The 144,179-nt window shown below is 37.4% G+C and overlaps 1 protein-coding gene across 1 annotated transcript; it reads right to left on the bottom strand.

Annotated features, from left to right (window-relative positions):
• Positions 1-75,742: 75,742 nt before the first annotated feature.
• On the bottom strand, positions 75,743-123,244 carry LCA5 (lebercilin LCA5). The gene is given in 10 exon segments (XM_036767581.1): positions 75,743-77,103; positions 78,721-79,288; positions 79,290-79,606; positions 83,600-83,723; positions 88,618-88,760; positions 90,035-90,131; positions 90,887-91,024; positions 97,160-97,683; positions 113,298-113,562; positions 123,086-123,244. Coding segments are annotated over 8 exon segments (1,785 nt in total). The 5' UTR covers positions 113,503-113,562; positions 123,086-123,244; the 3' UTR covers positions 75,743-77,103; positions 78,721-79,051.
• Between the last annotated feature and the right edge of the window lie 20,935 nt (positions 123,245-144,179).

Here is a 144,179-nt window from a genome sequence, read left to right as displayed (position 1 = left end):
AGGACTTAAAGGAAGCCGGGGAGGTCACAGTGGAAGAGGGAAAGCATTCCAGGAATGGAGGACAGCCAGAGAAAATGTCCAGAGCTGAGAGATGGAGTGTCTTGTTCATGGAACAGCCAGGAGGCCAGAATCAATAGATCAAAAAGTACACGTCTAGGAGTAAGTTGTGAAAAGACTGGAAAGGCAAGAGGAGGCTTGGTTATGAAGGGCTCTGAATGCCAAAAAGAGCATTTGGAATTTGACCCCGGAGGAAATCAAGATCCATTGGAGTTTATTGTGGGAGGGTGTGGGAGGGGGAAGAATGGTGGAAAATGGATTAGAGTGGAGAAGAGATTTAAGGAAGGCAGACCCACCAGCAGGCTATTGCAATAGGCCAGGCATGAAGTGATGAGGACCTTCACCAGCATGGTAAGAGTGTCAGAGGAGACAAGGATGCATAGATATGAGATGTTGCAAAGGTGAAATCAATAGGCCTTGGCAACAGTTTGGATATGGTGGAAGAAAGTGGGTATTCAGAGGAGTCCAGAACAATTCCCAGGTTGTGAACCTGAGAGCCCGGGAAGGATGGTGTTGCCTTTTACAATAATAGGGAATGTAGGTGGAGAGTAATGTTTAGGAGGAAAGATACTGAGTTCTGTTTTGGACATATTGAGTTTAAGATATCTGACAGTGGACATCCGTTTTGAAACGTTGAAAGACTGTAGAAGATGCAAGATCGAAGGTCAGCAGAGAAATGGGAAGAGGATAGGAAAATTTGAGAATCATCAACATAGAGGGAAAAGCAAAGAAGGCCTAGGACAGAAGCCTAGAGGATACCTACAGTCGTAGGGCATAATCTGAAAGAGGTAAAAGAAACATGGGAGGAATGGTCAGATAGGTAGGAGGAGAACCAGGAGAGATTGGTGTCCCAAAAATTCAGAGAGAAGAGAGTATCAAGGAGGAGAGAGTGATTAAAAATGTCAAACCTGCAGAAAGTTCAAGGACAATGGGGATTGGGAAAGGCCTTTGGATTTGTCAACTAAAATATCATTAGTAACTTTGGAGAGAGCAGTTTCAGTGGAATCATAAGGTTGGAAGCCAGATTGTAAAGGGTTAAGAAAAGAGTGAGAGGAGAGGAAAGAAAGTGGCACCTATTGCAGGCAGCCTTTTCAAGGAGTTTAGTTACAAAGGGCAGCAGAAAAACAGGATGATAGTTAGCAGGAATGGAAGGATCAATTGAGGGCTTTTTTCAGTATATGGGAGAAATGGGCATTTTAATGGGCAGTAGGAAATGAGCCTGTAAACAAGGAGGGATTGAAAATAAGTGAAAGCATGGGCATGACAGAGGGGGCAATCTGTTGGAGGAGACAGGATAGAATGGGATCCCTTGAACAAATAGAGAGGTATTCATGGTAAGGAGACAAAGATGAAGAAGGAGATAGTGGCAGAAGGCATCTGAGTGATAGAAGATGAGGAAGAGGGGAGAAGAAGGAGTCCACAGTAGATGGCCTTAAGTTGGTTGAGAGAGTGAGGAGAAGGGGGAGCCATTAGAGGCTTGAGGAGGGATGAAAAGGTTTGGAAGAGCTACTGTGGAGGGTGGGTTAGTAAGTTGATAAGGGAGGCATAGTAAGATTGCCTAGCAGCAGTGAGGGCCCATTTGAGATGTTCAGTGATCAGTAACAAGTTCAGGGAAGGAGATATAATTCAACCTAGGTTGGGGTTTTATTTTGCTTTGTTTTGTTTTTTTGTGGTGAACTGCCAGATGTAGCCGACCACTCAAAAGTTCTTCATGAAGCAAGAGTAGAAGACAGTACTGAGAGAATGATCACTATATACAGAAGAGTGCTGGCAAATGTTTAACTCAAAAAAAGTACAAACACACTTTTAAGCTTAATCTGCATTATTAACATTTTGTCCATTATTTTCTTAAACCTAGACAATCAACAAAACAATAAATCAAGCCCTGATTTGTAGCATCTACAGATTTCCAAGGTGTAAATGCTCACACTGAAAATTTAAAGATTGGCACTCCGGAGTTGTTCAAGCAAATTCCAGAATAGCCCTAACTATATACCTCTCTCTGAAGAGGAAGGACTGATTAATAACAAGGATAACAACAGCGGACAAAGATCTGCCAGTGGACAGACTGAAAAGCCTACCTAAGTTCAGGAAAGATCGCAGGATTATTTGGAGATGGAAGATGGAGATGGAAGAGATCTTAGAAGTCATCTAGTCCAACTCTCAATTAAAAGAAGGCCCAGAGAGATTGATTAAGGGACTCACCCAAGTTAAATGACAGAATCCTCTAGATTCCAAATACAATGATCCATTACATCGCGATGAAAACCCAGAAGTAGCCTTAAGTCTCGATCTCCCACATCATAGGGAAATAACAGGGGCCTGCTAAGTCATATACATTGCTCAAGAGCATTTGGAAAGCCACTGTACTTTTCCTACCACCATCTAACCCCCTCATCTCCCTACTGCCCATCCTGCAAGGCAGCCTCCCAGGGAGTAAAAATAGACAGGAACGCTTGAAGCCTGTGAGACTATGTTGGTAGGCAGCAAGAACTAAGGGCTCCCCTGTGAAAGCCTCAGGATGATCAGAAAGCACCAGGGTGGGGACCTTGAATGCTCCAGAGAACATCAGGCAGCCAACCCACTTGGTGCCTCTGTAGTGCTTGAACTGAAGCACTCAGACTGGGACAGCTCAGTCCCAGGGCTCTGAGATCCCCAACTCTCTGTCCTGAAACACCACGGAGGTCTCTAAAGACTCAGCACTTTGAATCTCGATGATCTAGGGAAAGCTTACCTCCAGAAAGTGGAGGTCAGCACAACATATCCCAGGAGGCCCAGGGTGAAACTAAACAGAACTTATCACCTGACCCAAAAGTACAACGGGGCCCTGGCACAAAGCCTCAATTTGGGAATTAAATCTGGAAAAAAAAGAGTAAATCAAAGAGAATACCAACTAGTATCAAAAATTATTGCAAATCTAACAGCACAACGAATTTAAGCAGAGAATCAAAGGGGAAAAAAATGAGTTTTCCACGAGTACTACATGAATATTTAGGAGAAATGAAGCAAGAGATTCAAAAAATGAAACAAAAGCTCTGGGGGAAAGAATAGGAGGGAGAATAAATAGCTTAGAAGAGAAAGTGGAAAATCTTGTCCAAGAAAGTTAATGCCTGAAAACTAGAATAGACCAAATGAAATCAGTGACTCCATGAGAGAGGACAAAAAATTAGGACAAAATCAAAAGATTGAAAAAAATAAGAAAATGTATGATACCTAATATCAAAAGCAAATAACTTGGAAAGCAAGTCAAAGAGAGATAATTTAAGAATTACTAGGTTTCCTGAAAAAAACATGATTTTTTAAAAAGACTGAATATTATATTTCTTTTCTAAATTATATATATATTTTATAGTAGGGGGGTTTTGTTCTTATTTTTTCAATTACCTAGCTTTCTTTTTAAAAAAAAATCAGTCCCTCCCACTATCCTCCCCGCCAGGACAACAACAAAATCGGAAAAATAAAGCCCTCACTATATAGCCACATGGTCTGGCAAAACAGATTTCCACAGTAGCCATATCTGAAAGTGTATGCTTCTTTCTATATTTTAAATTCATTACCTCACCGTCAAGAAGTGAATAGCATGTTTTATCCTCATTCTTTTGGACTCATGATTTATCATTGATTAGGTTTAAAGTCTTTCACAATTGCTTTTCTCCATGATGTTATCGTTTTATAAATTGTTCTCCTTTTTCTGCCCACTTTGCTCTGTATTCGTTCAGAAGGGTCTTCCCAGTTTCCTCCAAAATTGTCCATTTCATCATTTCTTATGGCACAAAAATATTTTATTTTATTCATATACCACAATTTATATAGCCATTCCCCATTTGGAGGACATTCTCTTAGTTTCCAATATGGGGCTACCACCAAAAGAGATGTTATTTTCTTCTTTGTTTTCTTTTGGGTATAGGCAGGAGTGTGCTAATGCCAGCTTGTAAGAACTTGTGAGAGTCAATTGTTAAATTTTTCAGGGTGAGCATTTATATCTCAGAAATTGGTAAATCAGGGCTAAATTCACTGATTTGTTGATTGTGTAAATTCAAGAAAGTGGTGGAGAATATGTTAATAATTGATTAAACATAAAAGTATTTTCTTTTGAAAAGCTGGTTATCAAACATTTACTGGCTTACCCCTGGATACAGAGTGAGTAGATGGGTTAAATGGTAATCAGATTTTCAATTGTTGGGACATAGTTCCAAATTGCTTTTAAAAAAGGCTGGGCCAATTCAAGTCCCACCAGTACCGTAATACTGCACCAGGTTTCCCACAGTTCTTCCAAAATATGTCATTTTCCTCTTTTGTCATCTTTACCAGTCTGATAGATATGAGGTAGAACCTCAAAGTTGCTTTAATGTACATTTCTCAGATTACTAATGATTCATTGCATTTTTTTCATATTGTTGTTGATAAATTGGATTTCTTCCTTTGAAAACTGCCTTTGACCTTTGTCTATTGGGAAATGGCTCTTAGTCTTAGAAATCTGAATCAGTTCCTTACCTATCTTATATATCAAAATTTTATCAGAGAAACATGTTCCAAAGATTTTTCCCAGTTACCCATTTCCTTCCTTGTCTTTATCATATTCAATTTATTTGTGCAAAAATTTCACATGGTCAAAATTGTCCACTTTATCTTGTGACTCTTTCTTTCACTTATTTAGTCATGAACTTTTCCCTTATCCATACACCCATTATCCTATTCTTAGAAGGGTAACTGGGGGTCGATTAACAACTAGCCACAACGGTTCCTTTCACCCCCAGAAGTGTCCATGCTCTCAGCTCTTTAACCAAGGGGCTGCATCAGTGCCATGGTATTCTTCGTTGTAGGGCTGTTCAAAACTCCACACACATCACCTGGGACTTTGGGAAACTGGCTGGGATTATATACAAATGCATAAGGTCTGTACCAGGGCCGAGAATCTGAGTAAACTCTTGTCAGGACGACAATATCCACAGTCAGCGGGCTTTCTCCATTGGGTATTTAAAAACTCATAACCTGACCCTTTGTGACCTTTCTGGTCTTCATAGAATTTACTCCCTTTCATACCTTTTAAGATCTAGCTACATTGGCCCACTTGGAACATGGAGCCTCCATCTCTTGACTTCAGGCCTTTGCATGGACTGTCCTCCATGAGCTCCCTCTTGCCTTCTGCTTCTTAGATTCCTTGAATTTCTTCAAAACTTGGATCAAATCCTATTTACTGCAGAAGTCCATTCTCAGTCTCTGCCATTTATCCACTCCCCCTACAGTATCTTTCCTCTAAGATTATTCCATCAACTTTGAGTAGATCTTATTTTTACATGGTAACTTACATATCATCTCCCCTATTAAAATATAATTTCCTTGAGAACAAGTACAATGTTTTTGCCCTTTTTTGTATCCCCAAGAGTGTCTGGCACATACTAAGGACTTCATCAATGTTTGTTGACTGACTGATTTGCCCCCATCCCAATGTCCTGATGCTGTCCTGATCATTGGGTAAACCTTCATGAAGATAGAGCTCTCTGCCTTCTTCTCTGGGAGCAGTCACTACTAAAGCCACTCACATTTTCTCCATTATACAGTGTCCCAAAAGTCTTAGTGCAATTTAAAAAGAATTATTAAAGTAAGAATTAAAAATGTATTAAGTAAAAATGTAATGATTAAATAATCATAAAACAAAACAATCACCACAAAAAATTACTTCTGTCCCAGAAGCCCAGTTACTAATTTTGTTAGATCAAAATTTCATCTTAAGCACATTTATTTTGAATATAATTCAGTTGAAGCAATTTTATAATTAAGCTGGCATTTACTACATGCAGTGTGCTTTATGCTGATTATATAGGATTGTGTAGCCCAAATAAAGGCTCTAGACACTTGGGAGTATCCAAGGTCTCGATCACTTGATGGAAACAGTTAAGTAGAAATCTAGCTTTGGCAGGAGAGAGATTAGTCTAAGTAATAGGTATTTTTAGATTGTGTGCCAAATCAAAACCCAGGAAACTTACCTCATTGTGGAGTCATGCAGTGTGGAGAGTCTCTGTTTCATATATGTAATCAACTGCCCCTTGTTGGAGAGAGAGAGAAAAAGAGAGACAGAGACAGAGAAAGGATACAGAGATAAAGATAGAGACAGAGACAGAGAGAAAACAAACTGGAACAGAAAATTCCCAGAATGGCTAAATCACACTTATAGGCAATCTGAAGAAGTATTCTACTAGAGGAATAAGTAATCATACCATAAATTTGTGGGTTTTACTTTGTCCATAGACTAGCTCCCTTTTGTCGAATTCTCCTCCTCTCCAGATTTCAGACACAACCCTCTATCAACTCAAAGCCCAATCTTTTTTTTATTATTAACTTCAGGGTGTTGGTAAAGGAATAGCATCTCTTATGTGATTGATCTTCTTCTGCTGTTGCTGCTGCTGCCATCACTCCTGGGCTGCATGTCTCAACATTCTTTCTTGGTTCGTAATCACTAAAACTCCTGATTCAGTTTTCAATCTGCACTCAGTCTCTCTCTCTCTCTCTCTCTCTCTCTCTCTCTCTCTCTCTCAAACATAGTCATTTTCATTTGGATGGCTCCTGCTTTCTTTGGAGTAGTCCAACCCTACTGGAGGCCATTACCAGTTGTCCTGACCTATGTCTTGCTGCTGGAATCTTGTGACTCTGGAGGAGAAAGTAAGGGTGAGGACTTTGCATAGCTCTGCCTCACTTAAATCCAATTCACTTGCAAGTCAAGACATCACCCTCCTGATGTCATTGGTCCTTTTCAAGAACAAAGAATGAACAACAACCTTACTAGAACCCTGGAGTCTTCAGTGGTATTGTGTATCTTTCTTCCAACCCCAAAGAAGGAATTGGAAGAGGCAGATGCATTTGGTCCCATTGAAAGTGCATGCTTGCTCTACATTTAGAATCACATGATTTCGGAGTTAGAAAAGACCTTAATAGCCATGTAGTGCAACCAGTATATGATCAAGAATCCCCTATATCACATGCCTGATTAGGAGGTCATCCAACTTTTGCTCAAAGAGCTCCTACCTACTCCCACTCTGGAACCTATTCCATTTCTGGATTTCTCTAATTATTAGGAAGTTTTTCCTCCTATCAGGCCTGCATTTACTTTTTTTTGCAACTTTTACTCATCACTCTTAGTGTTGCCCTAAAGGGACAAGCTGAAAAGAAAAGTCTAATCCCTTTTCCTCCAGTCAGGAATCACTCAGCTGAAGCCTTCTGTCAAATGACTGCTTCAAATGACTGCCACAATTTCAACAAAGATGCTTCGTTGCTCCCTTCATGTATCTCCAGTTATTCTCCTTGGGTTCCTATACTGGATTCCTATTGCTTAAATGAAAGCCCCCCAACTCTCAATAATTCACCCTTTACTTAAAAAGGCCCAACTCCCCAGATTTCCCCTGTCAAATTGAGAGTTCTTTTTATATCATGCCTCAGTCTCCAAATGTTTGTCATTTCTCACTAAGGTTTGCCCTCCTTCACTATAGCCAAGTTACCCAACATGCTTTGTAGCTTTGAAGTCTTCAACATAGTCCTCACTTTGGTGCTCTTGAAATTCTGTTTCTTTATACTCATTTTCTCTACTATTTAAATTAAAAATTCTTTCTCTGCCTCTTTGTCACATTAAATTCTTCCCACACACCCAAGGAGTCTTTCTATATCATTCACAAACATATTTGAGTTTTTATATTTAATGACACAGATCTTTTTCTCTCCAAAACTGACCAAATCCTACCTGAAATCTGTATTTCTTCATACACATATATTAACACTGTATATTAAAACAAAGTTATCTTCCTACTACTATTAGGGTAACCGTGGCAATATTTTACATCCTTGGACAATTAATATAAATATCTTCCTTTATCCAAATCCACTTTTTCTGTCTCTTTCATCACTCCATTTATCTAAAACAGTGTACCCCATAGATGCGCATATACATAATTTACTAAGTAAATGCAAGGTAAGTCATTAGCAGCTGATGAAGATAAGGAAAGGCTTCAGGTAGCAGGTACCATTTTAGCTGAGCTTTGAAGGAAACAAGGAATTCTAAGAGTTGGAGATGAGGAAGGAGCATGTTGGGACAACCTGGTACTTAGTAACTGTGAGCTTAGTTCAATGCCTGGCGTATAATAAATGTTTACTGAATTGTTGAAATGAATCTGTGAAAAGACATAGAAATGGGAGATTGAGTATTGAATTTGTGGAACAGCCAGTTTGGTTGGACCATGGAGCGTATGAAGGGAAGTAATATGTAATAAGAACGGAAAAGCGATTGACTCAAGACGCATAAAGAGGCATACGTTTTGGGTTATGGCCAACGTGGGGATTTGTTTTACCTGAATACATTCATTGGTTACAAGGGTTTTCTTTTTCCTTTTTTAAAACAATCAGTTTAGGAAGTATCTGGGAGAGAAAGGCGAGTTAACTATAGGTTTGCTATGAAGAAATAAAGAAAAAGACAATAAAGTTAAAAAAGTTATTGAATTATTTTTTTAAATGTACAGAAGAGAACAGAAGGAAAGCCAAAAGAAATCATAGACAAGCAAGACAGCATTGCAAGTTACACATAGAAGTTATTATATACTTTTTTTAAAAGCAAGTTCTCCATAGTAGAGATGTGCAACTTCATGTAAAATCTTCTCTTTTTTCCTACTATACAGAAATCCACACTTAATTTAGTATTAAGTTCAGAACGAAAAAAAGAAAGGAAGGAAGGAACATAGGCTGGGATCAGGTTGTAAAGAATTTTAAATGGCAGAAGAGTTTCTGTTTTATCTTAGAGAAGGCAGAGTCTGCAAGACTTGGCAACTTGGCCAGATCAAGAAATCAATCAATATTTATTAAGCACCTCCTCTGTGCCCTCAAGGAGTTCACAATCTAAATCTGTGAGATGAAGAATCAAGGATGATTCCTTCACAATAGAACTATAGCAATACTCACTATAAGGCGCTACAGAAGCACAGAACTACATACAGCCATGCCCAAAGAAGGGCATATTTCCATTACGAACCAAACTGCCACTTGGGGCTCACAGAATCACAAGAATCCTTGCCATTCCTTTTTCCCTTGGGCCTCTTCTTCCATGTTGGTTTGACATTTTTGTTATTTTCTTTAATATCTTTCTCTAACAGTATGCTGATCCATCTCATGGATACAACATATTCCCCTCTATGAAACCTTAAAATAAGCCTTGTGTAATTTATTAATACAATTTGTTAAAGAAACATCTATGACTCTTAAGTTGTAGGATAGATGGAATCTGCACTGGTCAGGGAGTTTCTTCATTAGGAGTTCCCTACACCAATAAGATTACAGGGCAAGTTCCCTTCCCCCCCCAAAAAAAACCTTATTAACAAGAAATATGTTAAATCAATTTTCCCCTACCAGGAGCAGGCCATTAGATCTGCTCTCAGAATTACTCCCATACTTTCCAGAGACACCCAGCAGTGAATAATGTGGCTTCCATCTCTGATCTGAGTATACCAGCACTCAACGGGAGGAAAACCTGATTAAAATACCTATTCCTGTGAAACTGGATATGGATGGCAGCTAGGCAGCGCAGTGAAGGGAGCATTGGGGTCTGGAGTTGGGAAGATCTGTGTTCAAATATGACCTCAGACATTTAATGGCTGTGTAACCCTGGGCAAGTCACTTAACCTCTATTTGCCTCAGTTTCCACATCTATAAAAATGGGACAATAATAGCACCTACCTCCCAGGGTTGTTGTGAGGATCAAATGGGATAGTACTTGCAAAGCGCCTGGCACCTTGTAGGTGTTATATAAATGTTTGCCATTACTAGTACAGAGCTCCTGGGGCTCCTCTTTAATGCTCAATCTCAGCTGAGCTCCTCTGCCCTGTTTTCATGGCTAGCACCTAACGCTTGTCTCCAGTGCACAGCTGAGCTTCTCTGTCTTGGTGCTTACTGCTAACATCATCTATCTGAATCTTAAGTATTCCCTAAGTTTCACTTTCTCCATCAATCCTTTTTGTGTCCTTAGTGATCTGTCACTCTTTTGAATTCCTGTAAGATTTATCATCTTATTTATATTAAGCCTTGTCTGGCACTTAATATATCTCCTTGTATTGTTAGTTAACCTTTTAGAATATTCTGTCAAAAATATGGTACAGGGGATTTAGTTACCATATGATGGCACCTGCTGCCATTTCACTTCTGGGGTGGGGGGCAACCTCAGCTATGAACATATTTTAATATAGAATGTAATTTGAGATTATCCACGTCACCGCTTTTGGAGAAAATTGACCCAAAAAACAAGCCCACTCATCTCGGTGATAATATCATTATTATTCTACATGTTATAAATCTGGAAATTATAAAATATTTTTATCAATAAATATGTGTTTTGTATGTTAAAAATTTGTTTAAAATTGTAATTAAATCTTAATTTTATCTGAAAAAGTATGAGTTAAGGAAATTGTATGGTTTATTTAATGATGGGGGTGAGTATATGTCAATTTTTTTCTTTTACAAAAAGTAGATATTGTCACTACTTAAGGTCTGGAAATTGCCGCCATTAAGGGAGGAAAGTCTGTCAGCTCCCAGAGTCTCAGCCTTTAAGAGCCAATCTCTTTCGAAATAAAAATAGCCAATCAGCTAATTGTAGTCCGAAGGCATTTGGTTTGATTTTGTTTCTCCTTCCTCATGCTAATTGGATCAACATCTCTGCCCCAAGCCTCTAACTGACTTAGGGTTAGAAAGTCCTTTTTAGAAAGGCTTGCTATTAGGGGAGGATTAAGGATAGATTTGAAAATAAAGATAATATAAAAACAAAAGATACCAAGAATAATTAATTTTTAAAATTCCCATCAATTCCTGTTTGCCAGCAAGCATCCCCCTAAATCAATTCAAGAGCTACCTTTCAACAAACTACAAAGAGTTATCTAAATCTAAGGCAATGAATAAATCAACAAGCATTTCTCAAACAATTCTGAGGATACAAAAGCTAAAATGAAACAGTCCCTGTACATTCTCTTAAGGTACACAACATGTATACAGGAGTACATACAGACTAAATATAAAATAATACAAGGTAATTTGGGGGGAGCGGCTCAAAGATGGGAGTGGAGGGATCAGAAAAGGCTTCAAGTAGGAAGTGGCAGTTGAGCTGGATCTCGAAAGAAAAGAAGAATTCTAAGAGAAGAGGCAGGGGCAAGGGAGGAGTGCATTTCAGGAAGGGGATGACCAGTACAAAAGTTCAGGGATGGAAAATGGATTGTCATATTTAAGGAAAAGAAAAGGAAAGAAGCCGATTTTGCTAGATTATAGATGGGAAAGGACATAAGATACATAGAATGAGGCTGGAAACGTAGGTGGGGGTCAGGTTTTGAATTTTTCCTCAACCCTGCCTGTGGGTCCTGTCTTTTAAATGAATCTGAACAAACAGGTTAAGCTTAGAGAGTAAGGTAATCTTCCAGGTTGGCCTCTATATGTCTGTGTGATTGTGTATATGTCTATGTCAGGGGTGGGGAATCTGTAGCCTCAACGTCACATGTGGCCCTCTAGGTCCTAAAAGGCCACACTTGAGAACCTAGAGAGCTACATGTGGCCTCCGGACCACAGGTTCCCCACCCCTGAATTGTGGTCAACAACCAGCTTCCCAAGTTTTGGGGTGGAGCCCATCCTTATACTTATCAATCTAAAATCTCTCTTGACTATGGCAAACTTTGTAGTCTGATTACATAAGCTATACAATGCATCGATTCATATCTGGCCTTAGGTAATTATGCATCTCATTCTTTTCCATCCTGTTTTTCATGAAGGATGATCTCAAGAAAATTTTCTCTTACAGCTTTGGAAGAGAATTTAAAACTCGGGTGGAGGGGGGGAAGGTAATTTGCCCCACCACAAAGCAATTCAATTCATGATTTGTGTTTTGAGATCTCCTCATAGAGACTTAGGCAATTAGAAGTTAGAAGCCCTTAATTAGGATAGAAAAGAATCAGCTGTAGCTGGCTGGTGAAGTCTGATGAATTCCAGAAGGTCTCTTTGTATATTAGAAGAGTTTCATAGTCTGTTCAACTGCAACAAATCTAAGATGTGTGGAACATTTCATTCTGAAATGCTTTAATCATGCTCCAGAGCCTGAATGGAGTTACTCTTACTGCATAGTCTTGACTTTTAGTAGCCTGTTCCTTTTGGTGTGGTCTTCGATGCATTCAGAGTGGGAGAGGCCCTCTTTCTCCTACTTCCACAGCATAGTATATCTAGGGATGTGCTGGTAAATGTTTAAGATCCTGTACCCACAATATACTTTTTTTATCTTTTGCAGGCAATCCGGGTTAAGTGGCTTGCCCAGGGCCACATAGCTAGTAAGTAAGTGTCTGAGGCCTGATTTGAAGTCAGGTCTTCCATACTCCAGGGCTGGTGCTCTATGTACTGCACCACTGAGCTGCCCCCACAATACCCTTTAAATCTACATTATTAACATTTTCTCTATTACTTTCTTAATGCTAGACAATCATCAGAATAATAAATTGGGCCCTGATTTTGTAGATTCCTGATTTCCAAGACGTAAATGTTTATTCTGAAAATTTAATAGCCGGTTCTCATTACCCAGTTCAAGCTAGCTCCAACATTATTTATCTAATACAATACCTTTCAGAACCAGGCTTGGCTTGCATCAGCAAGACGGGATTCACCATCACCAATCAAAAGTGGAAGAAGACTCCCTCTCTCACGCTGTAACAGACATCACACTCTAGTTCCCAAGATTTTCTTTCTAAAGCTGCGGGACCAATATGGCTTAATGAAAAAAGCCTTTGAAAATGGGGACAAGGAGATTTGGGTTTAATTCCCTGTTGTTCTACAACTACACAGCACAGCGAATAGAGCATTGGATTTGGAGTCAAGAAGATCTGAATTCAAATCCTGCCTCCCACACTAATTACCTATGTGATCCTGACCAAATCGCTTAACTTTTCTCAGTCTCAGTTTCCTAACCTGTACAATGGACATGACATTAGATCACTGATTTAGAGCTGGAAGTGCCTCCAGAGACCATCTAATCCAACTCCTCGATTTTATAAGTGAGGAAATTGAGACCTTAGAAAGTACTGTGACTTGTCTAAGGTCATTCATCTAGTTAGTGGCAGGAGCAGGACTTGAACCTACATCATCTGACACAAGGAACCAGTGCTCTTTCTACTGTACCACATTCCCCATTCACAGGTTTCATGAGGAAAATGTTTAATGATAAAGTGTTAGATAAATTTGAATTAATATTATTATTTGAGTCCTCATTCCAGTTGTTGTCTCTGTTTGGGAAAGTTTCCCCTACTTCAGTCTACTTAAGGGATGTGCTGGTAAATATTTGACAACAGGCTCTGTAGCGGATGGAGGAGGAAATGTGTACTGAATACTCTTTTAAGTTTTATCTGCATTGTTATAATTTTCTCCATCACTTTCTTACATCTATAAAACAACAAAACAATCAAGCCCTGATTTGTAGTGTGCCAATATCCAAGGTTAAACACTCATACTGAAAATTTAACCATCAGCTCTGAGAACTAGTAGGAGCTGTCAAGCCCTTGTCTGTCTGTCTGTGTGTCTGTCTCTGTCTCTGTCTCTCTCTCTCTCTCAACAGAATAATTTCGCCTCCTCCAATCATATATAGACTTACTTGAGGGCTAACATTCTTCGTCTACTTGTCTTGTTCCTTCTTTAAATGATAAATTCTTTAATGGCAGCAGAAAAGTTTTCTCAATATTTTGTAAACCCCGAGAACTAATGACAGTGTTTATGGTGGGCACTGAATTAACATGAAATGGTTATGCTACATATTTGTATTATTGGATGTTTGAGATTGATATTGGATGTTTGGCCCTACATGGACCAGCAAATATCTGTTAGGGAAGTGTGTGTGTGTGTGTGTGTGTGTGTGTGTGTGTGTGTGTTTTGGCGGAGTTCAATATAATTGACTCCTAGATCAAAGGTGTCAAACACATGGTCTGAGGGTACATGGGACCCACAGGACTATTGAAGATGGCTCCAACCAGAATAAAATGTGATTGGGAAATGTTTAACAAAATAAATTAAAAATACAATAGAACACAGATAATAATAATTTATGGTTTTCTAAGTCAATATGCAGCCCACAGGTATCCTTATATATAGTTTAGTGGGCCCCATTTCTATTTAAGTTTGACATAACTGATCTACATCATAGGTTCATATCTCAGGGTCTATGGAGATAGATTTTAGTAGGGTCTATGACCTTGAACAGTAAAAAAAATTACAGTCCTTATTTTCACTGACTTCCAAGTGAAACTTAACATTTCTTTCAATTATGAATGTAGGCAAAAACACATTATCCTGAAATTGGTCCAAAGGCTTCACCAGTGTGTCAGAGGGAGTCATGACACAAAAAAGCTTAAGAACCACCGCTCTAGATCAATCCTTTAACCTCCATTTATTAAGAACATAGTGAGTGCTAGACACTGTCCTAGGTGCTGGAGATACAAATAACAACGGTAAGCATTTATTATTATGCTTATTATTGCTATAGTATTAATTATATCATAATAAACATACATATACCTAAATATATCATATTGTTAATATATTATTATATATTGTGTTATGATATGTTCATTATACTATGCAAATACATTAAGGTTTGCAACTCGCTATAAATACATTATCTATCTATCTAAAATTTCATTTGATCCTCTCAACAACCCTGAGGGTAGGAGAGGTGCTCTTGCTACCTTACTCTACATAATGGGGTAAGTGACTTGCTCAGGTTCAAACAACCAGTACAGGCATACCGTGGAGATATGGAAAGTTCAGTTTCAGATCACCACAATAAATCGAATATTGCAATAAAGCAAGTCACACAAATTTTTTCATTTCCCAGCGCATCTAAAAGTTATGTATACACTATACTGTAGTCTGCTAAGTGTATAATAGTATTATGCCTTAAAAAACTCAACATATATACCTTAATAAAAAAAATACTTTATTGCTAAAAAAAAAAAATGCTAGCTGGCACCTGAGCCTTCAGCAAGCTATAATCGTTTTGCTGGTGGAAGGTCTTGCCTCGATATTAATAACTGCTAACTGATCAGGGTGGTGGTTGCTGATGATTGGGGTGGTTGTGTCAATTTCTTAAAAGAAGACAACAGTGAAATTTGCCTTATAAATTGACTCTTCCTTTCACTTAAATGCTTAGAGGCCATTGTAGGGTTATTATAATTGGCCTAATTTCAATATTGTTGGGTCTTAGGGAATAGGAAGGCCCAAGGAGAAGGACAGAGTCAGGGAATGGCCAGTCATGAAGCAGTTAGAACACACACAACATTTACTTATTAAGTTTGCTGTCTTATATGGGCACGATTCAAGGCACCCCTAAAAAGTTATAATAGTAACATCAAAGATGACTCATCCCAGATTACCATAACAGATTAATAATAATGAAAGAGTTTGAAATATTGTTAGAATTATCAAAATGTGATACAGAAACACAACGCGCTGTTGGAAAAATGGTGCCGATAGGCTTGCTCCATGCAGGGTTGCCACAAACCTTCAATTTGTAAAGAAGGCGATATCTGTGAAGCTCGATAAAGAAAAGTGCAATAAACTAAGGTGTCCCTGTAATTGTCTAAGGCAGAATTTGAATTCAGGTCTTTCTGGCTCTCACTCCAATGCTCGATCCACTGCGCCACCTAGTGGCCAAAAATGAAAAAGTCCCTGCTCTCAAGGAGCTAACATCTTGTAATAGTCAAGTTCAGGGCAGGTTTGGGAAGCCCAAATACTTTCGTATCAGCACCTCCCTCAAAAGATTGTTGTGACACTCCAATGAAGTAATGTATATAAAATTCTTTGCAAACCTCGCCACAGAAATGTTAGTTGTTTTAATTAGAAAATAAGGGTTTTTTAAAAAATTAAGAAAAAGCTGAACTTAAATGATAACAACTCCCTGTTACAAAGTACTTCAAGGTTTGCAAAATATTTTCCTGACTAAGTAGGTAGTAACAAAGTTATCTCCATTTTACAGATAAGGCAAGTGAGGGGGTCAGAAAGGATAAGCAACTTATAGTATCATAATCAGGAATGCCATCAATTAACATTCTCTTAGGTGATGGTCATGGTCATGAGAAATTAGATAAAATTATTTCTCAACATTTAGGATCTACCTACAAGCTCTGATCAGTCTGTCAGACTTGAATACTTTCTGTCTTCTAATTTTCTAAAAATGTTGTCAACTTTAACCAAAACTATTTTCACTAAAACATATCACGCATATTGTTGCTGTTGTTTGTTGTGGTTATTCTCCTGATTATCATCATCATCATCCTCATCATCATCATCTCACCAAGAATAATTTACCTAAATACTAATTCTGGACACTAAAATGTAGTATTGTCCAAGTTTACTTTTGAACTTCCTTTTTAAAAAAATTGTATTATGTTTTCAAGCTTCTCGGTTTTTCGTCTTCTTTGCAATATAATTAGGGGTGGGGTGGGGAAGAGGGCTGATACATTCATTGCAGATGTCCCAACATGCATGTGGTGACTGCTAATGGGGCACATATGTAGTTCTTCCTTCCTCACACAATCCACAAGAAGGAATTTTCTTTTTTTTCTTTTCTTTTTTTAAAATGTTTTTTCCTTAACAAAATAAATTAAAAATACAATAGATAATAATAATTTATGGTTTTCTAAGTCAATATGCAGCCCACAGGTATCCTTATATATAGTTTAACATTTTTAAAAATTTTGAATTCCCAATTCTCTCCCTTCTTCCTTCTCTTCCCTCCCTCTTCTTTGAGAGGGCAAGCAATTTGATATAGGTTATGCATGTGCAGTCAAGAAAAAGAGGACCAAAAACAAACCAAGAATAACAAAGTTTTTAAAAAGTATGATTCAATATTCATTCAGACTTCATCAGTTCTTTCTCTAGAAATGGATGGTATTTTTCCTCACAAGTCCTTTGGAATTGGCTTGGATCATTTTCTTGATCAGGGAAACCGTCTTTCATGGTTGATCATCCTTACAATATTGCTGTTACTGCGTACAATTTTCTTTTGGTTCTGCTTATTTGACTTTGCATCGGTTCATATAAGTTTTCTCAGATTTTTCTGAAACCATCCTGCTAGTCATTTCTTATAACACAATAGTATTCCATTGTAATCATATACCAAAGCTTGTTTAGCCATTCCCCAGTTGATGGGCATCCCCTCAGTTTCCAATCCTTTGCCACCACAAAAAGAGCTGCTATAAATATTTTTGTACATGTAGGTCCTTTTCCTTTTTCTTTGATCTCTTTAGAATACATACCTACTAGTAGTTAGTAGGGGCAAAAGGTAGGCACAGTTTTATAGCCCTTTGCTCTCCAGAATGGCTGGATCAATTCACAACAACACCAACACTGCATTAGTGTCTCTAATTTTTCCACATCTCCTCCAACATTTGTCGTTTCCTTTTCCATCATGTTAAACAATCTGAAAGATGCAAAGTAGTGCCCTGAAAGTTGTTTTAATTTGCATTTCCCTCATCAATAGTGATTGAGCATTTTTTCATATGACTAAAGATACCTTTGATTTCCAGAAGAAGGAATTTTCAAGGAGTATTTGTTTTATGGGTCTTTGTAAAGAGGTGTGTCATTGCTATGATAGAAATTAAGGGAAACTGAGGCAATAAAGTTCCAAGCATATTTTCTTTATTAGCAAGACCAGCCAATAAAAGGGGGCAATGGCTCCTCAGTAGTAAAAGGCCCCAGGTGAGGATGATAAAGCCTTTTGTAATGTTTAATAATATAACAAAACAAAATTTTGAGCAACAAGTTATTATTCAGTCATTTCAGTCATATCTCACTCTTTGTGGCCCCATTTGATGTTTTCTTGGCAAAAATACTGCGGTGGCTTGCCATTTCTTTCTCCAGTTCATTTTACAGATGAAGAAACTGAGGCAAACAGGGTTAAGTGACTTACCCAGGGTCACAGAGCTAGATTGTGTCTAAGTGTCAGATTTTAACTCATGTAGATGAGTCTTCCTGACTTCAGGCCTAGCACTCTATCCACTGCCCTATCTAGCTAGCTCTACTTTTCCATACTGAGAAGAGGTGGGAGAGGTGTCATCCTATCTCTTCCCTATTACATCATTGGGAGATGATTCAGTTCTTAAGTGAGGGGAGTAGTCCTCAAGTGATGGGTTTAGTCCTCAGGTTATGAGATTAGTCTGCAGGTGACTGGATTGCTGGTAGAGAAAGTAAGTACTCCTCTTCTAGACTGTCTGCCTAAGCAACTTCTTAAAAATGAAGTTAAGACTAAAAAATTGAAAAATTTTACAATAGTTAAGACTGACCTTTAAGTCTGATTGAGAGATCTCAATAGTCAATTAGAAACACCAATAGAAGCAATTTGATAGTGCATTTATATTCTTTAGAACTCTATTTCCAAACAACTCTCCCTGGAGAGCCTACAGACCCACCAGCTCTTCCTATAGAGAAAGAGCCTACAGCACCCTGGCACAGAAGAAGCTGGGTGAGATCCAGGGTGGCCCTCTGCAAAGAGGTCCCTTGGTAGAAATCCACTAGAGCCTTCCGGGGAACCTTTGAGGGGGTTATTCCCAAATCAACATCCTTTCATGGTTGCCAACTGTCACTCTACAAGTTAAGGTAAACTGAGGCAATAAAGTTTTGAGCAGGCACATAGGTATGTCTTCTTCTGATTGACTTTGTTTCAATGAGGAGGTGGGATTAGTGTTATCTCAGCTCCTTTCTATTACACCATTAGGAGTTGAGATCAATTCTCCAGTGATGGGAGTAGTCATTAAGTGATGAGATTAGTCTGCAGGTGTGGGGATTGCGGTTTAAATTGATGAGACTGAGCTTTAGGCAAGTTTCTCCAGAATGGGTGAAGTTTACAAGGGTTATAAGTCATGAGGACAGAATCCTGACCCAAGTGACCTGAGGCTACCTGGGTACGCTTGTCTGGGTATGAGATTTAGACTCACACAGGGAAGGAGAATATTAAATCTATGCTGGCACCATTAAGTCTTAACAAATAGAATTAAAAATCAATTTTCAATTTCAAATCACATATAGGAAATCATAAAATGAAGGAACAAGACGTGTTGGATTTTCAGATTTCAAATATTTAATATTTCCTTACTTGGGGTTTTTTTTGTTTTGACCGAAAGGTCAAGGAATTTGCCTGTTTTTGTGGTTTTTTTAGGTAGGGGAGGGGTATACATTTAATATTTCCTCTGATGCATCTGGATCCTTTTTCTTCATCATTTTTGATGTCAAAGCACAAAAAAAGAAATTTCATCACAGTGTTACTTGGCTAGACAACTGAGAGACAAGCAGAATCAGACAGGTTTCTTTCATAGCACCGAACAGAACAAAAACAGGCAAGCCAAAAGCTAGCAGCACATCTATGGTGCAGTCTTTCAAAGCATTGAATTAACTCTGTTACACACAACCCAAACACAAAGGCGCCGTATTTTGGATCCTTCCTTGCAAATCAATAGCAGCTCGTATTGGGGATAGTGACTGCGACTCATTAGGAATCTATGTAGCCACACAGCAAGGAGATTCTGGGAGCTTAGGCATCACCAAGCTCTGATGGTATCTGGAACAGAGAATATACACCCCTGCTGCACGCCCCCACCCTCCCCCCATCATCTCCCCTTGCCCCAAACCGGCATATGTACACACACAAACCAATCTCTGCCCTCGAAGCAAGGCAGTTATCTGCAAAGCAGAGAGCTTTTAGAAAGCTGGGAGAGAGACTGCCTCCCTCTAATGGAAGAGTACCCCAGTCAGTCGTAAAGCACAGAGGCAGGCTCAGCTTCTCCTCCGCAGACAGGCGGCGGATGGCTGCAGGGTGAGCTCCGCCGCTCCCACCGACTGCCGCTCGCATTGATTGCTGCACAGATTGATTCCTTCTGCCATGTGCGACCCTCCTAGAGGAAAAAAAATTTCCAATGGATAAATAAGCCGAATCTCCCCATGGTGTATGAATATGAGAGATGAGATTGGAGTCACACTGACTTTGTGCAGATAATAGCAATATAGTAGTAATAGCTGGATAGAGTCTTTGGAAACCTGAGTTGCAGTATACTATATATACTTGGACTATAATAGGGGAATCGTGACAACATATGGCTTTAAATATCAAGTCAATTCATATGATCTTAGATTTAAAGTTTAAAGGGACCTTAGAGGTCATTTAGTCTAACCCTTTCATTTTTCAGGGGAGAAAACTGAGGCCTGGGGAAGTGACTTGCCCAGGGTCACACAGGTAGTACGTGACAGTGACAGGTAGTAAGTGACATTTGAACACAGGTCCTCTGACCACTCCTCACACCCCTAATCCAAACTGTCTTTCCACTGTCTTACACTGTATTCTTCAGACAAAATGCTTTCCTGGAGTTTATATTCTAATAGGGGGATTTAACATAAATGTGTTAACATAAATTTAACATAAACCTCAGGAGAACACAAGAATAAGCTTGGTTTCAAACAACTTAGATTTTGTGATATGCCAAAAATTCTTGAACACACACACACACAAAGGAATGTTTGTTTTGTGGACCTTTGGCTACAATTTGTAAACAGGAGTGTCACATACAAGAAAGCTTAAAATAGGGAAAGAGGCCATGTTGAAACGATGTATTTTAAAATTTCTCAAGTATTTAAGATTTCCTTACTTATTTTTTGTTAAGAAAGATGCCTGTATTGTGTGTGTGTGTGTGTGTGTGTGTGTATTGGGTAGGTATGTGTATGGGAGTGAATTTAACATTTCTTCTTATGCATCCAAATTCTTTTTCTTCATCATTTCTGATGTCAGACTGCAAAAAAGAAATTTCATTGTAGGGTGGAATATATTAAGAATGTTATATTATACTATAAAAAGTATATATATATAATATGTATACACAAATATATATGTATATTTATATATGTAGGTATTGACACAAAGCATTATTTTAAATTTTGTCCAATGAGATCCAATTTCTAATGGAATTGCTTGCTACTCAGAGAAGGTATCTCAGTCTTGGATGTAGCGATAGCATCATAGATGAATCCTGGGCATATCTGTAGATGGATTTGGCCTCCTGAATATGATTTGGCAAATCTAATTTGTGTTTGTTTGGTTGGGTTTTTTTATCCCTAGGTAGTATTTCCTGAAATCCAAGACAGAAATGTCAGATGGAGTAATTCAGTTCCCTCTTTATTTCTGTCTCTTGTCTGTCTTTATCTCTCAGGTTCTTTTACCGCTATCTTTCAGCATCTATATGTTTGTCTGTATGTGTGTCTGTCTGTCTGTATCTCCTTTTGACTAGAATGTATATTTTTTGGCTTCCAGTTATTCATACAATCATATATCTAGAGCTGGAAAGGTAACCCAAGCCCCTCATACTACAAATGAGGCAACCGAGAGCCAGAAAAGTAAAATGGATAGTAAATGGAAACTAAATGGAACTTTAGTAAAAGTAAATGGGAGAACTGGGCTTTGAACCCAGGTTCTTTGCCCCCAAATCCCATACTCCTTCCACCACACTATGCGGACACCATCAGGTCAAGACCTGGAATCTGAGAAGCTACATTCTTGTAGAATCTGATTTGTTTGATGCCCTGCAAGAGAGTGACTAGAATGATATTCTAACAACAGGTCTGGTACTTTCAAACCTTCAGAAAAAGGCATTTCTGCATAGCGATTGTGCCTGGAGGGATAAATGTTCTCTGTGTGACTTGAGGGCAGGGGGACTGAAGGCTTGCCCCCTCTACTCCCATGCCTGGAAGCATCTTGGTCAGGAGATGAGCGCCATTCAGTATAGTAACCAAGGGTAAGAGAGAAGGGAAGACACTTCATCCTTGGGGTTCTCATGACACTTGCCAAGAAAAAAATAAAAAGGTAAGCCTAAAACCATTTTCTCCACATCTCGAAAAGATAAGATGGATAACTAAATGCCCTTGCTCTTGGTTTTTTGTGGATTTTTTTTGTTTTGTTGTTTGCTTTTTTGTCACAAAGCACACCTGAGGCTCTGCCACCCCAAACCTTTGTATAAAAGCTTCAGCCAGATTCTTATTATTCTCACCTTGTATTTCTGAACATCTGCTAGAGCAACAAGCACCTGAAGGGATATTTGTCAAAATCAGCTGGAAAGAATTCTGACTCTAAACTAGCTTTCTAATACTTCCCCTCAGGCTGCTGAAAATCGGATTTTTCTGATTATTTTCAACATTATCTAATAACTTTTATTTTCCATTCCCACACTGTATGTTTTGAGTAAAGTGGTTTTTTTTTCTTCCTAAAGCCTGAATGTATTGTCTGGTTACATTCCTTGGTGTTTCTGCAAAGATACCATTCCCCTGCAACATTGACAGCTAGCTATTCATGCCATCTAATAATGAGTTATTGGTGAAATACACACAGGGAAAAGATAAACAAAGTAGCTCCCCAATTTAAACCAAACCATTCATTAGCTTCTCTGAATGATAGAGGCTATGTCTATATGAGAGGTTCTCAACTAGTGGTTCATGATGTTGATTTTTTTTTAATATTTCAATAACCATTTCAATATACTTAGTTTAGTTTCCTTTGTAATCCTATGTATTTTAGTTACTGCATTTAAAAACATGATTCTGAAAAGCAGTCCTTTGGCTACACCACCAAAGTGGTAAAGGACACATAAAAAGCATATGTTTGTATGATTCTAGGTGATTTATATCAGGAGCAAAGCATCAGATGATTTGGCAAGATTCATTGGACTTCATGAGTATGTGGGTGCATCAAGAGTAATGCTTCTGGAAGCAGGCCAGCACCTAGCTCTGCCATACACAAGGGGCCAGCTCAGCACATGGAATTTTTCAGTCCAGTTTGATTTACCCACAGTTACATAGAGTTTCCTCATTGTTTAGGTTGGCCTTTTTGGATAACTATCCCTCAGGAATCTCAAGAGATATACAATTCTATTGGACCATCCTGCTTCAGGAAACTTGTGAAGTCAATCCTAATGCTTTAACTGCTTGAGCAAATCTAATTCCCCATGTAAAAGAAAAATAATAGTTTCCACTTTGGTTAGCACTGAGTAGAATGCCACAATTGTAATATCCTAGCTTGCTTTCAGAATCATAAGAAAATAGAATGCCAGAGCCTTAGGGACCTATCCTTTAGTCCACCCTTACGCCAGTGCATAGCACTTGAATTTTTTTGGTCCATACCTGTGATTTCACAGGTATAGAGAGATCTTGTGAAGAAATTCCTTTTCCAAATGCAAATCGACAAGCTTCCTGCAACTTAGAATATTGCCTGGGGAACTAAGCATTTAAGTGACTTATCCGGGGTCATATAGTGAATATCAATCTCTATATCTATATGTCTATGTCTATGTCTACATCTCTATTTATCCATCTCTCTATATCTATATATCTACCTCTATCTATATATCTATGTAGCTACCTATCGGCAAGACTTGAACCCTGGTCTTCATGACTCTGAGGCTGGCTTTCTGTGTACAACATTCTACCTCTTGCCACCTGGCACATAGTAAGTGCTTGATACATGCTTGGCGAATTGAACTGATTTGAATCTTACAGTCAAGTCAATACAAATCAAGAAGCATTTGTTAAGCAGGTGCCACTCTGAGATCTGGGGTTACAAAATAAATAAATAAAAGCAAAGACAGTCCCTGCCTTGAAGGAGCTCATAACTGATTGGAGTAGAGGGAGTCAAGAGGCAAACAACTATGCACAAATAAGATACATTCAGGATAAATTGGAGATAATCTCAAAGGGAAGGCACTAACATTAAGGAGGACAGGGACAGATTTCTTGAAGAAAGTATGATTCTTACAGAAGGTGAGATGAAGAAAATAAAGCCTGGAGAAGTTAAATGACTTACCCAAGGTCCCATAGCTAGTGAGTGTCGAAGCTAGGATCATGGTAGGTTCATCATCATTATCCCCAGGATTGGGGATAAAGTTAGATTAGAATGAAGAAGAAGAAATTCCCTTCCTGTTTATGCCCTGCAATTCTTCCTAGAAGAAGAATTTTTAAAAAGGAAGAGACACTTTAGGTGTCAGGTAGAAGTCAGGCAGAAGTTTATGAGACAGAGGGAGTAGATGCTCATGTCTGGAAACTGTATGGGATTCTCATTAGTTATGAAGAGGTAATAGACATTCCTGGGACTAAAACTGATGACATCAAAGGTATGGTGATAATCCTCACTGCACTTAGCTTGGTCAATCCCAGTGCTTTCTCATATCCTCTGAAATTGGTGTTTTGGGCTGCTTACAACACAGCATAGAAATTAACCACATACTGGACATTCTACATAACGCACCCAACATACTCATGAAGTCCAATGAGTCTGGCCAATGTCTTGGACATTCTATAAGAGTTTAGCTGAAATAGGTATCCATTTTTTACCTTAAAATAAGATTTAATTCAACTGAAACTCTTTTGGTTCCCATGTAAATAGAAATATTTGTATAATATAATCTCATTGCAATAGTTCCTAGAGGATATTGTGTGATTTCTCTGCAATTTTTATTAATGATATCCCCATGAGGAGTTGTTATACACAATGGCCTTGTATTGATTTTAAAAATAATAAGTATTATTCTGAACCCCAAACCTATCTCAATTTGACTCAATTTATCTAGTGAACTTCATAATACAATATTCTCCTTCTCTGAGTATAATTTTAAATTATTTAATTATTCATAATGTATAATGGTCACAATATATTTTTAAATATATATTTAAAAAAAGAAATGCTATGAACAAATTTAAATCACTAAAGAGTAGGGGATAAATTGGCCATTTATCATTGGTCATGAAAAATTGTTGACTCTAACTGTATCATCCTGCTGTCATACTGGCCCATGAGCAGTGTTACATGAAAAATTAGTACCAGCAACTCCATTTTGCTTTTTATCTACCATTTTGTAAAGTTAAGTCTCTACTTCATGTAAATCACCTGATTTTGGAGAAGTCATAAGATTATTCCCTGTCCCAACTATCATTCAACTTAAGGAATGTCACAAAACTACCCCTCTCCCTCTTACTTCAATGTCTCCCTTAGTCCCTCCACCAATAAGAAACCAGGTGTCTCAATCCTTATATCCTGTTTTTCACCCCCTCCAAATTATATATTGACTGTGTAGAAACCAAAATTTTGGGTCTTTGCCTACTAAGAACCTTGGACCCAATTTGTTTCAGCAGTCTCATGCCTTGCTAAATAAGTTATTTGTCTGGATGAAATTCAGTTTCTTAATTCTACCATAACTGTTATGGTGGCCACAAAGGGACTGAGATTTTGAGTCTTTGTGCAACAAATAGAACTTTGCCAAAGGAACACCCTAGGGCACTATTTCCTCCTATGGACTTCCTTGGTGAAGGATCACCCATCCTCAGACCTTCACCACACCCAGATGAGCCTCCTTAGAGCTGAGTGGTCCCTGATGAGTGTACCATCAGGGTCTTCTCTATTAGGAAATTTCTTATTGGCCTGAGAACAGGAGAAACTTCTCATTCAAATAGGTATAACTAAAAATAAAGTTCTCAAATTTGTCTAAAACATATGAAAAATACAAATGATCCCTGATCTGGTTTAATGAAGAGACTTTCAATTACTGAAAATTAAATGCTTTGAGACTGCTTTTAGAAAATCATGCATACTCACTTTTTTTTACTAACCTTCCAGTGGGAGATAAAAGGAAAATCTTTGTTGGCAAGTACATCTGTCTGTCTTATCATATTATCTGTGTTTTGTGTCTTGGTAAATCAAACTAACTTCTTCCTGTGACCTGATCAGCCAAAGGAAAAGAATAGAAAGAGTGAAAACTTTTCTGAAGAACTTTCAAAGTCTTCAAAAAGTGGTCTCATGGAACTGTAAGCTGATATTGTTCTAAGTTTTTATTTCAGACATGATCGAATTGTCATGAAGTGAATAATCCACCATTCAAGGGAAATGCCTTGTGCTGCCCAAAGGGAGTGCAGTCTGAGAACTGATATAGGTGGATATCTGTGTCTGGAAGAGTTGAAGGGATGACCTTACAGAGGTGAAGGTAGGATCCTCTTGACTCAGTTTTTCCATTGTACTATTTCCTTTCTGAATAGGAAATTTTCCCACCTGGTTAATTCTGAGCCTGGCTCACCCTGTGAATAATGTGGAACTTTGGCTGGCAAATGTGACTTATGCCTAAAATCAAACAGAACTAAGGGAGTTTTTCCTGTTGTGGCTTTTGTCAAGTCAGTCTGTGTCTTTGAGGGGACAGCCTTGATATTGTCATAACCACACCCCTTCTTTTCCTTTCATAGAAAATTTCTATAATCAGGGCAGGTAAACAGTGGAGGTTTTGTTATTGTAATATAAATCTATTAATTAATATATTAATACTAAAACATCTCTGAGTTACTATAGTAGGATGCACATATGAAAGATCTAACTGTTTTCAATCTGAATTTGTAATCAACTCCGTATCTTAAGCAGCTAAATAAAGGAGCTCTTAGACTTGCCATCCACTTGACAATATTTATATATTTATGTTTAAGATTGGGTCCTTGAAGTATCTCATTCTTTCAGGGTGATATTGGGATACTACACTCAAAAGAGGGGAATGCAACAAAGATATAAAAGTTTTCTAATTAAATGAAGTAGTAAATTTTGAGAAAGCAACAAGATCAAATCATTTTTTTCAAAGAACTAGGATACACATACATACATATATGTATATACATGTATATACATACATAGTATGTGAATGTGTGTGTATATATATGTGTGTGTGTATACACATGATTGGTTTCCAAATATTTCTAAGGGACATATAAGCCCTGAGTATGTTTTAATAACAAGTTTACAAAATTGGATTAAGGATTTTACATATAAAATTGCATTATAATTGTAAAGAAATTTTAACTTATCCTTTTCCTATTTTTCAAGAAAGGCTCTCATGGATTTTGTTTTTTTAAGAATCTTCCTTCAGTTTGTTGATGGCATTGTCCATATCAAGGATAGGGTTTAAGCAAAGCTAGAAAGAGCAAGTGGTATGTAAAAACTGAAATTCTCTGAAGTTTCAGGTAAATTATAGTTTCCTAATTTGATTTTCTTCTTATAGCTCTTTTGTTCCTAGGATCAGAACCATAAATCTTGAGCTGGTTTTCACCACATGAACTAATTATTGGAGAACCAAATTTAGGAAGTTGTACTAAATTGTATTGAGTCTTATTACTGGCAGATTTTTAGCAGAATTACCTAGGAATCTCTGCAAATGACTTGGAACAAGAAAATCATATCTACTAGGAGAAACCCCCTTCAGTGTTGCCCTAAGAATGAGACTTATTCCAGAATGTCCAAGGGAAGATGTTTCCAGGGATCAGACAAACTGCTTGGGACATTTGGAACTCAAGGTGAAATGTGCTGACTAAATGAACATTGGGAGTGGATTACTAGGCCACAAGGAGACTTGGTATTATTTAATACTGATGATCATTATTATATTACGTTGGCTTTTTGTTTTCTGGTGTTTATGTTTGCTGAGTTTCCTTGGTTACCTTGGTGACATGTAAATCTTCCCTCTCAAGTGAGTTCATGGTGATCCCTCTAAGTTGTTTGCTCTGTAGCCTGACTTAGTTTATCTATAGAGTCCTTAGGAGAAATATGAAATTATGACTCTGCTTGTACTCTTTGTGACTCTTACATCACCTTTTGATGCCCTTTAAGGTAGACTATCATTCCATCCATAAATCTCTAAGAGAGGAAGCATTCAAATAAGTGATCCTGGGGGAGGCTCTGAGACTCCCAAGATCAAAGGAGGGCAATGTTACATTTTAAAAATAGCATGAGTAATCCCATTTTGTCTTTTATGATGTTGTCTCAACTTCATGTAACTCACATGATTTTGGAGAAGTCACAAGATTACCCCCCCCTTCAAGCTATCACCCTGCTTAAGGAATGTCATAAAACTACCCCTCTCCCTCTCACTTCAGTGTCTCCTGATCCACTCTATTAACCCTTTCACTCTCACCTTAGTGTCCCCCAATCCCCTCCACCAAGAAGAAACCAGGTGTCACAATCCCTACATCCTGGTTTTCCTGTTTTTCCCTTCCTCCAAATTGTATAAAAACTGTATAGAAACCAAGGTTCTGGGTTCTGAGCTACCAAGAAACCTTGGGCACAACTTGTTTCTGCAATCACATGTCTTGCTAAATAAGTCATTTATCTGGATGAAATTCAATTTCTTTATTCTACTACAATAGCAGCATGGAAATAGTGTCCTAAATTAAGCCAGTGAGAGTCTGGGTTTGAAATATGAGAAGACACTAAGAAGATAATATGGACCCAGGAAATAAGCAGAGGTGGAAGGTGAGTAACACAGTACCTGGTAAAGTGTCACGGAGTTGGAAATACATAGAAGTCTAAGCTCAAGTCAAAGCAGTATATTGCAACCAGATAAACCTAGAAGAAAAAAGCAACCAAGTGTAACAACAATGACACTTGCAGCTGCTGCAGCAACAAGAGGTGCCCGCACAGATTCTTTGATCTGCTTTTCTAAGGAAAGCAACTTTAAGGGGTTAACAATCCAACTTTAATCAAACATACATATATTATTCACTTGGTTCAGGGGAAAAGCCAGCATCCTGAACTTCAGAGCAAATATAAACAGAAATTACAAAAAGAGACAATATAAACAGAGCAAATAACACAATTCAACAGACAGGCTTTGTCTGATCAAGATATCACATACATAGTTACCAAAAAGAGAAGCACCAACATCTAGGTTTTTTTCAAAGCCAGGGGCTCCAGCAGCTACCCAGAGTCTCCACATCAACACTCTTCCAGTGAGTGAGAGCCCTAAACAAAATGCTAACCTCCAAGTTTATATACCCTTCTTATACCCTTCTTAGGGTCCTGACGGCTTCACATCTAATCAGCAAAAGGGTGTGGGCCCAGAGGTTTGCACCTAATTAGACTTAATCAAAGACACTTGGTTACTTTAGCATTCTAAAAGAGAAAACAGTAAAAAAAAAAAAAAAAGTCCTATCTTAATTAATATTACACCACGACACCCACCTGTCTGGACTATAGAGGATTGAGTATTTGGCACAGCAAAGCGAGACACTCCAGAGACCTTCCTTCTGTGGCTAATAGCTAAGAGATATGGGAGTAGGAAAAGAAGGCTTGAAGAAAGTATGGTAGATTCTCTAGTATAGTGTATAGATCAATTGATAAGGCGGATGGATGCAGATTAGGACCAAAATATTCAAAACATTATTGAGGCAGCTAAATGGCACAGTGGAGATTGGATTTGGAGTTAGAAAGATCTGGGTAAGAATCCTGCCTCAGACACTTACTAGCTGTGTGACTCTAGACAAGTCACTTAACCTCTAGTGGCCTTACTTTCCTCATTTGTAAAATGAGGATGATCACAGCACCTAAATCCATAATAGGAATGAGGATAAGACAGGAGTTGGGATGAAGTTGGAGGCACAGAAAAATGGTGGTGTTAGGAGATTGTAATAGATTAACTATGAGATGGCAGAGTTTTGGAAGGTGTTGGTATAGGCAGGGAACAAAAAAAGGAATATGGGGGGCTGTTGTGGTTCAGTCACGTCTGTATCAGTAAAGCAACAATAACGATGTAGATGATAATTGTCAAAATGCCTATGTAGTTCTGTATCGCAAAGTATATGAGAGTCTCCACAGAGACGGTGGAAGAAGTAAACCAATCTCCTAACATCTGGCAGTGGTCTGTTTAATAAAAAGCAACCGTAATATAGCACTTATCTATTTTGAGCAGGAACGATCCCAAATATCATTACCCTAATCAACATAATCCTCAAATCTTTGTTATTTTAGTTCAGGGGCATCAGTGGAACGGTGGGGGGCAGGGGGGCATCGATGAAGTAGACAGTAGTAGGTCAGTTTACAGTTCTCTGAAGTCAAAAGAAGCAGGAAGTCAGGGATTTAGATTGGTAAATCATAGTTTAGGAGTATTAAGGGTCCAGAACCCAGTCAGGTAAGTCAGATCAAAACAGCATCATACAGTGGGTGACAAGTAAAGAGACCTAGATTCAAATTCCAGCTCTCCTACTTGCTAGCTTTAAGCCTTCAAATCATTTAAATCCTCATCTATAAAACAGGAATCATAACACCACCATAACAGCACCACAGGATTGTCAGGAGAGAACCCAATGTCAAGACAAGGTCTATGTTAGGTATTATTTTCTTGGATTCTTCCTACCAGGGCAGCAGCCATAACTACAGTAGGGCAACATGGGCATTGTCTCAGGGCGCAGAAATTTATATATTGCTGACAATGCTTGTACTCCTTCAGCAGATTAAAAACAACTGAGTTTATCATCTAATTAGCAAGAATAATTAGCTAAGCCTGGAAGCTACCAGTTGATCCAAGCTTTTCCGGGGGGGGGGGGTGGGGTGGGGTGCGGGGGAGGGGGCGGAGGGGGGGGCAATACCCAAAGTGATTTCCTCCGCAATCCAGCATCATCCTCCTCCAGCCTTCATAGGTGGCCTCCCCGGTATTTATAACAAAGGTATTGTCCTAGGGCTTTTTTCTCAGTAAGGCCTTGTGCCCTCAGGTCCAAGGTCTCTCCCCAGGTTTCTCTCCACAAACATGCAGCTGAATCTGTCTTTAAAAGTTGATTTTTGGAGCACCTTTCTTTTTTTTAATTTTTAGATTTTTTTATTTTTAATTTACAACCCTCAGGTCCACAAGTTTTTGAGTTCCAAATTTTCTTCCCCTCCCTCCCCTCTCCCCTCCCCCCAAGACATCATGGAATCCAATATATGTTCTAAACATACTTGGGAGTACCTTTCATGCAGTGTGATCCTCAGGGTATATTTTGTGGCGTAACCCACAGGACAGAACGTATAGTTGGGTCTCTGAAGAGCAGGATCTAATCGGGTGTGTACAGGTGGGCTTAAATCTGCAGGGCAGATCAGTATCGACATCTGGTTAGGAAGGAAGATGAGATAATAATAGTAGCTTCTAATATCCTTTGCTCATTACACTTTGTATGAGTCAAACTTTTTAGATTCTCATAAAGCTCTGATTAACTGATCTCCCTATGTGGCCTCTGATTATAAACTCAACCAATTCTACCTGCACCAACTTCCATATTATCTATTGTGTTGATATTGTTCATTCTCACCATCACAGCACTGTTGAATTAGAATTTAAATGGTCCAAAAAAAAAAAAGAATTTAAATGGTCCTTAGAGATCATTTTACTCAGGCCCTTCATTTTAAAAATAGGTAAGCAGAGGCTGTGCAAGGTTAAACGATTTGTCTGAGATCACAGACCTAGTCCGTGACACTTCCGGGTCTTCCTGATAACTAGTCCAATGCTCTTTAAACCACACTGCTGTCTTTCATTCGACACCTCCATAAATTTGATATGCCACTTCATTTTTCTTAGATTCTATAAAATGATTTGGTTGGACTAGGAAACAGAGTGGTACCATTGATAGAATCCTGGTTCTAGACTCAGGATCTGTGTTCACATCCTGTCTGTGGCACTTATTATCTGTGTGACCTTGAGCACTTCTGTGGACCTTACTTTCTTCATCTGTAAAATGAAAGGATTGGTCTCAGAGGTGTCACACTCACTACCTGGGCCCCATTAAACCTCCCAAGTGTAGCTTGAACCAGCTTGAAATGTAAATGGGAAATGTACAACAAAATAAAAAATTTAAGTATAATACATCATAGTTAATGTTAATTTGTGGTTTTTTTAAGTCAATATGAACTCCAAAGAAATCACCTTCTAATTGAGTTTGACATCACTGGACTAAATGACTTCTGGGGATTCTGACTGTGTCAGTCAGAGTTTTTATATTTATTTTTATTGATCTCTTTTGTTTTCCAAATATATCCTGTTTACCTCCAGTCCCCTATTCAGAGCACCATCCCTTGCAGAACCATGCTGGTGAATGTTTAACAGCTGGCTGGGAAAGGGGGTGAAGGGAAATATATGCAGGATACAATTTTAATCTTCATTTTTTAACAATTTTTTCCATCACTTTCTTAAGTATAGACAATCAACAAAGCAATAAAGTAACCCCTAATTAGTAAGGGTTTGCTGATGTCTGACATTCAAGCGTTCACACTGAAAATTTAACAATCAGCTCTCAGAGCAGGCTCCAGCTGGCTCCAACACATCCCTGAATGTAACAAAGAAAAAGAAGTCAGCCAAAATTTTAGCTGTTTCTCTCAGCTTTGTCATCCACAAATTTGACAAGCATTCCATCTGTGTTTTCACCCAAGTTGCTAAAAAAAAAAAAGTGTGGGTGAAAATAAGGCCAAGTACCCTGTGACATACTTTCCAAGACTTTCCCATAGGCTGACATGGAAGCATCCATGTGTAGCTGATCACTTGGACAAAGGTCAGAAGAAGCTTATTATTTTGTGAGGTAGTCAGTTCCATTTATGGGCAACTTTAGTTATTAGAAATGTCTTATATGCATGTTGAGCCCCGAAGCTATCTTCCTTTAACTTCTACCAGTTAGTTTGGTGATGTAATTAAAATCCACTTAACTGTACTATCATTCAATCCTGCCCATATTTCTCCGGCTTGTTCATGAGCTTATCATGAAAGACTTGGTCAGATGCCTTGTGCATATCGAAATGCAAAACAACATGGCAGTCCTTCATATCAAATCCAGCCTCAGGCACTGACTATTTACGTATGAATCTTGGTAAGTCACTCAACCTCTCTATGTCTCAGTTTCTTCATCTATAAAATGCCAGGAATAAGAACAGCTACTCTCCAAGATGTTGTGAGGGTCAAATGAGAAAATGAGGCACTTGGCAAACCCTAGAGAGTTATATAAATGTTATCATCATCATTATGAAGACATGGTGGGTTTTTTGGTGGGAGGTAGACACTGCTGTTCATTCTCTGTGGAAAAATCTGGCAAACTCAGCTTAACAATCGTAATCAATTTGTTTTGCTTTAATTACCATTTCATGCACAAGACTAGACTTACTATGTCTGTTTGGTAGAAAGAGCTGTGGAATTAGTCAAGAACACCTGGAAGTCAAAAAACTAAATTCTAGATCCTGGTTCTAGATATTTACTAGCCATGGTCAAGCTTCTTTATTTCTCTTGTCTCGATTTTCTCATTTATAAAGTAGAGATAATAATATTCATACCACCTGTGTGTCATAGGGCTATTGAGAGGAAAACACTTTATAAACCTTCAAGCAATAGATGAGTGTGAGTTATTACTATTAAAATTATAACCTACATGGAAAAGAACAAAATAGAAACAGTTGCCTAGATTTGCCGTAGATGGTGGTCACAGGTATAGTCAATTAGCGTATTTAGCTGAGAAGTCTTAGAAACTTTCTCTAAGATGGCTCACTACCAGGGACCATATTTTCTTAACAAATCTCTTTATTAACAAATTATAAGGTTTTATTTGAATAAAATTGCAGCAGTATTTGCAAATGAATGAATAGCTTCCTTCAATTTGAGGGCCTTCTGATCCAGTAGAAAAAGCACTGAACTCTGAGCCAAAGGAGATGAGTTTCAATCTCAGTTTTGCTATTTAACTACTATAATTTCATTTCTCTGGGCCTCAGTGTCCTTACCTTTACAATGAGGAAGTTTGACTAGATGACCTCTATTATCCCTTGCAATACTAGCTCTATGAGCCTATGATGTTAGAATATTATTTAGAGTCTCTCAAATGTTCCCTTAGAATGAAATAATAATTTAAAGCGCTAGACATGGAGAGGCTCTCTTCAGCTCTGCAATGGATTCTCTGCTAGGCTAAGACTTAATCTTCAGTAAGTCTAGCCGGGGACAGGTGGGTGGCACAATGGATAGAGCACAGGTCTTGGAATCAGGAAAATGAGTTTTCGAGTTCAAATACAGCCTAAGACACTTACTAGCTGTGTGACCCTGGCCAAGTCACTTTAACCCTATTTGCCTCAGTTTCCCCATCTGTAAAAGGAGCCAAAAAAGGAAATGGCAAACTACTCTGGGCCAGAAAACCCTAAATGGGTCACAAAGAGTGGGACATGACTGAAGGGTTTCAGTCAGTACGTGGAGAGTGTCACTTAACTAACCAATATGGTATTCACATCAAATCTATGTCTTAATTTTTTGAGGTTATCCTGGGTACTTAGGTGAAGCTCTGGAGCCCATTTTCTCTCCCTGGCTTCACTAAACAAATGTCCATAAAACATGGCTGATGATGCGCTTTCCTCTTTTTCTACCTCATTTTCTAATCCGATAAGAAGCTCTGTAAGTAGAGCCCTAACTAGCAATTTTTGGGCCCCAGGCAAGCTCTATAAACCAGCAACTAGCAACCAGCAAACTATGTCCTTCATTCAGCTTTTTAAAACAAACTCAGTAGGGGTGGGGGCGGGGAGAGGCAGAAAATGGCCATAGGGGTTGGGGAAAGGATGTGGTACCAAAATACCATCTGGCAGCTTCCCATTGAATTCATCATTCCTGCTAACTAGATGCTAAACTCTACTGTCTGGAGCACTTCAAGGGCTGGTATCGACTCTCTAAATTTGGTGCCCTGTGGCAAAGTCTGGGTCACACCCCCTTAGTTATGGTTCTGGCAATAAGAAAGCTTTTGGGGAAGGCACTGAATTTCACCAGCTCTTAGGGAGCTCTAAAGGCTGTTACATGTTTGGGTTTGTGAGAACAAATCATGGGCACATTTCAGTTGTTCTCTCGCAGTCTCCCCTCTCAACTCTCAGCAAGCATTCTCATACACACCCTGGCTGAGAGAACCCTGTGGCTTAAAGCTGACCAATGCCAGGTAGCTAGATATGGGATGGTTTGTTATGATCCACGGAGAAGAAGATCCTTTGACTCTTCCTTCTGAAGAATATGATGACATTGGAATGGATATTAATGTTATTTTCCACACCAGCCACATGCTTCAAATTCTGGGGCCAGGCCCTGCCAAGTTCAACACTTCTTTCTTTAACTGCTTCTATGCCTATAAGTGAAGGGACTGGCCTGCAGAGGATAATCAGGCAGAGAGGTACAGAGGGGAAGTCAGGTAGGCACCAAGCTGTCTTCTTAACAACAACAAATAATCATAATCGCTAACATTTATTTAGTGTTTTAAGGTTTGCCAAATGCTTTACATTCATTATCTTGTCTGATCCTTATGACAATCCCCATGAGGTAGGAGCCTCATTTTACAAATGAGATTTACAATTTAGCATTGTCCAAACCTTTGCCATATCAACATTTTACTGTGTTTCCAGCAGAAGATTGGGGGAGGGCAGTCTTAAATGACATTGCTACACCTTAATGTTTATTTTTACAACATTTGTTAGTGATGTTAGCACAGAAGGCACCATCTGGGGGAAAAAATGGAATGCAGCTATTTCTGGTATATTGGGGTTTTTATGGCTGGACTAACTGCTAATTATTTAAGCGAAAATGTTTTTAATATTGAGCTACATCAGCATGCTGTACACTTCCATGCACATAAAAACAGAAGCAGATTGCCTCATAATTAGGAGAGACTTCTATTGAAGTCCTTGCTGGAAATTTGTTAGAGGATTCTGCTGCAAATATTAATCTATAAATATTATTCTCTCATATCAAATCATTAAAACCCTACCTGAGAACAATAAGGGGAAAATACCTTAATTAACTAAATGATTTTAAGTGATCTTTCAAGTGATTATATAATCGCCTGTGTTCCCCCACCCCCACCTCATTCCTAGATTAGTAACGCTACAGAAGCAAGACATCTACCCAGAAAAGGGGATGGTTTCTTTTATTTATTCTTAAAAACAGAAAGATTGGCTTCTATTAAATCAGGGGCAGAATAGTGTTCAGGTAATATATGTATTGAGGGAAAAAAATGTGGACTCAATAAATCCTGCAGCCTTTAACCAAGTATTCAAGTCCACTAACAGACTGAATAAAATGGGTAAGCTTGTTTTCATGTTCGATTTCAAAGTCTCCAAATGGGAACCTTTCACAAAACATTCATGACTTGCCTGGGCAGAAGGAGTTCCATTAACCCTGCAGGAATATGATAATGAACTAGATATGAACTAATTGCCAGTAATAAATCAAAGAGCATGGATGTCTCAAAAAAAAATTAACCCAACAACATTTGATTATAAAATACAAAAAGAAGAGGGAAGGGGGAGGGTCTGGTGGGAGGTAGGAAATGAGTTTAGCACCTGCCAGAAGGAGAGGAGTAGAAAAGCAGTTTGGGGTTGAAGGGAAGGGTTTATTTGGGGAGGAAAAGATAATTTAAAAAAAATTAAATGGAGGAAGCTTTTACTTAAGGGACTCAACGAATGGGTATTAATCTATATTCTCTCATTAACAGGGGTTCTTACTTAGATTTTCGGTGTCATGGTCTCCATTTATAATTTGGTGAAGCCTGTGGCCTCTTTTTAAGAATAATGTTTTTAAAAGCACAAAATAAACCAATTATATTGAAATAAAGATGTAATTCTTTTCTATCTAAGTTCAAGGCCTCCCTGAAATTTATCCATTTAGGGTCCACAAACCTCCACGTTAAGAACCCCAGCTTTATAGCAAATATATGTCAACCTATGTTATCATTTTCTTTGGGGAGGAGAAATTTTATTTTCAGTAATCTTCTACTGAGTTCTTACATTTTCTGTGTGCCCACAAACATTCTTTGATCTTTATTAGAATTTGAAATGGAGCATGGATAATTAATGTCACCTCACTCCTCACTTGTGGACCACAGCTCCTGCCTGCAGTCACTGAAGTCGCAGACTGTTTGGAACAGACTGATTTCTTTTCCCTGCTAGGGAGATGCTCTTTGATCTCCGTGAGCACTGATACAGTGAAATGGACATACATCATTCCACATGGCCTGTGAGATCATTTAGAGCGTGATTTGTCTCACCTCTGCTCCTGACAAGCCTGTCTTACTGTCTGATCAGTTTTGTTTAATCTACTGGAGAGAAATAATTTAGGAAACATGTCTCACGTGTGAGTGGAGAGATTTATAGGGCGGCTCCTGCAGGTAAGATAGCAATTGGGCTTAAACAGGAATTTATACTTCCTCCCCCAGCTTGGCATGGATGTTTTATTATCTGGAAGCCCCAAAGTTTTAATTTCTCCCCCCTTCTATCTTCTTGTGGTTAAAAGAAAGACAATTCTATTATTTAAGTGGCTTAGCAGTGAATAATGCAGTTATGCCTTTGCAGACAAAAACTAAATATTTACTGGCCAAAAACCATTTTTCCCCTTTGTAATCAATTCCTTCTCTCACCAAGTTACACAAACCTATTTGATTCAGATAATAAAGCAAATATCATCAGCATTCAGTTTCACAAGTCCACTATAAATTTTTACTGGGCCTTTGTCTGCAAAGCTATTTTATTATATCTGGTTGCTCTCTGGCCATTTCTGGGGATCATTCCCTTATGGATCTTGAGCATGAAGTGGGTTCTTGAGTCAGTTTCTGAGCCAAAGAGAGGGAGCATCTGTTTTTTTGAATCTGGTTCCTTTTGTAATCTTGTATTTAGCTGAAAGGATTATACTTGCCCCATGAATAGCCCTCCTTTCAAATGCCTTCATATGAATAATGTGCAACAGCTTAAAATACTCCTGTGACAAGTGTTGATGTTACCTGTATTGTTTTTCTTGATGAAGTTCTGTCTTTCCTGATGTTGTGTTATGGTAGAAGGAATGCTGGTTTCAGAGTCACAGAATCTGGGTTCAAATTTTACGTAATTCCACTTAAGAGCTATGTGATGTCAGGCCGTTCACGGCATGTCTCTAGACCTAGTGTCTTCATCTGTAAAATGACTGGGCTAGACAAGAATCAGGGGACCCTGAAATGGGGTTCATGTACTTTCTTTTTAAAGATATTTTGATAACTGCCTTACAATATAATTGGTTTCCTTTGAAATGTGTGTATTTTATTTCATTCATTTAAAAGCATTATTCTTTAAAGAGATCCAGAGACTGCAAAAGGGTCTCTGATACGAAAGAGATTAAGCATCCCTAGAGTAGATGATCTGTAAGGTCTTCTTTAGCTCTAAATCTGTGATCCTAAGATGTTAATAATATATCAAGAAAAGGCATCAAGACATTGAATTGAGCTGGTATCAGTCCAGGGGAAGAAAAAAGAATTGGAATGGTCCCCAAAAAGAGAACCGTAACTTCTTTCTACATACCCCCAGAGAGATGTTACTTTTGGCCATGGTTTTGACTATGAGAAGTTCTCTTGATTATCTCCAATTTACCCTGTATGTATCTTATTTGTGCACAGCTTTTTATATGTGCTCTTCCCCACTAGAGTGTGAGCCCCTTGAGAGAAGGGATTGCCTTTTGCCTCTCCTTGTAGCCCCCAGAGTTTAACGCACTGACTGGCATGTAATAGATACTTAATATATGCTTGCTGACTTGACTAGGAAATATGGTCACTTTTTGTTGCATTTGCAACACTGGGTTTTGAGGTATAGTAGTCTGGCTCACTGCATTAGAACCAGAAGAGTGACAGGGTCACTTGGCTTGCATCATTTATATACAACGTTTTCCTCAACAGGTATATCTGTTAATAATAAGCCATGGCATGCTGCTAAAAAAAAAAAAACCACACAAATAAACAAAAAAAACCCCCTAGATATAGCTTATGCTGGGGGATGGGAAGGTAGTACACATGAAAAAATAAATATGCTAGGAGTATATGGGTGAAAAGAGTGATTCAGATAATAGAAGGTCAAAGTCAACTTCAAAAAAATGTGATTTAAACTGGGCCTTGAAGGATATGTTGGATTTTGGTAGGTAGGAAAATACTTTAGCACAGGAATTTGTATTAAATATCAATAAATCTGGCTATAACCAATCAATAAATGAACAAGCGCTTTTATTAAGTCCCTCTTGAGTTCCAGATGCTAGGTGCTGAGGATACCATTATAAAAGTGAGATAGTCCCTGCCCTCAAGGAGCTTACATGTTGGGGGTAGGAGGTAGAGAAGCTAATATGTCCACAGAGAAGCGAAGCAATGCTAGAGGGTTAGGTACAGGACCTCTGATTTCATTGATCCATGGAATTCCAAGATAAGGAGATTCCTTCTACCAATGAAGGTCATCACCTTCTATGTAACTCATGGTGTTAAAGCGTTGTTTAGAGAACTAAAAGGTTAATTGGCTTTTTTGTTGTTGTTTTTTGGCAGGGCAATTGGGGTTAAGTGACTTGCCCAAGGTCACACAGCTAGTATATGTGTCAAGTGTCTGAGTCTGGATTTGAACTCAGGTCCTCCTGACTCCAGGGTTAATTGACTTTTAAGGATCACATAGCCAGTATGTGTCAAAGGGATAGAACTTGAAGTCAGGTCTTCCTAGCTCTGAGGCCAGAATTCTAAATACTATGCAGCATTGCCTTTCAAATATGAGGAATATACACATAAAAGATACAGACAAAAGAAATACAAAGTCATCTCAAGATGGCAAACCCTTAATAAAAAGTTGTTGAGTGAACAAATGAATGAACATAAGTAAAGGAATTTCAAGCATTTCAGGTATGTAGCTTGAATGAGCAAAAGCTCTAAAATAAGAATTATAAAAGAGGTTCAGGAGATGGAGAACAGATGTGTTAAGCCAGAGTAAGTAGAGAAGAATTCACTTGGGTGAGTGTCAGCAGATAAGGCTAGAAAGATAGCCAAGGTTAGATTGTAAAGAACCCTAAACCCCAGAGGAAAGAGTCTGGTCTTTATCCCATAGGCTGTGTAGAATCACTGAAGATTTCTGAGCTGGGGAATGATATATTATGGCATGAAGAAAGGGTGTTTTAAGATCATTCTGGCAATGATATGTAGGATGAACTGAATAGTGAGAGACTCATGACTTGAAGTCCAGTTGGGAAGTCATTATAATAGGCACTGAATCACAGTATTTCAGAGGTGAAAGGGACTTCAGAGAGTATTTACAGTCCAACTTCTGTACTTTGCTTGAGGTCCTCCGAAGAGAAGAAACCTTATACTTCCCGAGGCATCTCATTCAACTTTGGAATAGTTCTAGGGTAGGGAGTTTTTCCTGATGTAATAGTGGTTGGGTTATGTATTTGGTTTGGAAGGAATACTAACTACTTCCACTTCATGTGGCAGAGTCATTCTTTCCTAGCTATTCCCTTCATGGGTCCCTGAGGGTGACTTTCTCTTAATTAATGCCTCCATTCTGACCCAAGGGTTTCCTTGAGTTTTCCTAGAAAATGGAAAAATGGGGGTAAGCAGTTGTATCAGTAAGGCAAGATTCATGACCTCAGGGATGACCATGAACATGTCTCAATGGTTCAGAATCTCAAAGTATGAAAAACTCTCTAGGTAGAAGGCAGAGGAAGTATAACATTTATGTAGATACCAGAGGATCTAATCTCAAGACCAATAATCCCAATTCGATAGAGCAGTAATTATATTCCAAAACCAGTAAGCCCACAACAATGTAGCAACAAGGAAATTATAACACAATATTATAGCAAGGAACCAAGTCATCCTGTAACCTCCCCCCTGCTAGGGCCTTCCTGGAAACAATGTCTCATGAATCCTAACTGTCTGCTTGCCTTCGTCCTCTCCCAAAGTTCTGAAAGCCCTTGCAGTTCTCAGAGTCCTGGCAGTCTCCTGGATTCTCTGGATTCTCAGTTCTCTAATCTCTTGATGCTGTAGATTCTCAGCTCTTTGATCTCTGCAACTCTCTTACTTGCACTTTCTGCTCTGCAGTCTCTCTCCACACTGGCTGCCTCAATGTCTTCTTGATATCTGCTTCTCAATTCTCCTCCTCAATTCTGCTGCTCTCAGTTCTGCTACTCTCACTTCTGCTTCTCTTACACTCTGGGATCTCCTTACATATTCTGGTCTTAGCACCTCTCCTTAGGGCCCAGAGGCTTTCACACCTCTGGGGACCTAAATAGCAAAAGGGTGTGGGCCTGGGGCCTCACACTTAGTAAAGGGTGTAAGCCTGCCTACAATCAAGCCTATCCTAATCAAGTTTCCCTTAACTGGCTCCACCTTAGGCCTATTGAATGGGGGTAGGGCCCCAGGGAAGATCTTTAATCACATTATCACCACAGGAGTTGCCCATGGCTTCACAGGACTTACCTTCTCCTTCCCCTGCTTCTGGTCCCCTAACACCACTGCTTAGCTCAATTTTTGCCCAGGGCAATCTGAGAACAGTCCAGATCCATTTTCAGCCTCTACTTTGGGAGAGTTTGTAATATGTCAAGAAACTCCCCAATGACTTTGGAAAGGGAATTTCCTTCTCTCTATGTATCCCTGGGCAACCATAGCCTTTTGACCTATTGCTTCTTTTAATTCCCCCCAGCCCCAGGACAATGGATGCTACAGTGGATAGAACCTTGGGCCTAGAGTCAGGAAGACCTGAGTTCAAAACCAGCCTAAGACACTTACTAGCTGTGTGATCCTGGGCAAGTCATTTAACCTCTGCCTGTTTCAATTTCTTCAACTGTAAAATGGGAATTATAAATGTAGCTACCTCCCAGGGCTATTGTGAGGATCAAAAGAAATAATATTTGTAGTGTTCAACATGGTGCCTGGCACATAGTAGGTACTTAATAAATGCTTATGACCCTTCCCCTATGGGCACTCCCATACATACTGAATGATATCTTTGAAAAATAGCTTACTTTTTGGAGAAAATTTGGCTAACACAGAAAATGAATAGATTCTTTTTTAATTAAAGAAATTACAGATTCAAAGTAGGCTCAGTGAGAGAATCAGTAAAAAGTAGGAAACGAGGAATTATGAGTTTCATCATTATTGCTCTCAGCACCCTGGTAGCCGCCACAGTCTTTCTCTTTCTTTCATTTCCTCAGTCATGACAATGGCCAAATGAGAATGGAAGCTGTGGTATTGGGGAGGTGACCATTCTGTCATCCTCTCCATTCATACCACACTGAAGTCATATCCTTCCATGAGTACATCACTCACCTTTTACCTTTCATGAGATTCCAGGTCAGACAACTCTAAAAGATGTGACAATTCTGAACAATACAATGACAAACCGTCATTTCAGAGGACCAAAGATGAAGCATGTTGCCTACCTCCTGACAGAGAGGCGATGTACTCAAGATGAAACATGTATTTTTTTGGACATGGCCAATGCAGAAATTTACTTTGATTATGCATATTTATTATGAAGGTTTCTTTTTTTTGTTGCTATTGTTCAACAGGAGGCTGGGAGGAAGGTGAGAAGGAGAAAAAAATACATGCTCATTCATTGGGAAAAAAAATTAAAGTTAAAAAATAAAGGATGTTGAAGAGAAATCTGGAATTATACCTGAAGAGTCATAAAACTGTGTATACCCTTTGACCCAGCAATACCACTATTGGTTTCCCAAGGTGATCAGAGAAAAAGGACAAGAACCTATATGTTCTAAAATATTTATAGCAGGTTCTTTTGTTATGGCAAAGAACTGGAAATTGAGGGGATGCCCACCAATTGGGGAATGGCTAAAGAAGTTGTGGTATATGATAGTGATGGAATGCTACTGTGCTACAAGAAATGATGAGCAGGTCAATTTGTTTTTGTTTGTTTGTTTTTTGTTTTATAGTTTTCAACATTCATTTTTATAAGAATTTGAGTTCCAAATTTTTTCTCCCTCCTTCCCCAAGATGGCAAGCAATCTGATATAGGTTATATATATACAATCGTATTAAACATATTTCCATATTAGTCATGTTGTGAAAGAAAAATCAGAACAAAAGGGGAAAACAACAAAAAAGAAAAAGCAAAAAAAAGTGAAAATAGTATATTTTGATCTGTATTCAGATTCCATCGTTCTTTTTCTAGATGTGAATAGCATTTTCCATCACGAGTCTTTCGGAATTGTCTTAGATCATTGTGTTACTGAGAAGGGCCAAATCTATCATAGCTGATCATCACCCAATGTTGACATTGCTGTGTATAATGCTCTCCTGGTTCTACTCACTTCACTCAGCATCAGTTCATGTAAGTCTTTCGAGGTTTTTCTGAAGTCTGCCTGCTCATCATTTCTTATAGCATAATAGTATTTTACTACATTCATATACCACAACTTGTTCAACCATTCTCCAACTGATGGACATCCCCTCAATTTCCAATTCTTTGCCACCACCAAAAGGGCTGCTACAAATATTTTTGTACATGTGGGTCCTTTTCCATTTTTTATGATCTCTTTGGGATACAGAACTAACAGTGGTATGAGCAGGTCGATTTTAGAAAAATATGGAAAGACTTGCGTGAAATAATGAAGAATGAACTGAAGTACAACCAAGAGAATATTGTATATAGTACTGTATGGGACAGAATTTTAAAATAATAGGAGAGACATCTTTAAGAGAAACAAAGTAAATTTATTCTACAAACCTTGCAAGATTCGGGCACACCTCCATAATGGAGGAGGCAAGGTAAAATGGAACCTGCCTTAATTTATACTCTTAATGAAAAAGATTCCCACCCACCTCTATCCCTTCTCACCATTGGCTGGGGGGGTGGGCTTACAGTCTAGGCATGAAAACTACACAGAGGACCAAGATTGATCCGGTTCGTTCAGGTTTTTCCCTATCAGAACTCAACTGCCAGGGTGGCGTCTGAAAGTCTAGGAGAGACCCTTCCTGGATCAGAGAACAAGTAGCTCACAGGAAGTTCATTATCTTCTAATATCTGAGAGGGAGAGGGGGAAGGGCATGCCTTCCCAAAATTACAAGGCCAAATCCCAAAACCTCTCCATTAGACATAACCCTGTGAAGTCTTCACAATTATCCACCCCATACAGTACCAACAATATTATTTGAAGAATAACTGTGAACAACTAAGCTATTCTGAGTACTATATCTATTCAGATCAACTACAAAGGACCTATGAAGAAAGATGTTATCTAGAGAAAGAATTGAAATAGAAATATTTATAGTATGGTTTTACATATATGTGTGTGTGTGAAATGGTGGCCTTTTCTAGTGTGGAACAGGGAGGGAAAGAGGGAAGGATGGAAACAGTTTGGAAATAAAATTTAACAAAAAATAAATGAAACTTAAAAAGGGGGGGCTATAGGTGGTCTCAAGTATGGCTTGACATTTGATTATTAAGAATTAGCCAAGAGTAAGCAAAGAATAAGAAGGATGCCTTGACTGTTGTGTCCTTAGAGATATCTTGGACCAAATCTCTCCTTTATTAGGAAAGACTTAGCCTAGAAGTATTGGGGTGGGGGAGATGGAGAAAAAAATGTAGTTATCCAAATACATGTTCCAAAAAATACGTGCTTTCTTATCACTTGATCTCATATTCTGGGACTCATTATTTCAGTAATTCAGTTTAACAAGTATTTATTGTGCATCTATGTGTCCACTGGTATTCTGGCAGACAAAAAAATTCAATGAACTCTTATCTCTCAATGACCTTTAACCTGTAACCATAATGTCAGAGATTTGCATGACATGATGAACACCTGCACACTTTAGAGAATTTTCTTATTCTCTTGGTTTATCACTCTGGCCCCCAAACCTTGAGCAAACAGACATATGGCACCCCCAAGTGTACTGAGACCGATGCCCTAAACTGCAAGTGGGCAACTCATACTATTAAAGATGAAAATGCTTATTGAAAGACTGGGGTACAATGAAAAGTGATGCAGTGGAAAGAATGATGGATTTAGAGTCAGAAGATCTGAGTTCAAATCCTGCCTCTACTACTTACTTTGTAAGTTAAAGGTGTTAATCTCACAGTCAGTGCAGTCCAAATAAGATTTAAATGTTTTTGGAAATGTTTAACAAAATAAATAAAAATGCAATACAGTGTAATTAGTGTTGATTTGTGGTTTTCCAAATCAGTATTTGGCGGGCAGAGATGCTTTTTTATCTGAATTTTACACCACTAATCTAAGTGACTTTGGCCAAGTCAGTTTACTTCTCTAGGTTTCAATTTCCTCACCTGTAAAATGAAGGGTTTGAAGTAGATGCCTTCTTAGGTCTGGATCTCTAATCCTGTGGGCAGAACTCTCTGAGATTCTAAGTTGCAGAGAAGGTGCCGAACATTATCAACAGAGGGAACTTCCTCATCCTCGAGTTCCTTATACCAACAAAATTACCAATCCACTCCCTCACTTGCCCCACACCAGTGTAATGCTGGACAAGATGAAAACTTCCAAGATTGTTTTAAGGACAAAATGAGATCTTATTTCTTAAAATGACATATAAATGCTTAAAGTGCTATTGTTACGGTCTAAGGGAGTTAGGAACCCCAAAATGCAAGATACAGCATGGGGGTCTGCCTGTAAAGAATTCGACCACTCAAGCCTTCTTTCAGTTCAAGTAGTGAGTTTATTAAAGACACCCATTGGGTGGGCAAGATTCCTACTAAATCTGCTCTTAATGGAGTTGAGAATGAAACTCAGAGAAAAGGAAAATGGGTCAGTGGAAAGATCTTGATGGGATTAGGGAGTAGCAAACAGCCTGGAGTGGTCCAGAAGTAACAGAGGAATGAAGGGCTGGGCTGGGGAGGGACCACAATGAAAGGACAGTTAAAAGGATTATACTGGGCTGGGCCTGATGCCTCAGAGAAACTCAAGGACTTGGTTGCTGAAATTTGTGGAAAAGTTCAAGGGCTTTTTGGGGTCCGGGTCCCATCCCCATCACTATTATTGTTAAGCTTCTTGCCCCTTCAGAATTGATTCTAAGTGCTCCGGGGTGGGGGAGAAGAACAGATGACTATTGACCAGAATCAATAAGAAAGGCTTCCTGGAGGAAGTGGGATTTGAGAAGGGATTTAGGAGACTTTGAAAGGGGGACAATACCATGAGGAAAGTTAACTGTGCAAGAAACTATGAACAGACCAATTTATTGTAATTGAAAAACAAATATTGTATCAAAAGCCTTATATAGATCTGTGGTTGAGAGAGAGCTTTAGTTGAATAACAAATAAACTCAATAATTCCTGAGTTTTTCCTAAGGGCACGTGAAGTCTGCCAAAAACCCATTATAAAAAGAGTGCTCTAGATTTTAGGGACACCATTGGCAAACTCCTCATTCAAGTTTCCTGGATTCTTGCAACAGCATCAAGGTGAAATCCACAAGTCTCATGCTTTACTTGATGGTTTTTTTTTGAGGGGGGAAGGCAGGGCAATTGGGGTTAAGTGTCTTGCCCAAGGTCACACAACTAGTAAATGTGTCAAGTGTTTGAGGCCAGATTTGAACTCAGGTCCTGCTGACTCCAGGACTGGTGCTCTACTCACTAAGCCACCTAGCTACCCCAGTTTTTTTTTTTAATCTTACCAGTAGGTGAAATTTTAGTAATTGTCCCTTTTCCAGAAAGAGGAAAGTTATAGTAATCCCAAAGCAAACCTCATGGATTAGAGCCAGCAAGAGAAGAAATTTCTGAGAGAACTGGCATAGTAGAGGTCATAGAATCATAGGTCTAGAGCTGGAAACAATCTCAGAAACCATCTACTCCAACCCTCTTATTTACAGTTTAGGAAACTGAGTCCCAGGGAAGTTATGTGACTTGTCCAAGGTCAGTTACTTTGCTTTTCCATGATATTTTTCATTTGAAGGTGTCTGATGCCCTTGTATGTACCCTTTTTACTGATGAAAAACTTGAGGCACAAAGAGAGTAAGTTCCATGTCCAAAGATAGCTAGGAACAAAGTAGGAAACAAACTGTCATTTTTCAAAATTAAATATTTCAAAAAATTAACATTATCTAGTTTTCTCTTCTTCCACTCCCTGCCCACATCCCCAATTTTGGAGAGAAAAAAAACCTCTTATAGCAAATATTTATAGTAAAGAAAAATCAAATTCCCAAATTAGCCATGTCCCAAAAATATACAACTCATTCTGCACCGAGTCCATCACCTTTCTTTTAGGAGGCGGTAATGATTGGTAATTGAGTTAATTAGAAATTAAGGTCTTCATGTTGCCCAGAGAAGCCTCATCTTGTCTTTAGGAAGAGCCTGGTTTGTCATAAAGCATTAACTGCCCTTTTCTTCTGCTGGCCCTCTAATGGGTTCAGTCAAGGTCTGCCACCTGCTCATCAGGGATACCACCTGGATTGGCTTTAACACTTCTTCATATAGAGACTAGTCTTTGCAACAAAGGATAGAGAAATGACATCTTCTAGGGTCACGAAGGAGAGTCAAGGCAGTATCGACAACAAAGGCTGGGTTGACTGAGTCAGGAATGACCACAGGGAGTGAGTAGAGGTGTAATCCAGGACATGCCCATTAGGTGTTTTGAGTACCCTTAAACCTTCAAGAGGACAGGATAGCTGACTGACCTGCTTTGAAGAAGATTTTGTGAAAATCAGATAGAATAGAAGCCCTCTGTGGTTATATTATGGAGCTCATGAGTGTTTTCACAGCATCATATGTTCTCTAGTTATAAGGTCATGAATCTTTAGCTAGTAGGGACCTCAGAGGTCATCCAGTCCAACCTCTTACTTTATGGATGAGGAAGCTGAGACCCAAAGAAGTTAATGATTTGCACAAGATACAGAACTAGAGGATACTGGAGTGGCTAGGTGGCTCAGTGAGTAGAGCACCAGCCCTGGAGTCAGGAGGACCGAAGTTCAAATATGGCCTCAGACACTTGACATACTTATTAGCTGTGTGACCTTGGGCAAGTCATTTAACTGAAATTGCCAATTGCCCTGCCTCCCCCGCCCCCCAAAAAAACTAGAGGATACCACAGAGACCAATCTAGTCTAAAGCATTTTAGCCTGTGGTCTTCGAACTTGTTTCTTTTTAAATATTACAACTGTATCTCAATATATAATTGGTTTCTTTTTCCTGTGTATCTTATTTTATGCATTTAAACACATTTGGAGAAGAGATCCACAAACCTTCCCAGTAACTGGGATTAGAGACCTGTACCACCATACCCAGCAATTTCTTTCAATTTAGGAAGTTACCATTGAGCATAAAGAATTTCCTACTCCTATTATGGAGGCTAGTTGTAGACATCATCCCTGGTTGTCTTCTCTGACATTTCCCATTCAGTTTTGCCTCCAGTGCAGAGTAAGGAGGGACTAATACTAGGCTGTATCAGTTTTGAAGCGATTAGTGGCTCCCCCAGTGTGCAGTGTCCAAGCTCTGCCTTGGGACTCCTTTGGGAGTCTCTAAAACAGGGGTGGGAAACCTGTGGCCTTGGGGCCATATGTGGCTGTCTAGGTCCTCAAGTGCAGCTGTTTGACTGGATCCAAACTTCACAGACCTTGAGGCTGCAGGTTCCTCACCCCTGCTCTAAATCAACTGGCCTTCTCTTGAATACACTGAATAAAATGGCCTGTTGCTTTCAGCATTAAAGGGCCCTTCTAATCCTTCTGGAAAGAAGGTGAAGATGATTCTGGGGGCCTTCTAACTCATATTGTGTGATTCTATAAAATAGACACTCAGAAAAATGTTGCATATTGTAAGATGATCAACTGTGAATGCCTTAGCTATTCTTAGCAATACAATGATCTAGGACAACTCTGAAGGACTTACAATGAAAAATGCTATACATCCCCAGAGAAAGAACTGATAGTGTCAGAATGCAGATTGAAGCATACTTTTTTTTACTTTATTTTTCTTGAGGTTTTTTTTGGTCTATGTTTTCTTTCACAACATGACTATTCTGGAAATGTTTTGTGTGACTACACATGCATGACCTATATTGAATTGCTTGCTTTCTCAATGAAGGGGGTGGGGAGGGAGGAAGGGAGAGAATTTGGAACTCAAAGTTTTAAAAACGAATGTTAAAAATTGTTTTTACATGTAACTGGGGAAAAATAAAATACTAAATAAAAGAAAAAAAGAAAAAGAAAAAATATTGCATCACTATAACAATGTAGGAAATGTAAATAAAAGCAAACTTTCATTCTATAAATTGACTTTTTTTAAAAAAAATAAAACTGTGTGGATGAAAGTATCGGCAACAGGTAAACTCAGACATTTTTGCAGGCAATGCAGATTGGTGTTTTTGGAGAGACGTCAAGCAATATGTGACCACCTGGCCATGGTCTTAGACTCAATCATTCCACTTTGGAGAATATAATTCAAAGAAAAAAAAAGAAAAAGAAAACGAAGACCTATTTATACATAGGTTTATAAGCTGTTTTATACATGTATTTATATACATATATTTATGTATCTATAATTATATGTATTTATGCATATATACATGTATGTATACAGAGCTACAACTGTAAACAACACCAATGGGGAATGGTTAAGCAGACTGTGGTACCTTTATCCAATGCAGTAAATACTCCATCACCATCAAGAAGAATAAAAATGACAGGACTATGGACAGGACTCTAATGCAGTCATAATGAAAGAGGGAGAAAAAAAGGAATAATGTATATAGAATAATGAAAATTGTGTAAAAAATAGATTCTTTTGCCCCTGACCACCCATGTAAAAAGGTAGAGCTGTATAATTGAAAAGGATGGAAAAGGTTATAGAAGTCTTTATTTTTTAGTTATCATTAATGTTTAGCTGTATGCATTTATTCTTATTGTAAAGTTGATTAAATAGATAATCATTAAAAATCAGATTGCCCACTGTATGGGCTGACAGATAGATTATAAACACTATGGTGCCTTATTTGCAAATAAAGTGCTTTCTACAAGTGCTTTCTCAACAAAATTATAAGGTACAAACATAAAAGGGTTCAATTCACCCATAACACCACGTGTTTCAATGGAAAGCCCTCTGAAAAAATGCCCCTCTTTGCCCACACCTGCTTTTTCTGCTGAGCACAGAAGTCCCCTTGAATCAAATGTTTTGCTTTCAGTGCACTTGCCTTAGAAATGGGGAAAACAGTGCAAAGGGAAAGCAAACATCATTATCATTAAAAACACACACACACACACACACACACACACACACTTTGTGTGTGTGCTGGGGGCACCAGCCCCCATTTTATTGTTAGGTGGAACTGTAGCTGAAAGATTTCTCATTCTATGTTTTTTCAGATTAACCTCAGGCTTTCTCCAGCATATTTGGAAGTCTCCATTTTATTTTCATATCATCATTAGCATTGATTATGCTAGTGTTCTGCTTTATGTATTTTAATTAAATGTTTTCTATGTTGTACTTGCGCCCTGAGGCCATTTTACCCAGAAGGGCACAATTTTATAAATTGAAAAAGCAAATAAAATGAATGGTGTCCTCAGTGCTGTAAAGAACATTCAAAAACCACAGTTCTTGCGTCAAAGTGTTTACAAGCTAAATAGACGAAAAGGAAAATGAAGAAATGCTTTTTAAAATGTCAGAACTAGGTTATCTTTCTCATTTGTTTTTGCTATTTTCGATGTTTTCATGCTTCCCTCATTCTTCACATTAATTATTAGTTAGTATGGGCCTAAGGGTGGACTTCTGGGGGGAAACTTCACAACACTCTTAGGTAAGCGCAATCATTATCCCGTTATGGAGGAGGAGACTGAGGAACAAAAACCTGGTTTGCCCAGGTTCATACATACAGTAAGTAGTTGGGGTGATTTCCCAGATTCTCCTGGCTCCATATCCAGCCTTCTGTCCATTGTCACTAGTTATCATCGCTGCTCTCCGGGTTTCGCTCCAGATGTCTTCTACCAGGTCCCAGAAACTTCATCCTAAAACTCGATCCCACCTTGAAATTCACAAATTGGAAAGTACCCTCTATCCCTGTGGCCTCTCCCTCTGATTGGATGGCTCCTCCTGAGACCTCCATTTAAGAAGGAAGGGTGGTCAGGCTAGCCACTACTCTCATTCCTCTCCCGGATGACCTCTGAACCCTCTCCACCAAGCCCCCAAGCTATACTTTTCCTCTACCCCATTTTTAGCTTTCTTTCTTACCCATTAGCATGTAAACTCCTCGAGGGCAAGGACTGTCTTTCTGCTTTTTTTACTCCCAGAACATAGAGCAGCACCTGGCCTGCAGGTTGTGGACTGACTGACTGTCACATTCTCCTCACGAAGAATATTTTATGATTATGTAAAAAGTAGTCAAGATTCCATGACAATAGTGATTTTACAGGTTATTTTGTTAAACAATTTACTGAGGAGTAACCTCAAGTGAGGCATTAAATAGGGAGGCATTTTTTTCAACAAAAATGTTGATAAAAGTTATGGAAAACATCCTACAAAAAGTTCAAATAAAAGAATTTCTGGTTGGTTGTGAGCTTTTCAAATGCTCCTACTTGCTGATGACATCATACTATTCCATATTATTTGAATTAAGCCCAGGAATAGGAATGTAGCCCTCTCAGCAAAATCTATAGCACGGCAAAAGGGACTGATCTAACAATTCATTTTGGGAAACAAAGTGGATGAAAAGCATACAGTGCTCAGATCCTGAGATGAAGGTGACGTGAAGGTAGAACCACCTGTCAAATTAATCTGTCAATATGTGTTCCTTAGAAGATTAGCTGAGGACACAATTGAGTAAAAGTAGGGGATTAGACAGTATTACCTATGAGAAACTGTATAGTGCTTTCAACAGTGCTCAATTATTTGATATTGCAAAAGCCTATCTCTTTAAATCAGGATTCTCTTAATATTGCTGTATAGAATGTCAAAGCATTGGATACAATGCTCTCAAAATGACTATTGTTGTATGCCAATTCTTCAAAGATATGGAAGTACCCCAGGTCGCCTCACTTATTATTCACAAGACCTGTTCTCTGGCTAGTCAAGTTCCCAAGTTCAACTTGCTTCCATGCTTATAGCCCTTAACACTGCCTCACTACATTGCCTTAAGCTATCCTGGATAACCAGGCAGCTATTTACTAGGTTGGTCTAGTAGTCCTGGAATCAGGAAGACTTGAGTTCAAATTTGGCCTCAGATGCTTACTACCGCTGTGACTCTGCACAAGTCACGTTACCTCTGTTTGCCTTAGTTTTCTCAACTGTAAAATGGGTATTGTAATAGCAACTACCTCTCAGGTTTGTTGTAAAGATCAAATAAGATAATACTTGTGAACCCTGGGACAAACAAAGCTCCAGGTTCACCACTCCACTGAAACTGTCTGGATTGGCATCTGGCAGAGTAAAATGTGCATATGAATTATAGTAAAAATGTTCACTGATGGTCATTATGATATAAGGAAGGAATAGAACGTAAGCTCCTTGAGGAAGGCACTATTTTTACTTCTGTCTTTGTTTCTTTGTTGCCTAGCATAGACCTTTGCACCTAGTAAGTACTTAATGAAAGCTTGTTGCCTGAATGAAGCAAAAAGAATTTTTAGGGTTCCTATAGTTGGGGATCCTTGTTATTTTGAGAAAAGACTTCAGCAGTGAATGAGGTTCCAATTTTCCCTCTGTATATGCCCAAATCTATGTCTGTTGATTTTACAGAGTGGACTATTTAAAAGGGAGAATGATTTCCCCTGCCCCTCCCCAAATCATGCTTATTTAAAGTCTCTGAATTGGTAGCATCTTTGAAATTCGGTGTCAGATTTAGAAATAACTCTCCTGGAGAGAACATTTTAGACTTACTGTAAATGTTTGGATGAAAACACCAGGAAGATGGTTCTTCCTACAGCATCCCACTAATTCTGTCTGTTGGAGAACAAGCCACTAAACAGACTCCAAAAGTGAGTTAACTATCCCATTTAAATACAGAAAATAACAATTGAATTAGGTTCACTGTAAGTCTTGGACCAACTCACAAAAGGAACTTCCAATTCAATAGATACCCAAGAACAAATGAATCAGACATGTTCTTCAGAGCTGCATCTTTCCAGATGAGCTGCAATAATTGAAAGTCAAAGTTAGTTTCTAATTCATTCTGTGCTTTCTGAAATGGTCAACTTTACCAAGAAAAGAAGAGCAGAGGTTTCCAGTGTTTCAGAGAAGCCAACAGTGCCCTCTAAAGGAAAGCTACAGGAGGTATGGTTGCCAGGGCTTATTGCAGCATTTCTTCTGCCAAGATTCCACATACTGTCATTGAAATATATATCATTGTTTGGGTCATGAATTATAAAAAGAAATAGAGGCAGCCCTGAGCATAGGTGACATAAGTGGCTGCCTACATAGATGCCAAAGTGAGGTGAAGGACCAGAAAACCACTTTCAAATGGGGGACAGGGGTGGAAATATAGCACTTTGTTGCAGGTGCCTATTATGAACCTCTGCCACCAGCTGCTCTGGAAATTTTGTTTATATACGTAGGGCAGCAGGAAGCCCTGAGGCTGGGAGACTGAGGCCTTGACAAGAAAGAGCGACAGATGATAGGGAACCCAGGCTGATCTGAGTAGCTGAGTGGTCAGGGTGGCTCGTAGAAGGGTATTGCACTGATGGTTAGAGTACCCAACTAAGTGTGAAGAGAAAGGGAGAAAGAAAGGAAAGGTCAATAGAAAGTCATACATAGTCAGCATTTTGCTTTGGGAGGGGAAAAACCCCCAGCCCTCTATATTGAGAAAGCTGCATGATCAGCTCTCTTAGAAAGCGATAGTAGAGTAGATGAAAAACTGAAAGCAAAATTTTCTAAATTATGTGTAAGGCATTTTTATTTGTTCAAAGAAAGCCCTGTTTGTTCTTCTGTTTTTCCATCTGTCCTCAGTTTCGCTGATACTCCTAGAGGTATCAACAAATTGCTTGATAACATTACAAGAAATACTTGGCACACACAGGTATTGTTATTGATCAGGTGCCGGGAGAGTCTTGGAGATTAATATCTGCCTTCAAGACACAAAAAGTCAATAACTACAGATGGCGGTTAATCCTGGATATAAATTGCTGCAGCGAAGTTATTATTGTCATAATTAGATCGTCGGGAACAAAGTTTTAAAATATTTAATTACTTCTTTTATTACCGATGTTACATTCACAGTGTGTCTGTTTGTATGTCTGTGTGTGTTTAAGAGGGGAGGGGAGGGAGGGACAGAAAGAAAGGAGAGGGAGACGGAGAGAATGAGAGTGGGGAGACAGGCGCAGGGAGAGAAAAAGACAGAGACTGAGAGATGAAGAGAAGAGAGACAGAGATTCTCTTCAGTTTTCTTAGACTTCTGATCTCAGAGGCTCTGTCCATTTGGGCTCAGTACACCAAAATCACATGTAACATCTATAGGGTTGCCCAGGAAAATTAAAGTTCTGATATATTCACTTTACTATATAGCAACTTGAACCTCATAATGCTCTAAGATATTTCAGCTATATTAAAGTAACTTGGTAGGGTGGAGTAGGGCAGCTTCCAGTGATGCTCTGACATGATGGTCACAGAAGAGAGAGACACACTATATAGCCATCCTAGGAGCAAATTGACACCTTAAAAATTTTTAAAAGAATACCTTGGTGATTGTACATATTACCTCTTCAGGGCAAGAGAAGCTATGGTGATAACAAGTCATTCATTCATTCAAGAAACACTCATTAAGTATTTGCTATGTGAAACACACTGTGCTAAGTGCCAGGAATACAAAAACTAGATGAAAAACAGTCCCCATACTCAAGGGGCTTCTTTTGAAGTATATAGTATAGTAAACAATCTGTTGACAATGTCAGTAATTTTTTGCTTAAGTAAATGTGGCAATAAAATCTATTAGTAAAGTAAACTATATTTGGGTTTCAAAAGACAAACGATTTTTTAAAAATTCAGTACTTTAATACCCCAAGTGAGTGTGAGTTGTTAGAGTAGATACTCTCTTCACCAAGACATGGGTCGTGACTTAATAGATGAACTTTGAAAGCTGATAGGCTTGAAAAGTTGGTCACCCAGTGTCCAATCTAGTGATAAATTTCTCCAGCTGATCCAGGTTTATCCTCAGACGGCAGACATAGCTGGCTTGGTACTCACAGCATGTCCAACTTTGTAGACCCTTCCAGAGCTCACAAGCTACATCTGGCCTTTGGGAACCCCAGTTCACCTCCAGACACCAGAGTACGATGTAAATGGAGTAAAGCTTTTCTTAAACAAACAACAGCAACAAAAAAAACCTTATTAATAGAATTGTAAACAGAAACATAATTCATCAGTTTCCCACTGTCCTTCCTGCTGCGGTCATTAGCCAATCTATTTTTTGTATTTTAGCTTTAACATACAAATAATACTCAGACAAGCTTATCTTCAATTAAAAGCTACCCTGTTGTCTTAAGCCATCTGTGTTACCAGAGCATACTCTACCACTGATATCACCCTCCTGAAGTTGAGACATATTTCTTGGGAGCTTATTGCTTTCAAATCTGTTAAGAATTCTAAAGGTAAGGGGTAAAACAAAGCCTGACACCATAATTAGATAATTCTTCCTGCTCTCTTCCTTAGGACAAAGCTCTCTTTTGCAGTATGTAATTATCAAACAGATTTGAGCTTTTCTTATAAGATTCGAAGTAATGACACTCCAAGCTGCCCTATGACATACTGAAAAATAGTGTTTATTAAATACTTTGTACGACCAGAAAACAGCAATCAGTATGTTTCAGAATGGCAGCTCAAAGGGTAAGTCCTACCATGGCTTTTTGTATACAGTAGGGGTACTAATTAAACCAGCAAATACCCATCACCATGATTGTTAAGTGACAGAAATAGCATAGTTATCAATTGTCGTAGAGATTTAAAAATCAGGTTGTTTTTTCTGTTTCCTATAGATGTAGGTTAAAAGACACAAAGGAATGGTCTCTCTAAAATATAAACAAAGCCTAATTCTCGTCTGCTAAATTGATATTCAGCTCACATTCTTTGTGAATGTACCTCAACACATTTCTGCAATGCTAAATGCAGCTAAAGATGCATTGTGTTTAAGCTGCTTCTTGCTCTAAATTTTTATGCAAACCTGGCCCATGTTTTTCCAAATTAATAAAAATGTTACTTAGGCAATTGAGGTTTTGCAGTTAATCAAGAGAATTGTGTCTTTAGAGGAGTATCCTAGCAACCTCTCAGCAGCCAGGGAAGGGCCGGGCTGACAATGTACACTGATTTCATTGTGCTCCTGGCCGCCATCAAACTTTGCAGTTAATCAAAAAGAGACTTGGAAACAGACACAGAAATCCAGTTTGAGCTCACAAAGGGGCCAGCTTGTAAGCAGGGAGAAGAAGCAGTTTACAACCCAAACGACAGTTGCCTTCTCTTTGAACATGCTTGTTTGCCTAGTGAATGAAAAAGGTGGGGAAAGAATGGGAAAGGCAGATAAGTTCACTGTGGGCATCAGAACCAGGCCCCTCTCTGCTGCCAGGTCGTCTTACACTCTCTCAGGCCTTTACCATTTCCTCTAGTGTCCTTCCTCCCTCCTCTTGGCTCGTGCAATTTCTATCCATTTTTGTAAGCCCAATTCAAATGTTACCTTCTCCCTGCACCCTTCCCTCATCTGCCCCACTGGTAATGAGTTTCTACTTCGGACTTCACCTAATGTTTGGTTTTGTACTTTTCTAACACCTTAAGTCTGTAAAATTATCAAGGGGTGGAGTGAAGCTTCAGATGGACCTCTGGACTTGAGAGTCAAGAAGACCTAGACTGAAATCCTGCCTAAGATATTCACTGGGCTGTGTAACCTCTTTGAGACTCAGTTTCCTCATTTGTTGAATGTGGTTAATTTACAGGATTGTTGTAAGAATCAAACAAGATTGTGCATGTTTTTAAAGGGCTTTGCAAACCTTAAAACATGATGTAAACAGTTGTTATTGGTAGTTATATTGTATATGATTATGGATATTGAATGGACATATGTACTTTCTATTCAACAAGTATTTATTAAGTACTTAATACATGCCAGGCACTGTGCCAAGTGTTGGGGATGCAAAGCCAAAAATTATTCAGCCCCTGCTTTTGAAGAGCTTGCTTAGTTGTCTGTGCTTATGTCTTATCCCTCTGCTAGCCTATGAGCTCCATGGTAGCAAAGACTATTTTTATTAAAGCTTTGTATCTCCCATAGCACTTAGCATACAGCAGGAGCTTTATAAATGTTTGTTGTTTGAATGAATGAACTCTACGTGATACTTGTTTCAGGTAGGTGTGTGTGTGTGTGTGTTGGGTGGGGAGGGTGCATGTGGACATTTCATCTGAGATTTTCACAGCCTAATCGATACATACTCAAAACTTGTCAGCCATGCCAAATTTTTTACCGGCCCACACAAAGTTTCAATGACTTTTCTTTAATTGACCATTGAATGGATTGTGCCATTACTTCTGAGGGCATCAAAACCTAGGAGGTGCCTGTCAGCATTCCTTTTCAGCCCACATACTTTGTAAAAATGCCTATGGATTACATTGTCACACAAAATACAAGATGTCCCAAAAGTCTTAGTGCAGTTTTAAGCTGTTAAAACTTAATATCAGAAAGAGGCTATTAAAACTGAAAACTAAACTAAGACTTTTGGCATACCTCATACAAAGGGTAGTAGTAGGTGTATTTTCCAGACATAATGCAGGACTTCGGGAGGAAAGAACCGGTTTTGAGTCTCAGTTCTGCCACTTTGTTAGCCATATATCCTGAAGCATATCACTTCACTTACCTTTATCTAAATGTCCTCTTCTGTAAAATGGAGATAGTAACATTTGTACTCTGGCTCGCAGGGTCATTGTGAGAATCTAATGAGTTTGAATAAGTAAAGTATGAACATATATATACATATATATATGTCATAGACACACACATATATGTATATACACACATATATAGATGTACAGATATAGAAACAATTTTTATTATCAGCATGAATGGGGTATTGTATGAGTACATTATATGTATGTAGGACTTAGAGCAGAATGTGGCCTTGGAGCTCATCTAGTCCAATGCCTTCATTTTACAAATGAGGAAAACGAGGTTCAGAGAGTAATGACTCGCCCAAGGTCTCATAGCAAGAGAGTTGAAATTTGAACGCAATTCCCATGGTTCCAAATCTATTACACACTATACCTCCTCGCCTCTCTATCACTTCATCCTGTCCTTGAAGAATTTCATTTAATTTTAATTTTTGACGATAAAAGCAAGAAAACCTAGAGAAGAATACACAAAGAATTGTACAGTGAATCAAAAAACACAGCAGTAAGAATCTAGGCTCACAAATACTTGAAAAATCATCAGGAAACCATGTTCCCTGGCTATGTTTCCTGAATTCCCTTTCATATTTTTAATTCTTAGAATTCATTAACTGAATGGAAGATTAAGTAACAAAGTGTGGCATTGGGTGGGCAAGGTGAATTCTCACCTGTCTTCTATCTTGAATTTTTATTAACAGTTCCCTGCTCATTTGATTTCTCTTAGGAAAGAAATTAATCTTTGTGACTGGACTATTAAAAAGTGAGGTATTTTTCTTGAGTTTTAGAAATCCTTGAATTTGAAGTTTTCTCCTGATCTTAAACATAAAGAAACCGATTATTATAACAATACATTTGCTAGACACTTAAATATAATTTGGCTGGGTCTTCTCAGAGTTCTCCAAGTACAATGTTTTTAATGTACTTCTGAAAGTCTGAAAGACAGTACAGTGACTTATATGATGTGAATCTGCCTTGTTGGCTTTGTGAAGAAACCCAGAACCTCTGGTGCTAGTTACTCTACCATTACTCTGAGAATAACGATCTAGGTTAAAATCTCAGGCTCTGCTACTCACAAACTATGTGACTCTGGAAAAGTCATTTAACCTCTCCAAGCTAAAGATTTTCCTGTGGAGGAAAATGGAGATTACCATAGTCCTTGTCCTGCCTCATCGACAGGATGATTATGAAGATAAAAACAGATAAAATATGGGAAATGGCTTCGTGAATTGTAAAGCATTTTACAAATATAATTTCCGAATGAAGGCAAAAGCATGTATTGAAGCACTCACTATGAGCCAAAAACTGTGTTAAGTATTTAGGATATCAATAAAAAAAAAAATGACAGTTCCTGCCCTCAGGGAACTCACACTCTAATTGGTAGTGGCAACACAAAAAAGAAAGCTCTGTTGCAGGGTGAATAGAAAGGCCTGGAAGTTCCAAGTAGTAGGGCAGAGGGCAGGGCCCAGAGGGGTTTTAGATGGTATTAATAAGTCAGATCTCAATAAAGGAGTATGGAGGGCACAGGGGCAGGGCAGATTGTAATGCCTAGTGGTCTTCTATCTCCTTGGAAGACAGAATTGGTGATTCCCATTTTATCCAAGTAGTATGAAGAATCAAGCATCTTTGATGGGTTCTGAGTGACTTTGGTCAAGAACAGGAGCTGAAGAGAAGATGAAGGAAAGACATTCTTATGGGAAACTCCCCCTTCAACCTCCAACCCCGCCCCCCACACACACACTCCCTGACCAGATAAGGTTCTTAGGGTTGTTATTTTAAAGTACAATATTAAGCAGCCTTGATATATGTTAACAATAACAGATCATAGTAGAACACAGAGGGAGTAGTTTATTTTAAGCCCAATTACCTTGCCTAAAAGGCAGTGAAGGGATAGAGACAAATGGAACCTATATAATGGAATGAAACCCACCTGTTGAACTTTGCTTTGGAAAGCACATCCAGACTCCTAAAATCTCAGTCCTGGAAGTTCATTATGGCTCAGAGGCTAGTATCTAGTCAAACCCATATTTCAACAAGAATACCTTCTATATCACAGCTGACAAACTCTCTGCTTGAAGACCTCTAGTGATGGGTTTGCACACCACTTCTCAAGTTCTTTCCTTACATGAAGCTGAAATCAGCTTCTCACCCATCAGTCACAAAAGCCATACCTATTTGCAGAGTAAATAATTCAATCTAATATTTCAGGGAACCATTTCACTGGTATGGGATGCTTTTTTGATTGATACCAATCTCAGGCCCTCTGATAAAGATATCAGACTATCTTCACAAGTTGCCATCCTTCACCCCATCCCAGCATCACTTATTGGTCAACTCTCTGGTCCTAAGACTCTTTGAATTTGACTAGGCTAATTTAGGACGCAGATAGGTGGCACAATGGATAGAGTGCCAGGTCTGGAGTTTGGAAGACTCAACTTCTCAAATTGAAATCTGGCCTCAGAAACTTACTAGCTATGTGACCCTGGGCAAGGCACTCAACCTTGTTTGCCTCAGTTCCTCATCTGTAAAATGGAGAAGGAAATGGCAAACTACTCTAGTATCTTTGCCCAGAAAACCCCAAATGGCACCACAAGGAGTTGGGCATGACCGAAATGACTGAATAACAAGACTAAAGTCAATAGAAACATGATCTATCACTGAGGCTTTCCAGCTTTATAAGTTCTGCTAGAGCTTGAATTCTTTGGAGACAGCCTTTGAGAACCAGGGTTACCTCTGTGGCAAAATGTTACACTGGTGAAGGACATTCATAGAGAGGCATACAATAAGCATCATGATCCCAAGACTTCATCCATGTAATCTTTTTCCATTGGTGCTGGTTACAATTCATCCATCCTTTCTCATCCTGTGCAATTCTAATCTTTCTTTTATGTATACTCAAAGGATCATAGATATAAAGCTAGAAAGGACCTCACAGGCCACTGAGTCTAACCCCCTCATTTTACAGATGAGTAGCTGAGAGGCCAAGAGAGATTAAGTGACTTACCCTGAGTCATGTACCTAGCAAGTGTCAAGGGCAAGACATGAATCCTGATCTTCCTGAACTCAAGTCCAACACTCTATCCTCCACACCATGCTGCCTCTCAAAAGGACCCATCTAACGTGATAGGGGTCTTCCTCTGGGTCTTTTTACATTTTTGTGAATACTTGTGCAACATTTGGGCTGTCCATTTACTATTATCTTGTTCCTGCTACATGACCTGCCCATGTCTTTTTCTGATCATATATTTGATTTCCCTTATACTACTTATTAATGAGTATCACTGAAAATTTGCCACAGCCTACCTGCACCCCGCACAGAGCGTAAGACAGAATTATAAATGTAGATTTATCTATATTAATATATATTCTATTATAGCAACCTGGGAATTCCCCTTAGTTACCAGTGCCTTTTCTCAAGCTACCTTTTATTTAACTACTTTGCACTTAATTACATGTACTTTCTTTTATTTGTTTTGTATATATTTATATGTGTCCTTTTCATCTTCCCCATTAGAAAGCCTTTTGAGGAGGGATCGGTTCCCTTTAAGACAGGAGATGGAGTGTAATGTTAGAGTAAATAGGCCACTGTGGCTGAGTCATAGCTGTTCAAGGTGTCTTTCAGGAAAAGGAAGTCTTTGTTGTTTAAGACGGCAAAGCTGTGGATCTACTCGGATATCAAAGTCAAGAAGCTACTGCTCATGTATCAGCATAGTCCCCCTACTCTCTCTAGGAGGTGTCAAGACTACTGCTGGACCATCCCATGCAATAAGTTGAGCAGAAAGAATTTTCATGCTATCACTCTGGGAATGATAAGCCGTATTAAGGAAACAATCAACCATGTACCCAGAAACTCTCATCCAGGAGACTATGGCAGGTGGATACGTCAGGATTGTTTGATGAGGATCTTCAATGGAACTTGGATGTCCTTGTGGGCCAACTCAGTAGTCTTGGCCCAAACCTATATCCTCTATAACTGATGAATAGAACCAAGGTGTGGAAGCACCTTCCTCCATGACTATACTCATATTGATATCCTGGTGGACCTCCAGGTGAGGTTCTAGTCACAGGATTCTCTAGATGCAGCTCTGCATGATAATGTCAACAACCCTCTGCACCCAACCTGAAGGATGTCTTCACTGTGGCACTCCCTCTTCAGGTTACTGCTGAGTTTCTGGCCCTTCTGGACCCTGTGCTGCTCTGCAACGCAAACCTGGGATATAGCATCATGGACCCAATAGAATCTAGGTGTTTAATGTTACAGACTGCCAGGTTCCCAAGCCAGTGGATCCTGACACTGCCTATTAAAGAAGATGAACAGTGATGGCTGAAGCCTGCATTAAAGGCCAACTTTGAGTACTTTGCTGTCAACCTAGTTGAGACACCTCAAAGAAACCTCTATATGCCATTTTCATCTGCTTTGCAGCTAGACTATCTGCTCAATGGCCTACAATATTCCCTGGTAAGCCTTGAACTGCCACTCTGCTATCTAAGAGAGACCTAACCCACCTGGCCAAGAGCCACCATAATACCTGTCTCAGGAAGCTGAATCTCACAGATGATAACATAATTGACCATCTAGATTCCTGATGTGATAGAGTATAATCTTGAGAACATCTACTTTTTTGTGGTATGTGATTGTGATGGAATACTATTGTTCTCTAAGAAATGACAAGCAGGATGCTTTCAGAAAAACCCAGACTTACATGAACTGAAGCAAAATGAAATGAACAGACCCAGAACACTGCACACTAACAGCAATACTGTATGATGATCAACTGAATGACTTAACTATTCTCAGCAATACAATGATGTAAGACAATTCCAAAGGACTCGTGATCAAAAATGCTCCCCACCTTCAGAAAAAGAACTGATGGAGTCTGAATGCAGATGAAAATATATGATTTTTCATTTTCATTATTTTTGCGGAGGGTTTTTTAGTCTGTTTTCTTTCACAGCATGACTAATATGGAAATGTTTTGCATGATTACACATGTAGAACCTATATTAAATTGCTTGCCATCTCAGGGAGGGGGATGGAGGGAAGAGAATTTGAAACTCAAAATTTTTTTTAAAAAACCCAATTATTAAATGTTTTGCATGTAATTGGGAAAAATAAAATGTTAAAAAAAGAGAGAGCATCTACTTTTATGACATTCTGCCCTTGCCCTGTAACTGTACTAATTTTGGATGCAGGAAAGTCTGGAAGGGGTTGGGAAAAAGCAGGAAGACGACAGGTTATAAACAGCTTTAAATGCCAAAGACCATTATATTTGTTCTTGGAGGTAACAGGGATCCACTGAAGCTCATTAAGCAGGACTGGGGAAGGTGTGTGTGACATGACCTACATTTTAGTAAAATCATTTTGTCCACTGAGTGGTGGACACATTTGGATTGGAGGTGGGAGAAATTTGAGATAAGAAGACCAATTAGTAGGCTCTTGCAGTAGTTCAGGTGAAAGATGACTAGCATTGAGGCTGTATGAGTGGAGAAGAGGGGACACAAATGAGAGATACGGTGAAGGTAGGAACAAGAAGATTCGGCAATGGTTTGGGTATGTGAGAAAGGAGTCAAGGGTGACAGTGTGGTTTCCGGTCTGGGCACCTGGGCATGGATAGTGGTGCCCTCAGAGGAAAAAGAGAGGTTTGGAAAGGCAGTTTTATGGAGAAAGATGATGCGTTCTGTTTAGGGTGTGTTGAATTTGAGATTAGGGTTGGATATCTAGAATTGATAGTCATCTGTATATATGTGATAGTTGAATCTATGGGAGCTGATGAGATCATCACATAAGACAGTAGAGGAAAAAGACAAGGAGGCCCAAGACAGAGCACTGGGAGACAACCACAGTTAGAAGGCATGATACGGAGCAAGAACCAGCAAAGGAGATTGAAAAGAAGCAGTTGGTCAGATAGGAGAACCAGGAGAGAACAGTGTCATGAAAACTTACAGAGGAGAGAGAATCCAGAAGGAGAAGGTGATCAACAGTGTCAAACACTGCATAGAGGTTAAAAAAGGATGAGGATTAAGAAAAGGCCGCTCAATTTGGCAATAGAAAGAGCACTGTAGCTTGGAGAGCATTTTTTCAGCTGAATGGTAAGAAGTTGGACTGCAGAAGGTTTAGGAGAAAGTGAGAGCAAAGTCAGTACAAGCAACTAGTGTAGATGACTTTCTAAACTTTGAGAAAATGGGGAGATACGGGTCAGCAACTGAGGGTTAGGGTTGGATCAAGTGAGGTTTTGTAAGGATGGGGAGATGTTGACATATTTGTAGGCAGCAGAGAAATTACCAGTAGATGAGGAGAGGTTAAAGATGGGAGGTGGGAGCAAAAGATAGAATAGGGAGGAATATTATAAAGGGTAGGGGAAATGAAAAAGGTTGAAGTGGAATGGGATTGAGGGTACATATGTGTACAGAGGCTGGCCTTGGAAAGGAGAAGGGCCATCTCTTCATTTGAGACCAGAGCGTAGAAGATAACGGAAGAAGACATCTGAGTGATGTGGAATGAAGAAGGGATAAGGGAGAGTTCTTGAATAGCTTTAATTTTTCAATGAAATATGAGTTAACTCAGTCAGGCAACAAGCACTTATTAAGCCCTTACTATGTTCAGGCACTGTGCTAAGTGCTGGGACAGAAATACAAGCAGAAAGATGTCCTTGTTCTCAAGGAGTCTATATTCTTATGGAGGAAGACAGCACATCAAAAAGGAACTTGGTGAAAGAAAAAAACAGGCTGAGAGAGTTGGGGGGCAGAATGCTGCAAAAGCCTTGAGGGGAGATCAAGTTTCAAATAGCTGCTGTGGAGGGTGGGATAGTGAATCAATTAGAGAGGAATACGTTTGCCCTGCTACATTGAGAGCCTGGTTAAGATTATATAACATGAATTAGTAGTGGGCTTACTCAGCAGAGTTTAGCGATTTCCTCCAGCAACACAGAGTTCCTCAGTGAGCGTGGTGGACTCACTGGTCTGTCTAACTCTTTACTACCTCAGGTAGGTTGATGTTTTTTTCCGTATTAGGTAAAAAAACCAATTTTGATATGTGTCTAGGGTAGCAACATAGCTAGCCAGCAAATAGCTCAGCTCTATGGGGAAGGAATGCTGACATTTGATATTCAGGTCAGTTAATTGGGGAAATAAAGGAGCTTCCTTTAACCATGTTAGCTGGACAGTCCTTTTCATTCCTGCTGGCCCAGGGAGATTTTAAAGTTACATCTTGAATCCTAATGCGTTACCAGGTCATTAGATTGCTGGTTTGTTAGGAAACCACCAATAAAGCAAAGCTATGGGATGTTTTAGGAAATTGCAACCTATACTAGGTGTAACACACTTCTTACAAAAGATGGCAAATGAGGAACTGTGAGAATACTCCCTAGTTTTCAAAATTAATTCCTTATTGACAATTAAGCACCACATCAAACATTTGTTGGAAAAATGTCAGTGACTATTATTGGTTGAAGCTGGAAATGGTCCATAATGTTCAAGAGGCAAGTCTCCTTCCATTTAAGATTCAAGGATGTGTGAGCACTAGCTCAAATTAGCTTCTGAGAGCCAAATTGTTAAATTTTTGGTGTGAGCACTTACACCTCAGGAACCAGCAAATGATATAAATCAGGACTTGATCTACTGTTTTCTTGATTGTCTGGTCTTAAGAAAGTGATGGAAAAAAATGTTAATAATGCAGATTAAACTTAAATATGTGTTGGGCACACTTGTTTTTTGAGAGTTGGCTGATGAACAAATGTTTACCAGCACACACTTTAAAGTGCACTGGGTATACTGGGTACTGGGTAAAAATTTGGATTTGGAATCAGAGAACTTGAGTTTATGGCACTTAGCCATAGGGCACAGATCTGGCACTTAGCAAATCCTTTAATTTCCTTGGGCCTCCGTTTCCTTATCTAGATGAGGGAATTGGACGAGATGAACCAGCTCTAGAGCCTATGTATTCTGAGTGCCTTATTTTATATTCTCCTTACGCTTTATGCTCCCTAACATGGTCATAGTGTAATTCTGTCTTACGGTTTACTCATTTTGTTTGCTGGGATGGAGAACTCATATAGTAAGTATTATTTCTCTCATGGAGGTGGTAGGGTAGTGGTGGTGGATAAACTCTTATCTTTTTGGAACCCCCGGCTTTCTTCAAGACTCATCTCAACCCCTGTCAATAGGTTGCCTCATATTTGTTTTGTATGTATTCTACATATACCTATAAATGTGCATGTTGCCTCCCTTATTAGAATTTAAGTTTCCTGTGAGCAGGGGCTGTTTCATTTTTGTCAGTCTCCAGTACCTAGCCCAGTGCTTGGTACATAATAAATGCTTATTGAGTGATATGTACTTATTATCTCACAATTTGTATTATATTTATCTATGTACATCTTATAGTTCAAACTAGGTTGCAAGCTAGGCTGAACTCAGAGAGTGGTCTTTATTCTTGCATCCTCCTAAGCATACAGCATAATGCTTTGTGTATAGTAGGTACATCATAACTACTTGCTGAAAGAACAAATGAATGATTCTTTACGTTATGCACACATGAAACGTTTTTCTAGACACTACATGTTGGTATGTATGCATCCCTAGTAAAAGCAAACAACTGATGTATACATCTGCCAGAACGATGTACATTTTAGGTTTGAGGCTAAAACAAAGTGAATTGTGGCTCTACGCGTGCCTTAACAAGCTTAGGCATATGTTCCTCCTCCCTTGATGTTGTTACTAAATTTCTTTTGCACCCTCCTCCACTACAAATTCTCGTTGGCAGTGAGCAGGTGCAAATCAGCACTCACGTGGATATCAGCAATGTGGTGTTTATTTTAAGTTCACTTTCAAATTTTATCCAATCACAGTCAACCTTTATGAGATGAAAGGTAACATTAAAAAAATCATTTTCCCTTTCTCCTATGGTAATTTACAATAAATTATTTCAAAAGCTCTCTTAATTTAAGGCAAACATACTTTTAGGGAAAAGGTGTTATTTTTATACATGGTCTCTACATGAATATAATCATCAATACAGAGACTACAAAAACAGTTGGATCTATTAAACTTTAGTTTCTAAAGTTTAAATAGTAGAGTATATCAAATTACAAGCTAGTTCAAATCTGACAAAATAATGTGCATTTAATTATATACCTGTAACCTGAATTTCTCCCTCTCTCTTCTGCCCCCAGCTTATTACACACCCCTCTGAATCTGGATCCATAGATCACAGACTTGTAAAGGTGGAAAGAACTTTACATCTAATCTAAACTGAACCCTGTATTTCAGTGCTGTAAAAACGGAGGCCCACGAAGGTTAAATGACTTGTTCAAAGTCACACAGCTAACTAGGAGTCAAACTGGGATTAGAACCTCAATGGCCTTTCTGCTAGACCACTATGGCTCATCAGCGACACTTACCTGGAATCCAATATTTATTCAACAAATATTTACGTCACTGCTCTGTGCCAGATCCTGGGGATATAAAAAAAAAAACAAAAAAGGAAACAATGTCCACCCTTCAAGGTAATTACATTTTACTGGGAGAGATACAAAATATACACAAAGTAAATATAAAATAATTTCTGGAAGGGCGGGGCCAATATGACCCAGTAAAAGGCACATTCTAGTATAGTTCTCCCAACAATTCCCTCTAAACAACTTTAAAATAACACTTCAAATCAAATTCTAAAGTGACATAACCCACAAAAGGTCAGAGTGAGACATCTTTCCAGTCCAGGGAAACTCAGGTCGGAAGGAGAGGCCTGTGACCCTGGGGTAGTGACTGGTAGGGAGTGTAGCATGCCAGTGACACCAGCTGTGAACCTTGGAGGTAGTGGTGGTAGCTTCAGCTGGAGCTTTCACCACCCAGAGATGTTAAGTGGATTGAATACCTGGTCATAAAGACATTAAAGGGGACTTCTGTGATAGCACTGGATGCAGGATCAGGTGCCATTTGGCAATTCCATTCCCCATTCCCCAGTTCCAGCTAACAATTCCAGGGTGGAGAGAAGTGCTTGCAGGAGAAATGGAGACTTGAGGAGGGACAGGATATAAAACAGTAAGAGAAGAAAAACAAAGAAAATATAATGGAGGGAAATACAGGTGAACATACCCATAAAATGGAAGCAGACAGCAAAATGGATTAGAAACTAGAATCTAACAATACATCATTTACAAGAAACACATTTGAAACAGAAAGACACGAGGAGATAAAATAGGATGTTCGAACAAAATCTTTTATGCTTTAGCTGAAGTAGAAAAGAAAGGGGTAGCAATGATGATCTCATACAAAGCAAAAACAAAACTAGACCTAATAAAAAGAGATTATCAAGGAAATTCTATCTTGCTAAAACAATGAAATAAGATCAGTACTAACAATATATACACCAAATAGCATTTGTTGTTGTTGTTGTTCAGTCGGTCATATCCAACTCTTTATGACAACATTTGGGGTTTTCATGGCAAAGGTACTGGAGTAGTTTGCCATTTCCTTCTTCAGCTTATTTGACAGATGAAGAAACTGAGGCAAACAGAGTTAAGTGACTTGCCCACGCAGCTAGTAAGTGTCTGAGGCCAAATTTGAACACAGGTTTTCCTGACTCCAGACCCAGTGCTCTATCCACTGAGCCACCTAGCTGTCCAAATAGCATAGCATCCAAATCCTTAAAGGAAAAGAAATAAATTACTAGAAGAAATAGTAAAACTATACTGGTGGGGAACCTCAATTTACCCATCAGAACTAGATAAATCTAACCCTAAAATGAGTAAGAAAGAAGTTAAAGAGATGAATACAATTTTAGAAAATTAAATATGATAGACCTGGAGATAAAACTGAATGGGAATAGAAAGGAGCATACCTTTTTCTCAGCTGTATCTGGCACCTTCACAAAAACTGACCATGTATTAGGGCATAAAAACCTCATAACCAAATGCAGAAAAGTAGAAATATTAAATGTACCTTTTTAGACCACACTACAATAAAATTATATTCAATAAAAGGCCATGGAAGACTAGATTAAAATTAATTGGAAACTAAATAACCTAATTCTAAAGAATGAATGAATCATGAAAACAATTATTCCATTAATGACAACAATGAGAAAACATACCAAAATTTGGGGGATGTAGTCAAAGTAATACTTGAGGGAAAATTTACATCTCTAAATATTTACATAAATAAAAGAAAAAGCAGTTCAATAAACTGGGAAAGCAAGTAAAATACCCCTAGAAAATGAACAAAATTAAAATCCCCAAAACACAAAAATAGAAATCCTAAAATTCAAAGAAGAGATTAATAATATTAAAGTTAAAGAAATTGAGCTAGTAAATAAAATAGAAGCTTGTTTTATGAAAAAAAAATTAACTGATTTACTTGATTAAAAAAAGAAAGAAGAAAAACAAATTACCAGTATCAAAAATGAAAAGAGTGACTGCACCACCAGTGAAGATGAAATTAAAGCAATTACTAGGAGCTATTTTTCCCAATTATATTCCAGTAAAACTGACAATCTAAATGAAATGGATGAATATTTACAAAAGTATAAATTGCCCAGATTAACAGAAGAAATAGAATTCTTAAAAAACCCTTTCTTAGAAAAAGAAATTCAGTAAGTCATCAATGAACTCCCTAAGGAAAAAATCCCCAGAACCAGATGGATTTACAAGTAAATTCTACCAAACATTTAAAGAACAATTAATTACAATACTATATAAACTATTTGAAAAAAAAATAGGTTAAAAAAAGGAGTCCTACCAAATCCCTTCTATGACACAAATAAACCAGGGAGAGCAATAACAGAGAAATAAAACTTTAAATTAATTTCCCTAATGAATGTTGATGCCAAAAATTTAAATAAAATACTATCAGGGAGATTATTTCAATATATTACACAGATCATATACTATGACCAGGTGAGATTTATACTAGGAATGCAGGGCCGGTTCAATATTAAGAAAATTACAAGCATAACTGATATAAAACATATATATATTATTGATATAAGCTTAACTAATAAAAACACAATAAAATCATATGATTATATTAATAGACAAAGAAAAATATTCTGAAAATTTCAACACCTATGCCTAGTAAAAATATTAGAAAGCATAATAATAAATGGAACTTTTCTTAAATTGATTAGTAGTTATCTATCTAAAACCAAAGGCAAGTATCATCTGTAATGGGAGTAAACTTGAAGAATTCCCAGTAAAATCAGGGGTGAAGCAAAGATGTCCAGTATCACTCATATTATTCAATGTTATACTAGAAATGGTAGCTTTAGCAATAAGATGAGAAAAAGAAATCAAAACAGTAAGAATAGGAAATAAAATTGTCACCCTTTGCAGATAAGATGATAGTATACTTAAGAGAACCTCAGAGAATCAATTAAAAAATAGCTGAGACAACTAACAACTTTAGCAAAGTTGCAGGATATAAAATAAATCCAAATAAATCATCAGCATTTCTGTATATTACCAATAAAATCCAGCAGGAAGAGACAGAAAGAGAAATCCCATTTAAAATAACTATAGATATACTTGGGAATCCACCTGTCAAGATGTGTCCAGAACTATATGAACACAGCCCCAAAATACTTTTCACACAAATAAAGAGAGAGCTAAACAACTTGAGAAATATTAATTGCTCATGGGAAGGCTAAGCCAGTATAATAATATTGGCAATTCTGCCTAAATCAACTTACCTATACAGTGTATAGTTACCATCGGTACCAAAGAATTACAGAGATACAAAAAAATAATAAAATGTATCTGGAAGAACAAAAAGTCAGGAATATCAAAGAAATCAATGGGAAAAAAATGAAGGTAGGAGGCCTAGCAGTTCCAGATTCCAAACTATACTACAAAGTACTAATCATCAAAACAATATGACAGTGGCTAAGAAATAGAGTGGTCTATCAGTGGAACAGATTAGGTATCCACTATACAGATGTAAGTGACCATAGTAATCTGATGTTTGATAAACCAAAAGATCTAAGGTTTGGGAATAAGAAGTCACTATCCCACAAAAACTACTGGGAAAACTGAAAAGCAGTGTGAAAGAAAGTAGGCCTAGACCAGGGGTGGGGAACCTGTGGCCTCGAGGCCACATGTCATCTTCTAAGGTCCTCAAGTGAGGCCCTTTGAATCCAAATTTCACAGAACAAATCCCCTTAATAAAAAGATTTGTTCTGTAAAACTTGGACTCAGTCAAAAGGCTGCACCCAAGGACCTACAAGGCGACATGTGGCAACATGGCTAATATGGAAACATGTTTTACATGCCCTTCACATGTATGAGTATCACATTGCATGGCTTCTCAATGCTTGGGGGAAGGGCTTGAGGGAGAGAGAGAATTTCAAACTCAAAATAAAAAAAAAAGAATGCTAAGAAACACATTTTTAAAATTAAAAATAAAACTGAATAGAGGGAAAAGATTTTAAAGACCCCAAGTAACTTCTGGAAGGGGTGGATTTAGCAACTGATGGAAGCAGAATAAACTTCCCATAGAAAGTGGGACCTGAGCTAAGCTCAAAGATGAGGTAGAGGTGAGGCTGGCAGGCATTCTAGGGATGAGAGAGAGCCTTTGCCAAGGCACGGAGAGGAAAAGATAGAGTTTACCATCTATTCAATATTTATTTTTCATGTACTGATTTATATCGATGGTATATTCTTTATTAGAATGTAAGTTGTGAAAGAAAAGGATTGTTTTTTCTTTTTTCTTTGTATTCTCAGTACTTAATACTGAGAATACTGTGCATGGTACATTAGTAAACACTTAACAAATGATTATTCACTGATTGATTTTTTTTATTGGGAACAGTAAATAGGCCAGTGTTGCTGGCTTATATAGCTCATGAAGAATAATGTATAACAAACCTGGAAAGACAGGTTGGACCCAGATTTTGAGAGTCTTCAAAAGCTAAAAGGGAATTTGTATCTTACTCTGGAAGCAAGATGGAGCCACTGATTGTGATCAGGGACTCACTTGATCAGATCTGTCTTTTATAGAAGCTGCATGGGGGATGTACTGGTGTTTCAACAATCCAGCTAGCAGCTGCTGTGAGGGTGTAAAGCCAACAACAACCAGCTCACAGAATGCTGCAAGCCCAGGTCCTTTTGATCTGCTTTACTTAAGGAAAGCAACATTAAGTGGTTAACAATCTTACTTTAATCCAGCATACAAATAATGTCCACCTAGTTCAGGGGAAAAAGCCAGCACCCTGAATTACAGACCAAATATAATTCGTAGTTATCAACATCTAGGTGTACAGCCAGGGAGCTCATTATAACGGCTGACCCAGAGTCACGCACCACTCCTGCTGTGGCTCAGAGCTCCCAGCGAGAACACTAACCTCTGTGCTTATATATCCTGTTCAGATACAAAACAATGGCTCCCAATTGTCTCAGTGCTGAGAAATACAAAAACACCCCACTTTGTCTACCCCATTCAAACAAAGGCCAGAATCACCATTAAAGGTCAACAGCAAAAAGTCCCACCTTAATTACTATTATAATTGGACAGAGGAATGACTGGTTGCAGGGAGACCAATTAGGAGGCCATTCCAATTGCACAGGTGTGAGATGACAAGGGCCTGAATGAGTGGTACATGTACAAGTGGAAAGATGAGGATATATGGGAGAGATCTTCTGGAAGTAGAATACATGAGATCTGGTACGTAAATAGGAGAGCATAAAGAGTCAAGGATAACTTAGAGCTTGAGAAGCTGGGAGATTAGAAGAATGGTGGTAGCCCTTATTAGGAAGAAGTGAGAGAAGATAAGTTCTCTTTAAAATATATTGAGTTGGAAGTGCCTTTTGGGCATCCAAATGAAGATACAAAATAAGCATTTCGTGATCCTAGACTGGAGTTCAGGGGAGAAACTGGGATCTTATCTTGGAGCTGTCTGGATAGATGTGATAGCTGAACATATAAAAGGTGATAAGACCACCAAGAGCATATAGCAAGAGAAGAGGGCCTAGAACAGAGCCTTGCAGTATGGCCATGCATGGGGATGCGAGAGAGGAGAAGGAACATGGATGATGAACATGTAAAGGTGCCTGAGGAGTATCCAGACAGGCAGAAGACAAGCCAGAAGAAAATACTGTCACAAAAACTTGAGGAGGAGAGAATATCTAGAAGAGGCTCATCAACAGGGTCAAATGCTGCAGAGATATAGGATAAGGAAAGACCATCAGATTTAGCAAAAAAGACATCACTGGTAACCTTAACAAGAGTGGACTCATTTGAATGATGAAGTCTCAGAAGCCAAAATGCAAAGGGTTGAGAAGTGAGAGGAGAGAAATTAGAAGCCCTAAAAGTAGACAACTTTTTCCAGGAATCTGACTATGAAAGGATAAAGAAATATAGATAGGATAAACGACCACTTCCTGGCCATACTGACCACATGCCATGCTGCCTGCAATGTGGCCATTATTTTCATCCTTTGACATCTCTCCCCCCATCAAAACCCTGGACTCCACTCTAATGATAATTGTGCTCTCACAGGTGAGCTCTTGCCTTATCTTGCCCGGAACCAGGACTAGACTAGAGCAAAGGAGGAGAGCACAGAAGATGATACATACAGAGAGCTGGGAAGAAGAGTACATTCATGAAAGATGGCCTCAATTTTGTTTCCCCATGAAGGCGTACAGTTCTGTGCTAACAAATTTGTAGTGGACCCAGTCAGAACATTTGTATGACTTCCTCTAGCAGCTGGTTAGAGTAGCAGAGGCTGATGGTGGGGGCTATCTAGAGTTGGGACTTGGAAACGGTTAAGCAGCAATACAATGATAGGGTAAAGGATTCAAGCACGGAGGTCAGCATAAAGGTGAACTGGTTAACTAAAGGGTAGAGATTTTGAAGAAATCAAGGTGAGGTCAGAGGAAGGTGGTCAAAGAAATATGAATTATGGATAGTGGAGATAGAGCCCTTGTGATGATGAAATCAGGGGTATGGCCGTCCCAACATATGGGTAAGATGACACAAAGGTGCAGATCATGGGAGCTGAGGACACTGTTTAACTGGAAAGCAAGGGTATATGAGGTGACATCATCCTGTCCATTGGATTCCCCAAGCATAAGGGCAGGGTTTGGGGTGGAGTTAAGAGTCAGATACTGAAAGCCTTAAGAGGAAGAACCTAAGGACTAGTAAAGGCAGCCACCAGGATCTGGACCAGATGTTATCTGGATGAAGCAAACCTCAAAAAAGAGACTCTAGATTGATACTATTAGGGAGAAAATCTGGAAGAAGCAGTGAAGAGAAAAAAAGCATGCCTACTTCTTCTTTTGTCTAAGCATGGCAGGGGCATGAGTGAAGGTATATTCAGGACTAGAGGGGGTGGTCAGAAACTCAGTTTCTTCAGAGGGAGGACCAGTTTTCTGTGCATGAAGAGAACTGGAAAGTACTTGAGAGGAGCCAGTCCAACTTGATGGGCAGTTTGTTAACCGTTAAGTTTCAGAGAGCACAACAGAAGGGAAAGAGGAAGGATAGACAGGCTGAGGAAGCAGTGAGTAGCAATGGAAAGGGACTTTGGCCTAGATAAGTAGATTGTCATACCTTTCACAGCAGTAAAGGTACCATTTATTTATCATTCCCCAAGAATGAAGTAGAAAACTCTGGGGTGGGAAAGAATTTCCTTTCTGGGCATTTTCCTCTTCTAGTCTAGGGCAAGTGACCTGGCAGGGGATAGTGACCTGGCTGAGCAGATAGTGAATAGTCAGCCCTGCCCTCCAAACAAAAGCAGAACATCAACAAGTTTCTTTAGGCCCAACCAGCAGTGATTTCATTGGCATGGGGAAGCCTCAGTGAAGAAACTTTCTCTGAGTACAGATCAGCAAATGTTATGCAATTTATAGTCCTCAGGAATTGCCTGGGGCAATGAGAGTTTAAGAGACTGTGAACCCAGGTCATTCAGAGTCCGTTCAGCCTTTCACCCGGCACAGAGTAGGTGCTCAATAATAACCCTGTGATTAGCTCCATTCTTTACAGATGGAACACAGAGGAGATAGGATTCTATGACTTTCTCTTAAGGGCCTAGCACAGTGCTTGGCATGTGCTGAGTTCGTAATAAATGCTTGTTGATTGTCTTGCCCTGGGTCACAGTCAGTCAGCATTTATCTGACTTAATTAAATTCAGGTCTCAGGATTCTAAGACCGGCGCTCTTTCCATTGGACACTTAGATGGATGTCAAACATGCTGAAGTTTAACCCTTTCCTGATAAATACTGTTATGAGCAATCATTGTTGCATTGTGCACTTCCAGTTTGGTGTCTATCAGTCCTATTGTTTTCCTGTCCCTCCAACCTCCTTCTAGTTTTCACTTTCCAATCTTTTGTTGGCCTAAAAAAAATCAGACAATGAAACTCCTTGAACACACTAGCTGAGTAAAGTAAGGGGCTTTGTTACTACAAAATAGGGGCTCGCAGACTCCCTCCTACCACTTTCTAAGAGGATAGTTGTGGTAGGATGGACATGTAAGTTCTTGCTCCACACAAGCCACTCTTCAGATTCTAAGAGTCCACTCTCCCATAGTAACCTAAGGTTTCCTCACCTCTGTGGAACAGGCAGTGCTACCAAATCAAGCACCAAAACCCTAAAAAAAATGTAGATGATGAACAGGAGTCAGGAAAAGGGGAGGTAATCAGAAAGTCAGGGGCATAGGAAGAAAGGCATCAAATGTTTGTTTTTATTTCATGAATCACTTTAGTCATCCATTCTTTGCTATTAAAAGCAGTATGTGCTATTAAGATAGCTCTTTAGGGTGAAATGATTAATTAAAAGTGCAATTATCTGATAAGACTAGCATATGGTCTAACCTGTCTCTGGGCAAATCCTTCTATTTGAATTATAAAATTCTTTCAAGCAAAAAAAAAAAAGAAGAAAAGTAAGAAATTGTAAGAAAAATTAACTCTATGGCTTCTGGTTCTACAGTATATTTTCTATGTAATTCCAAGATACTATTTGAATAAAGGATCATAATATTCTTTTAACTTAGAAATAGGCGATCAGAGCATGAAAAAAAAAACACCTGATACTTGGAGAAGAGACTGACTTGCCCATTCTCAATAGGTCTGCTCATAAGAGAATGTCTGTCCTTTACATTTTTCTATCTGATTCTTAATTGCTTAATATTTTCCTTTTTGAAACCAAAAATTAAATTTTAGGGTTAATTTAAATCTGCTATCTTTACGAACTGTTACAATAAGAAAATAGTAGATAAGAAAAAGTAAAAAAAAAACTACTATTACACGATAATGATCTAAATATAAAATCTTTACTCAAATTCTTAAAAAAACCTCAAAAACTAAACAGTATTATAATTAGAACATTTGGGCAGAAAAATTAGCAGCTATGCACAAAATTAACATTACATAATAAATATAATTAAAATCATTGTATACCAGAACTGTATTACAATAATAATTGTTTTACAAACATTAAAAATGATTTGTAACATATTAAATGTTATCTTTTAGACATCAATGTCTCTTTATTAAGAAAGTGAGTACTGTTTAATATAGGTCAGTGCTATTTTGCCCATTTTTAATATCTGAGGATCACCTTTTATGAGATGATAGGGAGAATATATATTAGAGACTTATGAGGTAAGTCTTGTCAAACTAAATGAAGAGGTATTGTACAGGTTCCAAGATAACTATTACAATTTGAGGCCCCTTAGTATTCATGTTATTGGAAATCAAACTTATATAGCCAAATTCATCAATAATATTGATGGAAAAATAAATCATTTGTCATAACATGTCATTCTTGAGTTTTATTCCTTGCCACACCATTTTTTTCTCATTCCTTATCCTAGATCTGTGTGTCTTTTCTGTTGAATCCAAAAAAAACATGAATATACTCATTGTATATATAGGACACTCCTGCTGATGGTCAATTACAGTAGTCAAGGGGAGACCACTATAATCTGAAAAAGATATCTCCTGCCCAAATCAACTTGCCAAAGCAGAGTCACTGTCTTAAAGAGCAGCTGTTTACTAAGAAGTACAAGACAACATTATACTAATGTTGTCCCCTTAGTGTCTATTTGAGCATAGGTTCAGATGTCGAACAGTAGGTTAAAATTTCAAAACTACATTACTATGGAAACATAATTCTGAGTTGACCATATTTTTCACTGAATAAGTTAAGAAATATACATGCCTGTAGGTATAATAACATACACATGTATCTTTTTTTATAAATGAACTGCATTTAAATTTCCACCTATCATATATTCTGGTGTTCAATATATTTTATTTGGCTCTTCAGTTTAAACCAATAATGCATCAAAAATTACATTATACAGATAACATTTACTAATATAAAGTAGACACTAGATTAAAATAGAAACATCACTGTGCTTGCCAAAACTAAAGTGCGCATCTCTATTACTAAGGAGACATTTCTGCCGGCAGTCTTTCTTGGAGTAATGATAGTGCTTTTGCTGTAGGGACTGTGCTCAGAGCTGGCCTGGAGTTCTAATGAAAGAACTAGGTATAATCTCACACCTGGTTTAAGAGTATACTAGTGGGGAGAAATTAAGGGATTGTGCTACATACAAGTCTTTCAGGTTGTGGCAGCAATGAGTTGTTACACAGTGAAATATCTTCTGACTTCACCTCTGTCTGCATCTGCCAGGAATTTACAATCAGTATGGTTGCAGAAGTCTTCAGGAGCTGTGTTAAGACAAGCCATAGCAATCAGATTTGCACAAGGAAATGAATGGAGAGAGTCTGTAGGTCAATTTACTGTGGCTATTTCCTGCATTAAATCTAACAAATGTAAAACTCTTGTATATTAAGGAGGGAAATGGAAACTGTAAGAATTCAATAGTTTCAAATTGTCATAAAATCTCTATGCAACATATCTCTTTCAGAAACTTATAAAATATGTCCTAATCATCAATAGCTGATATGACCAATTTCTGTAATTCCAGCACTATTAGTATTTCTTAAATAAAAAACAATGACACCTCACAAAAAGCTGAGTAGGGCCATGTTACTTAGAAATATTTCTCCATCCCTGAGATTCTGAAACAGTTTTAAAAATATTTGGTGATATTTTATTCTAAAATCATAATGAAAACCAAAGGAAAGTCTGAACTGCATCTAGGGAATTAAGATCAGAATCTTAGGTTATAATAGCATTTTCCTAAAGAATGAATTCAAAACCTTTGACCTTAATGCGTTTAATATCACTATTATTTACCAATTCATAATCTTGAGGCATATACATGGTGAGTGTACAAAAGTACCCTTCCCTAAGTAAATTTTTTTCCCTAAGTAAACTGATTTGTTAATCAGGATAAAGCTCTACCATTACAAAGCTCATGCTGGCTGGGGCCTACATGCTTTCTCTCTCTGTATTTTTTCTTCCGCTTCCAGTTCACACATTTGATCTGATCTGTGGTACAATAGTGGGCAACCCTCATGGAGAAAACCTGATAGTGGACTTACTGAAAAAGCCCTTTCCTAAATTAAAGCTGATATTAGCAAACATCGTTAAAGGGCTTACAAAGATTCTTCTGGAAAAAAGAAAAAGTTTTGTTCAATTCTCTTTTCATCTACCTCCATGAAGGAGAATCAGGATATGTTCTTCAGAAAGTTATTCATTAACTTCTGATTATACATAGGCACCAATGGAGGTAAACAACAAGGTAAACTACACAAATTTAGATTTTTCACTCTGTTGCTCTTGTTATTATGGATGGGGAAAAGACGGCTCAGGTGCTGAGGTTGCTCGAGAGAGTCAGGCCACTGGACAGCAGGCATCCTGACATCGTTCCTACTCACTGAAGCAGCTTTGCCTTTCTCTACCCCAAGGTGGGAATCCTGACACATCACCTAGTCTGGTCAGTAGAAGGACTCCTTTCACCGCTGATTCCTCTCCTTCGTAAATGAAAACCTGATTATATTCAGTTTTATGATGATGAGAGATGTCAATATGGTAGAAGGCTAACAAAATGGAACTTGGATAGATGAATGAAGCCTCCAAAGGCATAAAACCTTAGCTAGTTTAAGACAGAACCTTAAGCTGGTTCTATCAGTAAGAAAAAAAAGGAAAAACCAAAAAAGAAAGCTTCAAGCCTATTTCATTCAAAATAATCTTCACTCTCTTGGCAAATTAAAATGATACCACATAACTATATCGTATAAACTACTTTTGCTTTGGTTAACTATTTCCATTCCTATTTAACTACTAAGATAATTCCTAAATAATGAATTTTGAATGTCTGAAAAATGTCTAAAATCTTTATAATAAATACTGTATTTAGGTGTTTTAATAATATTTACAATTGGAAAAATATGCATAGTCATCTCAGTACTACTTCTTCAATTTCATCTTCCAAAGAATCAACTGCCTTTACTGCTGGTCGATTGTTTGTGTGTTTTAGCCGGTGCCTGTTTGGGTTAAAACTTCTCTCTTCGCTGAGGAAAAAATCATCATCTTCATCTTGTCCTTTGCCTCTGCTGCCTTTATCTTTGGGGAGTATATTTAGAGGGTCAAAGTCCCCTTTGTTATTAGTCAAAGAACTTGAGACACTATTTTTACTGGAAATGGTGCTGCTGGCACTGGCACCAAATAGTTGCTCCATGAGATTAGCTTTTTTCTCCTTTTTTGTACTTAAATCTCCACTATCTTTAGTGCTTTTTGGCAAATCTGTGATGCCACTCTTTTGATTAAACAGACTCGACCTCGCTGATGTTCTCCCAAAAGAAGGCACGTAACTACCAAATGTGAAATCACTGGTGGAGGTTGGGCTCCAAATACTTCTTTTTTTCTGGTTGTCATTATTTGTGCATACATAACTGCCATCTTGGTTAACAAACCCATTAAATAACCTCTCAGTGGATTCCGAGAACATGAAACTTTGGGATTTTTTCTCTGGAGAGATTAATTGTGAGTGTGAACTTCTTAAGTTCAGAGAGGTTTGTATTTCTCTGTCAATTTCATTCAATTTAGCAAGTAACATCTCTTTCTTTAGTCTTTCTTCTTCTTCTTCTTCTCCTCCTCCTCCTCCTTCTTCTTCTCCTTCTTCTTCTTCGTCGTCTTCTTCTGACCTCTGACTATTTTCATTTTCAATTTGGTAAGCTGTTGTTTCTGCTGTAGGTTTTTCTTCTTTCTGTATGAAAACCATCCTTTCTGTTTGATTTTCCTTAAGGTGCTCTTTTGCCCAATCTACATGGAATCAAATAAAACCAAAACAGAAAAAATTTCACAGAATTAAACTCTTAACAGATAGGCGCAAGTATCATCAATTTTAATTTGTAGCTAAATGACTTCTTTCAGTATCATCACATCCACCATTATTTCTCAACTCAGTAGTATGGTTTGGAAAAAAAATATTCTCCCAATAAATACTCTAAAAATGTCATTTTAACACCTAGAATTTTGTCTCCTCTAGGTTAGGTTACTCATTTCATACCCCTTTAAAGAGGCTAAATCAATGCTGTAGGTACATTAAACACCTAATGCCAACTGATGAGTCAGTGAAAAGGTTTAAACTCAAGAGTATTATAAATTTTCAAGTAGTACTCCATTATAGTGTTTTCCAGTTTCAGTCGATGTGCATTTTACATGGTAGAGACTTGTCTGATATCAGGAGACCATTGTATAGATATGCTTGAGGACAATAAGAAGTAAGTCATTTTTGGTTTGTTCTCTTGTAATATTATGTTTTTCCTCATGTTCTGGTTGGATAAGACATGGGGGAAGGCATTAGACCTGTGAATTCATTGGAATAGGGAACTTTTATTTGAGAAATCTCCCTTTACCAATGCAGACTGGCACCTCCTCTACAGCTTGTAGTCTTAGAGTTGCCTAGAGCAAATCCAAACATGCAGGCTGCCTGCAACGTTCCCATGCAGCCCACATCAGCTTAAAATGTAATTGGGAAATACTTAACAGACCAATTAAAAATACAATAAAATATAAATAACATTACATTTTAAAACTAAGTCAGTGTGCATCACATTGGGATCCTTATATATAGATTAGTGGCTCCCACTTCTATAAGTTTTACACCACTGGCCTAAAGCACTAACAGATTAAGTGACTTGCACAGGGAGGGTCACACAGTAAATATATGTTGGGACCTGAATTTGTTTTTCCTGGTTTCAAGACTGGGTTCCTTTCCACTAAGAAATATAGCCTATCCAATTAACTTTTTCCATTTATTAGCTTATCATGTAAAAGCATTTTTCTATGTGCACTAGCCAAAAGATACATAAGCAGAATTTCTATTTCAACAGTTTATTTTAAAAACAGGCACACGAGTGTTAGCAATAATCAGGATGTGATTTTGTATAGTTCTTTATCTGAAAAAAGAGGATTTTTCTTAGTAAAAAATTTTTGTGCAACACAACAAAACTAACAGAACATCAAGGTTCTTTCTTCCCTGCATTCTCCTTGTAAATATTTTTTTTTCCCGAAATGGGAATGAAAATTTTAAAATTATTTTGGAGCTTCATGTTCAGTCTCTGAAATTTATTAAATTTTAATCATTAAAATACCAAATTAAATGGTGAACACCGATATAGGTATCAGTTTAAGAAGGGAATAGAAATAGAAATTACAGGACTACAAAGACCTATTATTTCAGCAAATTCTATGCATTACATCAGTGGTCTCTAACCTCTGGTTAGGACTCCTGGCGGTCATGGAACTACTGCAAAGGGTTCATGAATCCATGTGTAAACCAAGAATTGTCACTTGGCTCTTTCTTTAGTTCTAACAATTTATATACAGCATGACTTTGAATAATAAATACACAAATTTACCTTCTGTGGACTGAATACATATACCTCTCACAAATGTAAAGCTATTTTCAAATATATATAGCTGCTGTCATTACTGATAAAAGACTAATTCATTTGAAAACAGTACTGAATCCAGAGTAGCTTTTTGTTATCATGTGTTTTCTTAATCAATAGATGATATTAAAAAATACTGGAGATCCACAAAATATCTAAATGTTAAAAAAGAGTCCTCAAACTCAAAAAGAGTGGGAATCACTGCTTTGGATATTTGTTAGCACATTATGTAAGAAAACAGGGACTAACCCTTGTTTGAGATGTAATGCTAAGGTAATAAATATAGCATTAACTCCTAGATGATAAGCTTTAGTCAAGATACATAAGATAGGACTCATAAAGACACCTCCATTCATTTTTTTCTCAAGGTGACACGTCCATATATACTGACATAATTTTATCACCCTTCTAAGGATGGGATATGTATGTGTATGTATATATGCACATATATATGTATACGCATATACATGTTTATGTATGTGTATATATACCTCTCTCTCTGCATGCATATATATGTATTATATATGTATAATATATATATATATATCGCCCTTTCATACAGTGAGAAATTATTAACATTTTAACTCTATGCTTGAACATAAAAATTCCTATTCTTTTACTGTATCCTACTGTTGGCTAAAGACAATATTCCTCTGCCTTGGGGGCTACTTATCCTATATAGTTCTATTTAATCTACCCTGGCCCAACTACTTTCCATGGACTAAGATTAAATCCAAGATGGAATCTGAAATAAGAAAACATAATTGGGTTTTTTGTTTCTTCTTAGCCTAAGTAACCAGGTCTAAAATCAGATATTTATAAAATCTTTCGGGGCAGCTAGGTGGCGCAGTGAGTAGAGCATGGGCCCTGGAGTCAGGAGGACCTGAGTTCAAATCCAAACTCAGGCACTTGACACGTGTACTAGCTGTGTGACCTTGGGCAAGTCACTTAACCCCAATTGTCCTGCCCCCCAAAAAACAAACAAAAATAAATAAAATCTTTTAATTCATTACCCAACTTATAAGGCCTGGGAAGAAAATGAAATACATGTTTCCACTTGTCATTTACCCTTTACTCAAAGAATACCAGGCAAACCGAATACTTATCTTTACTTCTAACTGCCGTATATCATAGCAGTCACGATACTGAATTCAAAGGTCCTTTGATCCTTTACGATTATGTAGGATTACATTCAAACCAACCCAAGAGGACGGTCATTTATTTAGTAATATGTGCCAATGGTTTACAGTTCTCACTGTTAAGAAGTTCCTGAATAATATACATCTAAACCAAATTCTCCCTACTCTATTCCCTCTTGTCTTGTCCATCTCAAGAACAGAAAAAACATATTCATACATTATTTCTTCATTTATTTAAAAAAAAGGTTTTCCTTTAACTTCCTTCCAAGATAACTAGACTAAGTTTCTTTAACCTTCTTTTTCAAAGGAATGATTTTCTAAAATTTTAAATATTTTTGTTCCTTACTTCTGCTTCTAATACTGTGCTTCTGTTACAGACCTCAAAATTAAAAACGAATATTGAATTAAAATTCTAACTAGTGATATATGTGGCAGAATTACATGTATATTATAATTAGGAAACCCAAATTCCTATCTTCAAAAAACCAGTTCCTGGTTCTCTTTCACTTCAGTCTCTATCCTAATTAATCTGGGGTGGGATTGCTAGGGAATTTAAACTTTAAAGAGATTTAGTTCAGGACTTCCCTGATACAGTCCTACTAGTTTACAGTTATGGTTCTTTACACGTTAAGGTTTCTACAAAAGCACTAGCAAACGATTGCGAGCATTCTAAAAAAACACTAACTAGGTCACTTAATAGCTGTTTGCTTGTGTCAATGCTGAGTGATATTTAAGTAGCAAATACACAGCTGCATTTAAGTCTAGGCATATTCCAAACAGCTATTAACTTGGAGTTTTAATTTAAGTTTTGAATCACATCTGAAGACATTCTAATCCTAGTGCCAAGGCACTAATATTTTGAAAAATTACCACTCAAAATGACTATAAACCATCCATGGTTTATCTGATGTTTCCACAGTTCTGACTTTCTGGCTGGGAGCTGTTCATTTAAGCATCATGGATTACTCTAAGAGGTGGCCAGGTAGTTCTTTATCTTGACAACATTCTGGTTTCCTTTCTTTTTTCTTTTTCTCTCTCCCTATCACAAGTAGTTGCTAAAGCAGTGATTTTAATTTCTACTTCTCTTACACAGCTCCTACTTTTCATATTCTTCCCCTCATTATTCTGATTTTGTAAAACCTTATGTGAAGCAGGAAAAACATAGGAAATAAAAAGTTTGGTAAGCAATACTCTTATTTTTAAGAGATTAACTTTCCTACCATCTTGAAGAATCTCAGCTTTTTGTTTTATAACACATAGTTCTTCTTCATCTTTTGGAAGTTTCTCTTCTCTTTCTGTACTTGGAGTCTCAGTTTCATCTTCATCTTTTGGGTCTTCCTGTCCCTATTGTAATAAGTAGTTATTTAAAAAAAAAAGAAAGCCCAGTTATGATCATAAATATAATTATGATCAAAAATATAATTTCTACTACTACTACAGGAAACATTAAAATCTCCATATTTTAAATATATAATTAAAGAGACCAACTTCATAAAACTGTCTTCTACTGTTACAAGCAAACTAAAAATTAGTAAAATTTCTACTGATACAGAAAGAAATACCTAGAGACATTCAATAAGAAAGCTTATCAGCAGACTTCAGCAACAGCAGTAAAGATATGTATTAGAGTATTTCAAAATTAGAAGATTAGTAGCTGAACATGTGAAAGAATCAATGTAAATTAATATTTCACTTAACCAGCATACAAGGCAACCAGAACACTCAAACAGCTAGAGGCAATGGAAAAATCTAGAGAGAGCCTAAGTACTCTTTAGGTTTAAAGAAAACCTAAAGGCCTGTCATCCTGAAACCTTCAGACAGTACTAACCACCAAATTCCCTTCCCCCAACCAAACAACTTTTAGAAGTCACCCTGACAAAGCAGGTCTAAGTTTACTTTGCTAGTTATGTGATCCAAATGCAACTTAGAGATTTACATTTTTATCAGTCTTTAAGGTTGGTTAATTTAGTAAGTTTTGCTTCACTGATTTTAACAACCACCTCTAGTTTCTAACATTAAGAATTGATTTTTAAAATATATATTTATTCCATGTGGCCTTCTGAAACTTTCTGCTTCCTAGGTTCATTCTGGAGGAAAGATTTCCCCCAACCCATAGAATTTATATTCTTTAGCTAAAACTAGTGATAAATTTAACCTCTGTATTCATTTTGAAGCACCCTTTGGCATACTGACCTGTGGGTAATGATATCAATTGAAGACATGCAGTTGGAAAGGTGCATAATTGAGAAATCAACAAAGCTGAAAGGGAAATATGGCTCCCACAGGGGTGGATCTGCATGAGGAATTTTCACTAAATGAATGGTAATGCTATCAGTTGAATGAAAAGTTCAATTAAATAGGCTATGAAACGGTAAATTGGTTTTGGAGCAAGAAGACTTCAGCTGGAATTTTGATTTTTTCCTTGTATGACCTTCTTTCTGGACCTCAATTTTCTTATCTCTAAGGTTCTTTCTAGGTCTAAAATCCAAACCCTATTTATTCCCCAACCACAATCATCAACTGAAATGTTACAATGCTAAAACACAAATGGTATCAACCTGAAAAATACATTATCCTCAGACATTAACGAATTTTATCTTCTTTCCAATCTTTCCAAGATGTTTCATAAAACAAGAAAAATATATAAATATGTGACATAGCATAGTGGTTGCATGGTCATGTGACAATGAGGACAATTTTTAAAAAAATGTCTTCCAACTTAAATAATTACCTTTCCATTGCTAGCTTCCATCTCCATTAAGCTAATCCATCTTGAATGTGTTTATCTCACTGACAGTGCAAGTTTAGAAGAAAGACATTTATGAGACTCAATTGACCTGTTCAACAACTTTGCAGGGGAAAAATAATCCTAGGTATACAGGAGTTAAGGGAAAAATCTATCCTTTCCACTCTAACAAACATGAGATTTCAGAGTTACCTGGATAGTTTCAATATTCTAAAATCCACAATTATATGAAATATACTCACGTTTCACTATATTGTGAATGTTTTTATGTTAAATGTTTATATATATGTACATATATACAAAATTTATACATATGATTTATATAAATGGTTTTATATATAAAATGTTTTTATAGGTGAAAGCATTTTATAATTTTGTCGTTTTACTGCATGTATAACTAAATCCTATCAGATGTAGTCTAACACAGACTTACTGTATTCTACTCAATAGTGGCTACTGTAAAGATTCCAGCATGCTTATTTATTCATCATGTTACTAACATATTAAATTTAAGTGTATCCTTGGGTACCTATCCTTGGGTATAGGTAAATTTAATGTCATGGATGGAACAAAAAAAACCAATCTGTAAGTCACTAAAATAGGTTATAGTAAACAAGGAGGCAATGACGGCTATTTAAGTGTCTTACCTTCGGATATGTGCTAGCTAAAATACCCCTGGAAAGAAAATCCCCTATTCTTGCTAGACCCTAAAACTGCCCCTACCACAACAGAATATTCTGGTGGGATTAAAAAATAATATTAACAACTCACATTTATAAAGTGCTTTAAACATACAACACTTTTTTTCAAAATAAACTTGAGGCATAATAAAAATAACTGACATTTATAAGGCACTTTAAATTTTTCACCCTTGTTTCATACCTGATCTTCCTGGGAAGGCCTCTAGTTTATCCTCATTACAAATAATACTTGCTGATGGTTTTAGATAAACGCTTATTATCAATTTAAACAAAAATCCATTTATACCAATGCTTTCAAGTGTTTTTAATAGAAATGAGTGAACTTTGTTAAAAGCTTTTTCTCCATCTATTGATATATGATTTTTAAAAACTTTTATTATTGATGTAATCAATTATGTTAATAGTTTTCTTTATGCTAAAACATCCCTGCATTGCTGGTATAAATCCTACTTGATCATAATGTATAATTCTTGTAATATTATTGCAGTAATCTTTTAGCTATTGTTTTATTTAGGATTTCGGCCTGCATATTCATTAATGAAATTGGTCTATAATTTTCTATTTCTGTTTTTATTCTTCCTGGTTTAGGTGTCAGTATCATATTTGTTTCATAAAAGGAATTTGGTAGAATCCCTTCTTTACTTATTATCCCAAATAATTTAATATTGGAATTAGTTGATCTATAAATGTTTGATAAAATTCACTTGTAAATCCATCTGGTCCTTGTGCTTGTCTCCTAGGAAGCTCACTTATGACTTACTCAATTTCTTTTTTAAAATTAGGTCTATTTAGATATTCTATTTCTTCTGCTAATTGAGGTAATTTATAGTTTTGTAAATATTCTTCCATTTCACTTAAATTGTTAAATTTATTGGCATATAATTGGGCAAAATAACTCCTTATAATTGTTTTAATTTCATCTTCATTAGTGATATATTTGCCCTGTATATGAACAGGCAGTTTTCCAATGAAGAAATCAAAACAATTTATAGTCATATAAAAATGCTCTAAATCATTACTGTTTAGAAAAATGCAGATTGAAACAACCTTGAGATATCATTTCACACTTATCAGATTGGCTAAAATGATAGAAGGGAAAATGACAAATGTTGGAGAAGATGTGGAAAAACTGGGACACTTAATTCTTTGTTGATGGTTTTGTGAAATGATCCAACCATTTTGGAGAGCAACCTGGAGTGATGCCCAAAGATTCATAAAACCACCTTTACCCTTTGACCCAGCAATACCACGACTTAAGTCTGTTTCCAAAGATGATTAGGAAAAAAGGAAGAGAACCTATATGTTCTAAAATGTATACAGCAGCTCTCTTTATGGTGACAAAGAACTGGAAATTGCAGGGATGCCCATCAAATGTGGAATGGCTTAACAAATTGCAGTACATGATTGTGATGGAATACTACTATGCTATAAGAAATGATGAGCTCAATGATTTTAGAAAAACATGGAAAGACTTGCACAAAATAATGGAGAGCGAAATGAGCAGAGCCAAGAGAACACTGCATACAGTAACAGCAATATTGTTTTAAGAAGAACTTTGAGAAAATAAGTTATTTTGTCTATTATAAATACTCAAATTAACTATAAAGGACATATGAGGAAAGATACTATCTGCATCCAGAGAAAGAACTGATAAATAGAAGTAGGTATAGAATAATTATTTGTCTCTAATGGCAGCCATTGGGGGGTAGGGGAGCAGGAAAGAAAAAAAGAAAAAAAGGATATTTACATGATTTTTTTGCATATTTGAAAGGAACAGCAAGTTATGCATAGCAGATCTGCCGTTTCATGTACAACCATCTATTTTATTATACTATGTTATGGAAATACTTGTTTTATTCCATAAATTAAAAATAAAATAAATTGCATACACGTTCCATATATTTATCTCATTTGAGCATCATAAAAATCCTGTGTGATCCAGGTATAATTTGCCCCATTTTACAGCTGATTAAACCAAGGCTCAAAGAGGTGACATAGCTTGCCTACAGTCACAAAGCTAGAAATGATCAGAGGTAGAAATGGAATATAAGTTTTCCTGACTCCAAATCTATCACTCAATTCATTATGCCACACTGCCCCTCTAGAAATAACTGACATTCATGAAGTACCTTAGAGTTTGTGAAATATTCTAAATACATTATTTCATTTAAGACTCATAAAAACTTGGGGTGAGAGGTACTTTAGGTGGTCCTGTGTCCATTTTGCAGATGAGTACACTGAAACACAGAAACCGAAATGACTTGTCCTTGGGTCCTGCAGCTAGTAAACACTGGAAGCATGCTTTAAACCCAGGTGGTCCAGGCCAGGAAGTATCACCCCTGTGGCTCAGAGAGATTCATTGATTTGTCTACGGTCACAGAGCCAGCTAATGACAAAGCCAAGGCCAAGCTTTGAATATATTTCCTGATTTCAAATTTAGTGTTCTTTTCCCTAAACTATGTCCAAAAATTCTATTAGGAAAAATAATGACTGTGGCTTAAAATTGCAAAGCACCTGCTGCAATCACTAGAAGGAATAAGAAAAAAGCAGTCAATATAGATTTTTTTTAAAAAATTGGTTCATAGGTACACATCTTAAGTAGAGAGCCTATGGATGAACTACAAAAATGCAATTAAAAATTTAATGCAAATAGATCCTAAGTGCTGGCTTGGGTCCAGAAAGACAGATGTAACACTGACACTGTTTTTTAACATTTCATAAAATTTAACACAGTCTTTATTTTTAGGAGAAAGTGGAGCCTAAAGTTTGGTTCTAAGATTGTTAAACTCACCAGAGTAAGAAGTTCCTCTTCATCTGGTCTGGGTGAGTCTTGAGAAACAAAAGCTGGTGATGACACGTCATTTTCTTTGCAATATTCACTGGTTTGTACTCCTTTTGTGCTATATATTCCTTTAATACTGTGGGTCACAGATACTAAAAAAATTGTAACCAAATAGTATTTTAAAATTTGTTCGAGTTGCTATTTCCCCAATTAATGTAGCCATGAACCAGTATGGGTCTTAGAATTGGGCCTAGACGTGTGATTTCATCAGTACACGGAATCACTGGTGAGGAAATGCCCTTCTTCAATGCAGACCAACTACCATTCTGCAATGTACCATGGAACAAAAACTGTTCTGCAATGTACCACCTTCAAGATTAGCGCCTAGGGCACTGACAGGTTAAGTGACTTGCTAACAGTAACAGAGGTAATGTATATCAGAGTCAGGATGTGGACTCTGATCTTCCTGACTCTGAATATGGCTTTTTTCCACTCTACTGCTGCTTGAAATATATTGATAAACCAATGTCTACAGTTAATAAATATCACTCGGATAAACAGCAATGTTGAACATGGGGAAATATTATAGTGGAATAAAAGAAATAACATGTATTTTTATACTCTCAAGCCAGTTCATGTATTAAATAGTTTTGATGCATACAAAATATCATACTGTATAATGGGAATAATATTGCTACCACAGTATTCTCCCCCCACCCCCACCCCATTTCACGGAACCCTTATTGACATCACATAGAATACCAGGGTTTTGTGAAATAGTTTGGTGATGTATGAAGCTCTTACTCAGAGTTCTGTAAAAGACAGGCAATTCCATTCAATATTCAGCTCCCAAAGGCCTTTTAGAAGGTATGTAGGGGTGGGAATGGGGGTGGGAATTATGACTAGGTTAATTCAACTTATATTGTAATTTATGCTTTTCAATTTTCAGTGTTGAGAGGGAAAAATATTTAAATTTCTGAAAAAATGGTATCTAAGTTCGCCTTGATGAATTTTTGTGAAAAATATCTACAGGGAAAAGTTACCAAGCCTTCAAAAACACAGTAAAGCGTATACTGAAGCTATATAATTTAAAACTTTACTAACAATAGCGGTAATAGTGCGACCTTATATTTGTATATAACTTTAAAATTTCCAAGGACCTTCACATATATTATTCTCCTTGGATACAACCCTGTGATGTAGACAGGAGAGACATCTTAACCACACTTTATAGCTGGGGAAATTGATATGCAGAGAAGTTAAGAGTCTTTCTCCTGGTTTTACAATGCTGGAGTCAGAATTTCTTACTTTTAAATTAAACTTGAAGGTTTTGACGTGGCTTTTTATTTCACTCTGGAATGAAGGATTAGCCCCTCTACCCCACCCCCTAGTTCTGTCAATACATAAATAAAAATATTGACTGTACCACATTTTCTTGGAGAAGCATCTCTGTCTTTCTTAGGAGTTTTCTTTAGCATACGGTTAGAATATATATTTTTTACATCCAGTTCTCTCTCTTTTTCCTGAAAATAAATTCAGTACAATCAGCTGAGATTTTGAAATCTCCACCATAACTCAGTTATTGAAGAAAAATTCTCTGTAGCTTGGTATTTGGCTTACTCGAGCTCAAATTCCCGATTAAGTTGGAGAAAGGAGTACCTTTATGACCTTATGCTCTAGAAGTGAGTATTCAGAGAAATGGAATAATAGAGTACCTCTTTTTCCACCTTCACCCTGCCCATTACAGATCTCAGGATTGCCAACCTCCCAAACTTCTTGCCTGCCCCATGATTCTTAAGACACTGAGGTAAGTAAATAAATAGTTCTGCAACAGAACCAAATATTGAACTGAGAGGAGGTGGTTTATATTCTTAAAATCAGTCTAATATAAAGTATCTCTGCAGTCAAAATGATATTATTTGCAACAATTCTCTAACCAAAAAAAAAAAAGTTTGTTTTCTACATAGGAATGGTATATGCAGAAATAGACTAGGTATTTTTTTCAATATATTTTAACTTTTCTTGTAGTTGATTATGATAGTGTATTTGTAACAGGGTACTTAATAATTCACTATTATGAGTGCATTACAACCATTATATCATGAGAATTTTTACTTCCAAGAGTCAAAGCTAATGAACATATGCTGACGTCATATAACATACAAAGTACAGCTTTTTCCAATGAAAACATAGCGGTTACTACTAAAAGTCAAACAGTTCTAAAGTAATGAGATCTAAGAAAATTACTGCAGTTTTAACTTTTTTTTTTAAAGCTCACCCTCAGTTTTTGATATAATCGTTGTAGCTCCCTTTGGAGAATTTTATTTTCATCCTGAGCATCATGTGCCCTTTTCTTTTCAGCATGTAACTGTCGTTGGTAACTACTAGCATTCAGCTCAAGATTTTTTGACAGCTCCTATAATATGTGTAAACAAATGAGAAAAATAACTTTATTTTGAAAGGAATCTTTTAGTGACCCACCATTGTTAATATCAATTTAAAATGGGATGCTGTATCTGTTGCTGGCCTAAACACATAAATACCTATAGGTTGTGGCCTTAAAAGAGATCAGGGAAGAACTACCCAGATTAAATCAGCTTTGTCTATTATATTTTTCTTATTTTTTTTTGAGAACTTGTGTGCAAGTTTATATCAGCCTGAAATTTATATTGTTGGAATAGTAGAAGGGGCTAAAGCTGACAAGTTTAGTGGGCAGGGGAAAATTTGGGACGCAGGAAAGAGAAATGTTTTGTTGAAGCTATTTTGAAGGCTAACAATAAAAAAAAAAAGCAACAGCAATATTTAAATAACATTTGGCATCCAAAAGGTGCCCAGAGTAAAATAAAGCATTCCTAAGATAAAAAGCAACAAGTTTTTACGACATTACTCAATAATATATAGTTTATGAATGAAAAAGTTGATTTCATATCCTCTAAATTGGTTTAAAGTATCAGCAAAATAACACGCCTTTCTGTTTAAAAAAAAAAGTCAAGAACATAATGAACATTCACATTCTTCCCCATCTTTATTTCTTCTGGAGAGAACAACTTCCTTATCAGAGCATCCAATGTTCTTTTAAAATGGAGAAAAAGCAATGGAAAAATGAAGGATTAGATCCTGAATGAAATAGGAAAGAGAAGAAGAAAACTAGCAGAGAAAGGGGCATTCAGGGAAAGAGTCAAAGAAGTAGGGAATTATGTCATGAAAGCATACAAGGTGGCCAAGCTGAAGTGGAAAGATTTATGCACGGTATCAAATCAGGAAGGTTTGCCTTTCCTTTTCCAGATTACAAGAAAAAAAAAACATGATTATATATGTTTATATATAATGCAGAATAAAAAAAAGCATAGAGAATTCAGCAAAACACATTAACTTGCTATCTTTAAATTTTAGGATAATTTGGAAATAAGGACAAAATTTGGAAATAAGGACAAAATCAAAAAGTCTGAACAACTGCAAAAGCCATCATTAAACTACTTAACTTGAGAACTTTTCAAGTACTTTGAAAGCACACTATGTAATTTACACTTAAATAGCACTTTCTTTAAACCCAGTGAAGGTCACACACTATTTCATTTGATCCCAGTAACAATCCTGACTCTAAATATTATCTCCACTTTTGAGATAAGGAAAACTGAGTCTCAGAGAGTTACCAAGAAATACAACTAGAGTTAAGAGTCTGAGGTTGTTGGTTAGAATTCCAGCTAAGCCTCAGTTTCCTTATCTCTAAATTTAGAACACTAGACCAGGTTATCTCTAGGGTCTCTTCCATTTCTAAACAGATGGCCTAATCACAGGGGTGGGGAACCTGTGGCCTTGAGGCCACATATGATCTTCTAGGTCCTCAAGTGTGGTCCTTTGACTGAATCCAAACTTCACAGAACAAATCCCCTCAATAAAAGGATTTGTTCTGTAAAACTTGGACTCAGTCAACAGGCCACATCCAAGGACCTAGAAGGTCACAGGTTCCTCACTCCTGATCTAATGAAATTACTTCTAAAGTTATGCAGCTGTGTAGGTGGTAGGAAAAAAGAGGGCCAGAAGCAAAATATTCTGACTTCCAAATGACCAATTCAGATTTTCATACTTCACTTTATGCTGTCTTAAGAAAAAAAAAATTTAAAAACCCACATACATTAATGTATGCAATTTGAAATGAAATTAATTTTGAATCACTTTGAACAGTCAGAACTTTGTACTGTAGACCTTAGTTGGAACACTGTTACAAAAGTGCAGACAGCATTGCACTAGGAATCAGAAGATCTAGGTTATTTCTAATCTTAATTATGCCACTAACTCACTAATCTATTAGGCAAGTCAGTCTGCCTAGGCCCCAAACTTCCTCATCTGTTAAATCATCAGGTTTTACTAGATGGTTCTCTCTCAAGTCCCTTTTTAACACTAACAGTCTTTATCTTTTAGCTCTAAAATTCCAGGATATAATTTAAAAGAACTTTTACTTTAAGCACTGGAAAAAAATGACATTTAAGTAATAAACATTTGAACTTGTTTTTAATATAATTTTATAAAACAACATCATTAGATATGGTAACTTTTAAAACATACCACTAACAACAAATGTAGTTTTGTTAAGACTAAGGTCCAATATAGGGATTTATAAATGACAAAGAAATATATAATAATAATAACTCAAATTTCTACACATTATGTGTACAAAATTCTAAATTACATTGAGAATGGAATTGCTTAAGCTGTGGTATCATAAATGTCACATTTTAATTTGTTTATGTAGCTCATTAACTTTTCCTTTGTCCATATTTTTCCCAATAAAATGTTTGTAAAAACCACATTTTATAACATTAGTGCCATTTTAAAAATAAGCTTTTTGCACATACATAATTCAAATACACCTTACTGATAAGGACTGAGAGAAAGGCCAATTTCAATTAGTAAAAATTATTAGTTTCAGAATATCTTAAAAGGATTTCAGTTTAATTACTTTGAAGCACCTACAATTATTAAAACTAGATTAGCAAAGTACTATTTAATAAGTGGTCCTTGAAAGACGACCACTTTGATAGTTAAAAAGTATTTATAATTGCTTAATCACTGGTTTCTAGGTAAACGAATACCTATTACAGGTTTGACAAGTTTTGGTCTTTTCAGCAATGTAAATGACTATTTTAAAAAGCCACTATAAAAGATCTATGGTTTGTTTTGTTAATTTGCTTAGATCTAGATTTAGAGCTCAAAGGGACCCTAGGACAGATCATCTGTCCTTTCATTTTACATATGAAGAAACTGAGGCCCAAAGAAGTTAAATTGACCAAAGTCACATCGCAAAAAGAAAGAGCCAGGTTCTCTTTTTTTTTTTTTTTTGCACCAGGGAAGGCAGGGCAATTGGGGTTAAGTGACTTGCCCAAGGTCACACAGCTAGTACACATGTCAAGTGTCTGAGGCAGGATTTGAACTTAGGTATTCCTGACTCCAGGGCTGGTGCTCTACCGACTTCACCACCTAGCTGCCCCGAGCCAGCATTCTTTCCACAGCACTGTGCTTCACTCTCTGAGAGAGTAAAAAACCTAACTTCAGTTGACTTTCAGGGTTTAATTCAATGAGATTTTACTGTATCATAATAGCCCTTTGAACAACCTTATCAAAACCTGTTGTTCATTTTCTGTTGCTTTTATTCATCATTTGGCAGTTTCTTCACAGAATAGAGCAAGAGAACATGAATAGATGAAGCTACTGTCATAACCTTGAGAGTTCTCAGAGAGTTTTATTTTTTTATTGTTGCTTTTTAAGTTTGTGTTGATGACCCTGTAATTATTATGGCTTCCCAATGAAGTTCACACTGGAAGATTGTTAGGTACCATGTAAGAATAGATTTCCTACCTTGCACATACTTTGTCGCATAATAAGTATTTGTTGAACAAATCTTGGGACATTATACCAAGAAATTTGGCTACTGGTTCAGAAGCATCTTGATGGGATGTCCTAATTAGCTTTATTTTTTTTTTAAGCTTTATTCTTTAGGAAGGTGTTTAGAGTGGGTAGAAGAAAACATGCTGTAGTCTACATTTGGGTCTCTAATCACTTTTGGTAGGGCTGCTAGAATCACAACGGCAGAACTGGCTGTGGCAGTAAAGGAAAAGAATTAGTGACATGACAGCATTTATTTTTAGGTAACATTGCTTTGGTCTCCATAGAGTGGCTTCACTTACAATTCTGAATAAATTGAGGAAGTAGTAAATTTTTTAAAAAGAGGAATTAGTTCGTTTTTTAAAATATCTTTTAATGAGACAAACGTATCTTAAACAAAAACATTCAATTTAATTTGAATTTTATTAAATACTTAATTCACACTGGGGATGCATGTATGACCAATTCATATATTTATGACTAGTTTATAAAACTTAGAATAATTTTAATATTTTAAATGACTATAAAGGTTTATTATTGCATCTTTGTTTTCATGACATTATATATGATACCTATGATTTATTTGCTGCAATTTCCTCATCTATAAAATGAGGGTATTGGGTTAGATTACTTTTAAGGCCCTTTCTAGCTCTAATATGTTATTGTTCTAAATAAGAGTCCTCGATCAGGAATGCTACCCTCACTGTTATGGAAAAATGAGACTTGTTTTACAATAATTGGTTTTATGCCCAGTTTCTAGGAACTCATTGTGAACATAATTGGAACTGCTTTTTAAAAAAGGTTTACATTTGATTTGGCCTCTGCTCAAAGCAATAATTAGCTCAAGGCATCTAAATAACCTACTTGTCAGTCAACTAGCATTTATAGAGCACCTACTATATGCCAGGCACAGCGCTAAGCACTGGGGATACAGAGAAAGGCTAACTCCCTTTCCCTCCACCCCCTGGCCAAAAACAACAATAATAACTTTGTGCTGTATTTTAAATAATTCAATTACTTATGAACATGCTATGGGGTAAATATAGCATGAAAAACTGTTACTGAGTTAATAATACTGTCCCTAATATACAACACTTTTCTTTAAAATGAATAGCTGAACTAAAGCCAGAGAGAATTTGCCACTGCTTGTGGCCATTTTCCTCCCCTTCAAACTGAAAAGTAAATAAAGATAGAAATCCCTTCCTTCCTTTACATCACTTTGGAAGAATCAAGAAAATCTGAAAAGTACTTGAATTTGCAGGAAAGCATTATTATAAATCCTTGATCTCTAACAACTGCACCCAGGAAAGGTAAAAAGTAGGGTATTGAGTGGGGAGCAATCCTGTACTTTCAGGCTGATAGGATGCCCTTTGCTAGAAGAGTAAAATGGAGCTGAAAATTTCCCTGCTCTGCTGACACAGCTTTCTCATTACTGGAAAGTAACAGGTCTGATCATTTTTTTGGGACCAGACCTGTGGCATAAGAGTTTGAGTGTGCAAATTCCCTCTATCAATGCTTATCACTATCTGCTCTGCAGTAGATAGTCCTACTGGATTACTGGGGGCCCAGAGAAATTAAATGACTCACCAGGGGAGAGTCAGTATATTTGAGGCAAGCCTTGAACTCAGATCTTCTGTCCTCAGAGGGGGGGTTCTAGCCACTATACCAGGCTGTCTCTCAAGCTTAAATCATGACAAGTAAATTATTGTGTTATATACTATCAGAGGGGCATTAATTCTTTCAAGTTACTAGAGTATGTACCTTTTAGTGAATTACTATTTTTATGTGCTAAAAATCTTACTATAGGGGCAGCTAGGTGGCGCAGTGAGTAGAGCACTGGCCCTGGAGTCAGGAAGACCTGAGTTCAAATCCAGTCTCAGACACTTGACACGTGTACTAGCTGTGTGACCTTGGGCAAGTTACTTAACCCCAACTGCCTTGCCAAAAAAAAAAAAAAATACTACTATAGTCTTTTCCACTATGAACTTCTAATTCGTGCTGCATCTGTTTGAAGAAACTAATTTAGCAATTCACAAGAGTGATAATAACAATAATAATTAACATTTTTATAATACTTTAAGGTTTGCAAAGAGCTTCACAAATATCATTTCATTTTATTCTCACAATAACTATGGGGGGGTGCTATTATTATCTTTTTATAGATGAGTAAACTGAAGTGGGCAGGTTAAGTGACTTGTCCAGGATCACACAGCTTAATAATAAGTTTCTGAGGCTGATTTTGAACTCAGGTCTTCCTGATTCCAGGTGCAGTGCTTTATCCACTGAGCCACCTAGCTTCCTCAAGGACTTTTCCTGTAGCTTTTTTTTTCTTTAACAGACCTGGAAATGACTTCATGAAAGACAAAGACTACTATAGCAATAAGTTGGGAAACCACAAAGAAGGTGGAGTACATTCCAAGAATGGCTTGACAGAACCAGGTAATTTACTTCTCAGAAAAGCTGATGTACTAATAAAATTTTTCAAAGTTTAATTTTTCACATTCCCCTTTTATTTCCTCTAGCTTCCTATACACAAACTACTAAAAGGTTTCATTTTTTCAAGGGGTTTTAGTAAAACAGAAACTGGTTTTAAACAGAGCACATTATTAAATTCCTAATGGAAAGTGACACAAGACAATATAATTAGAAGAGGTTCTTTAAAATTCACCTTAATTTTTTTCTCGGTATCATCTAATTTGTTCTCTGCTAAGACTAGTTTCTTTGCTAGATCTTCTCGTTCAGGTAGGTGCTTAGATTCAGAGAGCTTTTTCAGTTTCTTTAAAGAACATTTTGTCTTATAAAGTTCACACTCTGTGTCTTTCACCTTTTTATCAGTTGCCCGTTCTTTCTCTTGAGATTTTCTTAAGCGCTCTTTTAGTACCTTAATCTCATTGTTATGTCTGACTATAAGTTGTGAGATTTCATTTTCTGTATCTTCAAACTTATTCAGGGCTTTCTCCTGTCTGTACTGAAGCCTTTTCAAAGCCTTGTTTTCTTTTAGCAGCTCATCTAATTTGACCTGGAGTTCAGTCACTTCATTTTGCAGCTCATTGATTTTCAGCAGTCTGGCAGAAAGAACCCGTTTGGTGAGAAGATCAATATCTTCCTGAGCAGGCTCCCTATTGACGCTGCGATATCCCCTTCGAAATCCTCTTCTGTTTACTGGAAACTTAGAGCTTATTTTTCTAGGGGCTAAAAGGAAATAATAGTTATATACAGTACATAATTTTACAGAATACAGTATTAATGGTACATATTATACCATATTTCTAAAAATGTTCTCTCTGGGAAGAATGAACTGAGTTTCATATTTTACATACAGAGATAAAGATTTATTTCCTTTAAGCACGGTTTGCTTTGTTTTTCAATGGCTACAACTCAAAAACCATTCACTAGAAATGGTATTCAAATTAAAAATCAATAATTCATTCTCAAACACAAACCCCTGATATTTACTATCTTAAAATTTTCTAGAGAATTACTATTTTATGTGCTTAATATTACTGTTACTCTAGCAAAGAGAAGTAGCTCTAGATTTAACCAGTTTGTAATTTAATTAGAAGACATTAACCAAAAATCACTTCTATCAGAAAAACTAAGCAAAAAACCCCCCACAGAAGCCTTCAAGACCAATTTGTGACATGGTACGACTGATGAAAAATTAATTTTTGTAATTCCATATGGATTAATAACTATTTTTCCTAAACAGATACTTTTTAAAAGCACATCATCATTCATCAGTGATTCAAAACTGAATGGTTTCTCTTAGGGTTTCCTTGGTATAAATCCAAGCCAAAGACATCCATCCATCCATCCATCTATCCACCAATCATCAATCAATCAATCGATCTATGCATAACAAGCCAGCCAGCCAACCAAAAATGATGGACAAAGATTTTAAATATACTTTAATTACAACATATTCCAATGGATCTATGTAAAGCTGCCAAAAAGTGATCAGATCAACTATACCAAGATAGAGCCAAGATGTCTGAACCAATTAGAGAAGTTGGCATATACACCAATTAACAAGGAATCTCGGGCCTCAGTCTGTGGTGTATCTATCCCTTTAAGAGAGGCATCTGTAAGATGGCTTTGGTTTAGAATCATCACCAAGGTGACTGAGTGTTTTCCAGAGGGAAACACACTCTAGGCCACAGAGCATTAGAAAAAACTGAAAAAGCAAACCTGTCCTACTTCCCTGGGTCACCCTGGGGTCACTACATTATAAACCTGGAGTCAGATACAATTTAAACAGGTAAGTAGGGATAAAGCAAAATGCTAGGAGTTAAATTATGTAAGACTACATAATACTGCTTTTTAAAAAATATTTTTTAATAGAACTTGTTCTGAATACTCTAAAACTGTCTCTAGGTTCCAATTCTATGAATTGATGTGAATGGAACTAATGGCAGAAATAACTAACAAACCATAGAAACAACTAATGAAACAAAGTCTTCTCTTTCATTTTTAAAAAACTACACCCATCTACCTGAAAATAACAGAAAATAAGGCAGGGATGTATTCATTACCATTTCAGATTATGGAAAATTATAGCCCAGATGATTACAGCAGTATAACCACGAAGAGACAGAGAGTGACAAGAATATTTATGTGAATAAGATTTAAGTTTTAGTACAATCAATACTTATTGACATACTGGAGAGATGCTGTGGCAAAATGAAAAGTAAAGCTTAGAATCAAGAAGGCCAGGTTTCCAGATCTGCTTCTGACACAAACTGGCTGTTGCGATTCTGTGCAAGTCACTGCATCTCTCGCTTCCCCCAGGCAATTCTGTAAGACTCTTTCAAAACCACATAGAAGGGAAGTACAATTTTGCTGTGGTAGAGGGAGTTTCCCATCAGGTTGTCCCTAACTAATGAAATCACAGGTCTGATCCCTAAACAAAACAAACAAAACTATATGCCAAGAAATTTGGAAAAACTATAAAAACAAAGTTTATTTTCCTTAAGGAACGATAATTCAGCTAGAGACAGAACATACAAGAAAAACTGACATATTGGACCTTTTTTCTAGCTCTCTTGACATCTCTTCCTTTTTACCCTAATGACAGGAGCAGTTTGTAAAATGGAAATCACAGGGGGAAAAATCCTAGGAAAAATATAAATAGTTTCTTTTAGTAATTTATGCTAGATGCGCGTGGTGGGGTCAGAGGTGGGTTTGAACCAGTGCACCCCAGCAGTAAAATTTCTTTTGTGCATAGCACCATTGTGTATATTTATTTATATGTATATATATACATATTACCATACAATTATGTATTTTATAAAACATACAAAAAATAGAAAAAGGATAAGATACGGATAGGATATTTGACTCTGGAATCGATAGAGAACCACTAGAGTTTATTGAATAGGGGAGGGTATAAACATGGCCAGACCTATGCTTTTGAAAAATCATTTTGGAAGCTGTGTGGAGGTTGGATTGGCAGAGAGAGACCTGAGGAAGGGAGACCAATTAGGAGGCTGTTAGAAAAGTCTATGCCAGAGACGATCAGGGTCTGACCAAGTGGGTAGTTTTGTTAGTAGAGAGAAATGGCAAGAGGTGCAGGTGTAGATGTGTCAACTGATTATATATGTGTATATATATATATATATATATATAGATGTGTCAACTGATTATATATATATATATATGAGGTGAGTGCAAGTGAAGGCTGAGGATGAGACCAAGGTTGCTGTCTGATGAGGACTGTAGTGTCCTTCACATAAAAAAGGGAAGTTCAGAAGAAGGCTGGGTTTGGGGGTAAAGACAATAGTCATAAGATCTTCGAGGTATACTGCAACCCATCCATACTAGCTCATCCTGTATGACTCACTGTCCCATTCAAAATGAAAAGGGAGCGGGGCAAGGGGAGGTGTGCCTAACTCATTAGTTCACAGCTCCAGAGCCTAATACTCCAAATGGATACTTGGAGGGCAGTGAGTATACAGGGTGTCCCTAAAGTCTGGATACATAGGACATCTCATTAACATCTCATTAACCATTTCACTAAAGACTCTGTGTTGTTCAGCGACTTCTTTTTCTGGGGTATGCTAAAGGAGAAGGTGTATTCAATAAAAATCACAGATGCAACACACTTGATTGAATGAATGCATAAAGAGTAAATGTGCCCAAATTGACGGCAACATGGAGCTACTGCATCAAGTTCACGTGAATCTTGCAAAGCGCATCAACTTTTTCATCACAAATGATGAAAATCATATTGAAGATGTTTTTTGTTAATATCCCAATTAAATAAAATGTTGTTGAAAATTTCATTCATGTCATTTCTTGAAAATATGCATTTTTGCCTACATGTACAGACTTTAGGAACACTATATAAGCTATAAGTATATAAGTATAAGCTGGGGGTGAGTATATAGGTATTGAGGAGTTAGTGGAATTTTTCAGTGGTACCTGCTGCTATGGGGGTTAGGGGAGGGGATGAGGTTATAAGTATGTTAAACCTTCCCTGAAGGGCTGATGAAGGATGTAGAAGGGAGGGGACTGGAAACTTGGAACAGTGGAGGAAGGTGTTGAGTGAATAACATATCTGGTGATAAGAGAAGGCATGGTCATGTTGGAGACAAGGCCACTGACTGGCAGGGAGTGTAGGACTCACCTTCTTACTGTCAGAGATGAATTGATTCCAAGGTGTCAGACTAAGGCTTGGACTTGGATCCAGGAAAGCCTGAATCCAAACCCTGACTCAGATATTTAACAACTGTGTGATCCTGGGCAAGTTACTTAACCTCTCTTGGCCTCAGTTTTCTTAACTGTAAAATGGGGACATTAATAGAGCCTGCCTCACAGGATTGTTGTGAGGATCAAATAAGATAAATCACAACGAGATAATATATGCAAAACGTTATTTGCTAGCACTAAAGACTAGCTATTATTAGATAGTATAATTAGCTAATTAGTGTCTAATAATGTAACAATAAAGGAAATGTTCAACTCTTGGAAATATGTGTATTTCCCACATGATAGGTGGTTTTTTTTTTTTTGGCTGGGAAACACTCCACATCCAAATTGTTATGCTAGACATATACATGCACATACATGATTTGAATTATCCAGCACAGAAGGGAAGGTTTTAGAGTAATTTAACTGAATAGCAGGATAAGAACTGGCATCAAATTTCCATTTTCAATTATTTTGCCTGGGTAAAACTGAGTACAAAAAAGGCCTTCAAACCTTTTCCCTCTTAGAAGAGTGTGTGAGCGTGTGTTTGTGTGTGTGTGTGTGTGTGTGTGTGTGTGTGTGCATATAGATATAGATATATGTATCTCTTTTGAACAATGAACATGAAGATGCCCTTATTATAGAAAAAATTCTGGGTTTTCTTATGTATGATTTACCAAATTTTGAGTAGTGAAATAGAAGACAGATGTTAGTTATGATGGAAAGAGAAGGCAGAATGACTATGGTGTATTTTACATGTATATGTGTATACATATAATATGGCTTGCATGTGGTTAAATAGAGAATACCAAAATATGAACTACAGCAAAACTACTATTCAATGTTGATCACATAACCAATAATAATGTTTAATGCTGACTATCTTTCCAGCAATTGTATTTTTAAAAATATTAAAATATGCTTTTATTCCTGACCTTACTCAAAGGCAGTGACATTGAATGTTAAAAAAAAAAAAGAGAGAGAGAGAGAGAGAATTATGGGCAATTAAGTGGAGCAGTAGATAAGAGTGCTGAGCCTGGAGTCAGGAAGTCCTGAGTTCACATCTGGCCTTGGACACTTTTTAGCTGTGTGACATTGGGCAAGTACTTGAACTCCTGTTTGCCTCAGTTTCCTCATCTGTAAAATGAGCTAGAGAAGGAAAAGGCAAAGCATCCCAGTATCTTTACCAAGGAAACCCCAAAAGGGATTATGAAGAGTTGGATGCAACTGAAAATGGCTAAATAACAAACATACAGAAGAAAGAATTTAAACAATCTGTTTTATGTCACAATATTTTTGTTAGTTCAGATAACTCAGTGACTGCAATTAAACCAGCAGAAATTAAAGTACTGTTATTTTAATAGTCGACAGTTCCAAATAGTCAGTTTAGTTCTATCATTTGCTTTCTAACCAGGAGACAGTGCAAGTCAGAGAATAAAGAAAATCTCTGAAGTCAAGGTGATATGAATAGCTTTCTCAACAATTTTTTGTTGTTCAGTCATTTCAGTTGTATGTAACTCTTTGTGAGCCCTTTTGGGGTTTTGGGGGCAAAGATACTGGAATGGTTTCAATTGAAAACACAAGATTTTATCAGGGCCACAAATTCTGCCTCTTTAACTGGGGCAGTACTCAAAGCTGCATAGGAGGAGAGCAAAGGAAAGGAAATGGTTGCCTTCAAATAAGGCTCTTCATGAGCAAGTTCATGAAGTTCAACTTTGAAGTTCATAGAATCATATGATCCCCTGATTGGAAAAGAATATCATCCAGTCCAATCCCCTTTACAACATAAATACCTAACTTCACTCAGAAATCTTCCAAAGCAGCCCATTCTGTTTTAGAACGGCTCTACTGGTAAGGAAGTTTTTACATAGTATGTCAAAATTTGTGTTCCTGGTTTTTACCATGGGTCTAGCTTTGCCCTACAGCCCAAAAGGAGTAAAGATAATTCCTCTTTTATGTGATAGCACTTCAGAGTTTGAAAACAAATCATGTTCTCTAACCTAATTGGAGTTCTTTCAACCAACAATTTTTTTCTCCAATTTGAAGTGCCAAGATACTGAAGTCAATGTTCTTACAGAACTTTTAATATTGAAGTCATCAACTGTGATATCACTAATACATTACTGGTACTCAAAAACAAATTAAACACTTGTGGTTGACACGAGAAATAAAAAGTCCATGAATGAATGTATGGAAATAATTTTTATTCAGGAAAATATATACACAATTGTGAGTCAGAGAAGTTTTCTAGTTCAGATGCTTAAGTACCTGGTTTATAAATAACCTAAAGATCATCAATGAAATAGCTCACTGTCCTCCTATTTCTAATCTACTACAAAAATTCATCAAACTTTCACTATCTGTATTGCTTCATCAGAGCTAACTTAAAAGTTTTTCCTGTTGTTGATTTAACATTACTATTTAAATGTCGTCAAGGACATCGACCGTCGGTTTCAACTCAATTCAATAAATATTTAAGTACCACTGCATGCTTACTATATTTTTTATCTTTTTATTCCCTACAACTCAATCATTGTAAGCATATGTAATTCCCTAAGTTGAATTATTTATCTTCAGAGGTGACAGAACATATGTAGTAGCTATTGTCCAAAATTTAGTTTTAATCATCTCACTCCTTTTTTCAAAAAGCTACTAGCTATTACATTTGTTTTCAAAGTTGTTTTTTTTTAAACCATAGGGGAATCCTACATTTGAACAAAAACTCAGCATGATCTTAAGTTATTTTTGTCAGTCAACAAGCATTAATTAAGTTCTTACTCTGTGTCAGGTCCTGTGCTAAGTGCTGGGAACACATACACACACAAAAGGCAACTCTCTGTTCTCAACAACCCTCAATGACTATTAGAAATGCTACCAAATAACGTAAGTCTGATTTTTTAAAAAACATACTTTTTCCAGATAATTCTTCTCCCAAACTGAATGATCACAGAAATAGCTTGCTTAATGAGGATATGATGATTCTATTAGTGTTTTATATTGGAAACACTGGAAGTGATAGCTTACTTGTAGGATGCCTGACAATAACTTTAATTTTCCTCTAAACTTACATAAGCTAATATTTTTGCTTTAAAGATTTAAAAGTTCTTTTTAAAATTTCGTTTGTTTGTTTGTAAATACCTTTGCAATTTTGCTGGAACCATGGATCAATTTTCTAAAGTACGGATACAAGATCACAAAATTTAGAGCTAGTAGGGTAAATATAGTCTGCAAATCAGAGACAGTTATAATCACTTTTGCATTTGTTTTATATTTAGTACCCGAAATAGGATTGTTAGTCTTGGACATGAACACTTTTGTTTTCTCATCAAATTTCCCATAATGATTGATATCATTTAAAAAAAAAACCCCAATACAATTCACAGATTAAAAAACCCAAGCCTATACATGGACACTGATTATTTTACATTCCCTATACCAAGAAAGACTAAGAATTGTCTGCACTATGTTACTGAATGCATTCAATTAATAATACCAGTCTATAATGAAATATTTTTTGTCACATAATAGAATTAAACCAATGGTTGATGGTTCTGTACATCAGTTGAATGCACATGCTTATATACAACCAATTGAGACAAAGCTGACAGGTTTATTGTATGTGTCTCTCACCACTTGAACTTTTTTCCTTCATGAAATCTCTTTGGCTGCTCTGTGACAATTCAAGGTTCTATGAAACAAAAGTTTAAGAATAAAGTAAAAACTATATATATGGCTTGATCTTTGAGGCCTCCAAAATTTGGTCCAACCTATCATCCTTTATCATCTACTATTCACATACATGAACTCTATGTTCCAGTCACACCTGTCTCTCTACTCACCAACTTTCTAACACCTTATGAATAAACAGAAACACAGAATTAGAAGGAACCAGAGGTCATCTTAGCTCAATACATATATGAATGGGAAATCTCCTATACAATATCGTATACTGTAGTTATTCAACCACTCCCTAGAAACCGTCAGCAACCATGAAGAAAACCCACTTTTAGAACAGATTTTAATTGCTGAGAATTTATTTTAATAATCAAGCTTAAAAGCACACCACAAACTTCTATCTATTGTTCCCATTCTTCCCTCTAGGTCTAAGAAGGACAAATCCAATTCTTGAAGACAGTGATCATGTCCCTCCTAAGTTTTAATTTCTCCAGACAAATCTCCATTTTCTTCAACTTTATATTGTGTAGTATAAATCCTCTTATCACCACAATCACTCATCTTTAGAGATCAGATCTTAGCAAGAATTTCCCTATATTTCCAACAAGTGATCATGTAGCCTTTCCTGGAAGATCTCTTGTGAAGAGGCATCTACTAATTAATGACCTAGGCAGCCCGTTACATGACAGTCCTTCTCCTATCATCTCTCTTGATCTCCCAAGACTTTATTTCTCAAAGCACAACATCCTAGGTTCCTTCTAGTGATCCCTCTATGGCAGGCAGCGGCTTGAAACCTTCAGCAGGCTAGTCACCCTACTCTGGAAACTATGCTAACTTGATAATGTCATCTTCAAAAGTTGGCACCCAAAATGAAGTATACTAGATGTAATTAATGGGAAGAATAGAGCAGGACTATGAGCTCCCTTGGACTAGGCAATATGTCTTCACAAAGATTCCTAAAAGAACAATAACTTATTTGTCTGCATTGTTGCATTGTAAACACTTACTGTTCTGGCTTCAGTTCACTCAAACCCCTTAGTTCTATCTTGTGCTTGTGAAACTGATTTTACTGAACTCAAGTTCATTTCCCTTTAGGAAATTTAATCTAATTTGCCTAAGTCTTACCATTCTAGCATGTCATGATCTTTTTGCATCTTGATTATGAAAGTCAGTGTATTAACTATATCCCTCCCAGCTTTGTGTATATTACATTGATTAATTATGTCCACCCTGATCTATCATATGAAAAAGGAAAGTGAGGTTAGTCTGGCAGAAGCTGACAACTAAGTACTTATTCTAGGTACTAGGGGTACCAAACACAGAAATTAAATTAGTCTCTTCTCTGTCTGGTGCCCTACATTGTGTGCACTACATTGTGTCTGCCACTTTCCATATACTGCCTCTTACTATTATCTTTTTCTGTGTGTATATCTTACACCCAACAAGATTTTTTTTCTTGCGGGCAAGGAACTCTTATCATTTGTGTTCCTTTCCCTCACTCCCACAATGCCTAGCATATAGTTGTGCACAAAAAATTCACCTGTTGTTTGATCAGTACTCTATAAAATCAAATCTTTTTGAAAACTACCATTTTAGGGCAGAGCCAAGAAGGCAGAACGGTAAGAAGGAGCTGGGCAAGCTCTCTATCATAAGATTCCTCCAAACAGGTCTAGAAAATGTACCAAACTGATCTTGATGGAGAAATCCAGAAAAAGGCACAGTGAGCCCAGTTTTGCATGGGGAGACAGAGACACTAGGGAAGGGTCAGGATCACTGCAGAGTGTTATTCTGGGAGAGGCTGCATATCATCAGCAAAAGGGCATCCCAGACGACACATGGGCCCCACAAGACCCACACCAGGCGTCAACTGGCAGCTTTGTTACCCACTACTCAGTTCCTGATCACAGATCCAGAGTGGAGTAAGAAGGGGACTTGCTTGGAGAGTAGCATCTTCAGGTAGGAAGGCCTTAGGCTGTTTAAGGGAAAAGGAGGAAGTTCAAAAGCAAGGAGCAGAGAGATGGATCAGACCTCAAGCTCAGGTTCTTCTAGCATCTAGCTCAGCCTGCAGAGGAATAACCAAAGGAAGAGCTGCAGACCAAAGGACCTACACTTCTGTCAGAGCTTTCCAGCTATTTGACAGGGGCTGGTCCAACAGCAGTCTATTCTTATGCAGAACAAAACCCAGGTGAGGAGCTTGCAGAGCTGACACCAGAGGGCAGCTCATACCAGACTTTGCCCTGGATCGGACCACTGTGGGAACAACAAAAGAATGCTGTTCCTAAGATCCTGGAAAAATACAATACGCAATATTCCAAGAAAGCAGCAACAGTACCAACCTACACTTTCCCTCCAAAAGTGCCACAGACTCCAGATCTAACATGAAGTCCAAAAGCAGGGAGTAGACTAGAACAATGAGCAAACAAAAAAGAACACTAACTATAATCTATTTTGGTAGCAGAAACATTCAAGACACAAATGCAGAGGGGAGACTATCTCCAAAACACCAACAAGCAATGCCTCAGAGAAAAACATAAGCTGGGCTCAAACTCAACTAGAATTCTGGGAAGAAATGAAGAGCTTAAAAAAGAGTTTAAAATGCTTTTATAAATGAAATAAGAATGTTTTAGAGAAAAAATCTGGAAAAGAAATGGAAGAACTGGAAAGAGAATTAACAGCTAGACACAAGAGATACAAAACCTTGTTCAAGCAACAAAGTCTCTGAAAATTAAAATGACTGAATAAAAGTCAATGATTTCATGAAGCAACAAATATTAAAGTCAGAAAGACTGAAAAAATAAAAGAAAAAGTAAGATACCTCATAACAAAAAAAACACAAACACGTAAAACCCCCAGAAAAAACTGACTTGAAAAACACATCAAGGAGAAAAGAATTTAAGAATCAATGGACTATCTGAATGCCATGGCCAAAAGAAAAAAAGAACCTAGACATCACATTTCAAGAAACCTTAAAAACAAACTGCCCACATTTCTTAGAACCAGAGAGAAATGGAATGAATCCATTACTTTCTGAAAGAAACCCCAAAATGAAAACTCCCTAGAACATCATAGTCCTTCCAGGTCAAAGGAAAAAAAATTCTTATCAGCATAATGACCAACCAATATTCTAGAAAACAAGTAATGAAAAACACTACCCCATTACCTGATAGAGTGGTAAAGAACTAAATGTAAAATGGGCCAAATTTTTTTTGGACATGGGTAATGTGGAAATTTGCTTTGATTAAAAATGTTTGATTTTTGGTTTTGTTTTTCTTTAGTTCTTTCTTAATTAGGGATAGGGGATTGGGGTAAGAGGATGTGAAGGAGATTGTGGATGATTAAAACTTTTAAAAAAAACAAGAAAATTGTTATTTGAATTATTTTGCCCAGAGAAGAGGTGAAATGAGACCTAATTTCTATGTTCCAAATTTTAAAATCACTATCACTGTTCCCCTTATAAGTCTTTCAAAGCTGAATTTCAAAGCAGACACAAGACTTAGGCATATAACAAGAAAATAATGCCATGATTCCTATATGCTTTATTCCTTCCCAGCTTTTTTTGTTGCACGCATGACCTTACTTAATCTTCTACTATTTCAGTAGAATATATAACACTTTATTTACAAGTTAAACCTAAATTGAAATTTTCTATTATATACTATAATTTTCTTATTAGCTTTGTTTATTTTATGGTAGACTTGTCTACTTCACAGATTTTGGACTCCATGCTCCAGAATGGTGACATTTTCTTCCTGATTATTTCCTTCTGTTCTACTAGAACATGATGTCATTCAAAGGCTAAATTCTATTTCTGGATTCGGGTTCTGACTCTTCTATGGGCAGACCTATTGCAATATTTGGAGCAAGTATTTTATCTAATTTATAAAATAAAAGGCCTTATAACTGAGATACTTAATGCCATCTTTCATGGAAACTGAATTCTATTATTATTTTATTTTTAAAGGAATTTTGAGGGTTATTAATAGAACAGGGAAATGATCAAATTATTAGTGAGATTACTCACATCTTCATGACTCCCACAAACTCATATGAGAACCATTTACATAATTTGCATGTGTGTATTTATGTGTATCTGTATGTACACACACATACACACCCCACCTAAAGATAAATGGTTCCACAAAAATATGAAATTAGGTAAAATAATATTGTAAGGGAACCATCACTTAGTTCTACGGAATCATTGTTCCAAATGTGAGATATATTCCTTGGCCGTCAGAATTCAAACTATAAATGCTTAAATATTCTTAGATCTCATTTGCTCTTTAGCTCAAGTAAGATAATGGATATAAAGCACTTTGCAAACCTTAAGGTATTACATAAAATGTCAGCTAATTGGAAAGGCACTATAGAGTAGACACTGAGAGCCCAAGACTCAGAGTCAGGAAAACCCACATTCTCACACTAACTCTCTGACCTGGTAAATCATTCAGCCTCTCTGACTTTGGATTCCTCATCTATAAAAAGAGCACCTAACTTCACGGAGTTGTTGTGAGGATCACATGAAAATGTTTATGAAAATGTATGCAAACAACTTTGCCAACAATAAAGGGCTATATGTGAACATATTTTTTATCTTATAATGACAACACCAATGTTTTGTTTCCAATCAGTCTCTGACTTACAGTTTACAGCCTACCTCTAACTGAATCCATAAGCACAATTCTGAGCAGCCCTACTGTACTTCTCCAAGTTCACTCCAATTTAGTTCATCTACACCCTGGCCCATTCTAGCACCCTTTTGAACCCTTACTCACTTCTTAAACTTTGCTACATTAAATTTTTCAACCAATAATCTTTTCACCTCTTCTCTTTTCATTGAAACCTGGCTTCTCCTTCTGCTCCAAGATCCTATATTTTGAAATGCTATCCATCAACCATAGTCTCCTGTCCTTCCAACTTTCCCATTCCTTCACACTAAACTTAATTTCAACCTCCATTATAGTCTATTGTCCTCAACCGCCAGTCTCCATTGTATTTCTTCCACTATCTTCACTTATCTCCATATCCAGCTTTAAGTATATGATCCATTACCTTAAATATTTCACTAACCCACCACTCTAAATTCTCTCATACTTGTTATTTCAGACATATTCATTCTTTATTCCTGGATAGATCTGATTATCCGATTTATCCAATGAACTCTGATGGAAAAAAATCATGAAATAAAGATCTACAATAAACTTATGGTAAACAACTTGAGCTAAGCCATCACTAGTGGTCAACAAACTTTCTATTCTTACTATCTTATTCCTTGCAACAACTGTTCCAAGTTATTTCTCCTTCTGCTCCAACTACAGTCTTCTACTTTACTAAGACTGAGACCACCTAAAGAGAATTCCTTCATTTTTCATCCTCTACTCCTTAAAACTTCTCAGCTGTATTATCTATTCTCTCTTCCTTACCTCTTGCCACCCTGGAAGAGTTGTTCCTATTAGTTATTATGGCTAATCCTTCTGAGGAGCACCTATTGCTGCCTATCTTTTCCAGGATCTTGTACCAGCAATTATCTTTTTCCTTTCATATATCTTTAATCTCTCCCTCTCTTCTAGCTTCTTCCCGTCTGCCTTTACACGTTTCCCAATATTAAAAAAAAAAAAGCATCCCCTTATTCTACATATGACGTCTGGTTACCATCCTATCCCCTCTCTTTCTCTTTACTGCTAAACTTCTTGAATTATCCAAGTTCCCACTTCTTTAACCACTTTCCTTCATGCCCTTGCAATCTGGCTTCCTCTCCCCACTACTCTCCTGGAACTGCACCATCAAAGGTGAACAATAAACTCTGAAGCACCAGATTTAAAGTACTTTCTTTAGTTCTCATTCTTTGACCTCTTTGCAGCATGTAGACACCTCTTCCTTCTAAAGGTAGTGTCTTCTCCCTGGGTTTCAGAGATACCTTCTTGAATCTCCTGTCTAAATACTCCTTGTCTTCTTCCAGGCTTAAAATTAAAAGTCAGTAATCTCCAAGGCTCTGTCCTTCTGTAACAGAGGCAGTGCCACGTAGTAGGGAGAGTACTGCACGTGGAATCAGGATACTTGGGTGCAGATCCTTTCTAACACTATTTTTAGCTATGTGGTCATGACCAAGTCACTGAACCTCTCTGAGCCTTAGTTAACCTATCTGTAAAATGAGGACATCAGCTACAGTACCTGTTTCACAGGGTTGTTTGGAAGTTCAAATGAGAACACGCGTGTACAGTGCTACATAAATATCAGTCAGCAAGCATTTAATGAGCGCTCAGCAGGTGCCACCTTTTATTATTATCAGTGTCAATCTTATTCTCACTGCTCAACTCTCATTTCTATACAGATGACTTCTAAATCTACATGCTCCTTTCTTTCTCCTGAGCTCCCATCCTGTGTTTCTCTACAAGAGTATCTCTCTGTATTGGATATCCTAACTTTTGTTGTTGTTGAGGCAATAGGGGTTGAGTGACTTGCCCGAGGTCACACAGCTACTGTCCAGTGTCTGAGGTCACCTTTGAATTCAGGTTCTCCTGACTCCAGAGCTCGGTGCTCTATCCACTACACTACTTAGCTGCCCCTCCTAACACTTTAAGGTTCCATTCAGTTCTAAAATTCTATGCCCCAAACTAAGTTTATTTTATTGTAAACCTATCTCACCTCCCCCACCCCCATGATATTACTGCTTCTGTTAGTGGTACTACAATTCCCAGTAGTACCAGCCAGTATTCCTTGTTCAAAATGTTAGTGTTCCTCCAATTCTTCCAGGCAAAATTAATAAGGCTTGTTGGTTATATCTCCACATCTTCACTCCATTCCCACTGTCTCAACCTTAGCGTAGGCTCTTATCACCATCTGCTGGTCCTGTAACAGTAATCTTCCTGGTCTTACTTCTTCCCAATACAGTCCATCCTTCGTTTGGATGCTGCATTAATCTTCTTTACAGACCTGGCACTTCTCCTCAAATCTTCAGTGGCTCCCTACTTCAAACTCCTTTACCTAGCATTCAAACGCTCTACAATCTGGTACTCTACTTCCTTTTCTGTCACATTCTGTACAATTAAGCCAAACCAGACAATTCACTATATGTCCTATGTGTTCCTGCCTACTCGTGTCTTTGCTCATGTGGGTACTTTTAACTATAATGTCTTCTCTCTCGCTCTTTGACAAATGAACAACTAACTATATATACATCCTTTAAAACTCGACCCAAAAGAGATCTCTAGCATGGTCTTGCCTGATCCCACAATCTAAAATTACCTTTCCCCACCTCAACTGCATAAAAAGCACCTGTTCTATACCTCTTGAATTGTACATGTTATCCTGTATATTATCTGTGTTTTATATCTATCTTGAGACTGCAGGACAGCTAGGAGGCACAATGGATAGAGTACTGGGCTTGGAATCAGACACTTACTAGCTGTGTGACCCTGGGAAAGTCACTTAACCCTGTTTGCCTCAGTTCCTCATCTGTAAAATGGGCTGGAAAAGGAACTGGCAAACCACTCCAGAATCTTTGCCAAGAAAACCCCAAATTGGGTCATGAAGAATTGGACACAACTGCAATGACACAATAACAACAACTAGACTCTATAAGCTCCATAGAGCAGGGACCAGTGTTTTACTTAAATTTTCTATATCCCATATGACCTAGTATACTTTGTCCACAGGAAGTACTTAACAAATATTTGTTGAACTCCAAGACCGTGTGTGCCCCTCTATGTTTGTGGCAGGCTAGTATGTTTATCCCCTCCCCTAGCAGCTGAACATAGGCCCTAAAGAAAATGAAACAGAAGTATTCTCCCACTCACTGTTCCACCCTCCTGCCTACAAATGTGTTATGTATAAGGATGGATGGGGATAGAAGCTAATCATCGTACGTGGTTTTTGCTTGTATTTACAGGAGGTCAGCAAGCACATACTGAGTTTAGCATATTGTTTTATTGTATTATGTATTTATTATATTATGCATAGAATAAAATATTATTCCAGAAACGCCACAGCACTCTACCTTGAAACGAACATTATGTTCAATCCAAAACAGATTACAAAAGACTTCCACAATTCCACTGTTTGACATATATATGTACAAACCTAGAGCTGAGGCAAGCTACATAAGGGCCCTTGGTAAGGTTTGAAAATTGCTTTTCGTATGTGTTACTGCCTACCGGAGACTGAATCCTAATTGTAGGACATTAAACTTAGGTTATCACGAAATAAATACCTACCTGCCAGAGTGTAATTTGTTAGCACTAAAAAGATATACATGTTTAAAAGTAGTATTAAAATTTAACTCCCACTTAGCCATCCTTGGTATCGTACCTTAGTTACCTATCTTGCCTATTCCTAGCCCCAGCTCTGAACCTCATCTATAGACATCTTTAAAAAGTAACCTTTATCTAACTTTCCTTGAAAATTAAATATGAACTTTTCTTTTTTTTAGTAGACCTTGCACCTACCTTGGTGATGATGTACTTGACTATCTGAATTGTGTATCTTAGTACCTTTCTTCCTTACTGATGGAGTATGATAGGCCTTCTGGGTTGATGACAGGGTAGAAGCAAACGAATTTTCAAAATCATCTGAACAAAAGGTATCACTATATCGTTCTTGTTCTGAGTATCCGTCTTGATTGAAATCTGTGCTTCTTGCTCTTTCTCCCATTGTTTTGACATATACTCTGTATTCACATAATTTCACGGATCCTTTTCTCCAGAAGTGTCCCTGATAATAGGGAAGGACATTTTAATAGTATTCCTATTCTGGTGAAAATACTATATTCTTTGTAATTCCTGTTCTCATATTCAAATGGTCCAAGTTTCATATTAGCAATCAATAATATCACTCAATAATAGAAAGTTATTTCCTATAGAAAAACTAAAGTTTTCTATAATTAAAAAAGCTTTATGATTAATAACAATAGTCTTAAAATAGCCTACTTATAGGTTTTATAAGGCTAATGCCAGTGAAGTGCTTTAAAGGAAAAGCACAACTATATTGTGCTTTATATGTTTTTAAAAATGGGAAAAGTAGGGTATATTTCACAATATGAACTAAAGTTTCATACATAATGATTTACAATACTACGGGAGGAACAAAGTACATCACCACTTCCCATCAGTCCATGCTACTTTGATTTTAAACTCTGCAAAAATTCTGAATTTTCAATTAGACAGTTCTCACTTTATATAAATTTGCATTACACAAATTCATCTTCCCATAAAAATTCTGAAAGAAATCTGAATGAGGATATGATTGAACTGCTAGCTGCAAAGAGTGCAGAAGAAGAAAGGGAAGCTTCAGAACCCAAGGTCAAACCAAAAAGATTCACAATGAAACAACTGGCAGAACTATTTCATCATCTGAGTGAATTTTTTTTCTTCTATTGAAAAGATGGATCCAAATACTCTAAAATTTTTAAAAATTAAAAGATGAGCTGAGGATTATTTTTCTTGCTATTGTTGGATACACAAGAAAAAGAGAGCCATTGTCTAAACATCTCTTGATAGCTTCATCAAAAAAAAATTCCCCAGCCAACCACCAGTGATAAAGGCTAGGTGCACTAGCTGGGGAAGGGATAACATACTGCGCACCTATTTTAACTTTACTGTACAGTAATATACATACTTTATTTAACATTAACTTTACCTTTCATTTCATAAATCTGTTTATTATCATGGTACAGTATTTAATATGTCTGCATTTTAGTATGTTTTATGACGTCTGTAAAGCCTTTATTTGGTGTATGCCTTTGTTATATAAGCTAAGTTTAGTGGGTGGGTAAGGGGCAAATTTGCTTTATGTAAAAATTGCTTTAGGTAGAGGTCTGCAGAATAGTCCACTTATGTAAAGAGATAACTGTCTGTATATTAGGATATTAAACATGTTCAGTGAACCTTAGCATAATGAGAGGCACCCTATCAGGCTGCCACACAAATAATGTAATTATAAGCAATCAAAATAGAACACAAATATATTGTGTAAAAAGCTATTTACAATAAAAAAAAAATTCTCTATACCTCTGGGCATATAAGAATAGTATACATGAGAAATGCACTACCTTAGATTTTTATTGGTGAAAATGTTATGTATAAAATTATTCAAGTTATATCTACATACTATTTAAATGCTATCAACAGCAATAAATTATCATTCATAGTTGATTTCGACATTAGATCATCTTTGACTCCAGAAAAATTCCACAAATGTAAAGCAAACTGACAGGCTCAATCATGTACAGCTGTACATACAACTAAGCTTTCCTTAGTCTGGGGGGGTGTGTGTGTGTGTCTTTGATTTCACTGGTATAGTGAATTCCTGGTGAGGAAATTCCCTCTACCAATACAAAATCATCGACTGTTCTGAAACTTAAAAGACTAATAATGTTACCCTACACACACACAAAAAGCATCTGTGGATATATATTTATAAGCTGTGAAAAAGCAACAACTTGTTTCAAAGTTAATAATAATAACCAATTTTATACTATGGCATGTATAAGAGATAAACTGGGGAAACTCTCAAATATATTTTGAATATATATTGAAATGCCCAAAGGATGAGTTTTTAAAACTGATTATCCATAATTAGATGCTTAATTTTATCTGAATATACAGGGAGCAGTTCCCTAGTATATGTTCTAACAGGGTCCAGGTTGGACCCTAAATTAGAAAATAGCTATTATAAGTCTTTAACATAGTATGCTACAAGTATCATGCAGACATAGAATCTTTTAAAATAATTTGGTTTTTGAAAATTATACTGACTATTTTTATATAAGTAATTGGACAAAAATTCATGCAGTAGTAAATTCAAGGATTGTCTTTTGAAATTTGGGTACCTTGTTTCATTTTTTTTCCTTACCTCCCTATAAAGAAAACTCACATTAATTCTATGAAAGATACTTTCCTTACAAACAAAATCCACAGGGAAAAATGAAAAGAGACTATTTTCTTATATTTTGTGACAATTACGAGTATCTAAAAAAACTAGTATTTTCAACCTAGTTCTTGTGATTTCATATTAAATAAACTGAAAATATCTATTAAGACTCCTATCCCCTTGGAAAAATAAATCCAACTTAATTCTTAATATAAAAATCTTTATTTTAAAAAATCTATGCGATCATTAGAATGTACATAAGACTACTCTACAATTTATCTTCAAGAGTTACTGTGGCCAAAGAATTTATCTGGTGATGATCTGGCTATGCTGGTACTAGGATCAACAGCTACTCAGTCTTCCATTGGGCCTATAATCAAAACTTATTTAGATTACTAGAAAATGCCACAGCTTATTCTCTACTAGTACAACCTTCAAGGACTTTCACATCAAGATGGAATGTAACTTCAGAGAAGAGAAATTTGCACACGACTAAAATATTTACTTTTAAAATACTGGCCTCTGGTTTAGCAAATGCAAACAGACACTAAAAGTTATTTTCTAAAATTATCTCCTTTTTTATTTTTAAAAGGCAGTAGTATTCAAATGAACTGACAAGGGTTTCTGGAGCCTTTCTTAAACTCCAAAAGGGAAAAGTAAGAAAGTCAGCTTTTATTGTACCTTTCTCCTGTAGTCTATACAGCAACTTACTTAAAAAGGACTTTTTGGGGGCAGCTAGGTGGCACAGGAGTAGAGCACCGGCCCTGGAGTCAGGAGGACCTGAGTTCAAAAGCGGCCTCCGACACTTGACACGCTTACTATCTGTGCGACCTTGGGCAAGTCACTTAACTCCAATTTCCCCCTCAAAAAAAAAAAGGAAAAAAGACTTTTTTTCATGTTGGTCTAAAAGGGTTCTCTCCTTTTTTTGTGTCTTGTATGGCTTTTGGCAGTCTGAAGATTATGGACTCCTCAGAATGTTTTAATGTTTTTTAAATACATAAAATAAAATATAAGGGATTACAAAGCAAACTAATTATATTGAAATACAATTATGAAAACATTAAAAAATTCACTGAGAATCCTAGTTTAAAACAATTTAGGTCATTATAGTATTTCCATTGTCTGGGTAGATCATCCCTCCTTGGCACTCTCAGTTATCTTTTTTTCCTTTTATATCATTCTTTTACTCTCCAATTTGTCTTTTTTTTCTCTTTAATGTAATCCTAACCCATTTTTTAAAGGTCTGCTAGTAGTACATAAATGAAGTGCTGTACATGACAAAAGATATTGCTGAACTTCCCCCCAAAAGGTTTTTTTTTTACTACAATAATTGCTTTTTTTTAATTAAACTAATCACAGTAAGTTTAGTCACTGGCAAACAAAATAGCAAAACCAAATTATTTCTTTTTTATGATGTTTAAGCAACATTTAAAAATTAATGTTAAAGTTTAAAAAAATTCAATGTACAAATACAAAGGATCTGTGATCCAAATGCTAATATCATACATGCAGCACAAGCAAGATGTGTTAAAACAAAAAATTCACACTGGCCTGGGAGGTTGGGATATAATAAAGGAAATTTTGGAATATAATCTGACTATAGTCTGATCACTGTCCATAAAGTAGAACCCCCTTATGACACCAGTGTTAAGAGACAGCATTACCATCATAACTCTAGTGTTAAGAACAGGACTATTATCATTTCATATCTGGCTTTAACTACAGACTTTTGTTTTAAGGGATATGAGTTGACCTATGTCAGACAAGGCAGCCTTTTAGGAACATATAATCTTATAATCAAGACAACTTTTTAATTCGCTATGCAATTGTTCCTTAAAAATACAGAATCACTGACACTAATGGGGTTTAGTCTCTGATCTCCCTCTACCTTATGGTTCAAATATCTCTGACACTTCACACAGACATTCTATGTAATAATGAGCTGTCAGAATTCTACTGTACTTTTGTTTCTGACCTCATAGAGAAAATTTTTCCAGGTTGGTATATCAATAGTAACAGAGGATATGTAGGATAATTCATTTTAGAGTTGCTACCCAATATTCTACACTCGAATAAATATTAAAGAATCCAAATATAAACTCATGCTTTACATAAATGCTTGTGTAGAACAACACAAAGAAATCCTAGTATGAAATTTGCCTAGCATTAAACAACAGAATATTGGAAAATAACTGATGGCCACTGATATTAAAACAATAATATTGCTTCCTGAGTGTGTTTTATATGTAATGGTCTTTTTAATGAAAAGGAGAAAGGAAAAAAAATTCCCTCCAACCTTATTCTTATTCCAAGTCTCATTTTTCTCTACAGCTTGCATCGAGATAAGACACACATACATACACATACATCCATTACCTGATTCTAAGTTAAAGATTAGCCTAAACAGATTGTTATAAAAGCAATTAGTTAAAAAAAAACTGTTACCTTGAAAAAGGTATAATCACTGACCCCAATCAGATTTAATCTGATCTTAGCCCTCCCACTCACAATTCTTCATGTCAGATATAGCCTCTATACGCTCCCTTCCAAAAATAATTTCTGCCCAAATACCTACAGCTCATTTACCACATTTAATGTGGAAGGAAGAGCACCAGACTGGAATAAGGAGAAATGGATTCAAATAATGGCCCTGATCTTTATAAGTTGTGTCATCTTAGGCAAGTCACTTAACCTCTTTAAGCCTAAGTTTTTGCATCTGTAAGATGGGGGATAATAAATACACACTATGTAGCTCATAGGGTGGTTATGAGGAATACACCGCATAAACTGTAAAGCGCCATATTAATGTGAAAAACATGAAGTTAGAATCATAATCTATCTCCTACACTTACACATGTCATCTCACCATCTAAGAATGCTATTTTTCACTGAACAAATTAAAGACAATTAAAATTACCTTGAATCCCATTTTATTTTTTAATATTAAGTTAAACATGCAATTCCCCATGCGACTTTTTAAAACTTTCTTCTTTATTATTAACTTAATTATTGAAACACACAAAGAACAAAAGAGACTGTATCTGAAATTGCTAGAAATGTTTGTTTTTTTAAAGCAAATACTAAATTTAACAAGATAATAAACAAAACTGCCATTTGTTTCTGCCCCCTTTTGAATTTTTTAATGTTTCTTTTCATATTTGACCCTGGACAAGTCACTTAACCCTGTTTGCCTCAGTTTCCTCATCTGTAAAATGAGCTGAGGAAGGAAACAACAAACCATTTCAGTATCTTTGCCAAGAAAACTCCAAATGGGGTCCCAAAGAGTTGACATGACTGGAAATTCATGAACAGAAAACAATTGCATTTGTAGCTTCTGACACTCCTCCCCTGTCCCTTTCTAATAGCTTGGTCAAACAAAACATATTAATATATAGGTGATGTCTGAAGATGCCATATGCACCTCTAAAGTCTATCACCTTTCTGAAAACACTTAATGCAGTTTTAAAAACATACATTCCTCCTTTAAAAGGCCCCCAAAATGCAAGCGCTTTCTTGTATGCTATGATGTATCACCAAATCCAGACTGGATGGAATTTTCTAAATCACACTGTCAGTCCCCATTATATATTTATCAATATAGACTAGATTGTACAAAGTCAGAATCACAGAATCTGATAACTGAAAGCGATCTCAAGTATCATTTAGTCCAACCTTTTATACAAAGTGAAATCCTGTCTCCATAACAGACCTAAGCATCTTAAGCAATGGAGAATCCAGTACTGCTTGAAGCTGCCCATTTTACTTTTGGATAGCTCCAACTGTTACTGGAGCGAATTCCTTTAATTTTGACCTATTGTTCCTGGCTCTACCCCCAGGCTCAAACAACAAGTCCTAACCTTCTTCTATAGGATAACCTTTTCAAATACCCTGTCTTCAGCATTCCAGAATAAACATGAAGCATTATCATTCAGCATTTCAAGTTCCCTATACTAGCGGCTGCCCTCTGTCAATGTCTCTTCTGAAATGTGATACTAGCTTGTTAGTGTCCTCTCAGGAGGTGGTACCTAGAACTGTACATAATATTCCAAATACAGCTTGGCCCACTTTTGGAAAGAAGAAGAGACATCACATTCATCTCTCTTGCTAGGGATACTTTACCAAACTGAGTTTGGGGTTTTTTTAGCTACCAGATCACTGCTAACTCTCCACTCAGAAGCTTCGTTTCAGCTCTCATCACATCTCACTTGGACCACTGCAATAGCTTTCTAATTAGCCTCCCCACCTCCCATCTTTTCCTTCTCCAGTCCATCCTTTACAAAGATGTTAAATCAATATTTCTAAAATATAGGTCTAACCAAGCCACTTCCCTGCCCAATAAGCTTCATGGCCCCGCACTGCCTCTGGGATTAAAAAAACAAAAATCTTCTCTTTCGCACTTAAAATCCACCCCCCAATTTTCATTCCATGCTATTTACACATCACCTTCCCTCACACAATCTATGTTTCAGCCAAACTGGACTACCTGCCATTCCTTAAATACAATAAACTGCAATAGCTGTACCTTTGTACAATTCCTATAATACTCTTCCTCTCCATTCAAAACTTCTGTATTTATTTTATTTATTTATCTGTGTACACACATCCTCCTCCCCTCTTCCTTTTCGAAAAGAATGCAATCTCTTTGAGGCAAGACGGTTTTTATTTTTCTTTATATACATATGGCTTAACAGTACCTAACAGCAGATATTTGCTTGTTTATTTAATTGAACAGAGCCCTATAGTCCACCTAAACCCTAGGTTCTTTCTGAGCTGTTTTTAAACCATGTTTCCCCATCCCATACTTGTGTGCAGCTAATTTTTTGAATACAAGTGCATATTTATATTTATCCCTTTAATTAATGAGACACTGTGGAACAGTGGAAAAAGTACTAAGTTTAGAAACAGAGCTTACATTCAAATCCCATCTCTACCAATTAATGCGACCTTTAGTTGTATTACTTTTCTGGGTTTCAGTTTCCTTATCTGTAAAATTAGAGGACTGGATTAGATTAGTAATGTCAAACTAAAATAGAAACAGAGCTCTGCAGGCAGCATACTGACTTAGAAAATTACAAATTAACAATATATTGTATTTATTTTGTTAAGCATTTCCCAAAGACATTTTAATGTGGTTCAGACTCATTAGGGAGTTTTGCTGGCTGCTTACAGCCAGTTTGACACCTCTGGACTGCACGATCTATAAAGATCTATCTCCCTTCTGGTTTTAAATCTATGATTTCCCCTCTTTGCTAAAATTTCACCTTAGTAGCTTTAGATACATTCTAGCCAAATGAGATCTTTGGGGATTTCAATAACTTCGTCCAATCGTCAGCTACTCTCCTAGTTTCAGGATCATCTACAAATTTGATTATGTATGCCCAGACATCTTCATCTAAGTTAAACATCAAAAGATTGATCAGTAGACCACCAAAGAGGGAGTCATATAGATGTATTAATTAATACTCTTGCTGTCAGTCAATTAACCAGAAAAGAATCTACCTAATCATACCATCACGTAATATTTCTTATCTTTTCACCTTGCCTATGAGGATATCATGAGCTTGCTGAAATTTATTAAGACTATATCTAGTAACTGCTGAAAAAAGGAAATGAAAATTAGTAGAATGTAATTTTTAGTGAACCAGTGCTGGCTCTTCCTTTTCTAAGAACTCATCAATTCTAGAATTTCCAAAGAATAATAATAGCTCACATTAAATAATTTAACAACATTTACAAAGTACTTTCCTCATAACCCTGTGAGATAGAGCAAATAACGTCATTTTACTGAGAACTGAGGCTGAGAAAAGCTAAATGACCCATAATTTCAAGTATTTTCTTAAGCCCTTTGTGAAACTGTCATTTGTCTCCAGTTCTGTATCTTTTCTCCCGTTCTTGAGAGCTTCTCAAAAAGTAATGTTTCCACATTCTCCAGTACTAAGCTTAATTGTAACGTTCCTCTTAAATATTCTATCCCTAAATATTCTTCTTACTGGTCAGAAGCAAAACAAAGAATGTAAAAATATAGGCTCCTTGAGGGCAGAGGCTACAAAGGCTTTGTGTCTTTGCACAGCATCTAGCGCACAGAAGGTATTTAATGACTTAATGTGTGCTTGATGACTGAAAGAAAATTTCAATTCCAAAGAAGTTCCATACTTTATTTTTTAAAGTAACCACCATATAATTACACACAAAAAAACCCCATGACTCCATCTCCATTATACTCATCTGCATTAAAGAACCAAAAAAAGGAGGGGAGAGGAGAGGGGGAAGAGAATCTATAAATTCACTTTGCCTGAATCTCGAATCCTCTAATTTTCAGAGTACATCAATTTATTCCTGATAGGCACAACCTTCAAATTCTCCCATTCCCTTAGTTCAGTGGATCTCTCATTTTACTGATGAGGAAACAAGCTAGCCCTAGAGCAAGATAAAGAGATTTGCCCAGGGTTACACAGCTAGTAATGGTCTAAAGTTGGATTTGAATCCAGGTCTTCCTGACTCCAAAATTCCAGGGCCCACTGCGGTGCCTTCTTTCTATCTATACTCCAGTACAATGCTCCCTGATACAGAAGAGACAATTAACATACGCTTTTTGATTGGTCTCAGTATTCTGAAAACACAGACTATTTGGAATAATACAGCATTATTACCCTCTCTAAAAAGTTCCTTTCCACTCAGACCAATGCCTTAGGTTCCACCTTCTATTCCAATCCTACTGTCAGTCCCAAGGTTCCCTTAATAAATATAGGATCATAGGTTGAGAGACGGAAGGAACCACAAGACTCATATATTTCAAATCTGAATGTTCTTCCCCCTTACACACACACTCTCTCTCCCAAATCTTAATGTTCTTCCCCCTACACACACTCTCTCTCTCTCTTTACAGATGAGGAAACCAAGTCTCAAAGAAGGAAAGTGGCTTGCTGCCGGTCACAGCGGTGGTTGAGACAGAGGCAGGATTCAAACTCCTGTAGTATTCTTTCAGAGTTGTGCTCCTCACCGTCCTTCTCCAGCCTCCACCCTTTCCCCTACTAACAATTCCTCCTCACCACCCCGTCTGTTCCCAGGCCTCAACTCACCCCCTTCACGAGGGCCAAGACCCGCTCCCACAAGGAGGGCCGCACACCCCTCAGGAGTTACCTCCCCCACCCAGAGAGCCTTATCCCCCCCTTCTCCATCAGGAGGGCCTCACACCCCAGTGGAAAGTCTCACGCCCTTACTTTGGCAGGGCCACCCCCCCACCGCTATCTGCAAGGCCACAGCCCTCTACCTTGGGGTATCTCAACACCCCCTCCTCCCCCAAAAAACCACAGACACGCCCCCCACCCCGTTCCTCTAGTCCTCTTAGTCCCCAGGCCTCCCTCACCAAATCTGGCCCGTCTTCTCCACTTTCCTCTCCGCTAAGGAGCCTCCCAGCCCTAGATCTCCGCGTCAGCCCACCAATGGGCAGACGCCCGAGGGCGGCGGGGGAGTCCCTCCCCGGGAGGGTGCGGGGCTGGCTATGGGCTGTGGTTGCCAGGTTGCGCTGTGTTTGAACCCGAAGCCGGGGGCGGGGACGAGGGCGGGGGCAGAGGCTCTGGGGGCAGCGACTCGGGCTCCCGGGTAACGGAGGCGGCGGCCCAGACTGCACTGCGGGACAGCCCCAGCCAATGGCGGCGCTTCACCGACACTCATTGGGCGGTGCTAGCGGCCTGTCCTTCCTATTGGCTACGACCCTAGCGGATGATGCGGAGGAGGCGGGACTATTGAGGGTGAGGGTCTAGCATTGGCTGGTTGCCCCTCCCGGGGTTCTCTACAGAGAATGTGCACCGAGTTCTTTCGTGTTCTCGCTTCTGTCGGGATCGAGTGGGTGTTTTTGAATGTGCATCTCTTGGCAATCCCCCTCCCGAATTCCTAGGGTTTGAGGGGGATTCGGAAAAGGAGGCGCCTCTGGGAGAAGGAGAAGGAGGAGGAAAAGAAGCAGTCGAGAGGAAGGCTGTCGCGGGGGAAAATTGGTGGGATATGAGAGCAAAAAATTGGCGAAATCGGTGGTACTAGAAACGGGGATGGATGGCACCTAGCACTTAGTCCTTTTCGGAAAATGATTTCTTTTTCCTGGGGTCAGATTTTCATTCTTTGGGAGAAGTGTACCGCTTCCAGGGATCTAATTAGAATAGTCTGAGAAGCTTAAATAAAAATAGTCTTCCAAGAACGCCATCCATGTTTTACTCATTTTTGCAGGGTTATTTGATTTTACGACATATGAAACTCCCTTGGCAGTATAGTGAAGCCTTTGTTCTCCCCGGAGTGTTTTTAAATGCATGAAATAAAATGCATAGGATTATGGAGGAAACCGTTTATTTTGAAAAAAAAAAATTTGACGGACCCCAGGTTAGAGACCAGAAACGCATTTAAAATAAGTTTTTATGTTTCCCTTTCACGGAATGCTCCCTCTCCTCATTTCTGCTTCCTGGCTTCAAGTTAAAGCTAAAATCCCATGTTCTATGAGAAGCTTTTCCAGTCTTCTCTCTGTCGATGATCCACAATTTATCCCGTTCTTCTAAGCTATAGCTTGTACATAAGTTTGCGTCGTCTCCCTAATTCGACTAAGCTCCTTGAGAGCAATGGACTATCTTATGCCTTTCTATTCTCAACACCTTGCACAATGCTTGGCATATAGAAGCTTAATTAGTTTATTGACTGATTTTAAATAGGTTTAAATAGGTTTAGATAGGTGGTCAGGAAATTAAGAGGAGTTTCAAAAGAGGTATGCTATGTATATTATTTATATGCTGTACTCAAGGAATCCGAGTATGTTAACATGTTAGCTAGGATCCAATTCAGTAAGCATTTAATGAAAAACATTAGGAGTCTTTGCCTTTGGCTTTCCTGTTTTCATGTCCCAGACCTGACAGTTTGGGGGTATTTGGGGGGGGGGGGAGGGAAGAGGGTTTAATTAACAGTTTGCTGTTACTGTATGTTTACTAGAGATATATTTTTGAAGAAATTCAGTTCAAAATATAAATGATAAGGTTTGAAATTCAGTTCTAGCATGGGATGAGTACTTAATGCTTTTTGATGATTCTTCAGAGAACCGCATTTAAGAGAACTGTGGTTAAATGCCTTCTCATCTAGCTCTTCTAATATGGGAAATAAGATATTTTTGTTTTTTGACTGAACCAAGCCTTGCAATACAAGAAAAGATATTAATTATGCAAGTCAGTATATTTTTACATGAATTCAAAGATACACCAAGATGTTTGAATGTATTTTGTTGCATGAGAAATATTTGTAAAAAGCTATACAATATGATGTTGGAAGTAACATGAATCCATGAAATGAAACTGAAATGATGAACACCAATCTATTGAGTCTTTATTTTCTCTAAATTCACTGTGTAGCACAAGGACCATTAATGTTGCCTAAAAGAGAAAAGTCTGCATAATTCGATTTTTTAAAAATTTGAGTTGAATCCGCTGGGTTGGATATTGTTAATCATTTGGAAAGAAATGGAAGAAGTACCTGAAATATTTTACTTAAACATGAAAAGCATCATGAGGTAGAGCTAAATTTAATTTATGGATAGAAAAGGACAGAGAAAATGGAAAAGTAATATTTACAAGCAATCAAAGATAATCTTTTTCTTCATACCAAATTTATACAGAATTGCTAAAAAGTAGAACACTTGAGATATGACCCCTTTTATTGCTCATTCTGGTAGAGCTGCTGACATCGGATGAGTGAAATAATTAAAAATATGGGTGATCCCAAAGATCAGTAAGAATTACAAAACAGTTGACTACAATGGGCAGTTCAGTACTACTGAATATGTACTCCTATATACTACTATATAATCAGTCTGTTAATATGAATATAAATTTTAGCCAAAAAGGTAAAAAAAATGTTGGGGAACCTATATATGAATAAGGAATTTGTGATTAGAGAAATGCAAATTTAAACAACTTTGAGATCTCATCTTACACCTATCAGATTGGCTAAAATGATAGAAGGGGAAAGAGACAAATATTAGAGGGCATGTAGAAAAATTGGAACACTAATTCATCGTTGGTGGAACTGTGGACTGATCAAACCATTTTGGAGAGTACTCTGGAATTTTGTCCAAAGTTATAAAACTGTATACAATTTGACCCAGGAATGTCACTAATAGATCTTTTTCCTAAGGTGATTAGGGGAAAAGAAAAGAACTTACATGTTCTAAAATATTTATGGCAGCTCTCTTTGCATTTGCAAAGAACTGGAAATTGTGGGGATGCCCATCAATTGGGGAATGTCTGAACAAGTTGTAGTATATGATTGTGATGTAATACATACTATGCCATAAGAAATGATGAGCTGTACCAATCGAACTACCAAAAAATTATTTTACTGAGCTGGACAAAATAATAACAAAATTCATCTGGAAAAACGAGGTCTAGAATATCTAGGGTATTAATGAAAAGAAATGCTAGAGAAGGTGGCCTAGCCATACCAGATATTAAACTGTACTACAGAGCAGCAGTCATCAAAACTACCTGGTACTGGCTAAGAAACAGAGGTGTGAATCAGTGGAATAGGATAGGAATACAAGATGGAGAAGTCAACAACTATAGCAATCTACTCTTTGATAAACCCAAAGAGGCTAGCTTCTGGGCTAATAATTCACTATTTCACAAAAACTGCAGGGAAAATTGGAAAATGGTAGGACAGAAACTGGTCATAGACCAATATCTTACACCATATTGCACCAAAATAAAGTCAGGATGGGTTCATGATTTAGGAGTAAAGGCTGATACTATAAGTAATTTGGGAGAGCAAGGAATAGTTTACTTATCAGATTTATGGAAAAGAAAAGAATTCATGACCCAACAAGAGATAGAGAGCATTACAAAATGCAAAATGGATAATTTTGATTATGTTAAATTGAAATGTTTTTGTACAAAAAAAAGCTAATGCAACAAAAATTAGGATGGAAGCAGAAAATTGGGAGAAAATCTTTACAACTAGTATCTCTGATAAAGGCTTCATTTCTAAAATATACAGGGAACTGAGCCAAATATATTGGAATACAAGCCATTCCCCAATTGAGATGGTCAAAGAATATGAACAGGCAGTTTTCAGAGGAAGAAATTAAAGCTATCTGTAGGCATATGAAAAAATGCTCTAAATCACTACTGATTGGAGAAATGCAAATCAAAACAACTCTTAGATACCACATCTGTCCTGTCAGATTGGCTAAAATAACAAAACAGGAAAATGATAAATGCTGGAGAGGATGTGGGAAAATTGGAACATTGTTGCATTGCTGGTGGAGTTGTGAGATGATCCAGCCATTTTGGAAAGTAATTTGGAACTATGCCCAAAGGCCACAGGAATGTTCATACCCTTTGACCTAGCAATACCACTTCTAGGGTTGTATCCCAAAGAAGTCACACAAGCGGGAAAGGGACCCATATGTACAAGGATATTTATAGCGGCTCTTTTTGTGGTAGCCAAGAATTGGAAATCAAAGGGATGCCCATCAATTGGGGAATGGCTGAACAAGCTGTGGTATATGAAGATAATGGAATACTATTGTGCCATAAGAAATGGGGATGATACAGACTTCATAACAACCTGGAAAAACCTACATGACATAATGCTGAGTGAGCGGAGCAGAGCCAGGAGAACATTATACACAACCACAGATATATGGAGTCTGTGAGGACCAACCCTGACAGACTTCGCTCTTCTCAGCAACACAAGGTGCAGGGACAACTCCAAAGGACTCATGATGGAGAATGCTATCTACATCCAGAGAAAGAACTATGAAGTTTGAATGCAGATTGAGGCACACTTCATGCTCACCTTTTTCTCTTCTCTTTTGTTTTTGTTTTTGGGGTGTTTTTTTTTTGGTTCTGTTTCTTCGTTCTCATGATTCATTCCATTGGTCATAATTCTACTCCGTAACTTGACTAGTGTATAAATTAATTCAATGCGAAGTCATTCGTGGTAGTTATATGAGATTCCATGCCATCTTGGGGAGGGAGGGGGGAGGGAGGGGAGAAAATCTGGAACTCAAAATTACGTAGAACCGTCTGTTGTAAACTAAAAATAAAAATAAATATTTTAAAAAAAGAAAGAAATGATGAGCTCAATGATTTTAGAAAAATATGGAAAGACTTGCATGAAATAATGAAGACTGAAATGAGTAGAACCAGAAGAATGTTGTACATAGTAATAATAATGTTGTTCTAATAACAACTCTGAATAACTAAGTCATTTTGAGTATTATACTCAAATCAACAACAAAAGACTTGTGAAGAAGATGCTATCCACACCCAGAGAAAGAACTAATAGATGTAGTCTATGGTTTTACATACATATATCTATATCTATACCTATACCTATATCTATATCTATATCTATATCTATATCTATAGATTTATGTCTAACAGCAGCCTTCTCTAGGGTGACATGAGAAGGGAGGGAGAAAAAGTGCACAGCAGAGAACAAAAGAAAACTCATAAGGAAGCACAGAAAAGCAGGGTAGCTTTGAAAATTATGTGTAGCATTTATTACATAATTTTTCAAAAAACATACAGTGTGAAATGGAAATTCATGGTTTTATATTGAATCTTTATGTTGTGCTATGTACATGGAAATGTTCTTTTTTTGGTCTTTTTGTATATAAGTTCAAAATGAAAAAAAATTAAGAATAATAAATGATTGAATTGGTAAAAATAGGCAGAAAAAAATGAGCAAAAAAACAAAACAAAAAAAAGAACCTAACCATAAAAATCTACTATGGTGAGAGGGAAGATCAAGATACAAACTCAGAAGAAAACAATGATGTCCAAACAGCTACAGGCAAAGCCTCAAATCAAAATGTGAATTGGACATAAGCCCAACAAAAATTCTTGGAAAAGCTAAAAATTATTTTTAAAATCAAATAAGAATGGTAGAAGAAAAACTGACAAAAGAAATGAGAATAATTCAAGAAAGTAAAAATCAGTTAACAGCTTGGTAAAAGAGGCACAAAAAATTTGAAGAAAATAACACCTTAAAAACCAGAATTAGCCAAATGGGAAAAGAGGTGGGAAAAAAAAACCTGAAGAAAATAATTCCTTGAAAATAAGAATTAGGCAAGTGAAAACTAATGATTCCATGAGCTGTCAAGGAACAATAAAGCAAAGTTAAAGGAATGAAAAAACAGAAGAAAATTTGAAATATATCAGAAAAACAATTGACATGGTAAATAGATCAAGGAGAGATAATTTTGGAATTATTGGATTGGGGGCAGCTAGGTGGCGCAGTGAGTAGAGCACCGGCCCTGGAGTCAGGAGGACCTGAGTTCAAATCCGGCCTCAGACACTTGACATGTACTAGCTGTGTGACCTTGGGCAAGTCACTTAACCCCAATTGCCCTGCCAAAAAAAAAAAAAAGCAAAAAAAAAAAAGAATTATTGGATTGCCTAAAATGATCAAAGAAAGATCCTACATATCACATTTCAAAAAATTATAAAGAAAAACCTTTCCAGTATCCTAGAAGCAGAGAGTCATCACTGATGACATCTGGAAATAGATCTCCAAATGAAAAATCCCAAGAATATTATAGCCAAATTTCAGAGTTCCCAGGTCAAAGAGAAAATACTTTTAAGCAGCCACAAAGAAAGTTCAAATATCATGAAACCACAGTCAGAATCATACAAGACTTAGCAGCTACCATGTTAAAGAATAGGAGGTCTTAGAATATGATATTCCAGAAGGCAAAGGAGCAAGGATTGCAACCAAGAATAACCTAGCCAGCAAAACTGAATACAGTCCTTCACGGTGGGGGTAGGAGCGGAGGTGGGGAATAGATATTTAATGAAACAGAGGAGTTTCAAGCATTCCTTATGAAAAGACCAGAGGTGAATTGAAAATTTGAATTAAATACAATAATTAAGAGCAGCATAAAAAAGAAAACATGAAGAGAAATTATAAGGGACCCAATGAGGTTAAACTGTTTACATTTCTATATAGGAAAATGATATATGTAACTCCTAAGAACTTTATCATTATTAGGGCTGTTGGAAGGACTCTGCATAGACAAAGAGCATGGGAATGAGTTGATTATGTTGGGATAATGTAAGAAACACTGGGTGAGAAAGAGGAACTCACTGGGAAAAGAGGGAGAGAGGAAAAATGAGGAAAATTATTTTACATAAAAGAGGCATACAAGGAAGAGATTTTACAGTGAAAGAGAAACTAGTGAGGTGGCTGGCATTGTGTGAACCTCATTGTCATCTGAATTGGTTCAAAGAGGGAAGAATATACATACTAAATTGAATACAGAAATCTATCTTACCCAACAAGGAAGTAGGAAGGAAAAGGGAGATTGAGTGTTAAAAGACAGGGAAGATAAAGGCAGGCAGTAGTCAGATGCAAAACAGATTTTAGAGGAGGGGCAGGATGAAGGGAAGAAAATAAGATGGCGGGGAATGCAGAGTTAGTAATCATTAGTGTGAAATTAACGGGAAGAATTTATCCATAAAATGGAAGCAGATAGCAGAATGGATTAGACACCAGAATTGAACAATATGTTGTTTACAAGAAACACTTGAAACAGAGAGACACACACAGAATTAAGATAAGGGGCTGGAGTGAAACTATTCTGTTTCAGCTGAAGTAAAAAAGACAGGTTAGCAATCAATATCTCAGATGATGCAAAAGCAAAAGGTGCTATAGACAATGAAACAATATCAATATTAAACATAGATGAACCAAACGAGTTGTTTTATCAGTTGGATCCAACTCTTCATGACCCTATTTGAGGTTTTCTTGGCAAAGATACTGAAGTGGTTTGCCATTTCCTTCTCTAGCTCATTTTACAGATGAGGAAACTGAGGCAAATAGCGTTAAGTGACTTGCTCAGAGTCACATAGATAGTATGTGAGGCCTGATTTGAACTCAGGAAGATGAGTCTTCCTCACTCCAGGCCCAGCACTCTATCCACTGTGCCAGGTAGATGATCTTAAATGCCGTAGTTAAATGAGTCGAAGTAGGAAATAGACCAGGGGTGGGGAACCTGTGGGCTAGGTCCTTGGGTGCAGCCTTTTGACTGAGTCCAAGTTTTACAGAACAAACCCTTTTATTAAGGGGATTTGTTCTGTGAAGTTGAGATTCAATCAAAAGGCCATCTTTGAGGACCTAGAGGGCCATGCTTAACCTCAAGCCTGCAAGTTTCCCACCCCTGAAATAGCCTGTGGTAATGGGGAACCTCAACACTCCCCTCTCAGAGCTAGATATAGCTAACCACAAAATAAATAGGAAAGAAGTCAAGGAGATGAATGGAATCTTAGAAAAGTTAGATATGATAGGCCTCTGGAGAAAACTAAATGGGAAGAAAAAGTAGTACACCTTTTTGTCAGCTGTACATGGCACCTCCACAAAAATTGACCATGTATTAGGGCATAAAAACCTCACAAAATGCACAAATGCAAAAAAACCAGACATATTAAATGCACCATTTTCAGACCATAACACAATAAAATTATATTTAATATGGAGGTATGGAAGCATAGATTAAAAATTAATTGAAAATTAAATAATCTAATCCTGAAAAATGAGTGTGTCAAAGAACAAATTATAGAAACAATCAGTAATTTCATAAAAGATGATGACAACAATGTGACAATATGCCAGAATTTTTGAGATGCCATCAAAGCAGTACTTGGGGGAAAATTTATATCTCTAAACATATACATCAATAAAAGAAAGAAAAAACAAATCAATGAATTGGGCATGGAACTAAAAAAAAACTAGAAAAAGATTAAATTCTAAATCTCAAATTAAATACCAAAATGGACATCCTAAAAATCAAAAGAGAGATTAATAACATTGAAAGTAAAAAATCACTAGCCTATGAACTGGTTGTATGGGGAAAAACCCAGTAAAATGGATATGTCATTGGCTAATTTGATTTAGAAAAAAGAAAACAAAATTAACAGTATTAAAAATGAAAAGGGGGAATATGCCACCAATGAAAATAAAATTAAAGCAATTAGTAAGAATTATTTTGCCCAATAATGTGTAAGACTGACAATCTAAATGAAGTGAATGGATGTTTATAAAAATAAAAATTCCCCAGATTAACAAAAGAAGAAGTAGGATACTTAACCTTATCTTAGAAAAAGAAATTGAATCAGCCATAAATGAGTTCCCAATGAAAAAAAATCTGCAGGACCAAATCGATTTACAAGTGAATTCTACGAAATATTTAAGGAACAATTAATCCCAAGTATGATACAAAGTATTTGAAAAAATAGGGACAGAAGAAGTCCTACCAACTTCTATCTATGACAGAGCTATGGTTTTTGTTACACAAACCAGGGAGAAAAAAAAACAGAAAGAAAACTATAGTCTAATTTCCCTAATGAATATTGGTGCAAAAAAATTAAATAAAATACTAGCAAAAAGATTACAACAATATATCAAGATTATACACTATTAGCAGGTGGAATTTATGTTAGATATGCAGCCTGGTTCAATATTAGGAAAACTATCGGCATAATTGACCAAATCTATAGCAAAAAACAATTCTCAAAATCATATGATTATATCAGTAGTTGGCAGAAAAAACCTTTGACAAAATACAACACCCATTCCTATTAAAAGCATTAGAAAGTGTAGGAATAAATGAAGCCTTTCTTAAAATGATGCCTAGTATCTATCTAAAGCCAAAAGCAAGCATTATATGCAATTGAAACAAGCTAGAAACCTCCCCAATAAGATCAGGGATGAAGCAAGGATGTGCGTTATCACCATTATAATGTAATATTGTACTAAAAATGCTAGCTTTAGCAATAAGACCAATAAGAAAAAAATTGAAGGAATAAGAACAGGCAACAAGGAAACAAAACTATCATACTATAGACAATATGATGGTATACTTAGACAACCCTAAAGAATCAACTAAAAAACTAGTTTAAATAATTAATTTTACCAGTCACAGGATATGAAATAAACCAACATAAGTCACCAGTATTTCTTTATTCTACCAACAAAACCCAGCAGGAGTAGATAGAGAAATTCCATTTAAAATAACTGCAAATAATATAAAATACTTAAGGGTCTACCCAGCAAAACAAACTTGGGACTACATGAACACAATTACAGACACTTCCCACAAATAAAGAAGAGAGCTAAACAATTAGGGAAATATTAATTGTTCATGGTAAAGCAGAATCTATATAGTAAAAATGACAATTCTACCTAAATTTATTTATTTAGTGCCATACCAATCAAAATACCAAAGAATTATTTTATAGAACTAGAGATAATAACAAAGTTCATCTGGAAAAACAAATTGTCAAAAATATCAAGGAAATCAATGAAAAAATGTGGGGGAAGGTGGCCTAGCAGTACCAGATTTCAAACTATATTACAAAGTGGTAATTATGAAAATAAGCTGTTACTAGCTAAGAAATAGAGTGATGTATTACTGGAATGGATGAAGGACACAAAACACAGTTGTAAATGACCATAGTCATCTAACCCAGAGTCAAACTTTGGGGGCAAGAACTCACCTTTTGACAAAAATTTCTGGAAAAATTGGAAAGCAGTTTGGCAGAACAACATCTCACACCATATACTAACATAAAGTCAAAATGGTTAGAAGATTTAGACATAAAGGCTGATATAAGCAAATTAGAAGAGCATGGAAAATTTTACCTTGTCAGATTTGTGGATAAGGGAAGAGTTTGTGACCAAACAAGAGATAGAAAGGATCATGGGAGATAGAAAGGAGGTAAAATAAATATGATTACATGAACTTTTAAAAATAATGCCCAAACAAAACCAATGCAGCCAAAATTAGAAGGAAAGCAGGAAACTGGGCAAAAAAATGTTTATAGAAAGGTTCTCCGAGAAGATCCTCATTTCTCAAATATATAGGGAACTAAACCAAATTTATAAAAATAAGATAAGTTGTCAAAAGATGTAAACAGTTTTTGGAAGAAATCAAAGCTATTAATAATCACATAAAAATGCTCTAGATCACTATTGATTAGAGAAATGCAAATTGAAACAAGTCTGAGATACCACCTCATGCCTATCAGATTGACTAACATGACAGAAAAGGAAAATTTTAAATGCTAGAAGGGATGTGTAAAAATTAGGATACTAATGCATTGTTGCTGGAATTGTGAACTAGTCTAATCATTCTGGAGGACAGTTTGGAACTATATCCAAAGGGCTATCAAACTGTGCGTTCCCTTTGACCTAACAAAACTACTATATCCCAAAAAAAGATTAGAGAAAAGATTAGAGAAAATTTATACAAAAATATTTATAGCAGCCCTTTTTTTGGTGGCAAGGAATTGGGAATTGAGGAGATATCTATCAATTGGGGAATAGCTCAACAAGTTGTGGTATATTATTGTGGTGGAATATTATTGTGCTGTAAGAAATGATGAGCAGGATGGTTTCAGAAAAACTTGAGAAAACTCATATGAACTGAGGTGAAGTGAGAAGAACTGGAAGAACATTGTACACAGTAACAGCAATACTGTAATGATGATCACCTGTGAAAGACTTAGCTAATCTGACCAATATAATCAGAGGTTCCCAAACTTATTTGGCCAACCACCTCTTTTTAAAAAAAAATACTGAGTGGCCCCCTGGAAATTTACTCACTTTAACCTTTAATTTTTTTTAAATTTGCTTTATTTAAAAAAAACTGTAATTTTTTAAAAATGATGTATCATCAATTAAATAATTTATTGTAATTTTGTGGGGTTTTCCTTGCATTGAAATGTTGATGACACAATATTGCATCATTTAACCATATGGTATTGTATTGTAAACAAGTTATTACAGGCACATATTCTTGCTGATGCAGGCTGGACTTCCCAACAATGCCCAACATGCTCGCCTGCCAATACTTGCTTGTTAAGACCTGTTGGTGGACTTGACCACTGATCAGTTATAAAACTGTTTGCAACTTGTTCTAACCATTATAACTTGATACAACAATTACAACTTGAATTTTGTGTGTTTATTTGGAAAATAACGTAATCACTACAACTTTAACTCTGTTACCCAACAGATGAAACATACCAGTTTTCTAAAATTTTCTTCACTTCTTTCCTTATGCTTCCACTGCGCCCTTATTTTTGTTCAAACCCCCCCCCCCAGTTGCACCAGAGGCTATTACCACCCCACTGGATCATACCAGCATTCCCCAGGGGGGCAGTATTGCCCACTTTGGGTATGTATGAATACAATGATCTACAATCATTCCAAAGAACCCATTATCAAAAATACCATTTCACCTCTAGAAAGAGGACTGATGAACTCTTGGTGTAGATTGAAGCATATATTTTTCACTTTTTTAAGGTTTCTTTTGTTGTTGTTTTTTTGTAACATGGCTAATTTGGAAATATATTTGCATGACTTCACAAATATACCTGATGTCATGTTGCTTGCCTTCTCAAGGGGTGGAAGTGGAACTTAAGGGAGGGAAAGAATTTGGAATTTTAAAAAAATTTTAATGACTTCTAAAAATAAATTTAAAAATAAAAAAAAGCAAATGTAACAAAATTATGAAGATCAAACAGGACTTGAATGAAGAGAGATTAGAAGATACCCCCAATCCACTAAGTCCATAGTGTTACACATTACACACGGTTTCAGATTCCTTCAATGTATTGATCACTTATATTGACTTTTTTCTCTCTTAAAAAAATACTATTTGTAAAAACAAAACAAAACCCAATTATTTGTCATATGGGATGGCTTTCTGGGGTGGAGACCTATTTGGGATAACTATGGAAATGTAAGAAACAAAAAAATATAAATAAAAACCTGAAAATAAAAAGTATTGGGCCTAAATCCCATATCTAACACCTACCTGTTTTGTGAACATAGGCATGTCATGAAATTAATCTTCAGTTTCTTCATTGGTTCAATGGGGATAATATCTGTAATATCTATTTCCCTGGTATTATCACAAATGAGATAATAAATGTGAAGTATATTACAAACATCAGTACTACATAAATTTAAGTTACTACTCCTATTATTCTAATCTCTGACTGAAAATAGAAAAAGACATCTATAAGAAGAATATTGTACCCTTGGAACAAAAATGAAGCTTAAAATCAAGGCTACAATAAGAAAATAAAGTGTGTACTTTTACCTTATTCTTTGTCAACAGATATAAGTATCAGGCTGCTTAGTATTTGTAATTTCCCATAATGTTATACCAGAAGCGAGTGAGACACGCCACAGAGTATAAGTTTTGAATGGAGAAGTTTATTAGCCGGTGGCCATTGGGGTCTTCCCAAGTCAATGGCTACGTTTAAAGGGAGAGGGTAGTTTATATAGACAATACAGGATTCAGTGCTTAATTATCTCTTAAAGTTTACATATGTTACTTTGCAGACTCAGCAAGCCTGTGTTATTTCACTTTTTATGACCATGATACGTTAGAGGAACCTCCTGAATAGATTGTAAATACAACATATCAGATAGTTGACAAAGTGTCAATTGGAATTACAACCCAGGATCTCTGTGTCCAGTTTGCCATACATCCCACAACATGACTCATGAGATAAGAGCTAGGAACAGTCACATAATTCAAAAGAATATCTGGGGCTGAGGCTTTCATCCTTCAAGGCCATAGGCAGACTGAGGGATGCTCCAGCTGGCTTTGTTGAGACGAGAGATAGAGTTGTCTCTCACCCACTCAGTTAGTTAAAGGAAGATCGTTAGGCTTTCCTGGTAATTAGCTTACATTCCTTGGAAATGTCTTAGGGGCCCAAGACACTCGCCAAACAGCAGGACTGGGGTTTGCAGTTAGTGGCTGGGGGCAGGGTTTTTCTAGCAATAGCTGGCTACTCAGGTATCACAATAACACATTAGTTAGTATGGATTCATCTGTTTCTGTTGAATTGTTCTTTGGAGTCAGTCAATCAGCTACTTTACAAATATTTATTAAGTGCTTACTATGTGTCTATAGACACTGTGCTACCTCAGTGTTGGAAATACAAAGAGAAGCAGTCCCTGCTCTCAATGAGCTTACATTGTAATAAATGAAGACAGCATTTAAAAGGGAACTAGAAAGGGAGGTTAGTGAAGGAGAAGGTTCTCAGCATGGATCATGGTAAAGGAAATTCCTATGGAGATGATTCAGCCATGCAACCTGGAGAGGGATAAAGTCATCGGCTGGAGCCATGTTAGGGGATTTTGCCTATTAAAATTAAATTCTGATATTATAGAACAGTTAATTCAAGTCCTTTTGTCACACTACTTCAAATTATGTTTTTATGGGGATAAAAAATTATGGGAAAATGTAACATACTTTGGGAACCAGAATTCTAGTGAGTGAGGCAGGAACAATTCCATTCTGTGGCTCATTTTTCCTGGAAGATCTATTCCTGGTTAATGAATGGGAGTAAACAATTGACATCAAGCTTTTGAGTTGGCCTAAATTCTCCTCACATTTACAGTAATACTCCTCAACTGAACTTTTGACTCATCATCTTAACTATGGCCTTTTTTTTATTCCTTTAAAAAAAACTCTCCCCTTCGCTTTGCTGCTTTTCTTTTTGCCATTATTCCTGATAGTTCCTCCACGCCTGCACCCCCTTTCTGGATCTTGTCTGTCTCTGCTTCTGATGCTGTTACTTGCCCTTCAGATTTCCTTTTTTTTTTTTGTATCCTGGATTAAAAGAAGTAAGCTGCTTTGAGTTGAACTTTAATCCACGCAAATGAAGTCTGTTGTACACACAGGTGATTATTTCTGATAACTCCAGCTCTCTGAAATATTGAATTATTAGAAGAAACATTTTTATGGGTTTAAGTATGTGTGACATTCCATGCCTTGAGCCATTTTCAAGTATCCCCTTTGATCTCATCTCTAAAAGACATATTTGTTGGCTTGCCACCTACCATGGGGCAGCGTGATGTAGTAGAATGCATGCTGGAGATACCAGGTCTCTGGATAGACCTAGATTAGAATCCTGCCGGTGGTGCTTACTAGTTATAGGACTACGGACAACTCAATTCACCTCTCTAAATCTCAGTTGCCTCATCTGTGCATAATAATACTTAATCTACCTATTTCAAAGGGTTGCTGTGAAAAAAGCACTTTGTAAACTTCAAAGTGCCATATAAATGTGAATTATTAACATCTTTCTTTACCATTCCATAACTTTCCTCATTTTAAGACAGTTACCAGGCCCTATCCTTATCTCTCTAATCTTTCAGTCTGAATTAGATAAATAACCTCATTGACTTTTAAATTATTTCCACCCTTTACCCTCCCTAAGTCCTACAGTGCTATAGTCAACTCTCTCCATCCACTACTATTCTCTTCTCTTACTAAGTCAGTACCTTAAAACTAGTTCACTGGCATTATTTCAAGATCATCGCTACAAAGAAACAGCTCACTTTTCCCATAAAACTCCCGTAAAGCTTCATCTCATTTTACACATGAGCTGCATTCCTGAAAAAAACATGTGTGGAGTGGCCATTTGCAGAACAGATATTTTCCTGTCCATTTTATTATACTGTAGCTTCAGACTTGCTCCCACAGAAAAGAAAAAAATGTGCTTCATGCAAAAAAAAAAATGCTAAAAATGTTAACATTCTCCTCAAGGAGAATTCTGCCTTTTGTTATTGTGCAGCAAAAGCTCAGGACAAATCCCACCTCTATATTATACCTGTGACATCCCAACCTTGTTGCTACAATACTATTTTAAATTCTTATAGCATATTTTTATAATGGGTTTAGCAAATGGTCAGATTGTACCAACTTGGTTGATGTAACCTCTCCACATAAAGGAACCAGGGAGCTTGCTTTTATGAAAATTGTGATCTGTATAAGTTAGCACGGAACTTGGGTGTTAGTATCTGGTCTGACAATGTAGTGAATACATCTGGTGGGATTTGATCCAATGGCAGTAAGAAAAGAAATACCTTAACACCTCAGAGTATATCCTAGAATGGCAAGGGGAATATGTGGCCAGACTGGGACTAAGTCAGTGAGGCTGAACCTAATGAGATTACATTTGGTGATAATGAGTCTAAAGCTGTATACTTGGGTTCATAAAATAAATATCACACAGGTTAGTCAGTCAATAAACATTTATTCAGCACTTGCACTATTAAGCACTCACATTGGGGATCTAAAAAGAGGTAAAAGACTATGCTTAGCCTCAGGGAACTCACAATGTAAAGGGAGAGATAACAAGCAAACAAAGATATACAAACAAGCTATACAGAGGATAAACAAAATAAAAGAGGGAAGACACTGTAATGAAGAGGTGTTGAAAAAGTTTTCTTGCAAAAGGTGGCATTTTAGTTGGGGCTTAAAAGCCAGGGAAGCCAGGAGGTCCAGTTGAAGAGGGACAGTGTTCTAGGCATGGGGAACAACCAGAGAAAATGCCTAGAGCTGAGAGATGTTTTTGAAACAGCAAGGAGGCCAGTGACATCAGATCAAAAAGTATGTGGCAGAAAGTAAGGTGTAACAAGATTGGAAAGGTAGGAGGGACCTAGCTTATGAAGGACTTTATAATGCCAGATGGGACATGTGGTTAGACACCACTCCATCTGAAAAAGATCAGAAAGTTTTAGTATGAGCCAATAATGTGGTGTGGCTTCGTTAAGAGAGTCAATTTCCATGATTAGGGAGGTGATTGTACTACTATACCCTCTTTTCTGATCAGACCACATTTGTGTTATTGAATACAATTCTAGGTATTTTTCAGAAGGACAGTAATAATAACCTAGAAAGTGGGGCAGAGCCAAGATGGTGGCTGGAAAGCAGGGATTTGCTTAAGCTCTCCCCCAGGTCCCTCCAAACACCTATAAAAATGGCTCTGAACAAATTCTAGAGCTACAGAACCCACGAAATAACAGAGGCAAGCAGGGCTCCAGCCCAGGACAGCCTGGATGGTTGCGGGGAACGGTCTATCGCAGAGAGCTAGTAGCAGAGCAGAACACAACCCAGCATAGGCCGTGCCAGGACCAACCAGACTGGGAGCCAGGCAGAACAGGAGGTAGGGCCCTGAATCATTGATAAGGCAGTTACCAGACTTCTCAACCCCCAAAGACAACAGAGAAGGTTAGTGGGAAAAACTGCTAGAACTGAGTGAGACAAGTGTTCAGTCAGCCCCAACCCTGGTGGTGTGGAAGTGGTGAAGCTCTGGGGCTGCTTCCAGAGGTACAGTTGTGGTTGCTTCCTGCCCCAGGCCCACGGGGTGGGAGGAATTAACCAGTGGATCAGAGCAGGAGTACAGAGACTGCTTGAATCTGAGTCGCAGTCTGGGTTGCCTGTTCTTGGGGGAGGAGGAGCACTGGTGTGGCAGAGGTTGCTGTGTAGAAGTAGCTCTAAAAACAGCAGCACAAGGCCCCTAAAGCTTGGGACAAAGTACTCTCTACTCTACAAGCAGTCGTACCTTTACAAAAAGCCCAAGGGTCAAGTAGTTGGCTAGGAACATGAACAGGTAGCAAAAATGCTCTCAGATTAAGACTCAGACTTTGGAATCTTTTTCAGGTGACAAAGACCCAAAACATACAGCCAGAAAAAGTCAACAAAATCAAAGAGCCTACATCAAAAGCCTCCAAGAAAAGTATGAATTGGTCTCAGGCCATGGAGGAGCTCAAAAAGCATTTGGTAAAGCAAATAAGAGAAGTAGAGGAAAAATTGGGAAGAGAAATGAGAGTGATGTAAGAAAATTATGAAAAACAAGTCAATGACTTGCTAAAGGAGACCCAAAGAGATACTGAAGAAAATAAAACCTTAAAAATAGATTAACTCAAATGGCAAAAGAGCTCCAAAAAGCCAATGAGGAGAAGAATGCCTTGAAAGGCAGAATTAGCCAAATGAAAAAAGAGGTCCAAAACACCACTGAAGAAAATACTACCTTAAAAATTAGATTGGAGCAAGTGGAAGCTAGTGACTTTGTGAGAAATCAAGATATTATAAAAAAGAACCAAAGGAATGAAAAGATGAAAGACAATGTGAAATATCTCATTGGAAAAACCACTGACCTGGAAAATAGATCCAGGAGAGATAATTTTTTTATTTTTTTTTATTAAATTTATTTAACATATTTAGTTTTCAGCATTGATTTTCACAAGAGTTTGAATTACAAATTTTCTCCCCACTTCTACCCTCCCTCCCACTCCAAGATGGCGTATATTCTGGTTGCCCTGTTCCCCAGTCAGCCCTCCCTTCTGTCACCCCACTCCCCTCCCATCCCCTTTTCCCTTCCTTTCTTGTAGGGCAAGATAAATTTCTACGCCCCATTGCCTGTGTATCTTATTTTCTAGTTGCATGCAAAAACTTTTTCTTTTTGTTTTTGAACATCTGTTTTGGAAACTTTGAGTTCCAAATTCTCTCCCCTCTTCCCTTCCCACCCACCCTCCCTAAGAAGTCAAGTAATTCAACATAGGCCACATGTGTATCATTATGTATAACCCTTCCACAATACTCATGTTGTGAAAGACTCACTATATTTTGCTCCTTCCCAACCCATCCCCCTTTATTGAATTTTCTCCCTTGACCCTGTCCCCTTTCCAAAGGGTTTGTTTTTGATTACCTCCACCCCCATCTGCCCTCCCCTCCATCATCCCCCCCCCTTTTTTATCTTCTTCCCTCTTCTTTCCTGTGGGGTAAGATACCCAATTGAGTATGTATGGTATTCCCTCCTCAGGCCAAATTTGATGAGAGCAAGATTCACTCATTGTCTCCTCACTTGCCCTCTCCCCTCCTCCCACAGAACTGCTTCCTCTTGCCACCTTTATGCAAGATTTTATTATTTATTATTTATGCAAGATAATTCACCCCATTCTATCTCTCCCTATCTCCCTCTCTCAATATATTCCTCTCTCATCCCTTAATTTGATTTTATTTCTTTTAGATATCTTCCCTTCATCTTCCACTCACCTTGTGTCCTCTCTCTCTCTCTCTCTCTCTCTCTCTCTCTCTTTCTCTCTCTCTCTCTCTCTCTCTCTCTCTCTCTCTATATATATATATATATATATACACATACATATATACATACATACACATTCACTTATATATATATATACTTAAACATATATATACACACAGACACACACATATACATATATAAACACACGCACACACACACACACACACACATATACATATATATATATATATATGCATATTCCCTTCAGCTACCCTAATACTGAGGTCTCATGAATCATATATGTCATCTTTCCATGTAGGAATGTAAACAAAACAGTTCAACTTTAGTAAGTCCCTTGCAATTTCTTTTTCTTGTTCTTTGTCTTGATTACCTTTTCATGTTTCTCTTGATTCTTGTGTTTGAAAGTCAAATTTTCCATTCAGCTCTGGTCTTTTCACTGAGAAAGCTTGAAAGTCCTCTATTTTATTGAAAATCCATATTTTGCCTTGGAGCATGATACTCAGTTTTGCTGAGTAGGTGATTCTAGGTTTTAATCCTAGCTCCATTGACCTCCGGAATATCATATTCCAAGCCCTTCAATCTCTTAATGTAGAAGCTGCCAGATCGTGGATTATTCTGATTGTGTTTCCACAATACTCAAATTGTTTCTTTCTGGCTGCTTGCAATATTTTCTCCTTGATCTGGGAGCTCTGGAATTTGGTGACAATATTCCTAGGAGATTTCTTTTTGGGATCTATTTGAGGAGGCGATCAATGGATTTTTCAATTTCTATTTTGCCCTGTGGCTCTACAATATCAGGGCAGTTCCCCTTGATAATTTCTTGAAAGATGATATCTAGGCTCTTTTTTTGATCACGGCTTTCAGGTAGTCCAATAATTTTTAAATTATCTCTCCTGGATCTATTTTCCAGGTCAGTGGTTTTTCCAATGAGATATTTCACATTGTCTTCCATTTTTTCATTCCTGTGGTTCTGTTTTACAATATCTTCATTTCTCATCAAGTCACTAGCTTCCACTTGCTCTAATCTAATTTTCGAGGTAGTATTTTCTTCAGTGGTCTTTTGGACCTCCTTTTCCCTTTGGCTAATTCTGCCTTTCAAGGCATTCTTCTCCTCATTGGCTTTTTGGAGCTCTTTTGCCATTTGAGTTAGTCTATTTTTAAGGTGTTTTTTTCTTCAGTGTATTTTTCAGCATTTTTGGGGGGTCTCCTTTAGCAAGTCATTGACTTATTTTTCATGTTTTTCTCGCATCCTTCTCATTTCTCTTCCCAATTTTTCCTCTACTTCTCTAACTTGCTTTTCCAACTCCTTTTTGAGCTCTTCCATGGCCTGGGACCAGTTCATGTTTTTCTTAGAGGCTTTTGGTGTAGGCTCTTGCACTTTGCTGACTTCTTTAGGCTGTATGTTTTGGTCTTCTTTGTCACCAAAGAAAGAATCCAAAGTCTGAGACTGAATCTGGGTGCGTTTTTGCTGCCTGGCCATATTCCCAACCAACTAACTTGACCCTTGAGTTTTTCAGTGGGGTATGACTGCTTGTAGACCAACGAGTTCTATGTTCCACACTTGGGGGGATGTGCCAGCTCTGCCACACCAGTACTCCTCCTTCCCCAAGAACCCCCAACCCGGACTGGGCTTAGATCTTCAGCAGGCTGTGCATCCCTGCTCTGATCAGCCACTTAATTCCTCCCACCAGGTGGGCCTGGGGCCGGAAGCAACAGCAGCTGTAGCTGCCCCACCTCCGATGCTCCAGGGGTGGTGGCTGAACCACGAACTCCTTCCACTCCTGCAGCTTTTCCCACTAATCTTCTCTGCTGTCTTTGGTCTTTGTGGGTTTAGAAGTCTGGTAACTGCCACAGCTCTGCCTGGCTCCTGGTCTGGTTGGTCCGAGCAGCTCATGCTGGGCTCTGCTCTGCTCCGCTCCCAGCTCCCAGCTCCCAGCTCCCAGCTCCCAGCTCCGTGTGGGATAGACCTCACCCAGAGACCATCCAGGCTGTCCTGGGCTGGAGCCCTGCTTCCCTCTGCTGTTTTGTGGGTTCTGCAGTTCTAGAATTGATTCAGAGCCATTTTTTATAGGTTTTTTTGGAAGGACTTGGCAAGGAGCTCATGCTAGTCCCTGCTTTCCAGCCGCCATCTTGGCTCTACCCACTCCCACTGTCCAGGAGAGATAATTTAAAAATTATTGGACTACCTGAAAGCTGTGATCAACAAAAGAGCCTAGACACCATCTTTCAAGAAATTTTCAAGGAAACTGCCTTGATATTCTAGATCCAGAAGGTAAAATAGAAATTGAAAGAATCCACCAATTGCCTCTTGAAAAAGATCCCAAAAAGAAAACTCCTAAGAATGTTGTTGCCAAATTCCAGAATTCCCAGGTCAGGCTGCAAGCAGCCAGAAAGAAACAATTTGAGTATTGTGGAAACACAATCAGGATAACACAAGATCTAGCAGTGTCCACATTAAGGGATCAAAGGACTTGGAATATGATATTCTGGAGGTCAAAGGAGTTGTGATTGAAACTGAGAATCACCTACCCAGCAAAACTGAGTATAATGCTCCAA

This window comes from Trichosurus vulpecula, chromosome 7, assembly GCF_011100635.1.
Source record: "Trichosurus vulpecula isolate mTriVul1 chromosome 7, mTriVul1.pri, whole genome shotgun sequence".
Lineage (NCBI taxonomy): Eukaryota > Metazoa > Chordata > Mammalia > Diprotodontia > Phalangeridae > Trichosurus > Trichosurus vulpecula.
The sequence above is the reverse complement of the archived record's forward strand: the minus strand, read 5'-3'. Positions and strand labels throughout refer to the sequence as shown.